At 44.0% G+C, this 144,179-nt stretch overlaps 5 protein-coding genes across 6 annotated transcripts; 2 read left to right on the top strand and 3 right to left on the bottom strand.

Moving 5' to 3' along the window:
* Positions 1–23,790: 23,790 nt before the first annotated feature.
* Positions 23,791–26,125, top strand: marcksl1b (MARCKS-like 1b). The gene is made up of 2 exons (NM_001146647.1): positions 23,791–24,030; positions 25,156–26,125. The coding sequence occupies exons 1-2, from the start codon at positions 23,950–23,952 to the stop codon at positions 25,669–25,671; spliced, it is 597 nt and encodes a 198-aa protein (NP_001140119.1). The 5' UTR covers positions 23,791–23,949; the 3' UTR covers positions 25,672–26,125.
* Positions 26,126–33,149: 7,024 nt separating this feature from the next.
* On the top strand, positions 33,150–45,640 carry LOC106589072 (probable histone deacetylase 1-B). Its single transcript, XM_045709765.2, has 14 exons — positions 33,150–33,308; positions 34,279–34,391; positions 35,449–35,566; positions 35,842–35,916; positions 36,045–36,183; positions 37,768–37,909; positions 38,427–38,519; positions 38,621–38,729; positions 39,535–39,675; positions 40,444–40,552; positions 40,658–40,788; positions 41,864–42,019; positions 42,273–42,321; positions 43,117–45,640. The coding sequence occupies exons 1-14, from the start codon at positions 33,254–33,256 to the stop codon at positions 43,142–43,144; spliced, it is 1,458 nt and encodes a 485-aa protein (XP_045565721.1). The 5' UTR covers positions 33,150–33,253; the 3' UTR covers positions 43,145–45,640.
* Positions 45,641–47,579: 1,939 nt separating this feature from the next.
* eif3i (eukaryotic translation initiation factor 3, subunit I) lies at positions 47,580–53,745 on the bottom strand. Its single transcript, NM_001139801.1, is given in 10 exon segments — positions 47,580–48,046; positions 48,504–48,670; positions 48,769–48,858; positions 49,020–49,130; positions 51,390–51,517; positions 51,771–51,920; positions 52,100–52,165; positions 52,809–52,896; positions 53,011–53,103; positions 53,650–53,745. Coding segments are annotated over 10 exon segments (978 nt in total). The 5' UTR covers positions 53,653–53,745; the 3' UTR covers positions 47,580–47,964.
* Positions 53,746–54,249: 504 nt separating this feature from the next.
* Positions 54,250–68,081, bottom strand: LOC106589073 (alpha-taxilin). Its single transcript, XM_014178752.3, has 12 exons — positions 67,982–68,081; positions 67,115–67,290; positions 62,543–62,965; positions 62,052–62,143; positions 61,168–61,338; positions 58,881–58,946; positions 58,534–58,662; positions 58,214–58,333; positions 57,737–57,811; positions 57,507–57,599; positions 57,320–57,415; positions 54,250–56,860 (listed from the first exon to the last, which is right to left on the bottom strand). Exons 2-12 carry the CDS (start codon positions 67,278–67,280, stop codon positions 56,549–56,551), a joined length of 1,743 nt encoding a protein of 580 aa, XP_014034227.1. The 5' UTR covers positions 67,281–67,290; positions 67,982–68,081; the 3' UTR covers positions 54,250–56,548.
* An 891-nt stretch (positions 68,082–68,972) lies between these two features.
* On the bottom strand, positions 68,973–97,891 carry LOC106589075 (importin subunit alpha-7-like). 2 transcript variants are annotated; one of them, XM_082970249.1, is made up of 14 exons: positions 97,742–97,891; positions 93,203–93,336; positions 92,610–92,805; positions 92,188–92,282; positions 91,811–91,942; positions 91,612–91,700; positions 91,401–91,500; positions 86,456–86,619; positions 86,157–86,361; positions 84,952–85,079; positions 82,865–83,055; positions 74,053–78,038; positions 73,617–73,949; positions 68,973–73,252 (listed from the first exon to the last, which is right to left on the bottom strand). In XM_082970249.1, the coding sequence occupies exons 1-12, from the start codon at positions 97,743–97,745 to the stop codon at positions 77,851–77,853; spliced, it is 1,626 nt and encodes a 541-aa protein (XP_082826375.1). In that variant the 5' UTR covers positions 97,746–97,891; the 3' UTR covers positions 68,973–73,252; positions 73,617–73,949; positions 74,053–77,850. The 2 variants fall into 2 exon arrangements, with proteins under 2 accessions (XP_082826375.1, XP_082826376.1); XM_082970250.1 differs by lacking the exon at positions 68,973–73,252 and adding an exon at positions 73,332–73,560.
* Positions 97,892–144,179: the final 46,288 nt, after the last annotated feature.

Here is a 144,179-nt window from a genome sequence, read left to right on the forward strand (position 1 = left end):
GCACTTTAATAATCTTTACACACTACAGAGACAACAGCCTAACATAGGATGACAATAACCCAGTTTCAACATGGATCATATGCTATCACCATTTCACCTCAGCCCGACGTAAAGAATATGCATGTACGAGGTTCTAAAAATAACACTGTGACTGATTTAAACCAGAGGTGTTACTTATGACTGCTTCCTGTGTGCAGTGTGCTACTTCCTGTGTCCTAGGGTAACATCTGGGCTGCTTCCTTTTAGACATGAAAACACTCCACTGATAAGAAACAAATCTGTCCTGACTGGAGGACTTCATCAGCAAACCTCTCATCATTTTTGACTACTGAAATTCTTAAATCCATGATTTCTACATACTAGGCCTGTTAGGCTAAAGTAGAGAGGGAGGATAAAGATCTCTAGTCAATGATAAGAATAAGGATACGCAGATTAGAGCTGATGGGGGGGATAAGAGGAGAGTCAGACCTGTGGGTGGTGTGGTGTGGGTGGGTGTGTGTGTGGGTGTGCTTCACTAGGACAGCATGGGCCCACTGGCAGTGCAGCTGCAGCGTTAGTGGGTCAGTGTGCCATCAGCGGCCTATTCATTCATCACTATTCTACAGAACCTCTCTCTCTCTCCTCTCCCCCTCTCTCTCTCTCTCTCTCTCTCTCTCTCCTCTCCCCTCTCTCTCTCTCTCTCTCTCTCCTCTCTCCTATCTCCTCTCCCCTCTCTCTCCTCTCTCTCTCTCTCTCTCTCTCTCTCTCTCCTCTGTCCTCTCCCCTCTCTCTCTCTCCTCTCTCCTCTCTCCTCTCTCCTCTCCTCTCTCTCTCTCTCTCTCTCTCCTCTGTCCTCTCTCCCCTCTCTCCTCTCTCCTCTCCTCTCTCCTCTCCTCTCCCCCTCTCTCTCTCTCCTCTCTCCCTCTCTCTCTCGCTCTCTCTCTCTCTCTATCTCTCCTTCTCTCTGATTCACCGTCCTTCCCTCAGTCCCTCTCTGAGTCACCATTAATCCCTCTCTCTATTTTACTCTTTCGTTGACCCTAATCGCTCTCCTCTTCCTCCAGTTTATCGCTGCCTGCAATGCAATATTGATAAATATTAGGGGTTTTATTTTCTGTTTTTAAAGGTGGCAGGAGAATACACTACCTCCTCAGGGTTTAGGAAGAGGAGGAAGGAGGCAGGGGAAAGAGAAGCAGGAGGAGGTGTTTGGCTCTGCTGAATGCTCTTACAGGATTGAAAGAAGAAGTGTTTATTTTAGGGTTCTCGCGTGGGCGAACACACACAGTCAAGACACACGAGCACACACACACACACACACACACACACACACACACACACACACACACACACACACACACACACACACACACACACACACACACACACACACACACACACAGCAGATAGTGTGAGAGGAAGTGAGAACCATCTTAGGAAGTCTAAAAGGCACCAGGCCAGGTCTGACGTACCTTAATATAAAGTACCAGTCAAAAGTTTGGACACACGTACCCATTCCAGGGTTTGTCTTTATTTTGACTATTTTCTACATTGTAGAATAATAGTGAAGACTTTAAAACTATGAAATAACACATATGGAATCATGTAGTAACCAAAAAAAGTGTTAAGTAAAGAGTGCGCAAACCCGTCATCAAGGCAAAGGGTGGCTACTTGGAAGAATCTGAAACACAAAATATATTTTGATTTGTTGAACACTTTTTTTTGGTTACTGCATTATTCCATATGTGTTATTTCATACTGTTGAGGTCTTCACTATTATTCTACAATGTAGAAAATAGTCAAAATAGAGAAAAACCCTGGAACGAGTAGGTGTGTCCAAACACACACACAAACACACACACAATAAACACACACACACAGACACATCACACACACACACACACACACACACACACACACACACATAATAAACACACACACACACATAATAAACACACACACACATTCTTTCAGTGTGCCCTATATGAAACATTCACAGTATTATATTGACTCATACTGGGTCACCGTTACCCATGATTCTGTCCTGAGTAAAGCTGTTGTCATGGTAATAAGGTCACTAGCATGCTCATATGTCACAAGGGATTTGTTTTGGGCTGACACCATTTACAATGCTCTGTACGTGCCAGGCGCGCGTGCGCGCGCGTGTGTGTGTGTGTGTGTGTGTGTGTGTGTGTGTGTGTGTGTGTGTGTGTGTGTGTGTGTGTGTGTGTGTGTGAGAGAGAGAGAGAGAGACGCTCTGGGGTTTGTTAGCTCTTTAACGTGGATTTTTGTAAAGCCTATTGGTCTGACCTGTTTACTCACTGATTCCCTAATGGTGGGTCTGTGTCCACTTGATCCCTTCCTCCTGGTTGGCAGCCTAAAGACTGCATCCCAAATGGCACCCTATTCCCTATATAGTGCACTACTTTGACCAGGACACTATGGGCCCCACATAGGGAATAGGGTGCCATCTGGGATACACACTAAGTCTGGGCTGAGGCTCAAGTCATTGTTCTGGTGATCTGGACGGACAGCGATGGGGAATATTACAATGAAAGATTGGGCTACCGGTAAAACAGCTTAAGATGTGACCCATGGCAGGACCCATTGAAGTTCAGAACTCATTAAGGCTGGCCACCTCACAATGCCTTCTGTTGTTGATGCTTTTTCTCTATTTATTGTTTGTTTATATCATTGTTTGTTTGTAGTTTCTTTCACTTCCTGTCACTGGGTTCCATGAGGTTCTTGTCTGTCACCACCAAGTCTTGCTGTCCCCCCCTCTCTCTAAATTCAATTTCAATTTCAATTTAAGGGGTTTTATTGGCATGGGAAACATATGTTTACATTGCCAAAGCAAGTGTAGTAAACAATAAACAAAAGGTAAATAAACAATAACAAATGAACAGTAAACATTACACTCACAGAAGTTCCAAAAGAATAAAGACATTTCAAATGTCATAGTATTTCTATATACAGTGTTGTAATGATGTGCAAGTAGTTAAAGTACAAAAGGGAACATAAAATACCATAAATATAGGTTGTATTTATAATGGTGTTTGTTCTTCACTGGTTGCCCTTATTTTGTGACACCAGGTCACAAATCTTGCTGCTGTGATGCAACACTGTGGTATTTCACCGAATCTGAGGGAAATGTATCTCTCTAATATGGTCATACATCACGAGGTTAGGAAGTGCAGCTCAGTTTCCACCTCATGTGGGCAGTGAGCTTGTCTTCTCTTGAGAGCCAGGTCTGCCTATGGTGGCCTTTCTCAATAGCAAGGCTATGCTCACTGAGTCTGTACACAGTCAAAGCTTTCCTTAAGTTTGTGTCAGTCACAGTGGTTAGGTATTCTGCCACTGTGTACTCTCTGTTTAGGGCCAAATAGCATTCTAGTTTTCTCTGTTCTTTTGTTGATTCTTTCCAAAGTGTCAAGTAAATATCTTTTGTTTTCTCATGATTTGGTTGGGTCTAATTGTGTTGCTGTCCTGGGGCTCTGTGGGGTCTGTTTGTGTTTGTGAACAGAGCCCCAGGACCAGCTTGCTTAGGTGACTCTTCTCCAGGTTCATCTCTCTGTAGGTGATGGCTTTGTTAAGGAAGGTTTGGGAATCGCTTCCTTTTAGGTGGTTGTAGAATCCAGAAAATCCCCGAAGTGCGCATTTCCGAGAAGAGCCGAAGTTCCCTCGAGAATCATCGTCGACGGGTCAGCCGGTTATTCCTATGCAACTGGGCAGAGCTAGATTGTCGCCTAGGGAACGTTCATGTAGGGTGAGCTCCAACTGTTGTCTGTACTGTGGGGCTGCGAGACATTATATAAACGCCTAACCTATTTCTTTAGTAGGAACAAGTACTCTGGTGAGCCATCACCCAGACCAGTCTATGTCTCTCCTGGTGCTCATTGACACTGAGAGTTTTATGGATGCTTTATGGATGCTACCCTAGTTTCTGAATTAGGTATCCCCACTCAACTCTTCTCTGTTCCCATGGATGCTAGAGCACTGGAAAGAGTTACCCACAGTACTGTTCCCGTTAGTCTGTGGGATTCAGGAAATCACAGTGAGTCAATAGAGCTTTTCCTCCTGGATTCCCCAAATTTCCTGTTGTTTTGGCTCCAAAAACACAACCCCGTTATTGACTGGACCACGAATTCCATCCTGGGTTGGAGTCCGTTCTGTTATTCGCCTTAAAGTGGCTCAGCCTTCCCCGAGACGTCCCCCTCAGGGCTTAAGTCTCGGATTTCTCAGTAACGCAATAGAAAACAATAGAAAAATCTATGTACAGTGTGTGCAAATGTAGAAGAATAGGGAGGTAGGCAATAAATAGGCCATAGAGGCAAAATAATTACAATTTAGCATTAACACGAGTGATAGATGTGCAGATGATGATGTGCAAGTAGAGATACTGGGGTGCAAAAGAGCAAGAGGGTAAGTAATAAGATGGTGATGAGGTAGTTGGATGGGCTATTTACAGATGGGCTGTGTACAGGTACAGTGATCGGTAAGCTGCTCTGACAACTGATGCTTAAAGTTAAAGAGGGAGATACAAGACTCCAGCTTCAGTGACTTTTGCAATTCATTCAGTGATTTTTGCAATTCATTCCAGTGATTGGCAGCAGAGAACTGGAAGGAAAGGCGGCCAAAGTAAGTGTTGGCTTTGGGGATGACCAGTGAAATATACCTGCTGGAGCACGTGCTACGTGTGGGTGTTGCTATGGTGACCAGTGAGCTGAGATAAGGCGGGGCTTTACCTAGAAAATACTTATAGACGACCTGGAGCCAGTGGGTTTGGCAACGAATATGAAGCGAGGGCCAGATGCTTAATGTGAGTCTGAAAGGAGAGTTTACAGTCTAACCAGACACCTGGGTATTTGTAGTTGTCCACATATTCTAGGTCAGAACCGTCCAGAGTAGTGAACCCTGGCCTTCATCTGACAATGTTTCTGGTGGGCCACAATGGTTCCTGACGCCTCTGTCTTCGTCGCCGCATGCACTGTTTGTGCTCAGAATATGACTCAGCGGCAAGCTCCGTCTGGTTTCCTTCAGCCACTACCTGTCCCTCATCGTCTCTGGTCCCATATTTCCCTGGACGTTGTCACTGGGCTCACTCCATCTGATGGCAACACCGTCATTCTGACGGTAGTGGACCGGTTCTCCAAGGTCGCCCATTTCATTCCTCTCCCCAAACTACTCTCTGTCAAAGAGACAGCCCAGCTCATGGTGCAGCACGTCTCCGGATTCATGGACTCCTGGTGGACATGGTCTCCGACCGGGGTCCTTAGTTCTCATCTCGGTTATGGAAGGTGTTCTGCACCCTTATTGGGTCGTCTCCCAGCCTGTCCTCCGGATTCCATCCCCAATCCAACGGCCAGTCGGAGCGAGCGAACCAAGACCTGCAAACAACCTTAAGATGCCTCGTCTCAACCAACCCCACTACCTGGAGCCGACAACTAGTCTGGGTGGAGTATGCCCGGAACACTCTTCCCTGTTCGGCCACATCACTCTCTCCTTTCAAGTGCTCCATGGGGTATCAGCCTCCACTCTTCCCAGAACAAGAGCAGGAAGTCAACATACCCTCGGCCCAGATGTTCACCCAGGTAGAACACCAGGTGGCGCCCCTAGGGGGGGGGGGGGGGGGGGGGTACAGTCCCACCCTGATCTGTTTAACCTGTCCTTGTCTCCACCCCCCCTCCAGGTGTCACCCACCTTATCCTCTGTGTATTTATACCTGTTTTCTGTCTGTTGCCATCAGATGGAGTGAGCCCAGTGACAAAGTCCAGGGAAATATGGGACCAGGGACGATGAGGGACAGGTAGTGGCTGAAGGAAACCAGACGGAGCTTGCCGCTGAGTCTTATTCTGAGCACAAACAGTGCATGCGGCGACGAAGACAGAGGCGTCAGGAACCAGTTCGTCTTGTTTGCCAAGTCAACCAGTGTTTTTCTCGTAGCTCCTGTTTTTCCCAGTCTCTGTTTTTCTTGTCCTCATGGTTCTGACCCTTCCCTGTCCTGACTCTGAGCCCGCCTGCTTGACCACTCTGCCTGCCCCTGACCTCGAGCCTGCCTGCCGCCCTGTACCGCTTTGGACTCTGCCCTGGCTATGAACTCTTGCCTGTCCCTGACCTACATTTTTCCTACCCCTTGGACTATAATAAATAGCAGAGCTCAAACCATCTGCCTCCCGTGTTTGTATCTGGGTCTCGCCTTGTGTCATTATAGTTATGTTCCTTTTGATGGCATAGAAGGCCCTTCTTGCCTTGTCTCCTAGATTGTTCACAACTTTGCGGAAGTTACCTGTGGTGCTGATGTTTATGCCAAGAACGCCCCCATTCTCACTCTCACTTTCACACTCACACAGTTTTGTGATGTGATGCGAAACTTAAATCTGTTTTACCTCATTTCTACCAGCATGTCACATGTGCAACCACAGGAGAAAAAAAACTCTAGACCACCTTTACGCCACACACCATAGACGCGTACAAAGCTCTCCCTTGCCTTCCATTTGGCAAATCTGACCATAATTATATCCTCCTGATTCCTGCTTACAAGCAAAACAATTCAAGCAGGACGTACCAGTGACTTGCGCAATATGGAAGTGGTCTGATGACGCGGATGCTAAGCTACAGGACTGTTTTGCTAGCACAGACTGGAATATGTTCCGGGATTCATCCGATGGCATTGAGGTGTATACCACATAAGTGCAGAAGCCATGGATTACATGCAACATCCGCACTGAGCTAAAGGCTAGCCTACCAGACGATCTAAATGCCTTCTATGCTTGCTTCATGGCAAGCAACACTGAACAATGCATGAGAGCACCAGCTGTTCTGGACGAATGTGTGATCTCCGTAGCCGATGTGAGCAAGACCTTTAAACAGGTCAACATTGACAAGGCCGCAGGGCCAGACCGATTACCAGGACGCGTACTCAGAGCATGCGCTCTCCAACTGGCCAAGTGTCTTCACTGACATTTTCAACCTCTCCCTGACCGAGTCTGTAATACCTACATTTTTTCAAGCAGACTACCATAGTCCCTGTGCCCAAGAATGCCAAGGCAACCTGCCTAAATAACTACCACCCCGTAGCACTCACGTCTGTAGCCATGAAGTCCTTTGAAAGGCTGGTCATTGCTCACATCGAATACCATCATCCCAGAAACCCTAGACCCACTACAATTTGCATACCACACCAATAGATCCACAGGTGACGCAATAGGAACACCTTCATGAGAATGCTGTTCATTGACTACAGCTCAGCGTTCAACCCCATAGTGCCCTCAAAGCTCATCAATAAGCTAAGTACCCTGGGACTAAACACCTCCCTTTGCAACTGGATCCTGGACTTCCTGGTGGGCCGCCCCAGGTGGTAAGGGTAGGCAACAACACATTTGCCACATTGATCCTCAACACAGGGGGCCCCCAGGGGTGGGTGCTTACATGTTACCTCCATTACCTCGACTAACCTGTAGCACATTCACTCGGTATCGGTACCCCCTGTATAGAGCCTCATTAGTGTTACTTTATTGTTACTTTTTTTTACTTAAGTTTATTTAAACAAATGTAGCAAAAATGTTCTTATTTACTTTTTCAAAACTCTATTGCCTGGCCGGTTCCCCTCTCTCCACTGGGATTCTCTGCCTCTGACTTCTGACTCTATTATGGGGGCTGAGTCACTGCCTTACATGTGCTCTTTCATGCTGTCCCAAGGAGGGGTGTGTCACTGATGTGATTTCCTGTCCGGATTGGCGCCCCCTCGGGTTGGTGCCGTGGAGGAGATCTTGGTGGGCTATCCTCAGCCTTGTCTCAGGGTGGTAAGTTGGTAGTTTGCGGATATCCCTCTAGTGGTGTGGGGGCTGTGCTTTAGCAAAGTGGGTGGGGTTATATCCTGCCTGGTTGTGCCTGACCGGAGGTATCGTTGGACAGGGCCACAGTGTCTCCCGACCCCTCCTGTCTCAGCCTCCAGTATCTATGCTGCAATAGTCTTTGTGTCAAGGGCTAGGGTCAGTCTGTTAAATCTGATGTAATTCTCCTGCCTTATCCAGTGTCCTGTGTGAATTTAAGTATGTTCCCTCTAATTCTCTCCTCCTCACCTCCCGGAGGACCTGAGCCCTATGACTATGCCTCAGGACTACCTGGCCTGATGACTCCTAGCTGTCCCCAGTCCACCTGGTCGTGCTGCTGCTCCAGTTACAACTTTTCTGCCTGCAGCTATGGAACCCTGACCTGTTCACCGGACGTGCTACCTCGTCCCAGACCTGCTGTTTTCGACTCTCTCTCTGTACCGCATCTGCTGTCTCGAACTCTGAATGCTTGGCTATAAAAAGCCAAGAGACATTTACTCCTGAGCTGTTGACCTGTTGCACCCTCTACAACTACTGTGATTATTATTATTTGACCCTGCTGGTCATCTATGTACATTTGAACATCTTGGCCAAGTTCTGTTATAATCTCCACCCGGCACAGCCAGAAGAGGACTGGCCACTCCTCATAGCCTGGTTTCTAGGTTTCTTCCTAGGTTCCTGCCTTTGTAGGGAGTTTTTCCGTGCTTCTACATCTGCATTGCTTGCTGTTTGGGGTTTTAGGCTGGGTTTCTGTATAGCACTTTGTGACATCTGCTGATGTAAAAAAAAAAAAGGCTTTATAAAAACATTTGATTGATTGATTAATTGGTTAAGGGCTTGTAAGTAAGCATTTCACGGTAAGGTCTACACCTGTTGTGGTTGTGGTAGTACAAAATGTGTTTTTATGGAGGGTGAGGGGAGGGGGTTTAGTATAATGAAGATGTTTCATTAAAGACAAAAAGTCTAAGTATCTCTCTCTTTCTCTCTTATTTACTCTCTCTCTCTCTCTCTCTCTCTCTCTCTCTCTCTCTCTCTCTCTCTCTCTCTACTTCTCTGTTCCTTTCATCAACTCCGTCAGGAGTGATGCCAACATGCGTACTTACACACACACACACACACACACACACACACACACACACACACACACACACACACACACACACACATAAAAACACACAGTTTGTTAATTGAAGTGACGTGGAGAAACATAGTCCATAGAGAATAGCCTTACCTTACCTCTGTGCTGCTCTGACAATCTGTTTTTATCTCCCTGGTTACCTCCCAAATGACACCCTTTTTCCTACATAGAGCCCTATGTTCCCTGGTGAAAAGTAGTGCAATGTACAGGGGCTAGGGTGGCATTTTTTTGGGGACATTGCCCCTGTGGTAAACAAACCATTTGTCTCATTAGTTCATTACTGATAGACACAGGCCATGGTTTCAGTGATAAGACTTAACAGGTAGCAGTGTGTGGTGCGTTATCTAGACAGAGAATGGCGTGTGTGTGTGTGTGTGTGTGTGTGTGTGTGTGTGTGTGTGTGTGTGTGTGTGTGTGTGTGTGTGTGTGTGTGTGTGTGTGTGTGTGTGTGTGATGCTACAGTTATCTGACAAGATCTTGATCCACGACCACAGTGAAGTTATATGTAGTAGTTAGATTGAACTTAACATAAAGCCACAAATAACATGCGCTTTTATGCCATGCACACACACACACACACACACACACACACACACACACACACACACACACACACACACACACACACACACACACACACACACACACACACACACACACGCGCGCGTGCGCGCACACACGCACACACACACACACACATACACACACTCACTCACACACTGACCTCTGTCTGAGGAATTTCCTGAGATCCTGGGATTCGACAAATGCGAGAACGAGAAAGAAATATATATATTTTTAAATAAATAAATCAAACACATGGTTTGCTTACTGGAAGGAATTAGCATAAAACTGTGTAATCCTCTCTGTATTCACCGTGGAAAACACCTCTCTCCCCCCCCCCCCCACAGAAAGCCCTCTGTTCTCGTAGAGAGACAGAACTACAGGGAACAGAACTCCCCTATAAGAGATATGGAGCAGGGAACTCTGGGCATTTAGGTGGATTCCAGTTGTATTATTACAGAAGAAAAAGGAAGCATAAAATTAGCTTTACTAATTCAATGTGGTGTATTGTTGTAGATGGATCCATATCTCTCCACCTCCTGTCAGGCTCAAAGTACCCGCTTACGAATAGATACACTATACTGTGTATTAGGAAAGTATTTAGACCCCTTGACTTTTTCCACGTTTTGTTACGTTACAGCTTTATTCTCATCAATCTCATCAATTTAATCCTCATCAATCTACATACAATTCCCCATAATGACAAAGCGAAAACAGGTTTTTTGAATTTTTTGTGTATGTATTACAACTAAAAACAGAAATACCTTATTTACATAAGTATTCAGACCCTTTGATATGGTTTCCATGGCTGAGCAGCCGCACACAAGCCAAAGCCAACCGTCGGCTGGAGTGGTGTAAAGCTCGCCGCCGTTGGACTCTGGAGCAGTGGAAACGCGTTCTCTGGAGTGATGAATCACGCTTCACCATCTGGCAGTCCGACAGACGAATCTGGGTTTGGCGGATGCCAGGAAAATACTACCTGTGCAAATCCATAGTGCCAACTGTAAAGTTTGGTGGAGGAGGACTAATGGTCTGGGGTTGTTTTCATGGTTCAGGCTAGGACCCTTAGTTCCAGTGAGGAACAATCTTAACGCTACAGCATACAATGACATTCTAGATGATTCTGTGCTTCCAATTTTGTGGCAACAGTTTGTGGAAGGCCATTTCCTGATTCAGCATGACAATGTCCCCGTGCACAAAGCGAGGTCCATACAGAGATGGTTTGTCGGTGTGGAAGACCTTGACTGGCCTGCACAGAGCCCATCAACCCCATTGAACACCTTTGGGATGAATTGGAACGCCAAATGCGAGCCAGGCCTAATCTCCCAACATCAGTACCCGACCTCACTAATGCTATTGTGGCTGAACGGAAGCAAGTCCCCGCAGCAATGTTCCAACATCTAGTGGAAAGCCTTCCCAGAAGAGTGGAGGCTGGTACAGCAGCAAAGGGGGGACCAACTCCATATTAATGCCCATGATTTTGGAATGAGATGTTCAACGAGCAGGTGTTTATATGCCTATGATTACAGTGAGGGAAAAAAGTATTTGATCCCCTGCTGATTTTGTACGTTTTCCCACTGACAAAGAAATGATCGGTCTATAATTTTAATGGTAGGTTTATTTGAACAGTAAGAGACAGAATAACAACAACAAAAATCCAGAAAAACGCATGTCAAAAATGTTATAAAATGATTTGCATTTTAATGAGGGAAATAAGTATTTGACCCCTCTGCAAAACATGACTTAGTACTTGGTGGCAAAACCCTTGTTGGCAATAACAGAGGTCAGACATTTTTTGTCATTGGCCACCAGGTTTGCACACATCTCAGGAGGGATTTTGTCCTACTCCTCTTTGCAGATCATCTCCAAGTCATTAAGGTTTCGAGGCTGACGTTTGGCAACTCGAACCTTTAGCTCCCTCCACAGATTTTCTATGGGATTAAGGTCTGGAGACTGGCTAGGCCACTCCAGGACCTTAATGTGCTTCTTCTTGATCTACTCCTTTGTTGCCTTGGCCGTGTGTTTTGGGTCATTGTCATGCTGGAATACCCATCCACGACCCATTTTCAATGCCCTGGCTGAGGGAAGGAGGTTCTCACCCAAGATTTGACGGTACATGGCCCCGTCCATCGTCCCTTTGATGCGGTGAAGTTGTCCTGTCCCCTTGGCAGAAAAACACCCCCAAAGCATAATGTTTCCACCTCCATGTTTGATGGTGGGGATGGTGTTCTTGGGGTCATAGGCAGCATTCTTCCTCCTCCAAACACGGCGAGTTGAGTTGATGCCAAAGAGCTCCATTTTGGTCTCATCTGACCACAACACTTTCACCCAGTTGTAATCTCAGCTCGTTACCTGTATAAAAGATACCTGGGAGCCAGAAATCTTTCTGATTGAGAGGGGGTCAAATACTTATTTCCCTCATTAAAATGCAAATCAATTTATAACATTTTTGACATGCGTTTTTCTGGATTTTTTTGTTGTTATTCTGTCTCTCACTGTTCAAATAAACCTACCATTAAAATTATAGACTGATAATTTCTTTGTCAGTCGGCAAACGTACAAAATCAGCAGGGGATCAAATACTTTTTTCCCTCACTGTATGATGAGTTTATAGATGTCAAGATTACCCTCACCAAATCCTAACCTTAACCTTTAGTGGGGAAACACACAACTATTCATCCCCAACACCCCCACTGTGCTGTTCAACATTTGAGCCTTTGCTCTGACCTCGTGACCCTGGGCTTGACCCCAAGCTTGACCCCGCCAGCGCTCAGAGCTAAAGTCATAATTATTTTGCTTCTGATGTGTATTTGTCTGGTGAGTGACATCTGTTATCTCAGAGGCCACAATACTAGGCCATATGTTTGTTATTGTCTCAGAGATCATGAAGCTAGGCCATATGCCTGTTATTGTCTCAGAGACCAGGAAGCTAGGCCATATGCCTGTTATTGTCTCAGAGATCATGAAGCTAGGCCATATGCCTGTTATTGTCTCAGAGATCATGAAGCTAGGCCATATGCCTGTTATTGTCTCAGAGACCAGGAAGCTAGGCCATATGCCTGTTATTGTCTCAGAGATCATGAAGCTAGGCCATATGCCTGTTATTGTCTCAGAGATCATGAAGCTAGGCCATATGCCTGTTATTGTTTCAGAGACCAGGAAGCTAGGCCATATGCCTGTTATTGTCTCAGAGGTCATGAAGCTAGGCCATATGCCTGTTATTGTTTCAGAGACCAGGAAGCTAGGCCATATGCCTGTTATTGTCTCAGAGATCATGAAGCTAGGCCATATGCCTGTTATTGTCTCAGAGATCATGAAGCTAGGCCATATGCCTGTTATTGTCTCAGAGATCATGAAGCTAGGCCATATGCCTGTTATTGTTTCAGAAGAGTTACTTTTAGATGATGCATAGCTTCTAATTAGTGACCAATATGAAAGGGGCCCATGTTGATAGGATTCATAAGATTATCATTGAAAATGTTACTCCATTTTGCTCAACAAAAAACAACCATATTACTCAGAGTATTTAGTGCTGTTTACGTGGTATTTGTCTTAAGTTTAGGTTGATTTTTACAGGTTTGGAAACAAAACAAAACTCTATTTCTCCCCTCTGTGTCCTGTTCTAAAACTAAATTTCTCCCTTTCCATACCACCTTCCCAATGCTCCTTATCTACCATCTTTTCCCCTCATCTCTCCCCCTTGCTACCCCTTCTTTCACCTTCCAATCCCTCCCTCCATCTCCCTCCCCCTCTCCCTCCATCTCTCTTACCACCCTTCCTCCCCCTCTCCCTTTCCTTCCTTCCCCCGCTCCCTCACCTCCCTCTCCCTCTCTCCCTCCCCCTCTCCCTCGCTTCCTCCCCATCTCCCTCTCCTTCCTTACCCCGCTCCCTCACCTCCCTCTCCCTCTCTCTCTCCCTCCCCTTCTCCCTCGCTTCCTCCCCCCATCTCTCTTCTCCTCTCTCTACCTCCCTCCCCCTCTCCCTCCCTCTCTCACTCCCTATCTCCCTCTCCCTTCCTCCTCCTAACTTGTGATCCCCATCCGTAGGGTATTACTGCAGATAACTCTCACTGTGTTCAGGCATGACACACACACATGCACACACACATACACACACACACAGAGTCATTGACTCCAGGAGAGAGGGGGAGAGAAGGATATGGTTGAAGGAAGGAGAGAAAGCAAGAAGGAGACAGAGAGAGAAAGAAACCCCACATTCTGGGGGTGGAATACGTAGATGGTTGAAAGTGGAGAGGTATAAAACCTACAGTACGTTGAAATGGGTGAAATATTTAGAAAGAGAGGGGATGGTGCAGTAGCCTGACCACACATCCACGAGGCTCTGGCCAAACGGCCACGCCGACTAGCGTTTCCTGAACACCCATCCACGAGGCTCTGGCCAAACGGCCACGCCCACTAGCGTTTCCTGAACACCCATCCACGAGGCTCTGGCCAAACGGCCACGCCGACTAGCGTTTCCTGAACACCCATCCATGAGGCTCTGGCCAAACGGCCACGCCCACTAGCGTTTCCTGAACACCCATCCACGAGGCTCTGGCCAAACGGCCACGCCCACTAGCGTTTCCTGAACACCCATCCACGAGGCTCTGGCCAAACGGCCACGCCCACTAGCGTTTCCTGAACACCCATCCACGAGGCTCTGGCCAAACGGCCACTCCCACTAGCGTTTCCTGAACACCCATCCACGAGGCTCTGGCCAAACGGCCACGCCCACTAGCGTTTCTTCTCCATCTGAGGCTGCATTTGCTTTCCTCCCTGTCGTCTTGTAGAATGTGAACACCTTCTGACCGTTTTGATTGGTCCCAGATACCCCAGGAGGTCAGTGGCACCTTATTCGAGAAGGACGGGCTTGTGGTAATGGCTGGAGCAGAATTAGTGGAATGGTATCAAATACAGTACATAAAACACATGATTTCCAGGTGTTTGATGCAACTCCATTCACTCCGTCCAAGTCATTATTATGAGCTGTCCTTCCCTCAGCAACCTTCACTGCCAGATACTGATGTGTTGGGACAGAGCCGTCACTGGCTGGAATCCTCAAACGATTTCTAAAATGGCAGTTTCAAACAGAATGTATGTAGCGATTGATAGGGCAGCGGAATTAAATTCAGGAGGTGTCGTCAGACAGAGTGTACAGACAAACCCTTTGACATCGTTTCAAACCCAGGTATGTCTCATACCACAACCACAGAGCTAACGGACACTATGAACTAGCAGGAATATGGAGTCTTAGACAATCTCTACTCACATGACAAAAGGTGAAAGGTCAGCCCTGCTCACCCTCCTCTGCTTCCACCCCACCCCAGTCCTGTTCTAACCTAACCCTTCACCCCTGTCCTGTTCTAACCTAACCCTTCACCCCAGTCCTGTTCTAACCCTTCACCCCTGTCCTGTTCTAACCTAACCCTTCACCCAGTCCTGTTCTAACCCTTCACCCCAGTCCTGTTCTAACCTAACCCCTCACCCAGCCCTGTTCTAACCTAACCCTTCACCCCAACCCAGTCCTGTTCTAACCCTTCACCCCTGTCCTGTTCTAACCTAACCCCTCACCCAGTCCTGTTCTAACCTAACCCTTCACCCAGTCCTGTTCTAACCCTTCACCCCAGTCCTTTTCTAGCCTAACCCTCCACCCCTGTCCTGTTCTAACCCTTTACCCCTGTCCTGTTCTAATCTAACCCTTCACCCTGTCCTGTTCTAACCCTTCACCCTGTCCTGTTCTAATCTAACCCCTCACCCGTGTCCTGTTCTAACCTAACCCCCTCCCCAGTCCTGTTCTAACCCTACACCCCTGTCCTGTTCTAATCTAACCCTTCACTCAGTCCTGTTCTAACCTAACCCTTCACCCCAGTCCTGTTCTAACCTAACCCTTCACCCCTGTCCTGTTCTAACCTAACCCTTCACCCCAGTCCTGTTCTAACCTAACCCTTCACCCCAGTCCTGTTCTAACCTAACCCTTCACCCCTGTCCTGTTCTAACCCTTCACCCTGTCCTGTTCTAACCCTTCACCCAGTCCTGTTCTAATCTAACCCTTCACCCCAACCCAGTCCTGTTCTAACCTAACCCTTCACCCAGTCCTGTTCTAATCTAACACTTCACCCCAGTCCTTTTCTAACCTAACCCTTCACCCTGTCCTGTTCTAACCCTTCACCCTGTCCTGTTCTAATCTAACCCCTCACCCGTGTCCTGTTCTAACCTAACCCCTCACCCAGTCCTGTTCTAACCTAACCCTTCACCCCAACCCAGTCCTGTTCTAACCTAACCCTTCACCCAGTCCTGTTCTAACCCTTCACCCAGTCCTGTTCTAACCTAACCCTTCACCCCAGTCCTGTTCTAACCTAACCCTTCACCCTGTCCTGTTCTAACCTAACCCTTCACCCCAGTCCTGTTCTAACCTAACCCTTCACCCCAGTCCTGTTCTAACCTAACCCTTCACCCAGTCCTGTTCTAACCCTTCACCCCAGTCCTGTTCTAACCCTTCACCCCAGTCCTGTTCTAACACTTCACCCCAGTCCTGTTCTAACCCTTCCCCCCAGTCCTGTTCTAACCTTTCACCCCAGTCCTGTTCTAACCCTTCACCCCAGTCCTGTTCTAACCCTCCACCCCAGTCCTGTTCTAACCCTTCACCCCAGTCCTGTTCTAACCTAACCCTTCACCCCAGTCCTGTTCTAACCTAACCCTTCACCCCAGTCCTGTTGTAACCTAACCCTTCACCCCAGTCCTGTTCTAACCTAACCCTTCCCCCCAGTCCTGTTGTAACCTAACCCTTCACCCCAGTCCTGTTCTAACCTAACCCTTCACCCCAGTCCTGTTTTAACCTAACCCTTTACCCCAGTCCTGTTCTAACCTAACCCTTCACCCCAGTCCTGTTCTAACCTAACCCTTCACCCCAGTCCTGTTCTAACCCTTCACCCCAGTCCTGTTCTAACCCTTCACCCCAGTCCTGTTCTAACCCTTCACCCTGTCCTGTTCTAACCCTTCACCCCTGTCCTGTTCTAACCTAAGCCTTCACCACAGTCCTGTTCTAACCTAACCCTTCACCTCAGTTCTGTTCTAACCTAACCCTTCACCCCAGTCCTGTTCTAACCCTTTACCCCAGTCCTGTTCTAACCTAACCCTACACCCCTGTCCTGTTCTAACCCTTCACCCCTGTCCTGTTCTAACCTAACCCTTCACCCAGTCCTGTTCTAATCTAACCCTTCACCCCAGTCCTTTTCTAACCTAACCCTTCACCCTGTCCTGTTCTAACCCTTCACCCTGTCCTGTTCTAATCTAACCCCTCACCCGTGTCCTGTTCTAACCTAACCCCTCACCCAGTCCTGTTCTAACCTAACCCTTCACCCCAACCCAGTCCTGTTCTAACCTAACCCTTCACCCAGTCCTGTTCTAACCCTTCACCCAGTCCTGTTCTAACCTAACCCTTCACCCCAGTCCTGTTCTAACCTAACCCTTCACCCTGTCCTGTTCTAACCTAACCCTTCACCCCAGTCCTGTTCTAACCTAACCCTTCACCCCAGTCCTGTTCTAACCCTTCACCCCAGTCCTGTTCTAACCTAACCCTTCACCCCAGTCCTGTTCTAACCCTTCACCCCAGTCCTGTTCTAACCTAACCCTTCACCCCAGTCCTGTTCTAACCCTTCACCCTGTCCTGTTCTAACCCTTCACCCCAGTCCTGTTCTAAACCTTCACCCCTGTCCTGTTCTAACCTAACCCTTCACCCCAGTCCTGTTCTAACCCTTCACCCTGTCCTGTTCTAACCCATCACCCCAGTCCTGTTCTAAACCTTCACCCCTGTCCTGTTCTAACCTAACCCTTCACCCCAGTCCTGTTCTAACCCTTCACCCCTGTCCTGTTCTAACCCTTCACCCCAGTCCTGTTCTAACCCTTCACCCCAGTCCTGTTCTAACCCTTCACCCCAGTCCTGTTCTAACCTAACCCTTCACCCCAGTCCTGTTCTAACCTAACCCTTCACCCCAGTCCTGTTGTAACCTAACCCTTCACCCCAGTCCTGTTCTAACCTAACCCTTCCCCCCAGTCCTGTTGTAACCTAACCCTTCACCCCAGTCCTGTTCTAACCTAACCCTTCACCCCAGTCCTGTTTTAACATAACCCTTTACCCCAGTCCTGTTCTAACCTAACCCTTCACCCCAGTCCTGTTCTAACCTAACCCTTCACCCCAGTCCTGTTCTAACCCTTCACCCTGTCCTGTTCTAACCCTTCAACCCAGTCCTGTTCTAACCCTTCACCCCAGTCCTGTTCTAACCCTTCACCCCAGTCCTGTTCTAACCCTTCACCCTGTCCTGTTCTAACCCTTCACCCCTGTCCTGTTCTAACCTAAGCCTTCACCACAGTCCTGTTCTAACCTAACCCTTCACCTCAGTTCTGTTCTAACCTAACCCTTCACCCCAGTCCTGTTCTAACCCTTCACCCCAGTCCTGTTCTAACCTAACCCTCTCACCCCAGTCCTGTTCTAACCTAACCCTACACCCCTGTCCTGTTCTAACCCTTCACCCTGTCCTGTTCTAACCTAACCCCCCACCCCAGTCCTGTTCTAACCCTTCACCCTGTCCTGTTCTAACCTAACCCCCAGTCCTGTTCTAACCTAACCCTTCACCCCAGTCCTGTTCTAACCTAACCCTTCACCCCAGTCCTGTTGTAACCTAACCCTTCACCCCAGTCCTGTTCTAACCTAACCCCTCACCCCAGTCCTGTTCTAATCTAACCCTTCACCCCAGTCCTGTTCTAACCCTTCACACCTGTCCTGTTCTAATCTAACCCTTCACCTCAGTCCTGTTCTAACCTAACCCTTCACCCCAGTCCTGTTCTAACCCTTCACCCTGTCCTGTTCTAACCTAACCCTTCACCCCTGTCCTGTTCTAACCTAACCCTTCACCCCAGTCCTGTTCTAACCTAACCCTTCACCCCAGTCCTGTTCTAACCTAACCCTTAACCCCAGTCCTGTTCTAACCCTTCACCCCTGTCCTGTTCTAACCTAACCCTTTCACCCCAGTCCTGTTCTAACCCTTCTCCCCTGTCCTGTTCTAACCTAACCCTTCACCCCAGTCCTGTTCTAACCTAACCCTGCACCCCAGTCCTGTTCTAATCTAACCCTTCAACCCAGTCCTGTTCTAACCCTTCACCTCAGTTCTGTTCTAACCTAACCCTTAACCCCTGTCCTGTTCTAACCTAACCCTTCACCCCTGTCCTGTTCTAACCTAACCCTTCACCCCAGTCCTGTTCTAATCTAACCCTTCACCCCAGTCCTGTTCTAACCTAACCCTTCACCCCAGTCCTGTTCTAACCTAACCCTTCACCCCAGTCCTGTTCTAACCCTACACCCCTGTCCTGTTCTAACCTAACCCTTTACCCCAGTCCTGTTCTAACCCTTCACCCCAGTCCTGTTCTAACCTAACCCTTCAGCCCAGTCCTGTTGTAACCTAACCCTTCACCCCAGTCCTGTTCTAACCCTTCACCCCAGTCCTGTTGTAACCTAACCCTTCACCCCAGTCCTGTTGTAACCCTTCACCCCTGTCCTGTTCTAACCCTTCACCCCAGTCCTGTTGTAACCTAACCCTTCACCCCAGTCCTGTTCTAACCCTTTACCCCTGTCCTGTTCTAACCCTTTACCCCAGTCCTGTTCTAACCTAACCCTTCACCCCAGTCCTGTTCTAATCTAACCCTTCACCCCAGTCCTGTTCTAACCTAACCCTTCACCCCAGTCCTGTTCTAATCTAACCCTTCACCCCAGTCCTGTTCTAACCTAACCCTTCACCCCAGTCCTGTTCTAACCTAACCCTTCACCCCAGTCCTGTTCTAACCCTTCACCCCAGTCCTGTTGTAACCCCTCACCCCATCCTGTTCTAATCTAACCCTTCACCCCAGTCCTGTTCTAACCCTTCACTCAGTCCTGTTCTAACCTAACCCCTTATCCTCAACTGGTCACCCACCCCTCCCCCACCCATGTAAACATTTGAAGAAGCCCCCCCTCCTACCCAGCTATCACACAACCATCATCATGTCCATTATCATGTCCATTACCATGTCCATCATCATATCCATCACCATGTCCATTACAATGTCCATCACCACGTCCATCGCCATGTCTATCCTCATGTCCATCATCATGTCCTTCACCATGTCCATCACCATGTCCATCACCATGTCCATCGCCATGTCCATCATCATGTCCATTACCATGTCCATCCCCATGTCCATCATCATATCCATCATCATGTCCATTACCATGTCCATCACCATGTCATCATTATGTCCATTACCATGTCCATCACCATGTCCATCACCATGTCCATCGCCATGTCCATCATCATGTCCATCACCATGTCCATCATTATGTCCATTACCATGTCCATCACCATGTCCATCATTATTTCTATTACCATGACCATCACCATGTCCATCATCATGTCCATTACCATGTCCATCACCATGTCATCATTATGACCATTACCATGACCATTACCATGTCCATCACCATGTCCATCATTATGTCCATCACCATGTCATCATTATGTCCATCACCATGTCCATTACCATGTCCATCACCATGTCCATTACCATGTCCATCACCATGTCATCACCATGTCCATTACCATGTCCATTACCATGACCATCACCATGACCATCACCATGTCCATCATTATGTCCATCGCCATGTCCATCACCATGTCCATCATTATGTCCATCGCCATGTCCATTACCATGTCCATCATCATGTCCATCGCCATGTCCATCACCATGTCCATCATTATGTCCATCGCCATGTCCATCACCATGTCCATTACCATGTCCAGTCCTTTCCTTTCACATGTGGAATGCCTGATCATCTAAAGAGCACCGTTATCTTCATCTCTCTCTTCTCTTCCCTCATCTCTCACTCTTCTCTTCCCTCATCTCTCTCTTTTCTCTTCCCTCATCTCTCTCTCTCTTCTCTTCCCTCATCTCTCTCTCTTCTCTTCCCTCATCTTTCTCTCTTCTCTTCCCTCATATCTCCCTTCTCTTCCCTCATCTCTCTCTCTCTTCCCACATCTCTCTCTCTCTTCTCTCATCTCTCTCTCTTCTCTTCCCTCTTCTCTTCCCTCATCTCTCTCGCTCTTCTCTTCCCTCATCTCTCTCGCTCTTCTCTCATCTCTCTCTCTTCTCTTCCCTCATCTCTCTCTCTCTTCCCTCATCTCTCTCTCTCTTCTCTCATCTCTCTCTTCTCTTCCCTCATCTCTCACTCTTCTCTTCCCTCATCTCTCTCTCTTCTCTTCCCTCATCTCTCTCTCTCTTCTCTTCTCTTCCCTCATCTCTCTCTCTTCTCTTCCCTCATCTTTCTCTCTTCTCTTCCCTCATATCTCCCTTCTCTTCCCTCATCTCTCTCTCTCTTCCCACATCTCTCTCTCTCTTCTCTCATCTCTCTCTCTTCTCTTCCCTCTTCTCTTCCCTCATCTCTCTCGCTCTTCTCTTCCCTCATCTCTCTCGCTCTTCTCTCATCTCTCTCTCTTCTCTTCCCTCATCTCTCTCTCTTCTCTTCCCTCATATCTCTCTCTCTTCTCTTCCCTCATCTCTCTCTCTTCTCTTCCCTCATATCTCCCTTCTCTTCCCTCATCTCTCTCTTCTCTTCCCTCATCTCTCTCTCTTCTCTTCCCTCTTCTCTTCCCTCATCTCTCTCTCTTCTCTCATCTCTCTCTCTTCTCTTCCCTCTTCTCTTCCCTCATCTCTCTCGCTCTTCTCTTCCCTCATCTCTCTCGCTCTTCTCTCATCTCTCTCTTCTCTTCCCTCATCTCTCTCTTCTCTTCCCTCATATCTCTCTCTCTTCTCTTCCCTCATCTCTCTCTCTTCTCTTCCCTCATATCTCCCTTCTCTTCCCTCATCTCTCTCTTCTCTTCCCTCATCTCTCTCTCTTCTCTTCCCTCTTCTCTTCCCTCATCTCTCTCTCTTCTCTCATCTCTCTCTCTTCTCTTCCCTCTTCTCTTCCCTCATCTCTCTCGCTCTTCTCTTCCCTCATCTCTCTCTCTCTTCCCTCATCTCTCTCTCTCTTCTCTTCCCTCATCTCTCTCTCTCTTCCCTCATCTCTCTCTCTCTTCTCTCATCGCTCTCTCTTCTCTTCCCTCATCTCTCTCTCTCTTCTCTCATCTCTCTCTCTTCTCTTCCCTCTTCTCTTCCCTCATCTCTCTCGCTCTTCTCTTCCCTCATCTCTCTCTTCTCTTCCCTCATATCTTACTCTTCTCTTCCCTCTATTTCTTCTCACCCTTTTCACTTCCCTCTTTCTTTATTTATCTCTCTCATCCCCCATCTTTCTGTCTTCTTCTCCTCTACCACACTTTTCCATCTCTCTCCATCTCTCTCTCTCTCTCTTTCTCTCCATCTTCCTCCCCTCGCTCTCTATCTCCCTCCCCTCTCTCCCCCCTCTCTCTCTGGATTCCAACACACTCTGTTCCTGACACAAACAGACAAACGGCTGATTGCTCTCTCTCTCTCTCTCTCTTTCTGTCTTTCTCCAAATCTCTCTGTGTGTGTAATATAATGTAATGTATGCTTGTCTGTGGAGGATTGAATTTCTGTGCCTTCCACCCCCTGACATACACTGTGGTCCCATGACAAGGCTGCCCTTTCCACACACACACACACACACACACACACACACACACACACACACACACACACACACACACACACACATAAAAAGACTGGGCCTGACACAGTGATGACAATATTATGTCCCGTGATGCCAATCCTCTTCATCACCATCATCATCACCACCACACAAAATACCCCCACAGAGAATCGAGCTACACAAGGTACAGGAACAGAGAGACATCTGCAGTTACAGTTTCATTTCCAATATTACAGGTCGTTTTTACTAGTTACTAATGGAAATCAGAGTTCTCCTTCTCCTCCTCTTCTCTCCTCTCTGACCTCACCTGACAGACATGCAGCGCTCCAGCTATCATTATTTAACCCCTGATGGTGTTTCTGCCTGGCTCAGCCCATTCTCAGAAATAGATGTGAGAAATTACTCATTTGCAGTAGGGACTTGGCATGCCACTCATTCTACAGCCAGACAGTGGAGACTTTATGTCATGGAGAGAAAGGAGAGTGAGGGGGGGGTAAGTGGGAGTCCAAGCTACCTCTATGCCCTTCTTATTCTCTCTTCAGAATGAGTCTTGCATGAAAAATGGTGTCACAGTGTAACGTAGCCTACTGTCTATAGGCGAGGCGACCAGGAGCAGGGTTTGAATCACATACCGCGTAGCCCATAGGCTACCACATCAGGCAAGGCATGTGTCTATGTGTCTGATGGATTACACAGGTCAATGTTAATCAGGTAATCGATATTGATATGGTTGTGCTTTCCATTGTATACCCCGTGAAATCAGCACTACAAATGAATTCAGTGCTATTAGTAAAAATGTGCTTTAATCATGCGGTGTTTAAAAGGTGATTGGAAGTGGAAGTCTTGGGTAAGGATGAATATATGGGCGTGATAAACAGCTATTAGAGTGTATGTTTACGTGGATAAACGGTTGGAATGTGCGTGATGGTCACGTCGACATGTTGTTGTGGTGATATGTTGTTGTTGTTAACAAAGCTGAGGGTAACATACAAACCTCGTGAGATGTCACGGTAGTCAAGTCGTTCGATCTATTCTGCAAAGTTGCAAGACATTAACGACTAGTTCAAAAAAGAAATGTACACGACTAAAACTTACTTTGCCACTATTCTACACAACACTTTAAACTGGTATCATGGTTAAAACGGTTAGTATTATCGAGTTAAACTTTCAAACATTAAACAATTATCGCCATTCAGTAGCTCAAGCCTGTCCAATTGCGGAATATGATGAGAGGGAGAGAGAATGTTGTGAGGTTGTCACTATTTACCACAAACACAAAGTCAAAATTGGCTATTTCTTAATTTAAAACATTTATGAAAACAAAAAAAAATAGCTTTTGGTCTTAATTTAAGGTTAGGAATAACGTTAGCAGTGTGGTTAGGGTTAATGTCAGGGTTAGGTTTAAAATCAGATTTTATGAAGAGAAATGAAAAGAAATAGCCATAATTATGACTTTGTGGCTGTGGTATCTAGTGGAGACCAGAATGTGTGGGGGGTGGGGGCGGGGTCTTCTGAAAAGGGGGCGGAGAAAAACTCCTAAACTGCTCTTGATTGGATAAAGTCGTGTGACCACGCCCGTGGGCGGTATCTTGGTCTGTCTTCAAGCTCTGCGTTCAACCAGTGTTGAATCCAGTGGGTTTGTTTCTACGGTAGAGAGAGGTTCAACTCCGGATCAAACTAGCAAGGAAAAAAAAATCGAATTTTACCATTGGATCCATACCACTAACCAGGAGCTGGATTAAATTGAGACAACTTTTTTATATTTTTTATATATATATATAATTCTCTTTGGAAAAACACCGAATAACGATGGGTTCCCAAGCGTCCAAGGGAGGGGTAGCTGTGGAGGCGAATGCTGCCGATGCCGCCACCGTTAAAACAAATGGACAGGTATGTAAAACGCTTTCTCATCTCTGGACCACACGACACACCCTTCACCGAAATAACTAAAAGTATCTTTAAAAAAAAAAAGTAAAAAAAGGATGTTCTGTTTTTATTATTAAGTTGCAATTCATTTGAAGGTGAGGTTTTTTTGTGTTTTTTGGGGGGACCTTGGTTCAGTCAGAGTGATAAGGTTGGCTAGCTACGGACACTTCATTCAGACGCGGGAGGATCAAATCCAAAACGTGTTTGCTGATAATACCACGATCTGCTGTTTGAAAATAATTTTTTGGGGAAACCCCCCCCCCCCCCCCCAACTAGTTAGATAGGTAATTAGTTATTCAGGTTTTGGTACGAGAACAGGGACCACAGGTAAATTAGCTAGCTAATCGAGGTTTTAGCTAGCCGTAATAGCTAACTCGTGTGCGTTCCCGTTCCCAAGTCCGTGTATTTGATACATTTCCATATCAAATGCCATGAGAGGGGGGTTTGGAAAGGCAAGGGTGCACGTAGGCAAGCTACCCCTCGTGCATAAGATATGAGAGACAATTGGTGAATTATGGATTGAAAAGGAAAGTTTCAGCAGTTATCAATTTAATTTATGCAGCCCCCTCGGAACCGGCGAAGTCTAGACATGTCTCGATCGGTGACTGTAAACGTTATTTATTTTATAGATAAACATACACAATCGACATAAAATATTATTTTCACCTCACAAAATTACAGTACAATCAGTATTTTGTCAATGGATCATCGGGTTCATTGGTAGTATTACTACAATTTATAGTATTTTTTTTTTTTCATCGATTGGTTCAAGTCTTTGTTGAAAGAGATGCGTCCGTCTGTGTGGTGTCTAGTGGGAGAGAGAGATGGACCACATGCTCGGTCTGCGGGTCACTGTCGCCCCCTGTCGTCTTCTGGTTGCACTACAAGGCGTCGCCTTTTGAGCAACACTGTGGTTTATTGATGAGCACTACGTTTTGATGAAACATCCGTTATAAATCTAAATGTTGTGGTGTTTTTTTTTTTGTTTACAGTGTAAAATTGCATTTTCTTTATTGATTGTGTATATATATATATATATATTTTTTTTTTTAATCATGTCTTTATTTGGTTCCTTTAATCCTTCCCTAGGAGAATGGCCATGTCAAGTCCAATGGTGACACCACAGACACGGCCACTCCAAATGGTTCTGCCGACGCCATAGAGCCTGAAGCGGGTGCTGGAGGGGACGCCATCGAGCCAGCGCCCGCCGCCGACGGTGAGGTCGCCAAACCAGAAGGTGAGGCCGCTGCCAAGGAGACCTCCAAGAAGAAGAAGAATTTCTTTCTGAAGAAATCATTCAACTTCAAACTGAAACTGAAGAAGACCAAGAAGGAGGAGGCCGCTTCCGCTGAGGAGAAACCAGCAGAGAACGGAGCCGCTGTGGCTACGGAGGAGAAGAAAGCAGAGGAGGGGAAGGAGGAGGTTGTGGCGGCGGCTGCTGCAGAAGCCCCTAAGGCCGAGGAGGTGCAGGCTAAAGCAGAGGAGGCACCTAAGGAGGAGGAGGTAAAGGAGGCTGCTGCACCTGCCCCAGAGCCCACCAAACCAACAGAGGAGACCAGCTCGACCCCCGAGGCAGCAGCCCCCTCCCAACAGAACACCGAGTGATTGTACCTTTACCCACAACAAAGGACTGTGTGAACTGTTTTTCAAGAGAGAGAGAGAGAGGGAGAGAGAGAAAATAGTTATAAATATATATTTCTATATATGTGTATATGTATACATATGTATGGATATATATATATGTATATGTAAATATATACACGTTTATGTGAGACTCCATTGTGTCACTTTTGTCATTGTAACAAGATGACAGACTAGATTCACTAGTTCACTTCCCTGGTTACGGCGAGACAGGGTCAACCTGTTTAGTATTATGTGCTGGTTGCTATGGAACAATGGGATTTATTGGACAACAAAGTGGAAGACACAGTTATGGATTGGGAGTCGAGTTGACCCGTCTTTTCCCCAAAACACCCGACTCAAAAAAAGATGTGTTCGCGTGTAGTAATGAACTGGACAGGACACCAACCCGACCACCACATGAAATGACTATTAATACAAATAAAAAAAACAAGAAGAAGAAGAAGAAATCAGAAATTGAAAGGAGAAAAAAGAGACTTGCCAACTTTCTACATTCCTATATTTTAACCCAAATTTGAAGTATTTTGTGGGGTACCTTTTAGAGAGGCATTTTAAAGATTCAGAGAAGCTGTGTTATGTTTCTTCTTTAAAAACAAACAAAAGGAGCCACTTTAGATTTTTATCTTAGGAGGGGAGGGGGGGGGGGGGGGACACTCTTAAGTTTGCTATGTTCAGTGTTGCAGTTTTAAAACAAAGCAGAGTTGTTGATCTGTCTGTGTGTAAGCCTGACTACTTTAATGTCTCTGTAAATACATTGAGACTGATACTGTTCTTTTATTTTGCTAATGTTGACAGATGTTATGGTTTTATTGTAAAGTTGACAATGGTAAATAAATATTGGTTACCAATACCTTTTTGTTTGGAGATGGTTATTTTTAGGTGGGAAGGGTGATTAGTAGTACAGAAACATTCCTCTAGCTACAAGATGCTTTCCGATTCTAAGAATCAATAAGTTAGGAATGTGATTCTTATAAGAGCACAATGGTGTGTTTCAGACTTGTCATAGTCTACAATCCCAATACTATTGTCCAGCAGAGAGAGAACCCTGACCAATTACATGTCATCAATCACACATAGCAGTAAAGCACTGGTCCCCTCCTACAACCATATCATACATAGATAATCACAACTGTGACAACGAGTGGACAATACCTAATTTGTCATTTTGGACAACGGCTACTAAGTATCGGTAAGCGCTGACGAAGTGGAGAGACTACTGCGGACTGAGATGCACACCCCATGATTCCACCTGTCATTCTACATTCTAGAACTGGGAGAATCTCAATTGAGCTTCATTGCCTCCTCAAAACCAATTAGATGAGTTAAGAGGTGCCTACCATCTGACCTCCTCCAATAGGATGCGAGGAGTCAAGGAAACAATAGAGATTCTCCCTTTGTACCATGATCTCTCCTGTGCACTTGTTCCCTTCACTGAGTTGAAAGGAGATTATTGGTATAAGAAACAAGGTGGAAAACTCCCACTAGCCCACGCCTCCCATCAATCCAATATTTTTTGATTTCTAAGATGTAGTGAACAGAACAAGTGCACACTTCTGGAGATGGGTAGAGAATTGGAAGACAGCCAATGACTGACCCTTGCTTGCACCCACATTAGCCCTGTGACCTCAGTAGCCCCTGTAGTGACAGCACCTCTCAAGAAGTCATTACTTAGGGCTTATATACTGTACTTGTCACGACTTGTTTCCACACACCTGGTTCTCATTGTCCCTCATTATGTGTTGTGTATTTAACCCTCTGTTTCCCCCCATGTCTTTGTGTGGTATTGTTAATCTGTGTTGATGTATGTGCACGTTAGTCTGGTTGCTCTGGGTTATGTATACCCGTTTTTGTATTTCGTGTTCATTGTGCCGTGTGCTTTTGGTTCGCCTGAATAAAAGGCTCTGTGTGCTACCAAATACCTGCTCTCCTGCGCCTTACTCCCTTGCAGCCACTTACGCATACCTGACAGAATACCACACTATTTCGTGTTCATTGTGCCGTGTGCTTTTGGTTCGCCTGAATAAAAGGCTCTGTGTGCTACCAAATACCTGCTCTCCTGCGCCTTACTCCCTTGCAGCCACTTACGCATACCTGACAGTACTTCCTCAAATCTTTAACATTTAGCCCATTTAAGAAATAACTTCAACATTATTTATTTTACCTCAATAAAGTTAATTCTATTCAAATTGAGCTATAAATTGTTGATCCTGTTCAGGGTTGGTTGTAGAGTGAGGGGATACATCCCAAATGACACCCTATTCCCTATGTAGGGCACTACTTTGTACAGAGTCCTATGGGGAATAGGGTGCCATTTTGGGACACGTGCCACTGACCTTGTTCACATGGTGACATGATGAGTTCAGAGCAGAGTTCATTTTAGTCCTCACAGCCTTCAAACAACGATTAATTATTCAAACACGGATGTAGCTCCACATTGGTATGCTTCAGGCATTTGTCACAGATTGCAGAGGCATTTGTTGAACTCGAAACACATGTTAATCTGATCACTGAACGGAAACTATGTGAATACGTGAATGAGGTCGTTAGGTAGCTTACTACTGTGAATGAGGTCGTTAGGTAGCTTACTACTGTGAATGAGGTCGTTAGGTAGCTTACTACTGTGATTGAGGTCGTTAGGTAGCTTACTACTGTGAATGAGGTTGTTAGGTAGCTTACTACTGTGAATGAGGTCGTTAGGTAGCTTACTACTGTGAATGAGGACGTTAGGTAGGTTACTACTGTGAATGAGGTCGTTAGGAAGCTTACTACTGTGAATGAGGTCGTTAGGTAGCTTACTACTGTGATTGAGGTCGTTAGGTAGCTTACTACTGTGAATGAGGTTGTTAGGTAGCATACTACTGTGAATGAGGTTGTTAGGTAGCTTACTACTGTGAATGAGGTCGTTAGGTAGCTTACTACTGTGAATGAGGTCGTTAGGTAGCTTACTACTGTGATTGAGGTCGTTAGGAACTTACTGCTGTTAATGAGGTCGTTAGGTACACTATATATACAAAAGTATGTGGACACCTCTTCAAATTAGTGGATTTGGCTATTTCAGCCACACCCGTTTCTGACCAGTTAATAAAATTTAGCACACCGCCATGCAATCTCCATAGACAAACATTGGAAGTAAAATGGCCTTACTGAAGAGCTCAGTTTCTTACAACGTGGCACCGTCATAGGATGCCACCTTCCAACAAGTCAGTTCTTCACATTTATGCCCTGCTAGAGCTGTCCCCGGTCAACTGTAAGTGCTGTTATTGTGAAGTGGAAACCTCTAGGAGAAACAACGGCACAGCCGCAAAGTGGTAGGCTGCACAAGCTCACAGAACGGGACCGCCTAGTGCTGAAGCGCGTAACGCATAAAAATCATCTGTCCTCTGTTGCAACACTCACTACTGAGTTCCAAACTGCCTCTGGAAGCAACATCAGCACAATAACTGTTTGTTGGGATTTTCATGAAATAGGTTTCCATGGCACAGCAGCCGCACACAAGCCTAAGATCATTATCCGCGATGCCAAGTGTCTGCTAGAGTGGTGTAAAGCTCGCCGCCATTGGACTCTGGAGCAGTGGAAACACGTTCTCTGGAGTGATGAATCACGCTTCACCATCCGCCAGTCCGACAGACGAATCTGGGTTTGTCGAATGCCAGGAGAACACTACCTGCCCCAATGCATAGTGCCAACTGTAAGGTTTGGTGGAGGAATAATGGTCTGGGGCTGTTTTTCATGGTTCAGGCTAGGCCCATTGGTTCCAGTGAAGGACAATCTTAACACTTCAGCATACAATGACATTCTAGACGATTCTGTGCTTCCAACTTTGTGGCAACAGTTTGGGAAAGGCCCTTTCCTGACTTCAACCCCATCGAACAACTTTGGGATGAACTGGAACGCCGATTGCGAGCCAGGCCTAATCGCCCAACATCAGTGCCTGGCCTCACAGCAATGTTCCAACATAGTCTAAAGCCTTTTCAGAAGAGTGGAGGCTGTTATAGCAGCAATATTAATTAATGCCCATGATTTTGGAATGAGATGTTCGACGAGCAGTTGTCCACATACTTGTATAAGGGTTATTCTAGCAAAGGACAACCAAACCTGTGTTTGTCATCCCGCACTTTAAACAGATGAATGCTTGAGGTGGATTTGATATTATAAGATTCAAGTAATTCAATTACAGTTAAATGAGAGATTTGAAAGGTCTATACCTATACAAATACTGTAATGGTGTAACGGTCGTCGTATGTAATGGAACAAGGCGCAGCGGGTTGAGTGCTCATTTTATCTTTTTATTATGAACACTTAATTAACAAAACATACGCACGAACGGTATTGCAGGCTAACACAGCAGTGCAACAACAACGTCCCACAAATCCCATGACAAAAACACCCCTCATCTGTATTTGGGGAGTTTCTCCCATTTTTCTCTGCAGATCCTTTCAAGCTCTGTCAGGTTGGATGTAGAGCTTCGCTGCACAGCTATTTTCAGGTCTCTCCAAAGATCTTCAATCGGGTTCAAGTCCGGGCTCTTGCTGGGCCACTCAAGGACATTCAGAGACTTGTCCCGAATCCACTCCTGCATTGTCTTGGCTGTGTGCTTAGGGTCGTTGTCCTGTTGGAAGGTGAACCTTCGCCCCAGTCTGAGGTCCTGACCGCTCTGGAGCAGGTTTTCATCAAGGATCTGTCTTTTCCCCTCGATCCTGACTAGTCTCCCAGTCCCTGCCTATGAAAAACATCCCCACATCATGATGCTGCCACCACCATGCTTCACCGTAGGGATGGTGCCAGGTTCCTCCAGACGTGACGCTTGGCATTCGGGCCAAAGTTTCAATCTTGATTTCATCAGACCAGATAATCTCGTTTCTCATGCTCTGAAAGTCTTTAGGTTCCTTTTGGAAAACTCCAAGTGGGCTGTCATGTGCCTTTTACTGAGGAGTGGCTTCTGTCTGGCCACTCTACCATAAAGGCCTGATTGGTGGAGTGCTGCAGAGATGATTGTCTTTCTGGAAGGTTCTCCCATCTCCGGAATGGAACTTTGGAGCTCTGTCAGAGTAACCATCGGGTTCTTGGTCACCTCCCTGACCAAGGCCCTTCTCCCCTGATTGCTCAGTTTGGCCTGGCGGCCAGCTCTAGGAAGAGTCTTGGTGGTTCTAAACTTCTTCCATTTAAGAATGATAGAGGCCACTGTGTACTTGAGGACCTTCAATGCTGCAGACATTTTTTGGAACCCTTCCCCAGATCTGTGCCTCGACACAATCCTGTCTCGGAACTCTATGGACAATTCCTTCATGGATTGGTTTTTGCTCTGACATGTACTGTCAACTGTAGGACCTTATATAGACAGGTGTGATTTCCAAATCATGTCCAATCAATTGAATTTTCCACAGGTGAAATCCAATCAAATTGTAGAAAGATCTCAAGGATGATCATTTGAAACATGATACACCTGAGCTCAATTTCGAGTCTCATAGCAAATGGTCTGAATACTTATTTAAATAAGGTATTTCTGTTTTTATCTTTTTAATATATTTAAAAACCTGTTTTCGCTTTGTCATTATGAAGTATTGTGTGTAGATTGATGAGGAAAAAAAAATATTGAATCGATTTTAGATTAAGGCTGTGACGTAACAAAATGTGGAGAAAGGGTTCTGAATACTTTCCGATTGCACTGTATGTTCTTCAGTTCAGAGATCTCTTGCTCCAGCTCACAGATTATCTTCCTCAGTTCAGAGATCTCTTGCTCCAGCTCACAGATTATCTTCCTCAATTCAGAAAACCTCTCATCAGAATATTCTTCTTCATCTTTTTGTCATTTTAATGTTCATGTTTGAGGACACTCAGACGTTATAGCATCACCATTGTGATGTAATTTGAAAACTTTTAGTCAGACAGATTTTCTCTCTGACTTCTCACTCACCTCAAGCTCATGACTTCAGGATCTTCCTCAGGCTCGATCTCTCTCTCTCTCTCTTTCTCTATCTCTATTTTACCTTACTTTGCATTACCTTACTTACTAAACTTGTGATCACAAACTTCAGGTAATTCAATTAGAACTGTTTCAGTGTCATCCTCCTTTTGGCATTTTTCGGAACTGGTGTACTGCTATTTAACTTTCAGGTTTATGTTAATCACTTAAAAGGGAAGTTCAGCATTTAGATGGTTCCTCACTGTAAAAAGTAGTGTATTGGCCAGGAGAAACTTTAATCCATGTTTTAAGGTTATTTTAATTAAACAACCACTACAAACTTCAGATGAACTTTAGCCACTGTTATCTACAAATCAATGGGAGTGATAGGGGCAACTCAATCATTTGGTTTGATGTTACCAGCGCTAGCTCTAGCCTTTTGAGGGCCCTTAGCGAGATTTGGACATTGGGGCGTAGAGAAAATGTTGCAGTTTTAAAGCAAGCTTTCTGGAATTCTACACATTTTGCAATGGGTGCAGAGAAAACGTAGCAATATTATAACAAATTTCCTGCAATTATACTCATTTTGCCATGGGGCAGAAAGAAGAAAAAAAAAACGTTTTTACAGCTAATTTCCTGCAATTCTAGCTATTTTGCCATAGCGTGGAGAGACATTTCTGCAGTTTTAAAGCAAATTTCCTGCAATTCTAACCATTGAGTAATGACTTATATGATATCTGAGTGAGAATGACTAACAAAGTAAATAGGGGCCACCTGGAGGTCAGGGTCCCTGGTCCCGGTCAATATACAAGTTTAAAAATCCAAAAATTGTTAGCTGACATAGCTTATTATTTATTTTTGGGGGGCGGCGACCGCCTATGTCGCTTATGCTTGGAACCGTTCCTGGATGTTACAGTAAAGATGATTTCAGCACTCATACTGAACTTTCCCTTTAAGAAGGGTAGGGCAGACAACAGGTATGCTGTTGTTCAGACAGGTATAGTGCCAGAGATGGCAGGCCTATAGCCAAAAACTATGTGAGCAGATTTTGATAAGTAACACATGCAACACGGAGCAGATTGCTTATTGTAGTACAACGGAACCATCTGGTGGCTAAAAGATGAACTATTGAAAAATGATGTATGAAAGCTACTTACTACTATACTAGGCTATCATCATCATCACTTTCGTCATATTTTTTGACTGTGTACTTCAGTATCCAGCTCAATGAGAAAAACGATTATTGTGCAAGGTCAATGTACAGGAATGTGCGAGATCATTAGTGTTGCAGTGAAGGTGGCAACGTTGGCGTTCATCATACAGCAATAGGAGGAATATATATATATATGAGGGTTTATTTATTCAATGTAAGCTTGGGGGGTGGGGGGGATAACTAACACCACAGACCGGTGCACCACAGATGAGTGGAACAACTTTGGTTGCACCATGCCACCACAGACCAGTGGAACATCTTTGGGTGCACCATGCCACCACAGACCAGTGGAACATCTTTGGGTGCACCATGCAAACAGAAAGAGTGCATCCTTCCCAACAACAGAGCAGACTTCGGTGATTGGACGAGACGAAAAAAAAATCACCCGGCTTGGGCACAAAGAACTGTGCGGTACTAATTATTGAGTAAAAATGGCGCTGTCGTCTGCAGGAGGAACAAAGAAGAAAGTTTGCTATTACTATGATGGTAAGATTTGATGTTATGTAGCTCAGTGTTTTTCCGGAGTATTATTTGTTGAATCGGCGAGGATTCGGTGGTCGAAAGGACTATGTCTCCTCTGGAGAGAAGTGCCGTAGTCGAGTTAGCAGCTAGCTAGCTAACCATCATTAGCTAGCTAGTTACCTGGTTAGGAAGAAGACTTTAGTTAGCTTGCCAAAGCAACTTGAGAGTCGTTTTTAATTATTTTGTAATGTTGCAATCAGATCAATTGCCAATATGTAGCTAACTAGGAAGTTGTGTATACTAATTTGTGGCAACTTGGTTAGCTAACGTTAGCTCACTAGCTAAGTTAACTAACGTTAGTAGGCTTATAACCAACTGACTTGGTATGCAAAACGAGCTAACGTTAGATAGCTAGATAATGGTTAGTGTTACTAATAAGTATCCTTGAATAAACTCTTGATATTTAGCTACATTTGTTTTAGTAAAGTGGGGTTGTCAGTTAAACGTAGCTAGCGGTGTTTGATAGTCAACTTTGTGGGTAGTAGTGAATTGTGCGGGATGGCGGTGTTGAGCAAGTAATGCGCTGTGTCTGTGCTATGAAGATTTACACTTTACAGAAGCTGATCATTTGATTCGTAATTGAAACTATTATAGATAAGTTGTTTCGTGCTGTGCAGTTATCTAGGCTGTATGCTTGATAGTGCTACCCCGCGCTCAAAGCGGCAGGATGCCTAGCAGTTAAGAGCGTTGGGCCAGTAACCGGATGGTCGCTGGTTCGAATCCCAGAACCAACTAGATGAAAAATATGCCCATGTTTCCTTGAGCAAGGCACTTAATCCTAATTGCTCCTGTAAATCGTACTGGATAAGAGGGTCTGATAAATTACTAAAATGTAAAGCCCAGAGCTACCTTACACCAGGGTTAGGGGAAGGACATATGGTTTGTTGTTTCACTAGTTTGTCTAAACATCTTTTGGTTTCTTTCTTTTCCCCAGGCGACGTGGGTAATTATTACTATGGTCAGGGTCATCCCATGAAACCCCACAGGATCCGTATGACCCACAACCTGCTGCTCAACTATGGACTGTACAGGAAGATGGAGATATACGTGAGTACAACAGCCACAGTGGGCTTATATATATATATATATATATATATTTATATAAATGAATGAGATTTTTCTTCGATAGATTAGTTCGATATTTATGGTATAAATAAATGTATTCAACAGCACTGTTGAATAGTCGTTTCAGATTGGCTATAAATGGCATTGTAAATTGGCCATTTATAGCCAGATAACGGGACAGTTGGAAAAGCTATCAAGGACGTCTTGCAATCATGATGCAGTATGCGCATACAAATGCAGACAGTACTTGCTACAAAGGTACAGAAAGCTAAACCAACAACCACATGAACTGAAATTAGATGCATAGTAAACGCAGGTCCAACAAGGGGGGGGGGGGGGAAACATAGCTAGCATTTATTTGTTTTTGCAGAGACGTGTTTTTTTGGGGCTGTTATTCTGGCTGCAGAGGTTGCTTGTGTAGCCGTAACTAGTTGGGATAATAACAACGTTTCCACTGAGCATGGCAGCTGCACGTAAAGAACGAACGATTAGGTCACGTCTGTAAATATCGAAACAACAAACGACAACCCAAAAAATGAATTAACTTTTTAAAAATGGATGTCAACTCCCCCAAAAAATGTCTCTCTATCCGTAAATGTGTGCTTTCATATTCAGCGAGAAAAACACCTCAATTCTGTAACATTACATTACCTGGGTAAATTAACTCCACGAAGGGACTCGACTCCTCTTCATAACGCCGCGTCTTCCATTATTTCCAAGGTGATGTTATTTCCAAGATATTGTATAGAACTGAAGCTGATAGGACTGGACTCATTCTTCAACACAGAAAATGACTTTTCAGCACATGTCTGAAGTAACATTCTGTATAGTTGAGCTGTCCTCCTAGACTTAAAAAAAAAAAAAAAAGTCGAAATGGATAGTTGTGGACTACAAGTTTTCTGACAGCTCATATGTTTGGTTATTGAAAAATATATGATCTAAACTGAAATTAGGCAAATGTTTTAGCAACAAGGTAATGGAATGTTTTTTTTTATACATGTTGCATCTTTTGCAACACACTTTTTTTCTTGACCTCCAGAGACCTCACAAGGCCAATGGAGAGGAGATGACCAAGTACCACAGTGACGACTACATCAAGTTCCTGCGTTCCATCCGGCCAGACAACATGTCAGAACACAGCAAGCAGATGCAGAGATGTGAGTAACAGACAGTATTTCCCCCTAGCGTTGCTCAGATGGGGTGCATTGTTAAAGGGATATTTCACCCCCCACCCCTGAAACCATAGATTAGCATACCTTGTAATACCTTATTTTGTTATGTTTTCATATGGGCTAATGTTGAGCTGAGTCTTGTCTATACTCCACACTCGCGTCTGTTATGTAGGTTACAGCTTTATGCATTGGAACAAACCTGCAGGCCTCAATCAAACATCTCAAATGAATGACTTTTATCCTTGCTGCTCTGAAAACAGTTAATGTGGGAGAGGACTGCCCAGTGTTTGACGGCCTGTTTGAGTTTTGTCAGCTCTCAACGGGAGGCTCTGTCGGTAAGTCTAGTCTCTTTCTCCGTCTGCCTTACTGTACCACTGACTTCACTTGCCTATCTACCTCTCTCACTTCCTATATTGACTGTCTCGCTCTTCCCTCCTCCCTCTGTGTGTGTGTGTGTGTGTAGCGGGGGCAGTGAAGCTAAACAAGCAGCAGATGGACATCGCCATCAACTGGGCCGGAGGACTCCATCACGCCAAGAAGTCTGAGGCCTCTGGGTTCTGCTACGTCAACGACATAGTCCTCGCCATCCTGGAGCTGCTCAAGTAAGAGCCCTGTGTGTGGTCACTCCCCCCCCCCCACCCCGGCGGGCCCCGCCAACTCCCGTCACCCCGGCGGGCCCGTCTTCTTGTCTGTGTCTTTCTCCTCTTTCACTTCTGAGGAAAGACAGTAGAGGTCGACCGATTTATCATTTTTCAACTCCGATACCGATTTATTGGAGGACCATAAAAAAAATAAAGGGAACACTAAAATAACACATCCTAGATCTGAATGAAATAATCTTATTAACTCCTTTTTTCTTTACATAGTTGAATGTGCTGACAACAAAATCACACAAATAATAAATAGAAATCCAATGTATCAACCCATGGAGGTCTGGATTTGGAGTCACACTCAAAATTAAAGTGGAAAACCACACTACAGGCTGATCCAACTTTAGTATTGCCAGCCTAATCTCGAGAGTTGATAGGCTTGAAGTCATAAACAGCGCTGTGATTCAAGCATTGCTAAGAGCTGCTGGCAAACGCAGTAAAGTGCTGTTTGAATGAATGCTTACGAGCCTGCTGCCGCCTACCACCGCTCAGTTAGACTGCTCTATCAAATCATAGACTTAATTATAATAAACACACAGAAATACGAGCCTTAGGTCATTAATATTGTCAAATCAGGAAACTATCATTTCGAAAACTAAACGTTTATTCTTTGAGTGAAATACGGAACCGTTCCGTATTTTATCGAACGGGTGGCATCCCTAAGTCTAAATATTGCTGTTACATTGCACAACCTTCAATGTTATGTCATAATTATGTAAAATTCTTTCAACTTAATTATGGTTTTTATTAGGAAGAAATGGTCTTCATGCAGTTCGCAACGAGCCAGGCGGCCCAAACTGCTGCATATACCCTGACTCTGCTTGCACTGAACGCAAGAGAAGTGACACAATTTCCCTAGTTAATATTGCCTGCTAACCTGGATTTCTTTTAACTAAATATGCAGGTTTAAAAATATATACTTCTGTGTATTGATTTTAAGAAAGGCATTGATGTTTATGGTTAGGAACAGTCGTGCAACGATTCTGCCTTTTTCGTGAACGTGCTTTTGTTAAATCATCCCCCGTTTGGCGAAGTTGAAGTAGGCTGTGATTCGATGATAAATTAACAGGCACCGCATTGATTATATGCAACGCAGGAAAAACTAGTTAACTACACATGGTTGATGATATTACTAGGTTAACTAGTGATTGTTAAGATTTTTATAAGATAAGTTTAATGCTAGCTTCCAACTTACCTTGGCTCCTTGCTGCACTCGTGTAACAGGTGGTCAGCCTGCCACGCAGTCTCCTCGGAGTGCAATATAATCGGCATCCAAAAAGGCCGATTACCGATTTTTTTTTTCTTATGAAAACTTGTAATCGGCCCTAATTAATCGGTCAGCCTCTAAAAGACAGAACAGAATGGTGACGTGTCCTTGGCTTGTCATGGTGTGTGTTTTCTTGTTGAAATGAATAGTCCCCAGGCTCTGATGAGAAACCTAGATATGAGTGTATTCATTTAGTTGTATGTCCTGTCAGGTAATATGAATCTAATGTAGATATTGTATGTAATGAGTTGTCTCGTCTGTCCTATCAGGTACCACCAGAGGGTGTTGTACATAGACATCGACATTCACCATGGAGACGGAGTGGAAGAGGCTTTCTTCACCACAGACCGGGTCATGACTGTCTCCTTCCACAAGTATGGAGAATACTTCCCAGGCACCGGAGACCTGAGGGTGAGTCTGAGTCTGAGTGGAAGAAGGGGAGAAAGAAAATAGTGGGGGAATCCAGAAATAAGCAAAGTACATTTCAGTGTGTGTGTTCTGATGTGTATGACTACACTCCCCTTTCAGTGTGTATAACTACACTCATCCTTTCTGTGTGTGTGTGACTACACTCCCCTTTCTGTGTGTGTGTGACTACACTCCCCTTTCAGTGTGTGTGTGACTACACTCCCCTTTCAGTGTGTGTGTGACTACACTCCCCTTTCAGTGTGTGTGTGTGACTACACTCATCCTTTCAGTGTGTGTATGTGTGACTACACTCATCCTTTCAGTGTGTGTATGTGTGACTACACTCATCCTTTCAGTGTGTGTGTGTGTGACTACACTCATCCTTTCAGTGTGTGTGTGTGTGTTGGATTGTCAACCTACATTTGAGTCATTTTGTATTTCAGTATGTACAATGACGTGTGTGTGTGTGTGTGCGTGTGTGCGTGTGTGCGTGTGTGTGTGCGTGTGTGTGTGTGTTTAGGACATTGGAGCAGGAAAGGGAAAGTACTATGCTGTAAACTACCCTCTCAGAGACGGCATCGACGACGAGTCTTATGAAGCCATCTTCAAACCTGTAAGTCTCCTGCTTCTTTTCACTGCAAGTCATTCAGTGTTTTGGGTCCTTACAGGGGGCGGGGGTCAAATGGATTTTTACCTTTTTGTGTGTGTTGCTAGGTGATGGCTAAAGTGATGGAGATGTTTCAGCCCAGTGCTGTAGTGTTACAGTGTGGAGCGGACTCTCTCTCAGGAGACAGACTGGGCTGTTTCAACCTGACCATCAAAGGTAACACACGCTGAAGGAGGGCTGTCTTCAGGGCTCTGACGGTCCTGGGATTTTTAGATGACTGTTTGTTGGTCAGCCAAATGCTAGAGCTAAGCACAGGCAACGTCTTATAGGAAAACCATTATAGGAAAACCTGCTGGGAGACATTGTACAGTGCATTTCGGGAAAGTATTCAGACCCGTTCACCTTTTCCACATTTTGTTACGTTACAGCCTTATTCTAAAATGGATTCAATTATTCCCCCCCCCCCCCCCCCCCCTCAATCTACACATGATACCCCATGATGACCAAACAAAAACAGGTTTTTAGAAAAATTCAGCAAATTTATTAAAAATAAAAAAAACAGATACCTTATTTCCTGAATGCGCTGTACCTTTCAGCAGGACAGTAACCTACAACACAAGGCCAAATATACACTGGAGTTGCTTACCAAGACGACATTGAATGTTCCTGACTGGCTTAGTTACAGTTTTGACTGAAATCGGCTGTCTAGTAATGATCAACAATCAAAGAAAGTGCAGAAATTGTACAATCCAGGTGTGGAAAGCTCTTAGAGATTTACCCAGAATGACTGACAGCTGTAATCACTGACAAAGGTGATTATAACATGTATTGATTGGGGTGGGAATACTTATGTAAATGAGATTTCATTTTCAGTACATTTGCAAACATGTTTTCACTTTGTTATGGTGTGTGTGTGTGTGTGTGTGTGTGTGTGTGTGTGTGGGGGGGGGGGTGAGAAACGCAACAAAATGTGGACTAAGTCAAGAGGGTATGAATAATTTCTTAAGACCCTGTGTTTCAGGTCATGCTAAGTGTGTTGAGTACATGAAGAGTTTCAACCTGCCTCTGTTGATGTTGGGAGGTGGTGGTTATACCATCCGTAACGTGACCCGCTGCTGGACCTACGAGACCGCCGTGGCTCTGGACAGCACCATACCTAACGGTACACACACACACACACACACACACACACACACACACACACACACACACACACACACACACACACACACACACACACAGCATTATACCATCCGTAACGTGACCCGCTGCTGGACCTACGAGACCGCCGTGGCTCTGGACAGCACCATACCTAACGGTACACACACACACACACACACACACACACACACACACACACACACACACACACACACACAGCATTATACCATCCGTAACGTGACCCGCTGCTGGACCTACGAGACCGCCGTGGCTCTGGACAGCACCATACCTAACGGTACACACACACACAGCACTATATACCTAATGCTATAGACAAACAGTAAATAACAATCTATGTACTCTGACCTGAGAAGTAATTGTTACATGTTGTGAATTGTCCCGTGTGGCTCAGTTGGTAGAGCATGGTGTTTGCAACTCCAAGGTTGTGGGTTCGATTCCCATGGGGGGCCAGTACGAGGGGAAAAAAAAAAAATGTATGAAATGTATGCATTCACTACTGTAAGTCGCTCTGGATAAGAGCGTCTGCTAAATGACTTAAATGTAAATGTATGTAAATGTGAATTGACAAAGTCGTACAGAAAGATATCTTTTGTTTTACTTGAAACAGTAGGTCAGACTTTGTTTAGTATGACGTTACACTTCTTGGTTTGACTTCTCGTCGTATTAAAGATCTCTGTTCATGTATTACTTTGATTTAACCTTCTTTTTTTTTTTTACAACAACCTGGCCATCGCTCTCGTCCTATCAGAGCTGCCATACAACGACTACTTTGAATACTTCGGCCCTGACTTCAAGCTCCACATCAGCCCGTCTAACATGACCAATCAGAACACCAATGATTACCTGGAGAAGATCAAGTAAGTTACAAAGATATATATATATATATATTACACGAGCCTTAGGCCATTAATATGGTCAATATATATACAGACAGACATACTGTGGTCTCTCCCCCTCCCCAGACAGAGGTTGTTTGAGAACCTGCGTATGCTGCCTCACGCCCCGGGGGTCCAGATGCAGGCCATCCCTGAAGACGCTCCACACCCGGACTCTGGAGACGAGGAGGACGAGGACCCTGACAAACGCATCTCCAGTAAGTATTGTTTCAGTCAGGGGGCCCATGATAAGAGGATGGTATTGTTTCAGTCAGGGGGCCCTGATAAGAGGATGGTATTGTGTTTCAGTCAGGGGACCCTGATAAGAGGATGGTATTGTGTTTCAGTCAGGGGGCCCTGATAAGAGGATGGTATTGTTTCAGTCAGGGGACCCTGATAAGAGGATGGTATTGTGTTTCAGTCAGGGGTCCCTGATAAGAGGATGGTATTGTTTCAGTCGGGGGCCCATGATAAGAGGATGGTATTGTGTTTCAGTCAGGGGGCCCTGATAAGAGGATGGTATTGTGTTTCAGTCAGGGGCCCATGATAAGAGGATGGTATTGTTTCAGTCAGGGGCCCATGATAAGAGGATGGTATTGTTTCAGTCAGGGGCCCATGATAAGAGGATGGTATTGTTTCAGTCAGGGGCTGATAAAATAATTTTGTTAAACTTCAATTAATCTACTCAGTCTGCAACCCAGAGTTTGTAAAGTTCTGGTTTAAATGAAACAGACAGAATTCCCAGCTTACAATAGTCAAATCAATGTTTATTCACGAGAGCACTCTGAAGTCCATAATACAAAGACATCCATTTTATAGTTCACTCCTTACTTACGCACATACATCCACACAAACAGTAGATATCCTACGCACATACATACACATGAACAGTAGGTGGGATGTATCCCTCCCCAGAGTTCTCACCACTGTTAATCACTACCCAGCGCTGTCAGTTCCATTCCCCCGAGATAAGAGGAACCTTGAAAATGACCTCCTGTCCTAATAAGTTTCTCAGAGTTCTAGCCATGTCGGGTCAAACACAGTTGAATTGTTCTCGGTATTTTCTTACACACACACACACACACACACACACACACACATTTCTATCCCTCACAGGTCTCTTCTGAACCTTGTTGGACTTACTTTTAGTAGTTTAATTATTCATTATACATGCTACATAAACAACTAATTACTAATTAGTTACGTTTCAGGGTGGAATTCTTTAATCATTACCTTTAAACATATAATTCCCTTATCAGGGGCCCATGATAAGAGGATGGTATTGTGTTTCAGTCAGGGCCCATGATAAGAGGATAGCCTGTGAAGAGGAGTTCTCTGACTCAGAGGATGAGGGACAGGGAGGAGGGGGAAGGAGGAACGCTGCCAACCACAAGAAGACCAAACGAGTCAAGACTGAGGAGGAGAAAGAGGAGACGGAGGAGAAGAAAGGTAAAGTAAACCTCACACACCTCCGTGACTGGCCCAGGACACTGGGCGTAACGCCTCCGTGACTGGCCCAGGACACTGGGCGTAACGCCTCCGTGACTGGCCCAGGACACTGGGCGTAACGCCTCCGCGACTGGCCCAGGACACTGGGCGTAACGTCTCCGTGACTGGCCCAGGACACTGGGCGTAACGTCTCCGTGACTGGCCCAGGACACTGGGCGTAACGCCCGGTCAACATTATTTTTGTTTTCCCCAGAAGTGAAAGAGGAGGATAAAGACGCAGAAGAGAAGATGGACACAACCGGGTGAGTAGTGACCACATCAAATATAACATCTAGGAATAGAATGTCTTGTTTATCCAGTCTTAGCCCAGTCTTGTGTATCCAGTCTTAGCCCAGTCTTGTGTATCCAGTCTTAGCCCAGTCTTGTGTATCCAGTCTTAGCCCAGTCGGGTGTGTGTATCCAGTCTTAGCCCAGTCGGGTGTGTGTATCCAGTCTTAGCCCAGTCGGGTGTGTGTATCCAGTCTTAGCCCAGTCGGGTGTGTGTATCCAGTCTTAGCCCAGTCGGGTGTGTGTGTCCAGTCTTAGCCCAGTCGGGTGTGTGTGTCCAGTCTTGTGTGTGTCCAGTCTTAGCCCAGTCTTAGCCCAGTCTTGTGTGTGTATCCAGTCTTAGCCCAGTCGTGTGTGTGTATCCAGTCTTAGCCCAGTCGTGTGTGTGTATCCAGTCTTAGCCCAGTCGTGTGTGTGTATCCAGTCTTAGCCCAGTCGTGTGTGTGTGTCCAGTCTTAGCCCAGTCGTGTGTGTGTGTCCAGTCTTAGCCCAGTCTTGTGTGTGTGTCCAGTCTTAGCCCAGTCTTGTGTGTGTATCCAGTCTTAGCCCAGTCGTGTGTGTGTATCCAGTCTTAGCCCAGTCTTGTGTGTGTATCCAGTCTTAGCCCAGTCGTGTGTGTGTATCCAGTCGTGTGTGTGTATCCAGTCTTGTGTGTGTATCCAGTCTTAGCCCAGTCGTGTTTATCCATCCAGTTTTAGCCCAGTCGTGTGTGTATCCAGTCTTGTGTGTATCCAGCCCATTCAACTAATATTTCTTCATTTCACCACCAGGCCAAAAGAAGAAACTAAGACGTGTTGAAGCATCAGATATGCGTGGGTTACCAGGTGCACGTGCACACAGCAACCACAATGGACTGTAAATTATTCTCTTAATGCTGTTTTAGTATTTCCTCATACGCGGGAAAATCTTTTGGGCTTTGTCAGTGTTGAAATGCAAGGTGTTTTAAAATTATTTTTTACTCGCATCTCTACCACATTCCTTTTTTTCCCCTGAACCACATGTTTCTGTCATGGCACCTCAACACCACCTGAGAATCTGAAGCAGTAGGGACTTGTTCCTGTCGTGGAGCCTGCTTCAGATTCTCAGGTGGTATTGAGGGGAAAGGGGGGGGGTACCTAGTTGTACGAAAGGTTGCTGGATCGAATCCCCGAGCTGACAAGGTAAAAATCTGTCATTCTGCCCCCTGAGCACGGCAGTTAACCCACTGTTCCCCGGGCATCGAAGACATCGATTAAGGCAGCCCCCCCCCCCCCCCCCCGCACCTCTCTGATTCAGAGGGGTTGGGTTAAATGTGGAAGACACATTTCAGTTGAATACATTCAGTTGTATAACTGACTAGGTATCCCCCCTTTCCCCTCAACATCACCTGCGAATGTGAAGCAGTAGGGGCTTGTTTCTGTTACGGAGCCTCAACATCACCTCTAGTCTAAAAAGAGGGTGGTCAGGATTCAATCCAAGCCACGTTTATAGTGCACTGTTCTCTAGCGGTCTTTTTAAAGGCTATTTACACTGGAGCTGATACTGTGAATGTGATCTCTCTGCCACTCTAGGGGGGAAAAAATGTCTTTACAACAGCTGCATTGTCTGATGCGCTGCTTTTTTTTTTTAACGCACCTTGGATTGAATCCCGGCCTCAGTTCCTCCATCTTCACTGACCTGAGGTAACGTGACAAGTGAAAGCCAGTCCCCCTGATAAGACACCTGTCATATCACTTTCACCTATCCATCTGGACTGATCCAAGAACTGAAAGAGTTGTAAAGGAATCCACTTTCCACTGCAGATATTCATTCCCCTTTTGAACAATAGTCATTCACAAGTCCTCAGCCCTATTCTGCCGTTAAGTTATTTTTTAATCATGGAGCAACATACACTGAGTGTACAAAACATTTTTAAAGCTGCTATATGTAACTATTTGGGTGACCTGATCCAATTGAAATGTGTGTGTTTATAGAGCTGTCATTCTTAATTGGAAAGGAAGTAGATCTGTTTTGTCTTATTTCTATGCTTCCTTTTTTAATATATATATTTTTTTTAAAGCACCATTTATTTTCTTTTGTTTTTATAAATCAGCTTCAAACAGCTGACAATACAATTGTTTTTTTGTTATGGAAAAAACGGTACAATATACATGTTTTGTCAAACTGAAATTAGGCAAACTATTAGAATTTTAGATTTTAGCAACCAGGAAATGGCAGAGTGATTTCTGCATAGTGCAGCTTTTTTAAGAACACTTTCCTAATATTGAGTTTCACCCACTGTCCTTTTGTTCTCAGAACAGCCTCAATTCATCAGGGCATGAACTCTACAAGGTGTTCGAAAGTGTTCCACAGAGATGCTGGTCCATGTTGACTCCAATGCTTCCCACAGTTGTGTCCAGTTGGTTGGATGTGCTTTGTTTTGGTGGATGTTTCTTGATACATACAGGAAACAACCGCGCTGCAGTTCATGACTCAAACTGGTGCACCTGTCACCTGCTACCGTACCCCGTTCAAAGGCACTTGGATTGTGTGTGTGTGTGCCATTGAGGGTGAATGGGCAAGACAAAAGATTTTGTCTCGGTTTGAAAATCCTTCTCCTCCCCTTCATCTATGCGGATTTAACAAGTGCCATCTTTTTTTATTTACTCTTTAACTAGGCAAGTCAGTTAAGAACAAATTCTTATTTACAATGACGGCCAAACCCTGACGACGCTGGGACAATTGTGCGCTGCCCAATCGCAGCCGAATCTGATACAGCCAGGAATCGAACCGGGGACTGTAGTGACGCCTCTTTCACTGAAATGCAGTGCCATTCGGGAGCCCAAATAAGGGATATGTTTCAGCTGTTTTCACCTGGTCAGTCTGTCATGAAGAGATGTTTTGTATACTATACATTCTGCTTTACTCTGTTCCCTGGGTTGGCTTCTCTCAGATGACTCTACACTCCTTCCTTACCTCGTTTTATATTTCTAAAAGGAAATGTTTTTTTTTTTTAAGTCATTGGGTATGTTGAACGTTCAAGGGTGAGGTTTCCCCTAAGTACAGCTCCAAGATCCGCTGTAGACGTTTAGTAAGGAAAATACAAAACTGACCCAAGTGATCAGCGTGTAGGGGAAACTTCACCCTACACCTTTGGGAACAGGCTCATGTTTTAAGCCCTTGGTATTTTCTACTGTAATAGGTGAGAATATGGTGTTTTGGTTGTGATTACAAATGTGTGTAACTTGTTTTATAATGAAAAAAGTATTGCTTTTTGTGCTTGGTTGTTTTTGTTATTACATTACAAGTTCTTATAAAAGAGATTTCAAAAGGCAATCATTTGGTTGTGTAGAGATTTGATTTCCAGGCTTCCTTCATATTATGGCTATCCAAGTCTAGTGGGGGAACTGACTCCTCACTTGTTAGTTTACTACAGCGCATGTATTTATTTACTGTCAATTTCACACTAGCTTGGTTTCCATCCAATTGGTGACCAGATTCTCAGGCAAATATTCTGAAACCCGCTTAAAAACAATATGCGCACTTCCCCATAAATCTTGCGTGACGTCAGTGCACAACTTCAGCAGTTAAAATTCCCATGTACTGAATAAAAATACATTGGTTTCGTCATGAATCTGCCCACATTCTCTCTAAACAGGCTACCTACTGCTGAAGTTGGAAGTTTACATACACCTTAGCCAAATAAACTGTTTCAATGTATCACAATTCCTGACATTTAATCCTAGTAACAATTCCCTGTCTTAGGTCAGTTAGATTCACCACTTTTTTCACCACTTTATTTTACATTATTTTAAGAATGTAAAATGTCAGAATAATAGTGATTTCTTTCATCACATTCCCACTGGGTCAGAAGTGTACATGCACTCAATTAGTATTTGGTAGCATTGCCTTTAAATTGTTTAACTTGGGTCAAATGTTTCAGGTAGCCTTCCACAAGCTTCCCACAATAAGTTGAGTGAATTTTTGCCCATTGACAAAACTGGTGTAACTGAGTCAGGTTTGTAGGCCTCCTTGCTCGCACATGCTTCCTTAGTTCTCCCCACCTATTTTCTATAGGATTGAGGTCAGGGCTTTGATGGCCACTCCAATACCTTGATGTTGTTGTCCTTAAGCCAATTCGCCACAACTTTAGAAGTATGCTTAGGGTCATTGTCCATTTGGAAGACAAATTTGAGACCAAGCTTTAACTTCCTGACTGATGTCCAGGAAAAATAAAGTACTATCTTTGTACCCATGTGCAGTTGCAAACCATAGTCTGGCTATTTTATGATGGTTTTGGAGCAGTGGCTTCTTCCCTGCTGAGTGGCCTTTCAGGTTATGTGAATATACTTATTTGTACCTGTTTCATTCAGCATCTCCACAAAGTCCTTCGCTGTTCTGGGATTGATTTGCACTTTTCACACCAAAGTACGTTCATCTCTAGGAGACAGAACGCATCTCCTTCCTGAGCGGTATGACGGCTGCATGGTCCCATGGTGTTTATACAGATGTACCTTCAGACGTTTGGAAATTTCTCCCAAGGATGAACCAGACTTGTGGAGGGCAACAATTTTTTTTTTGTTGATGTCTTGGGAAATCAAAAGAAATCTGCCATGATGTCAAGCAAAGAGGCAGAGTTTGAAATGTCAATTAGCCTATCAGAAGCTTCTAAAGCCATTACATTTTCTGGAATTTTCCAAGGTGTTTAAAGGCACAGTCAACTTAGTGTAAACGTCTGACACAGTGAATTAATCTGTCCGTGGGAAATTACGTGTCATGCAAAGTAGACTTAGCAAAACTAAAGTTTTTTTTCACAAGAGATGTGTGGAGTGGTTGATAAACGAGTTTTAATGACTCATACCTAAGTGTTTAAACTTCTCACTTCAACTGTACGTGAGATTACTATGGACAAGAGAATATGTCAAACAGCAAGCATCGATAACGTCATCAGAACAAGACCCTGGATATTTAATCGGAAAGGCGCATCGGTCTCATCGCTGCCCTGTCAAGTTTATAGGCTACATATTAAGTACAAGCCGGGAAAGCGTGCGGTTAGTGGGAAGACCACATGTCAACTTGATCCATATTCACCCATAAAGGTGTTTCCACCGCCATTTCTCACATAATTCTTAAAACGGATCCCACATTTGTCCAACTTCACGTGGATGGAAACCCGGTTTTGGGTTTTGGGTACCGGTACAGAGTCAATGTGGAACCCTTTACATGTAATCAGATTCCACATTACACAGACAAACCCTGCAATAAACTAAATCAATTTAGCTCAAAATCCATTTATTTGTTAAATCAGTTTTAAATACACTGGACTAGTGGTGAGGGCAAAACCAAGGGTACATTTATTAGTGATGTCAGGATTATGATGACCAGCCAAAATAATTCTCAAAAGGCCTAAAGTCTCCTCCTCTTCCTCACCACCACCATCATCATCATCACTAGGGGTGCATCTCAATTGTCTTCAGTGGCTTCTCTCTCCATCACAGATTTAAACCCACTGAACCAGTAACAAACAATTCCTGGTAGTCATTCACCACCATTATTTCTGTTCTCAGATCAGGAGAGGAGGCCACTACAGAATATTGAGATGCGCCCCTGGTGTCATCAGTTTAAAAAAACAAAAAAAAGTATCGCTGCTGGTCTCCTGTTTACGCCTCCAGCTCGAAGTCAAAGTACTGGGGGTCAAAGTGATGGATCCTTGTATAGCCGTCCTCTCCCCCACTGGAATAGCTAAAGACAAGAGGCAGAAACAGGTTTGTTTTCCCAGAGACACTGGTCACAGTTAAGACAGCTGGTTTTAGTGTGACATTACATGATTGAGTTCCAAAATGGACCCTAAAAACTGTTAACTTGCATACAACGAGAGCTGAGAATGATCACCATTTAGGTAACGATAACCAAGTAAATATAGATTTGTCTATCATTAAGTATTATATGGCAACTAATTTCCATCACAATGCTTGCTTAGCAAGTACCACTCCCCCCCCCCCCCCCGTTTCAGCTCATACCAACCCAGAACCTCTGCCCTGGAAACACACGAATGTCCCCACGAAGCGTCTTACCAAAAAGCTAGCTATTCAGCAGCGCTAGTGGGGACTCTTAGGTTGAGGACTGTGTTACACATCCCATCTGCTACACTTAGATGGATAATCAAGTTTCTATTCTTTAAGTGCCTTTTGGACCTTACCTCTTGCCGTCCGGGTGGAACGCCACACAGTTGATGGGTCCGAAGTGACCCTTGACCCTGCCAAACTCCTCTTCGTAAGCTGCGTGGAAGAACCTGGCCTCGAACTTGCCGATCCTGGTGGAGGTGGTGGTGACCTCCATGGCCTCTTGACCTCCTCCCATCACCACCTACAATCACACACACACACACACACAGGGGTTAAATGTCAGCTCTGGGAATAAAGAGGTGCTGCAGAAATGTTCTCTGGGATAAGTGGTTGTCTTACGTGGTCCATGATTGGGGAGATGGCAGCAGAGTTGACAGGTCTCTCTGTCTTGAAGGACTTGATGTGATCTAGAGTTGTAGAGTCAAACAGCTGTGGGGTAGACAGAGACAGACAAGTCAGTCAGACAGTACTTATAGGCAGTCAGCTGTTGAACTCAACTAGTTAAGAAGCCCCAGTCCATCACTCTTCCTCTTGTCTTTAAACCTCCACCTCTCTCATCCATCAACATCTCTCCACTTATCCCTGGATACCTTAGAGGAGCAGTCTTTAGAGGCTGTGATGACCATGGTCAGATCAACGGAAGTCTGGATGTCGTTGATCTGTTTGTTGTGTTCCTTCACCTTCTTCAGCACCTCTCCAGACTGCAACACACGTCAGAGACAATACTGTCAGTATAATGATGTCCTACATGTACTAGATTATCCACTTCTCTCCCCTCTGTCTTCAATAAATGCGTCAAATCAAACTATTCGTCACATGCGCCGAATACCGTGAAATTCTTACTTACAAGCCCTTAACCAACAGCACAGTTCAAGAAGAGTTAAGAAAATATTTACCAAATAAACTAAAAATATATAAAGTAGCACAATAAAACAACAATAACAAGGCTCTATACAGGGTGTTACGGTACAGAGTCAATGTGGAGGCTATATACAGGGTGTTACGGTACAGAGTCAATGTGGAGGCTATATACAGGGGTACCGGTACAGAGTCAATGTGGAGGCTATATACAGGGGGTACCGGTACAGAGTCAATGTGGAGGCTCTATACAGGGTGTTACGGTACAGAGTCAATGTGGAGGCTATATACAGGGTACCGGTACAGAGTCAATGTGGAGGCTATATACAGGGGGTACCAGTACCGAGACAAAAAAAAATGAGGGGGGGGGGGTGTCAACGTAAATAATGCGGTAGGCCATTTCATTAATTGTTCAGCAGTCTTATGGCTTGGGAGTAGAAGCTGTTAACCTGTTAGGGCTAGGGGGCAGCATTTGCACGTCTGGATAAAAAAAATGTACCCGATTTAATCTGGTTACTAATCCTACCCAGTAACTAGAATATGCATATACTTATTATATATGGATAGAAAACACTCTAAAGTTTCTAAAACTGTTTGAATGGTGTCTGTGAGTATAACAGAACTCATTTGGCAGGCAAAACCCTGAGACATTTTCTGACAGGAAGTGGATACCTGATGTGTTGTATTGACTTTAAACCTATCCCATTGAAAAACACAGGGGTTTAGGAATATTTTGGCACTTCCTATTGCTTCCACTAGATGTCACCAGCCTTTACAAAGTGTTTTGAGTCTTCTGGAGGGAGATCTGACCGAACAAGAGCCATGGAACGATGATGTCCCATTAGACACCTGGCGCGCGAGTTCATGTTGGGTACCCTCGTTCCAATACGTTATAAAAGAGTATGCATTCGTCCACCTTGAATATTATTCATGTTCTGGTTAAAAAAGGCCCTAATGATTTATGCTATACAACGTTTGACATGTTTGAACGAACGGAAATATATTTTTTCCCCTCGTTCATGACGAGAAGTCCGGCTGGCTTAGATCATGTGCGAACAAGACGGAGATTTTTGGACATAAATGATGAGCTTTTTTGAACAAAACTACATTCGTTATGGACCTGTGATACCTGGAAGTGACATCTGATGAAGAGAATCAAAGGTAATGGATTGTTTACATAGTATTTTCGATTTTAGATCTCCCCAACATGACGTCTAGTCTGTATCGCAACGCGTATTTTTCTGGTCGCAGTGCTCAGATTATTGCAAAGTGTGATTTCCCAGTAAGGTTATTTTTAAATCTGGCAAGTTGATTGTGTTCAAGAGATGTAAATCTATAATTCTTTAAATGACAATATAATATTTTACCAATGTTTTCTAATTTTAATTATTTAATTTGTGACGCTGACTTGACTGCCGGTTATTGGAGGGAAACGATTTCCTCAACATCAATGCCATAGTAAAACGCTGTTTTTGGATATAAATATGAACTTGATAGAACTAAAAATGCATGCATTGTCTAACAATGTCCTAGGAGTGTCATCATTTTAGCTGGTTTTATGGTTTTGGTGACCCTGTCTTTGACTTGACAAAACATTACACACAACTCTTGTAAATGTACTGTCCTAACATACTCTAAATTTATGCTTTCGCCGTAAAACCTTTTTGAAATCGTAAAACGTGGTTAGATTAAGGAGATGTTTATCTTTCAAATGGTGTAAAATAGTTGTATTTTTGAAAAATTTGAATTTTGACATTTATTTGGATTCAAATTTGCCGCTCTTGAAATGCACCTGCTGTTGATGGAGTGCACCACGGGTGGCACGCTAGCGTCCCACCTAGCCCATAGAGGTTAAGGAGCCTTTTGGTCCCAGACTTGGCGCTCTGGTACCGCTTGGCATGCGGTAGCAGAGAAAAGTCTGACTTGGGTGACTGGAGTCTCTGACAATCAGTACACATCCTGGTAATCTGTCTAGCCCCACGGCTTTGTGAATATTGACCTGTTTAAAGGTCTTGCTGAGAGCGTTACCACACAGTCATCCAGAACAGCTGGTGCTCTCATGCATGCTTCAGTGTTGTGTGTGAGTGTGTCAGTGTGTGCACCTTGGCGCTGAACTGGTTGATCTCCCCGTTCTCATGACCAGCGATAACAAACTCTCCCAGAGGCCCCCACACAGCACTGGTGATCTTAGACTCAGCGCAGGGCACCGTCAGGTACGGCTGGTTGTCCTCTACAGAGAGAGCGAGAGACATGGACAGAGAGAGAGAGGGACAGAGAGGGAGGGAGACAGTGGGAACGATAGGGAGAAACATCTTCAGACAACTGATGGCTGTGAAACCAGATGTATACATTCTGATCTAAAGGACGCCACAGAAAGCCAATTGGAGGGCAAAGGAAAGTTATCACAATGTTGCATTCACCTTTACCTGCAAACAGCAGTTTCTATCCTGTTTTAATACTAATCTGAAGTGTACACTACTTACCGATCTGCTGGGGGTCCCGTAGGTCGAAGTAGTTGAGGAAACACTGGTAGCCCATCTGCTTGTCTGTAGAGAACATGATGATGTTGCCACTGAAGTCAAAGCCACAGGTCCTCACAGCCGAGCTGGTGTTCAACATGGCTAGCTGTTTACCTGGGAGAGAGAGGAGGGGTCATATCACACACACACACACACAGTTGCATCACAAACCAGGAAGTTGTTCAACAAACCTCAGTCCTATACATCCACGCACTAACACACATACAGGTATCCCATCCAAGCACTAAAAGGATTTCCCTTTTGTTTTCTCTCAAACACACACACCTACTTACCAGTCTCACAGTCCCATAGTCTACAGCTGTTGTCTGCCGATCCTGTCAGCACGTTTTTGGTGTCCCCTGAGAACATAGTTAAGGACAACCAACAATCCTATTGCCTACCCCTTGTAAATTCATGTTTCCCATAACAAGGAACCTAAACAAAATCCCAACACTCAATGGGGCTCGCGCAGCAGTCTAAGGCACTACATCTCAATGCTAGAGGCGTCACTACAGACCCTGGTTCAATTCCAGGCTGTATCACAACTGGCCTTGATTGGGAGTCCCATAGGGCGGCGCACAATTGGCCCAGCGTCGTCCGGGTTTGGCCGGCGTAGGCCGTCATTGTAAATACAAATTTATTTTTAACTGACTTGTCTAGTTAAATAAAGGTTAAATAACAAGAAATGACAATTCTAGAAACATCATATACACCCTAAACAAAAACACCAACACTCAACGACCCTACTAGAAACATAACACGTAAAATCACCTTGATTTAAAGCTTTTTCATCAAACTGTCCCTTTTCGTTTGATGGTCCAGCACCGTCCTCGGACAAATGTTTTAATTTTTTTTGTGTGAAATTCTCATTTTTTGGAAAGGGCTTAAAATAAAAGTTTAAGATCTAGGTCATTTGACATGATAGCCCAGAACACTTGGCCATAATAATGGTGAATTGCACCATGGTGTGCATGGCTGTTAGAGGTCTTCAATAAAGGATACAGTCACAGTCCACACACCACAAAGCTCCAGTGTGTCCATTGTAAGTTCCAAGCCTCTCTCCGTTCACAGAGTACCACACGTTCGCTACCTGTGAATAAAACGCACACACACACAATGTGAATTGTTCAACTTACTGGTGGATGAGTGATACATTTTCTACATACATGGCATTGTTCTGTTTTGTGTATAATTTCTTATTTACCGTGTCTTTGGCCACAGAGAAGATCAGGTCTCCCTCTCTGTTGTATTTGATCTGTGTGATAGACCTCTCGTGGCCCTGTAGCAAGATGGGTTTCTGCAGGACACAAGAATAAGACATGTTAGTTAACTTCACAGCCAGTTTAATATTGCCAGGTTTTTCTACTAGCACTAGCAGCTTGCTAACTAAACCAGTATTTAAGAGACGAGACAGACATGAAGACGAAGATAGATGTTTATAGCTAGCTAACTAGTATCTAAATCTTCTAAACTATAGAGAACGGGAGTCCCTTGCTACCTAGCTATGTGCTAGCGGGTGGCTCATTGACAGTATGGAGAGGCAATCAAACATATGGGACAACCAAATAACTTATTAGCATTGTGCATAACATCGACAATGTTGGGGATGACTAGCATCATAAAATGATCAACCAAAAAGGCGACACATTTTCGATGTACTTGCCAGCTTGTATTATTACACTATCATCTAGCTATACGGACAACGCATCATCCTTTTTATGCTAGCGAGCTAGCTGATGGTGGCTATCTGGCTAGCATAAACCGCGGACATTCTAGACAATTTCACTTAAGTTCAGCACATATGGGTAATCACATTTAAACAGTTGTAATATGATATACTCACCATCGCCGAAGCTTTACACTGATCGCTTTATCCGTTGTAATCGTTATACGTGCCACCACAAAAGAACGAGAAAGGATGAGGACTCGTGTTGTACGGCGCCGGGGCGAAGGCGGAAAAGGAGCGATAGTACTTCCGTGTCGAGCAGTGACCCCTGAACGTTCTGAAAGGCGCATTTTGCTCAGGCTGAAAGTGCCCAGTTTAGATATTCACTGGGATAAACTATTAAGGATGTAAAGAAAAGCATTGGAAATACTCACAGGTCATTGAAATAGTTGTACAGCGGTAGACTGCAGTGAATTGTAAATTGTTGCAAAGTTAAAAGGTATCGGCTCAGTGGTCTTAGGCACTACATCTCACTGTCACTACAGACCCTGGTTCGATTCCAGGCTGTATCACAACCGGCTGTGATTGGGAGGCCCATAGGACGGCGCACAATTGGCCCAGCGTCGTCCGGGTTTGGCCGTCATTGTAAATAAGAATTTGTTCTTAACTGACTTGCCTGGTTAAAGGTTAATTAAATATTTTTTAAGAAGTCAAAAGGTCTCATAGTACTTGCAAAGGGGGGGGGGGGGGGGGGGGGGTAGAAATAAAGACCAATGATCACAACATGTACATATTTTAATTAGCAAGACATTAAGTATACAGGGTAAGAAAAATACATGAAAATAAAACGGGGAAAAACCCAAAATAAGAGAAACCATCTTGGGTTCTTAATCAACACGGATCTCTAAAACCCAGTGGCGCTCAAGAAAGTTAGTCATTCTTTAATGTTTTATGTAATAAAGAAAAGTATTGCATTCCTCAAGCGGTAGCCCCCAGAGACAGACCAACGCTACAAACTAAAACATGGAAGACATGTGATGCTAAACATGGATACACTCTACAGAAATGATTAATGTACTTTCATTGCAATAAAGCAATCCTTCTTCCAACATAACTCTGACGGTGAAAATAAACTCAAGAAAAAAAACAGGAAAAAAAACCCAGAATGTCTTCCTTTTTCAAAGAGTATGGGGAACACACTGGTTACACCACAGTATATACACATGTTGTGTCAACATAACACTACACAGTACAGAGAAAAGAAGCAGTTGTGTGACACGGTTTATATAGAAGGAAGAATTTCGCAATTAACCACTGAGGTTCAGGTTCAGCATGTAGCAAACAGTCTCACAACAGAACATGTTTTTTTGCAACAAAAAAATTTGAGTTTCTATTGGAGAATTTCAGGTTGGTCCCTCCCTGTTATATTCTGTTTGCTAACATTTGGTTCCTAGTGAACACACCCCAGGCCAGTGCACATCTAAGGGAGTTGATAATACATTCAGTTAAGTGCTTCTCAAATCAAACTGACACAGAACTAGATAACAATGCGAAGGTTGCATAGAAATATCTGGTTTAAACGCGTTTTATTTGACCTGATTAAACCAAACTGTCCAAGTTGAGTTACAATCTTGTTGAGATATATATTCTCAAAACACACACACACACACAGAATAGAGAATGCATCATTGGTAGCCACCTTTGTCAGTACATTTCAATATCCGTTTGTGGAATGTTTACATCTTAACCATAAATGATCATGTTCTCAAAAGACAGCCAGCATGAAAATGTTAAAACATGTTACATTGGATCCAATGTTGTAGAATGAAATTGAAAAAGCAAGTAATACGAGTGTGGAATGGATACTTGCATATTGTGGGAATGAGGAACATCAAATTGATATAAAGAAGCAACCCAAAACCAAACGAAAGAACAAGGCAATTTTGTCTAATCTTTGAGGTGTATTCATTTGTACAAACCGTTAACGAAACATTTTGCAGCGGAAAACATTTAGCAATGAAAACTATTTTCTTAAATCGGACAAATTCAGCAACGTCCCTCTTCGTTTCGCCCCCATTTGCTTCCGGTTGGTTCCTAGTGAATAAACCCTTGGTCTAAGAGCATTCTTTTGTGGATCCAACGATTCTGCAAGATTCATAAAGAATATCTACACCATCCCTTTAAGTGTTGCGATGCTCTGGACCTAAACAAGGATGTCTAAAATGGAATGAAAGTGACCTTTTGCAAGATATCCCCAAACTAGATATATATACACTCTGTACCGAGGTAAAGGTCAGGTGATTCCTACATGCGCTGATGCGTTAGCCATGTTTTCAGTGTGCTCAACATAAAAAAATAAAATTAAAGGGACAAATCCTAAAATTCAAGTCCAACTGTGGCCCTACATTTGCAGATTCACTGTATCTTAACATCTTTAAGACTGACAGACAAGGATGCGCACACACACACACACGAAAAAGAGGGACCGATGGAGACAAGCACACACACAAAATACTCATCTGTCCCAACATCTTTACTGTAGATCACACTTTGCCTGTGTCCAAAATACCACCCTATTCCAACAGGGCTCTGGTCAAAAGTAGTGCACTATATAGGGAATAGGTTGCCATTTGGGATGAAGCCTTTCTTTAGCTAGCTTTGCCTCGCATAAAAGCTGTGATTTCCATGAACATTGTGTACTAGAGTTCTCAAAGGAAAATTAAAAAGACCAAAACAAAACACGCAGGATGAAGAACCTTCAATAATCTTCCCTGACTGACACCACCATCATCATCATCACCTTCAACTCTCCAGGAGGCACCAGAGTAGGTAGAAGCTGCTAACTGACTACAGATCCCGGGTCAGATTTTCCTGCACCGCCCTATTGGTTTTTAGATGTACATAAGGTAATCTGATCCTAGATCTGTGGTTAGGGGACAAGTTTATCTAACTCTGGGGGAAATCATACAGACCCACACTCTTAACTCCCACATTAATAGTGGCTTGGCTTGCAAGCTGGTAGTTGGTAATCGGTTGGTGAAGGGGAGACTGAGCGGTGTTGCCCAGGCAAGAGGTCTCATTCCTGGGCAGTGAGGGTGGCTGCACAGGCCTGGTTCTCAGTGTCCAACTCTGGGCCGCAGTGGCAGCCGTGGGAGCAGGGAATTGGGGAGCTAGGAGTGGTGGTGTCGGGGTCTGGGCTGGGCTCCTGGGAGTCTGTGGGGGGTAGGGAAGGGGATTCAGCCCCTGGGCTGTTGTCCCCGGGGCCGGTGCTCAGGCCCTGAACCTTCTTGCTGAGTTCGTTGCGTTCGTTCTGCAGCGCCCGGCAAAGCTTTTCCAACTTCCCTACCTTCCCCTGGAGGCTGTCGAACTCACGGTCCTGCAGAGTTTTCTACAGAAGACACACAGATACACAAACTTACACTGAGAACACCTGCTCTCCCCATGACATTTCACCTGGATTCAACCTGGTCAGTCTCTGATCCCTTATTGATGTCACTTGTTAAATCCACTTCAATCAGTGTAGATGAAAGGGAGGAGACAGGTTATAGAAGGATTTTTAAGCCTTGAGACAATTGAGACATGGATTGTGAACATGTGTAATTCAGAGGGTGAATGAGCAAAACAAAATATTTAAGTGCTGGGTTATGGTAGGTGCCAGGCGCACCGGTTTGTGTCAAGAACTACAACGCTGCTGGGATTTTGGCGCTCAACAGTTTCCCGTGTGTAACAAGAATGATCCTAATGTTTCGTACACTCAGTGTACATCTTGCACTTTTCCCAACAAAACACAAAAATACAAAAACACACCAATAGAAAAGCCCCATTCAGTGATTAAAATCCAGCCTACCTCCTCAGCCATGTTCAGCAGGGCCTTGTTACTGCTCTCCCACCTGGAGCGATACATGGTCGTCTCCTTCTCCAGCTTCTTAATCTTCTTCGTCATCTACGGACACACACAGGTCACATGACCATGGACTACAACCAAGACAGACCATCTCTTCTGAGATCTCTGCTAATGTGTGACAGACACTCACCTTCTCCATCTCCTGTTTGAAGGTGGTGAACACCTCATTGCTCTTGGACAGAGTAGTCTGGAACTCCTCAAACTTCTCTGTGTATAAGGACAGCTGAATGGGCAGACAGGAGAGGATGGAGGGGAAACAGGGAAAGAGAGGAAGGTCAGTTCACCACATGAACTTCCCAGCTGGTTGTTTACCAGAGCTAGATGCATCCACTCTGTCCCTAGAGCGTTCTAAATAGATACCTGTTGTTTGAGATGGACTTCCTGCTGCTTCATCAGCTCACACATCCTCTGAGACTCGACCGCTTCCTTCAACAGCTGGAGAGAAGAGGAGACTAACATGATATCAACCCTAACACATCCTCTGAGACTACTGCTTCCATCAACAGCTGGAGAGAAAACAGGAGACCAAAATAAAGAGTTGTGGGTTTGATTTAAGCAATAAGGCACGAGGGGGCGTTGCGTCGTGGCTAAGAAAAGTCCTTAGCCGTGGTATATTGGCCAGACACCACAAACCCCCCCCGAGGTGCCTTATTGCTATGATAAACTGGTTACCAACGTAATTAGAGCAGTAAAAGTTGTCACAACCGTGGTATACTTTCAGCCAATCAGCATTCAGGGCTCGAACCACCCAGTTTCTAATCCCACATGATATAGTTATTGAGTTGGAACATGTTGACTAGTGTGTTCACCAAACAACCATATTCTACTGTTACTCACAAAGTCCTTCTCTCTGTGATGGCGGTCCTCTGACTCCAGGAGCAGTTCCTGAGCCTGTTGTAGCTTAGCATCCACCAGCTGTTGCTGCAGGTCCTTATGCTTGAACACCTTGTCAATGTGCTGAGAGAAAGGACAGGGGGGGTTAATACTCACATGTCCAGAAAATTGTTACACCTTTACTGCAGTTGCACCTCCTGTGTGCTTTAGTTATGCAAGTAAATGTCCATGTCCTTCCTGGCACAGAGCTGCAGCACTCCCACCATTCTCCCCACTCCAACCATTCTCCCCACTCCAACCATTCTCCCCACTCCAAAACACACCTCCTCTCGTAGTTCATACTGTTGGATGAGTTTCTTGAGCTTCTCTGCCAGCTCAGAGTTCTCCAGCCTCAGACTGGCATTCCTCTCGTTATGCTGCTCCATTTGGGCCTGGATGTCATTCAGAGTCACCTGGGAACACACACACACACACACAGGAACTAGAAGATGTTACATCATGATAGACAACCAGGAAGTGTTTAACCCTTGGGTGAAAGTCAGAAGTATTTCCTTGATTCTTGGCCTACTTCTCAACACTCATTGGAGAAGATGGTGGCAATAAATCAAGGAAAGACTAGAGATTCATCCTTTCTTTACACACACACACACACACAACGCTAGTGGCTCACCTGGAAGTGTGATGTCACCACCTTCCTCTTCTCCTCCTCCACGCGTGCACGCTGTGTCCCGTCCTCCTGCAAGAGCAAGTTAGGTTAAAAATGCACAGCTCCATTGTTGTTCACTTCATAAATCATAAAAAAAAATGTAAAAACTTTGGTTCACAAAGATATGGTCCTAGCAATCAGGGAACGATAAGACTCGTGTTCTAGTTTTTGGAATGTGTAGGTGCGTTGGAGAAGATCAGTTTTGTCAAGTCGTTGAGCATCATTGGTTACCGCCTTTCAAGGGGTGTTGCGTTATGGGGATAAAAATGGTCAGACTTGCGCCTATAATGTCGACTGCATGAACTTGACAAATATCATGGTGATCAAAAGTCATTAAGTTCAGTGCAGTCGACAGATGCTCTTCGCCAACTTCAACCTGCAGCCAATCCCCTGCATAGTGGGAGGCGCTACAGTCAACCGATCATTAGGCTGATTCTTCGCTGTTGCCGTTGAGACTGGTGTTTTAAGAGTACTATTTAATGAAGCTGCCAGTTGATGACTTGTGAGGCCTCTGTTTCTCAAACTAGACACTCTAATGTACTTGTCCTCTTGCTCAATTGTGCACCGGGGCCTCCCACTCCTCTTTCTGTTCTGGTTAGAGCCAGTTTGTGCTGTTCTGTGAAGAGAGTAGTACACAGCGTTGTACGAGACATTCAGTTTCTTGGCAATTTCTCGCATGGAATAGCCTTCCTTTCTCAGAACAAGAAAAGACTGCAGAGTTTCAGAAGAAAGGGCTTTGTTTCTGGACATTTCGAGCCTGTAATCGAACCCACAAATGCTGATGCTCCAGATACTCAACTAGTCTAAAGAAGAACAGTTTTATTGCTTCTTTAATCAGAACAGTTTTCAGCTGTGCTAACATAATTGCAAAAGGGTTTTCTAATGATCAATTAGTCTTTTAAAATTATAAACTTGGATTAGCTAACACAACGTGCCATTGGAACACAGGAGTGATGGTTGCTGATAATGGGCCTCTGTACGCCTATGTAGATATTCCATAAAATCAGCCGTTTCCAGCTACAATAGTCATTTACAACAGGAACAATGTCTACATTGTATTTCTGATCAATTTGATGTCATTTTAATGGACAAAAAATGCTTTTCTTTCAAAAACAAGGACTTTTCTAGGTGACCAAACTTTTTAACGGAAGTGTAAATGAACGTGATATTTAAGGCTCTTGATCACTAATTGATTATACAATTTACAAACATGATTCCAGTTTGAGAGTCTATGATTTGGGGGTTGAAGACATGTTTATTTTGACATTATCAAGCAAATATTTTTTAAGCAATGGCAACACTGCCATGTTGATCTGAGCCTTTTTGTTGGAAAACCACATTGGTGTCCAACTTTCGGCTGTCGCAAACGCACCTCCGCCGACTTGTCTGCAGTCGGTTGCTTTAGACTTACCGCTCAATGGAGGCTTATGTGAGCTCCGCCCTCTGTCTGAACTATGACTTTAGGCCAGCACACTGTGCTGGCCTAAATACAGACTTACACCACACTGTGCTGGCCTAAATACAGACTTACCCCACACTGTGCTGGCCTAAATACAGACTTACGCCACACTGTGCTGGCCTAAATACAGACTTACGCCACACTGTGCTGGCCTAAATACAGACTTACGCCACACTGTGCTGGCCTAAATACAGACTTACGCCACACTGTGCTGGCCTAAATACAGACTTACGCCACACTGTGCTGGCCTAAATACAGACTTACGCCACACTGTGCTGGCCTAAATACAGACTTACGCCACACTGTGCTGGCCCAAATACAGACTTACGCCACACTGTGCTGGCCCGTCCTTTCCAGCAGTGTTAGCGCAATAATGGTGGCCAGCACATTCAAGCTCGCCTTAACTCAGCCCGGTTTGGCTCAGTAGAGTGAAAAAGGTACAGCTTCATCATACTTTACCTCAGGGATCATTACCTAGATTCAGCCAAGGGGCGAATCGGAACATAATTTCTTATAATTTGTAGACTGCAAATTGAATGAAAGAAGCCCAAACAGATATGACTAAAACATATATTCATACCTTGCTTATATTTGTATACGATCAGATATCTCTCTATTACACGTGGAAATACTTTCAAAATGATTTCCAAAATTAGAAACTTTGCTGGTGTTTTATGTTGAACAACAAAATGAAAAACTTTTTTTCAGCTCAGAAAACTTTGGGGCCCCCCAAATAATATCACGCGCGGCCAAATTCGACCTGTGGGCCCCCAGTTGGGGAATCCTGCCAACCTTGAGCGTGCGGTTGTGTCTCTGCAGCTCCCTACAGAGTGACTCCAGTTTGCTGCGTGCCAGGATGGCCTTGCTGTGTTCCTTCTTTAGGTGGTCCGTCTCCTGCACCAGCTGAGACTGTTTCTTCTGCAGGACACGCATTTGCTTCTGACTGTTCCGCTGCTCCTCCAGCTGCACGCACACACAGAAATTAGAGTTTAATGCGTAAAAATACTATTCAAATGTTCAACTAATAATAAAAAAATAAAAAAACGTTTTAAAACTCCAGTACACTTAAATGAAAAGCTATTGATAAAATGGCTACAATGAGACAAATGATGGAAGGCTAGAGGGGAAACAAACAAGGCTGCCAAGAGAAGCTGGGTGTGTCAGCCATGTCCTTGTCCAGTAAAGACCCTCCATCAGCCAGCCTCTCTCCCCCTCTGGGCTGCCTCCCCTCCATCAGCCAGCCCCTCTCCCCCTCTGGGCTGCCTCCCCTCCATCAGCCACAACCAGAAAAGGACTTAAAAACACATAGGCCTGTCACACATACACCAGATTGATCAGTTACATACACGGCTGCAATCTGTCACGTAATCACACCTCACATGTTATGGACACACAGGACAGACCTGCACTGCATCACACGTTCATGAATCAGCAATAAATCCAGGACTCAATCCCACATGGAAGGTCAGCCTACGTTGAGCCGACCCTGCCCATGATGACCAGACAGACAAAGGAGACAAACTACTACTGGCTGATACACAGATGGAGGCTAGATATAAAAGGGCTGCTGGCATTCTAAAATGAAACAAATAAAAAAGTTAATTTACTAAACCAACAGCCTTTGAGCCACACCAGACCCCACCATACCCAGAGTCTTTATTAGAGTCACTACTTACCAGATCAGCATACTTCTTACAGAGGCCTGCCAGTTTCTCCTCTGGTGTACTCAGAGTATTCAGGGTCTGCATCAGCAGGGTGATCTCTTTACCTGCAACACACGGGGGGGGGGGTCACAACAGGGACCCAGCAACACACAGGGGGGGCATTCAGGGGGGGGGCATTCAGTGCAACACCACCTCATCACAACAGGGACCCAGCAACACACGGGGGGGCATTCAGCGCAACACCACCTCATCACAACAGGGACCCAACAACACACAAGGGGGAAGCTGTCCAATCCTAAACCCCTAGCCACCACCTGTATGACTAAACAAATCTTATGGATGACAACTAGATATATTAGTGACCAATACGGATGGGTAAGAGCTCCATACTGTTCTTCAGGACCAGGGTTGGAGGTCACCGACCAACACCCAGATCAACAACAAGCACCTAGGAATACACCCGAGGGGTTGATTTCAGACAGAGCAACAGAACCAGTCCTTACCCAGACCCTTCACCTTCTTCTTCTCCTGAGTCTTTACTTTCTCTTTCTCCGCCCCGCCGGCGTTCACTTTGACATCCTCTGGCTTCACGTCCAGCTCCTTCTCATTGGCCAGGCCGTTGAGCACAGGGCCGTGTGATTGGCCGTTGGGCAGGTTAACCCCGTCCTCCCCGTTGTCCTCCAGGCAGTAGGTGTTGAGGATGTCCTCCAGTTGGCGGCTCAGCTCCTCAGCCATGTCACACTGAGACGACACCCCCTCCGCTACAGTAGAGACTGGGACGGGTACATGGTCTGCCATAGTAGAGACTGGGACGGGTACATGGTCTGCTATAGAAGAGACTGGGACGAAAGCAGGCTCTTCTACAGGTGGGACCGCGGGGAGAGCTGCAGACTCTGCTGTGTTGGGAACGGCAGACACCTCAGCCACTAGACACAGAAGGGAAGGAAAAATATGTTATTACAACACTAGCTAAGGTGTACCAGCTGTATGGAAGCGTTAACTCATCACCGTCACAATATATGGCTATGCTGCTGCCACAGTTGTGATACTTTGCGGTCCTGCTTATGTGTACTAGGGTTGAAGGGTGGGAACCCAGTTACTGAGATTTACCACCCCAAACCACTCCCTTTACCCAGGATAAATAACTGGGAACTATTTAAAATGAATAGCATGGCGTGAAATGGAACTGTTAAAATGATATGCAATGTCTAAATCTGGCTTCTTTACGGCCTCAGCATGATGACTCATCAACGTTCCGGGTGGGGCCAGACAGCCCATCTCCGGGTGGGGACAGACAGCCCATCTCCGGGTGGGGACAGACAGCCCATCTCCGGGTGGGGACAGACAGCCCATCTCCGGGTGGAGTGAGTTTGAAATGCATATAGACCTATCATGGTAACGTTTTCTTCTTGTGACAGGTAGGCCTACATTTGCAGCTGCATAGCCTATGCTACAGTAATATATAGAACGAATGTCTAATTTACCCATCTCTATCGGGCTTTCTGGGGTCACATTATTTTTAATAAAGATTTTTTTCATTGCAGCTGCAGTTTTAACTTCACTTGAATATCGTTGCTTTAAATCAGTACACTCGCAATCTCTCTCCATAAACCTCATTAACTTCTTACGTGTAGGGGGCAGTATTTTCACTTTCAGATGAAATACGTGCCCATATTAAACTGCCTCCTACTTAAACTCAGAAGCTAGGATATGCATATTATTAGTAGATTTGGGTAGAAAACACTGAAGTTTCTAAAACTGTTTGAATGACGTCTGTGAGTATAACATAACTCATATGGCAGGCAAAAACCTGAGAAAAATCCAACCAGGAAGTGGAAATCTGATGCGTGGAATCTTTCTAAGTCATTGCCTATCTAACACACAGTGACTTGGGTTTCATTTTGCACTTCCTAAGGCTTCCACTAGATGTCAACAGTCTTTAGAACCTAGTTTCAGCCTTTTGCAGTGAACAGAGAGCGAACAAGAAGGTGGGGAAGTTGGTGACCCAGAAAATGACATGAGTTCATTGGCGCGCATTCACATGAGGAGGTAGCTGTGTTCCATAACGTTTTTCAAGACATTGGAATCGTCCGGTTGGAATATTATTGAAGTTTTACGTTAAAAAGGCCCTAAAGATTGATGCTTTACAACATTTGACATGTTTCAACGAACGTAAATATAACTTTTTTTGGTTACTTTTCGGCGTGAAATTTTCCGCGCGCTTCCTACATTTGGAGTAGCTTACTGAACGCGCAAATAACAAAGAGGTATTTGGACAAATTCTGGACTTTATCGAACAAAACAACATTTATTGTGGACCTGGGATTCCTGGAAGTGCCTTCTGATGAAGATCAAAGGTAAGTGAATATTTCTAATGCCATTTATGATTTTAGATGACTCCAAAATGGCGTGTATCTGTATTCCCTAGTGTATTTTTCTGAGCGCTGTACTCAGATTGCAAAGTGTGCTTTCCCCCGTGAAGGTTTTTTGAAATCTGTCACAGCGGTTGCATAAAGGAGATGTTCATCTATAATTCTTTGAATAACAGTTTAATATTTTATCAACATTTATGATGAATATTTTTGTAAATTGTTGTGCTGATTCACCGGCAATATTGGAGGCAAAATATTTTCTGAACATCACACGCCAATGTAAAATGCCGTTTTTGGATATAAATATCAACTTGATCGAACAAAAAATGCATGTATTGTGTAACATGATGTCCTAGGGAGTGTCATCTGATGAAGATCGTCAAAGGTTAGTGCATAATTTTAGCTGGTTTTCTGATTTTTGTGACACATCTCCTTGCTTGGAAAATGGCTGTGTGTAACATAACCTAATGTTTGGTTTTCGCTGTAAAGCCTTTTTGAAAATCGGACAACGTGGTTCTATTCAGGAGAAGTGTATCTTTAAAATGGTGTAAAATAGTCGTGTTTGAGAAATTGAAATTATTAGATTTGTGGTTTTGAATTTGGCGCTCTGATTTTTCACTGGCTATTGTCAAAAATCAATCCCGGTGTGGTATGACGTTAAAGCAGCATTCAAAATAGATAACAGATTTTTGTTAAAAAAAATAAAAAATAATAATTATTATATAATATATATATATATATCCTAGCCTACCTCTTTCAGGTAATAAATTCAATGCAGTATTAGCCTTATATTTAGTTAATGATGGGTTATGCAAAATAAGCTTTTAGCCCCTGTTTCTTGAGCAATACACACACCTACGCTCCACTGGCCTCTCTCCTTAAAAAAACTTCCTTAGCTCTTGGGGTCTCATGCAGGAAAAGCTAGACTAGAATAGCTTGCTGGAAATCATTGTTTGTCGTGTTTCTTCTACCAAAACACTATTCGAAGAGGGACGGAAGCTCGTTTGCTGAATGTTAAATACAGCAGCCAACAGAACTCACAGGTAGTTTGAAAGAAGACAAAACGCGCAATGGTGGTAGGCTATAGCAATTATTAATTCAGACCCATAACCATTCAATATTCGTGAAGAGAAGTGAAAACCTCCTGCATCTAATTCTGGTCCTATATTATTCAAGGATGTCATTAGAATGATGAAGGACAACGAAACACTTTCATTTGACATTTGAAAGTGAGGAAGGAAGCAACAACAGACAGAAAGTAGACTAATTAACAGGGGAACTATTATTAAAGATATACACACATACCCACACACCACAAACCCACGAGTCAGCCTACTAATTATACAAATAGGCCCTATTATATTTCAAAATGAAAAACAAATTCGCTAGCCTATACTTGTAACTTTGGGTGGCGCAGAAATTGGCCCAGCGTCGTCCAGGGATTTTTTTTTTTACCTTTATTTAAACTAGGCAAGTCAGTAAAGAACAAATTCTTATTTACAATGATGGCCTACCCCGGCCAAACCTGGACGACGCTGGGCCAATTGTGCACTGCCCTACTACAATCACAGCCGGATGTGATGCAGCCTGGATTCAAACCAGGTACTTGCCGGTTTGAAAATAAGAATTTGTTCTTAACTTCTTAAAGTGTAGGGGGCAGTATTTTCAAGGCCGGATGAAAAACGTACCCAAATTAAACTGCCTCCTACTCAAACTAAGAAGCTAGAATATGCATATTATTAGTAGATTTTGATAGAAAACACTCTGACGTGTCTAAAACTGTTTGCATGATGTCTGTGAGTATAACAGAACTCACATGGCAGGCAAAAACCTGAGAGAAATCCAACCAGGAAGTGGGAGATCTGAGAATTGTAGTTCTTTTGAATCCCTATCGAAACTACAGTGTCTGTGGGGTCACATTGCACTTCCTAAGGCTTCCATTGGCTGTCAAAAGCCTTCAGAAAGTTTTTCCATCATTCTCCTGTAACCGTGCAGAGAATAGGAGCTCAGTCAATGAGTGGACTGCCTGGGACCAGTGAGTTGTTTACTGCGCAGGCACGTTTGGCGCGCCCCTCCTTTTTCTCCTGGAATGAATACGCTATTGTCCGGTTGGAATATTATCGCATTTTTACGTTAAAAATACCATAAAGATTGATTGTAATCAACGTTTGACATGCTTCTACTAACGGTAATGGAACATTTAGACTTTGTGTCTATGAGCTTGGGCTCATGAAATGTCTAATGTAGGGCTGATAAAATATATTTCATGTATGGCTCATCAGGCTCAGCTAACATCAGGCCTGAACTTTCAATCAGAAAAGTGATTTATTCTCAGGACAGAACATTTGTAAAATAGCGTGAAAATGTTCAACCCTAAAGTGTAAATAGGAATTAAGTGTCATGAGGGTTGTTGAAGGTTCCTTAGCTCAATAGCTGTGGAGTTAAGTTCATTATTTTAATACTGCAAAACTTTACACGATATGGCGGAAAGATGTGACAGCTACTCAAAACTATAGTGACAAATAGCCAACCCGTGTCAAAATATCCAATTTGTAAGTCGCTCTGGATAAGAGCGTCTACTAAATGACTAAAATGTAAAATATGTTCACCATAAACATGGAAAATGTGTGCATTTGACTAGTGTTATTATTTCCATCACATCAGTGACAACCAGTGTCATTTAGGACACAGTGCTAACTTTACCTGAACTTTCAGCCCCATCAATCTGTGATGGTCTGTCTGGCTCTTTAGGGCTGACAGTGTCTGTAACGTCTTTTGCCGCTGTGCTTCCCTCAATCTCTCCAGTGCCAGGTGGTGGAGCCGCGTCACTGCCCTGCGTGGCCGACTCTTCCGTGTCCTGTTTCTTCATGATGAAATGCCTGAAACATATTATAAAAAAATGTTAGTCGATCATTGTTTGTTTAAGTAAAACTCTAACTGTGCCGTGTCTGTTACAGATCCGAATATTCAAATATTCGCTGGCTATAAAAAAAACACATGTTGCACCTGCACTTGAGAAAAGCAAGAAACGGAACTGCCAAACGTCAATGGGGATGTGTCACTGAAGTCTAGTTAAACCTTTAAGTTAGCTAACTTTCGGTCAGTTAGTCACCAGTAATCACGCTTATACGAATGTAAAATGAATCTGAAATGGCGAACGACAGCGAACTAACGTTAACTAGCTAAGTTACCAGCATAGCAACGAATAAATGTGGACGAAGTTACATTTTCAAGACGGCCAAACTCTAGCTAGCTATATGCTAACTAGTAGAAGTTTACAATTTTGGAAAGTCATCAACTCACTAGTTTTGTCTAGCAAGTGAACCAACACCCCTTCTATTAGCAACCAAACAACTTAGCTACTAGAAAGTGAAACTAGTTTAACAAATAACAGTGGCGTTTAGAAGAGTTCGCAAGCTAGCTAAGTTCGCTAGTTAGCATTTTGCTTTCTAGCTTGGCTCTACGCTAGGGAACAACCCAAAGAAACACGAAACCTCATATGGCACAGTCATTATTCATACTTGGGATAAGCCTTAGGTACTTAAATAGAAAATAAAAATTACGGTTTACCTTCTTCCAACTCAATAAATACACGTCTCTGTTGCCTGCTGCTTTTCCTCCTACCAACCGAGACAGGAAATACACAATGCACAACGGAAGTGCGTATATAACATTTGCGGGAAAGTGGAATATGTCGTTCAAACGCCCTACTCAGAACTACAAAAACTTTTATTCACGGTTTCTATACTGAACAAAAATATAAACGCAACATGCAACAATTTTAACAACTTTACTGAGTTACAGTTCATATATGGAAATCAGTTAATTTAAATAAATTTATAAATCCCTAATCTATGGATTTCACATGACTGGGCAGAGGTGCAGCCATGGGTGGGCCAGGGAGGGCATAAGCCCACCCACTTGGGAGCCAGCCCAGCCAATCTGAATGAGTTTTTCCCCACATAAAGGCTTTATTACAGACAGAAATACTCCTCAGTTTCATCAGCTGTCCAGGTGGCTGGTCTCAGATAGATGATACCCCAGTTGAAGAAGCCAGAGGTGGAGGTCCTGGGCTGGCGTGGTTTCATGTAGTCTGCGGTTGTGAGGCCGGTTGGACGTACTGTCAAATTCTCTAAAATGACATTAGAGGTGGCTTATCGTAGATAAAAATTAACATTAAATTCTCTCGCAACAGCTATGGTGGACATTTGCACAGTCAGCATGCCAATTGCACTCTCCCTCAAAACTTGAGACATCTGTGGCATTGTGTTGTGTGACAAAACTGCACATTTTAGAGTGGCCTTTTGTCCCCAGTACAAGGTACACCTGTGTAATGATCATGCTGTTTAATCAGCTTCATGATGTGCCACACCTGTCAGGTGGATCGATTATTTTTAGCAAAGGAGAAACGCTCACTAACAGGGATGTAAACAAATTTGTGCACAACATTTGAGAGAAGATTTTCATGCACATGGAACATTTCTGGGATATTTTATTTCAGCTCGTGAAACACGGGACCAAAACTTTACATGTTGCGTTAAAAAAAATCAACAGACATTGAAAGGGTTGCAACATTTGTTTTAATATATATATATATATTTTACAGTTTCCACTTAACTTTTTCACTTGTATACATTTCCAATATTTGTTAATGCATTTTTTTGTTTGTTTATGTATTCCTGTTTGTGTCATGTTCCGTTGAAGTGTATCAGTTTCTCGTCACTCATTCATATCGTCGGTAAAGTCAAGTCAAGTCACAGTATAAGATGGGTAATCGTAAGCAAAAAAAAACAAACAAAAAAAAACAATTGTTTTAAAAATAAATACATTGCGAAAGATAAATGAGAGGATCAAAGAGTATACATCAAGACTGGTCAGTTATGACATACGAAAAATACTTTACAAACATTTCGCATTGTAAACAATTGTAGAATAGATAGCATTATTTATTTGATAACGCTGAGCACTAAAGGCGTGGCTTGGGATTTTCGAAGATATACACATTTACAGGATCTAGGACGGACGACAAGAAAAGTCCCATTTAAATGTTATCTTCATTCTTTTTCAAATCTTTGCCTAGGGGTAGCAGTTATTTCTGACCATAGGGCCTGACAGGCCTATAGGAAATAACTACAACCCAGTAGGCCCTCCCAAATGGCACCCTATTTCATATATAGTGCACTACTTTTGACCATGGCCAATAGGTTTCTGGTCAAAAGTAGTGGATTATATAGGGCCCTCAAAGCCAGTTTCACTGCACTATTTCATTTCTCCCTTCTAATCAGGGACTGAATTAGACCTGAGACACCAGATGGGTGATTCCCCTCAAATCAGGGACTGATTTAGACCTGGGACACCAGATGTGTGCAATTCATTATCAAGTAGAAGAGAAAATACCCCTGCTATAGGGAATATAGTGCCATTTGAGACACCGTAATTTTAGTAAATAAATACTTTAACACCTTTTTTTCCTTCTTAAAACTGGTTAAGGGCTTGTAAGCATTTCACTGTAAGATCTACACCTGGTGTACTGGACGCATGTGACAAATAACATTTGATTTTCTCCTGGTCAGGAAAAACCTCCTGGCCCTCTACTATTGCCATATGAAGCATTTCAGCACTTTGCAGAAATCATTACACATGTGTATCATTCATTAAGCTCTGTTAATTGCACTGAAGAGAGAGGGGGGAAGGGAAGGAAGGAAAGAAAATTCTGTCCCAAATGACAAGTCTATTCCCTATTTAATGCACTACATTTCACCAGAGCCCCATGGACCCCTGTTCTAAAAGTAGTACATTAGATATGCACTTTGGGAAGCAGTCTTAAATGAATCCCTGGGGATGGCTGACTTTTAGAGAATATTCTATTGCAGCTCTGGTTGGTTGGTAGGTTTTGTTCATTCTCAGCCAAGGATGTAGCTTCTGATTCACTGTGCTAAATCAAGACATAGCTCAAAGTTGTCTCTGGACAAGTGATTGGTTGATTGAGTGACTGGGTCTGGACAGCCAATAATAATTATATACCCTCCATATCCAAGTCAATATACATACAACGGCAAAGCACCACAAAGTCAAGAAAAAAAAAAAAGTCTCCATTTTGAATTAGCTGTTAGTTGTTTGTGGGTAGATGGGTTACTCATTGTGTGGCTGTTAGTTGTTTGTGGGTAGATGGGTCGTGCCAACATGGAAGTTCAAGTTGAGCAGACCGTTCAGCAGGGCACAACAGTTTGGAACATTAAAATAGAAATATTTATATGTAGAACAAACATGCCTCTAAAATGTAGAATAATGAATCACGGTGGCTCTATTTGTGGCTTCTCCATCTGCAATGTTTGAAAATGTTTTGCTACTGCACGTGGCCCTGTATTGGCCTGCTATAACTGACCTGAACCTGGGCCCGGAGCTTTTCTAGAGCATGTTACCTGACTAAGGAAAAACTCAGGGATCTAAATGTGCAGTGCAGTCTGTCTCAGCCTAAAATTCCACTTGATGGCTCTGTCTTTTTCTAATCAAACCCATGTCTGGACTGGCGGTCCTGCAGTTGCATCAGCTTGAGGTCTGCACAGTGAAAACACATTCAAATGGAAGAAAAGAGCATCATTATTCACTTAGACGGATCACCATGATAGAATAAAATACGTTTTTTTTCTTTCTTTTTTGTTGCTGATTAAATTATTCCTCTGTTCTGACCCAATCCCACAGTTTTTTTTGTGTGCAAAAAGCAGTAAAGAATGCCACTTGTTTAGAGAAACCACGGCAAGTCATGGAACTAGAAGATAAGGAAAATACAGCAACAGTATTGTTCACTACAAACGTACACATTCAAGAAAAAAAAAAGAAAAAAAAAGATTATGATCACTAAGTCAAGAGACATTTAAATCAACCTCAAGTCTTTAGTTGGTCAAGATTGGCACTTCAGTGAATAGGAGTGCATTTTCCTTTTTTAACAATTAGAAATATATATTTGATCCACTGATTTGTTTAATATCTTACTATTCTGGTAGTCTTTGTTGATAGACTGCACACAAAAGTAGACATGAAAAAAAAAAAATAAGAAAAAAAAATAACATTACTAATATATAAAATGCTGCTTCACATGTTAGTGATGTAGAGAAAGTTATTTAGCTAATGTTTCATTCGTTTCTAGATTTATTTAGTCTCAGATGTCTGTTTGGAGATCACTTGTTCTGTGGACAACCATTTCCCTTTTAGAGAACCATGGTGCATAGAATCTTAAAATAGCCTGTAGTCTATGACCATTACTGCTCTCTGTCAGATCAATGCCAAGCTTTGTCTCTTAACAAATTTGAATACATTTTGCATGTCAACCAAAGCACAACGTGTCCAAAACCATTGCAGACCACGAATCATCCCCCTCATCATTGCAGACCATAACATATAATAGGGTAAGACATTGCATAAAGCCATGGCCCTCAACCTCCCGAGACATCACATCAGGTAGGACAATATAAGCATAAGGGAATGACTTGCTATATAAACAGGTGCAATGACAAGGGTCCTCTCATAGCTAGCATATGAAGTCACCCCCCAAAATGAGGAAAACCTGCTGCGTTACAGATATCTTTCCAAAAAAGACACTTCAGACTTTGTGAAAAGTTTGAAATAAAACATACAGCTTTTAACCCCATTGTCCACATTCACTTTTTTTTTTTGCTACCAAACAATCCAAAAATGCTACTATTCCGATGTTGTTTAGCTCAACCCTGGCGGTTCAACTCCACAAGGGGAAATGGAGGGATGCACAGAACAAGTTGCTACCAGACTCCGATGGGAACATAATCATATGTCTCTTCCCTCACACAACTGCAGTCAGTGAAAAGGTCACACACTACCAGACTTTGGATCCATAAGCTCCACTCAACCCATAGACACTGATCTGAGTTCTGCTTTAACGGCCCCCCCCCCCCAATTTATATTTAAGGTTATGATTGATGGTAAGCTGATCCTAGATCTGTGTCTAAGGGCATAACATCAAACCATCTTCAGTCAATGTAGCAGAGAAGGGAGAAAATAGGTTTCCCTAATATCAAGAATTACACCATGCACTTCCTCAAGAAAATAACAGAAATGTAACTATCTCTGATATTCTTTAAGGGAGGTATGAAATGATGCTGTGAATGTGATTGTTTCACTTTAATAATCCGTTATGTCATTACCTTCCATCTCCAGTATTAAGCTAATCTTTTCAAAGAGCATTGCACTGTGGGTGGGTGCATTATTTAATAAAACATGTTTTCTAACTGCATAACTTCAAAAGTGCCTAAAAAAGGAAGTGGCAAAAACGATGCAAGAAAACCTTGAATGAACATACTGCATCGAAAACCAAACCTGTGGAAATAAGAACACAGAAAGAAAAAGAAAACCCATGGATCATTAAAAAAAAATAGGAAAAAAAAGTGGATTATGGAAGTTGTTTCTCCTTGTTGTGTAACACTCGTCCGTGTGTACAGTGTATTGTCTGCTGGTGTTGTATGCATGAAGTGTGTGTGCAAATACATCTTCTTTACTAGAATATCTGCGGTTAGGTTCGTCACGGTCGAAATTAAAAAGACGCATCCCTTGCCAAACCCTGGTTGTCGTTAGATCTGTGTTTTCATCTCAAATGACACCCTGTCTGATATAGAGGCTCCCTTAGGTGGCTCCTGTCAAAACGAGGAATACAGTGCCATTTAAAATGCACCCAATGAGAGGGACAGAGAATAATACACATCAATACCTAGTACATATCCCCATCACAATGATACCTAGTATATATATCCCCATGATACCTAGTACATATCCCCATCACAATGATACCTAGTATATATATCCCCATGATACCTAGTACATATCCCCATCCACAATGATGACCTAGTACTATCATCCCCATCCACAATGATGACCTAGTACTATCATCCACATCCCCATGATGACTAGTACTTATCCCCATGATGACTAGTACTTATCCCCATGATGACTAGTACTTATCCCCATGATGACTAGTACTTATCCACATCCCCATGATGACTAGTACTTATCCCCATGATGACTAGTACTTATCCACATGATGACTAGTACTTATCCACATCCCCATGATGACTAGTACTTATCCACATCCCCATGATGACTAGTACTTATCCCCATGATGACTAGTACTTATCCACATCCCCATGATGACTAGTACATATCCACATCCCCATGATACCTAGTACATATCCACATCCCCATGATGACTAGTACTTCCCATCCCCATGATGACTAGTACTTATCCACATCCCCATGATGACTAGTACTTATCCACATCCCCATGATGACTAGTACTTATCCACATCCCCATGATGACTAGTACTTATCCACATCCCCATGATGACTAGTACTTATCCACATCCCCATGATGACTAGTACTTATCCACATCCCCATGATGACTAGTACTTATCCACATCCCCATGATGACTAGTACTTATCCACATCCCCATGATGACTAGTACTTATCCACATCCCCATGATGACTAGTACTTATCACCAACACAATGATACCTAGCTACCGCTCCATCCCCGAGCCGACTCCCCGCCAGTACCATCCAGTACGTCTTATCCCCATCACAATGATCCCTAGTACATATCACCAACACAATGATACCTAGTACTTATCCCCATCACTTATCCCCATGATGCCTAGTACTTATCACCATCGCAATGACAAATAGTACTTATCACCATCACAATGACCCATGCAACATTACAAGTTGTCATTCCCATTTCTTTCCAACACGGCAAAGTTGCAAAATTACGTTAACTTTCCTCAAATTCCCGTTTTACAGAAATCCTGGTTGGAGGATTCAACAGTAGAACGCAAAAACAACAACATATCAGATGTAACCCTACACACAATCACCACACTATTACCTCACCTCCAACTAGATAATAGATGGTATTACCTCACCGCCCACTAGAGGATAGATGGTATTACCTCACCGCCCACTAGAGGATAGATGGTATTACCTCACCGCCCACTAGAGGATAGATGGTATTACCTCACCGCCCACTAGAGGATAGATGGTATTACCTCACCGCCCACTAGAGGATAGATGGTATTACCTCACCGCCCACTAGAGGATAGATGGTATTACCTCACCGCCCACTAGAGGATAGATGGTATTACCTCACCGCCCACTAGAGGATAGATGGTATTACCTCACCGCCCACTAGAGGATAGATGGTATTACCTCACCGCCCACTAGAGGATAGATGGTATTACCTCACCGCCCACTAGAGGATAGATGGTATTACCTCACCGCCCACTAGAGGATAGATGGTATTACCTCACCGCCCACTAGAGGATAGATGGTATTACCTCACCGCCCACTAGAGGATAGATGGTATTACCTCACCGCCCACTAGAGGATAGATGGTATTACCTCACCGCCCACTAGAGGATAGATGGTATTACCTCACCGCCAACTAGACGATAGATGGTATTACCTCACCGCCAACTAGAGGATAGATGGTATTACCTCACCGCCAACTAGAGGATAGATGGTATTACCTCACCGCCCACTAGAGGATAGATGGTATTACCTCACCGCCCACTAGAGGATAGATGGTATTACCTCACCGCCCACTAGAGGATAGATGGTATTACCTCACCGCCCACTAGACGATAGATGGTATTACCTCACCGCCCACTAGAGGATAGATGGTATTACCTCACCGCCCACTAGAGGATAGATGGTATTACCTCACCGCCCACTAGAGGATAGATGGTATTACCTCACCGCCCACTAGAGGATAGATGGTATTACCTCACCGCCCACTAGAGGATAGATGGTATTACCTCACCGCCCACTAGAGGATAGATGGTATTACCTCACCGCCAACTAGACAATAGATGGTATTACCTCACCGCCCACTAGAGGATAGATGGTATTACCTCACCGCCCACTAGAGGATAGATGGTATTACCTCACCGCCCACTAGAGGATAGATGGTATTACCTCACCGCCCACTAGAGGATAGATGGTATTACCTCACCGCCCACTAGAGGATAGATGGTATTACCTCACCGCCCACTAGAGGATAGATGGTATTACCTCACCGCCCACTAGAGGATAGATGGTATTACCTCACCGCCCACTAGAGGATAGATGGTATTACCTCACCGCCCACTAGACGATAGATGGTATTACCTCACCGCCAACTAGACGATAGATGGTATTACCTCACCGCCAACTAGACAATAGATGGTATTACCTCACCGCCAACTAGACAATAGATGGTATTACCTCACCACCACTAATATGTGATAACTGTCCCCTGAACTATACCATCTAATACATGATAAGCTCTGTCCCCTGTACTTTCTCTTCTCAATGGGACATTAAATTCTTATATATTGTTAGATTTTCTAAGACCTAAATTACGGCACTCTCTCTCCCGCCTCCCCTCTCCCATTCCCCCTCCTGCCTCTCTCCCTCCCACCTCCCCCCCGCCTCTCTCCCACGCCTCTCTCAAACGAGAGGTGCGGCGTACTACCAGGCGCGTACTACCAGGCGCGTACTACCAGGCGCGTACTACCAGGTGTTTGGCAAAGGGATACTCCATGACAGTAGGTAAGGCAATAGAAACACCATGCAAATCCTACCACAGACACACCGGGGGGGGGCAGCAACACCTCATCACATTCCAGGGCCTAGTACAACTCAGCCAGCACAAACATATTTACACCAGGGCCAAGTCCCAAATGGCACACTATATATATATATATATATTACACAGCTTTTGGCCAGAGCCCATAGGGTCAGAAGTAGTGCACTATATAGGGAATAGTGTGCCATATGGAACGCATGCCAGGGGTCAGAGAAATCCAAAAGAAGAGAGAAAAGACCAAATCCTAACCGGACATGCAAATGAGTAACTTCAATATTTTTTTGCATAAATCTGATGTTGCCATCTGACTAAGGTTTGACTGAGTTACGCGTGTTTTTCAAGTAAGGAATCATCTCTAATCTCTATATAAAAAATAGGAACAATCCCTTGAAAGCCAAATGGAGATCTGACAGTGTCTGTCTGTCTATTTATATATAAAAATAATTTTTGGTTTGGATAATCACATATTCTCGTGCTGTGGCGAGCGTAGGCCCCGTCACCCCCCCCCCAGCGGTGTGCTGTTTAAACAGTTAGAATCACTTCATAATTCAAACGTATCGTTATTAAGAACACGGCACACAACAAATATTATATTGCTAGTTATATCAAGCTCGGATCAAGCTAGTAACCTAGGTAACTTTATATATCTTTCAATATCCCCACACACCTATACTCCCTTCCCCCTCGCAGCCCCCCCCCCCCCCCTCCACCCTCCCTTAGCCCAGACGTTTACCTGATTTTACGATTCAGATCCCAAACATGCTCCTCCACAAGCACAAAACTAAAAGTAGCTAAAAGTTCAACAAAAAACAAAATACATTGTAGAGAAAGGACTCAGTTCGAGAAGGGGAGAATCTTGGCTCTACACTTCAAACCATAGTTCTAGAATTCCTAAGAATCCCCAGAATTGCTTAATGGAACCCTGTATGTCCTGTATAGACAGAAACCAATATGAATGAGGGTTTTGGCCTCTGAGTTGAGAATACATCCGGATTGTTTTATTGTTAACAGTAAAGAGGCCATTCTTCTTTCTTGGGACACTTCAGTCTTCAGGTGGTGCATGTAGATACAGTACGTTTTAGAACAGGCCAGGGAGAAAAACAGGGTTGACAAAAGCTAAAACGAGGGGAAACAGATAAGGACGAGGAAGATAATTGTCGTAAAGAAAAAAGGGTAAAAATTAAATAACACACCTCTCCCACTGGTCAGGTTTGACCTATCAAACCCCTACATCCCGAAGAAGGACATCCCTATGGGCAGACAGGAAGCACTAATAACCAAACCACCGTTACGGTCAGAAGAATCAGGGTATCAACAGTACTGGCGGTGTATCTGTTATTTTACCTGTGCATTTCAAACCTGGACTGGACCAATCCTTGGCCTTGGTTGTGTGATCACTGATCGTGAAGAGCTTTGTTTTTAAATCATCAGGTCAAGTGGGTTGAGTTCTGCTCTCCTATTGGCTCTACAGCCGAGACGTGGCATTCCGTTAGAAGTGTCTGATCTGTTATGGTAGGTAAAGCCAGCTCAAAGATTGGGAATATAGGTTGGATAGTTAAACCTGTAAGCCTGTTATAAACCTGTCACCTTCATCTGTTGGGGCTAAAACTAGCCAGGCTGGGTATAGAGGATCGGGCAATGGTTGGACATGGGACTGATTATACCCCAAATTCCTCCATGGGGTGAGGATAAGGGGGTGGATGTTTTATCTGAAACTCCTCCATGGGCTCCATGGCTATGAGTGACAGTTGTTTAAGTTGAACCAGATGAGAACCAGAGGACAGGGAGGGCGTTATAGCTGAAAGCCCTCCATGGGTGCCTCCTGCTGGGGGAAGAGGAACTGCTGATTGGCCTGGTCCACCGGAGGAGCCAGGCTCTGGTCCTCCTCCTCCACTCCAAAGTAGTGCTCTATCAGATCAAAGGCCTTCTGGTAGATCTCTTGGTTCTCATGACTCTGAAGGAACTCGATCTTATCCAGACCTGGAGATGGAGAGACATGATCTATTCATACACATGGTAGATTATGCAAGTGTGTGTCCGTCTGTGTGTGTGTGTCCGTCTGTGTGTGTGTGTCCGTCTGTGTGTGTGTGTCCGTCTGTGTGTGTGTGTCCGTCTGTGTGTGTGTGTCCGTCTGTGTGTGTGTGTCCGTCTGTGTGTGTGTGTGTGTGTGTCCGTCTGTGTGTGTGTGTGTGTGTGTCCGTCTGTGTGTGTGTGTGTGTGTGTCCGTCTGTGTGTGTGTGTGTGTGTGTCCGTCTGTGTGTGTGTGTGTGTGTGTCCGTCTGTGTGTGTGTGTGTGTGTGTCCGTCTGTGTGTGTGTGTGTGTGTGTCCGTCTGTGTGTGTGTCCGTCTGTGTGTGTGTCCGTCTGTGTGTGTGTCCGTCTGTGTGTGTGTCCGTCTGTGTGTGTGTGTCCGTCTGTGTGTGTGTCCGTCTGTGTGTGTGTCCGTCTGTGTGTGTGTCCGTCTGTGTGTGTGTCCGTCTGTGTGTGTGTCCGTCTGTGTTGTGTGTCCGTCTGTGTGTGTGTCCGTCTGTGTGTGTGTCCGTCTGTGTGTGTGTCCGTCTGTGTGTGTGTCCGTCTGTGTGTGTGTCCGTCTGTGTGTGTGTCCGTCTGTGTGTGTGTCCGTCTGTGTGTGTCCTGTATGTAAACTCAGCAAAAAAAAAAAAAGAAACGTCCCTTTTTCAGGACCCTGTCTTTCAAAGATAATTCAAAAAAATCCAAATAACTTCACAAATCTTCATTGGAAAGGGTTTAAACACCGTTTCCCATGCTTGTTCAATGAACCATAAACAATTGATGAACATGCACCTGTGGAACGGTCGTTAAGACACTAACAGCTTACAGACGGTAGGCAATTAAGGTCACAGTTGTGAAAACTTAGGCTCCGAAAGAGGCATTTCTACTGACTCTGAAAAACACCAAAAGAAAGATGCCCAGGGTCCCTGCTCATCTGTGTGAACGTGCCTTAGGCATGCTGCAAGGAGGCATGAGGACTGCAGATGTGGCCAGGGCAACAAATTGCAATGTCCGTACTGTGAGACGCCGAAGACAGCGCTACAGGGAGACAGGACGGACAGCTGATCATCCTCGCAGTGGCAGACCACGTGTAACACCTGCACAGGATCGGTACATCTGAACATCACACCTGCGGGACAGGTACAGGATGGCAGCAACAACTGCCCGAGTTACACCAAGAACGCACAATCCCTCCATCAGTGCTCAGACTGTCCGCAATAGGCTGAGAGAGGCTGGACTGAGGGCTTGTAGGCCTGTTGTATGGCAGGTCCTCACCAGCAACGTCGCCTATGGGCACAACCCCACCGTCGCTGGACCAGAGAGGACTGGCAAAAAGTGCTCTTCACTGACGAGTCGCGGTTTTGTCTCACCAGGGGTGACGGTCGGATTCGTGTTTATCGTCGAAGGAATGAGCGATACAACAAGGCCTGTACTCTGGAGCGGGATCGATTTGGAGGTGGAGGGTCCGTCATGGTCTGGGGCGGTGTGTCACAGCATCATCAGACTGAGCTTGTTGTCATTGCAGGCAATCTCAACGCTGTGCGTTACAGGGAAGACATCCTCCTACCTCATGTGGTACCCTTCCTGTAGGCTCATCCTGACATGACCCTCCAGCATGACAATGCCACCAGCCATACTGCTCGTTCTGTGCGTGATTTCCTGCAAGACAGGAATGTCAGTGTTCTGACATGGCCAGTGAAGAGCCCGGATCACGTCTGGGACCTGTTGGATCGGAGGATGAGGGCTAGGGCCATTCCACCCCAGAAATGTCCGGGAACTTGCAGGTTCTTTGGTGGAAGAGTGGGATACCATCTCACAGCAAGAACTGTCAAATCTGATGCAGTCCATAAGGAGGAGATGCACTGCAGTACTTAATGCAGCTGGTGGCCACACCAGATACTGACTGTTACTTTTGATTTTGACCCCCCCCCTTTGTTCAGGGACACATTATTCAATTTCTGTTAGTCACATGTCTGTGGAACTTGTTCAGTTTCTGTCTCAGTTGTTGAATCTTGTTATGTAAATATAAATATTTACACATGTTAAGTTTGCTGAAAATAAACGCCATTGACAATGAGGACGTTTGTTTTTTTGCTGAGTTTGTGTGTGTCCTGTATGTGTGTGTGTGTCCTGTGTGTGTGTGTGTGTGTGTGTCCTGTATGTGTGTGTGTCCTGTATGTGTTTGCATATACTATATGAAGGTGTTTGTATATAATAACAGTGCATTCAGAAAGTATTCAGACCCCTTGACTTTTTCCACTGTGTTATGTTAGTCTTATTCTAAAAAGGATTAAATACCATAATTCACACAATACCCAATAATGACAAAGCAAAAACAGGTTTATAGAAATGTTTGCAAATATATAAAAAATAAAAAAAACAAGAGAAATACATAATTTACATAAGTTTTCAGACCCTTTGCTATGAGACTCAAAATTGAGCTCTGGTGCATCCTGTTTCCATTGAATCATCCTTGAGATGTTTCTACAACTTGATTGGAGTGTGGTAAATTCAATTGATTGGACATGATTTAGAAAGGCACACCTATCTACATAAAGGTCCCACAGTTGACAGTGCCTGTCAGAGCAAAAACCAAGCCAGGAGGTGGAACAAATTGTCCATTGAGCTAGATCTGGAGAAGGGTACCAAAACATTTCTGCAGCATTGAAGGTCCCCAAGAACACAGTGGCCTCTATCATTCTTAACTTCACTAGGGTAGGGGGCACTATTTTCACCTCCGGATGAAAAGCGTGCCCAAAGTAAACTGCCTGCTACTCAGGCCCAGAAGCTAGGAGATGCATATAATTTAGATTTGGATAGAAAACACTCTAAAGCTTCCAAAACTGTTAAAATAATGTCTGTGAGTATAACAGAACTGATATGGCAGGCGAAAACCTGAGGAAAATCCATCCAGGAAGTGCTATTATTTTGAAATGGCTGTTTTCCATTGAAAGCCTATCCACCATACAAAGACTTATGACCCAGTTCACGATCCCTATGGCTTCCACTACATGTGGCCAGTCTTTAGGCATTGTTTCAGGCTTTTACTCTGAAAAATGAGGGAGAAACACCACTTTCAATGAGAGGACAGTGGACATTTCCAGACTTGAGTCCTGCGTGTGACCGGGAGCGTGCCTTTCTTGTTTTTCCTTTTCTATTGACGAAGCTATTGTCCGGTTGAAATATGATCGATTATTTATGATAAAAACAACCTGAGGATTGATTATAAACATCGTTTGACATTTTTCTACGAACTTTTATGATTTTCCGTCTGCCTGCTGTGACCGTGCCTTGTTCCAATGGATTACTGAACAAAACGCACCAACAAAACTGAGGTTTTTGGACATAAAGAGGGACATTATCGAACAAAACAAACATTTATTGTGTAACATGGAGTCTTGGGCGTGCAACCATATGAAGATCAAAGGTAAGTGATACATTTTATTGCCATTTCTGACTTTTGTTAGTCCTCTACTTGGCTGGTTACTGTTTGTAATGATTTGTCTGCTGGGCGCTGTTCTCCGATAATCGATAAAGTATTTTTGAAATCTGACACAGCGGCTGGATTAACAACAAGATAAGCTTTATTTTGATGTATTGCACTTGTGATTTTATGAAAGTGAAATATTTATAGTAATTTAATTTTAATTTGGCACTCTGCAATTTCACCGGATGTTGGCCAGGTGGGACGGTAGTGTCCCACACCCGCTAGAGAGGTTAAACGGAAGAAATTGGGAACCACCAAGAAGACTCTTCTTAGAGCTGGCCGCCCGGACAAACTGAGCAATCGGGGAGAAAGGCCTTGGTCAGAGAAGTGACCAAGAACCCAAAAGGTTACTCTGACAGAGCTCCGGAGTTGCATTCCGGAGATGGGAGAACCTTCTACAAGGACAACCATCTCTGCAGCACTACACCAATCAGGCCTTTATGGTAGAGTGGCCAGACGGAAGCCACTCCTCAGTAAAAAGAATGACAGCCCACTTGGAGTTTGCCAAGAGGCACCTAAATGACTTTCAAACCAAGAGAAACAAGATTCTCTGATCTGATGAAACCAAGACTGAACTCTGGCCTGAATGCCAAGCATCACGTCTGGAGGAAACCTGGCACCATCCCTACGGTGAAGCATGGTGGTGGCAGCATCATGCTGTGGGGATGTTTTTCAGCGGCAGGGACTGGGAGACTAGTCAGGATGGAGGGAAAGATGAACAGAGCAAAGAACAGAGAACCTTGATGAAAACCTGCACCAAAGTGCTCAGTACCTCAGACTAGGACAAAGGTTCACCTTCCAACAGGATGACCCTAAGCACACAGCCAAAACAACACAGGAGTGGCTTCAGGACAAGTCTCTGAATGTCCTTAAGTGGCCCAGCCAGAGCCTGGACTTGAACACGATCTAACATCTCTAGAGAGACCTGAAAATAGCTGTGCAGCATCGCTCCCAATCCAACCTGACAGAGCTTGAGAGGATCTGCTGAGAAGAATGAGAGAAACTCCCCAAATACAGGTGTGCCAAGAAACGTCATACCCAAGAAGACTTGAGGCTGTAATCGCTGCCAAAGGTGCTTCAACAAAGTACTGAGTGATCGGTCTGAATACTTATATAAATGTGATATTTCAGCAAAAAATGGCTAAACTGTTTTTTTGCTTTGTCATTATGGGGTAGTGTGTGTAGATTGAGGGGTAAAAAAAAAATAACATAAAAAAGTCAAGGGGTCTGAATACTTTCCAAATGCACTGTACGTGCTATAGGCCTCAAAGAGAGAGCAGTAGGGGTTGATGTTTGCATATACATACCATAGGCCTCCTCTATGAGAGAGCAGTAGGGGTTGATGCCGGTACCGCTGGGTCCTGCATCCTGCTTGGCCTCTTGGTCTCCCAGTCTCAGAATGTTCTCCAGACCGTTCAGAGACACCTGGACTATCTTACTGTCCATCACTGTCAACAAGTCACACAGAGGCTTGATACAGCCCAGGTTCACCAGGTACCTAGACAGAGAGTGGGGATAGAAAGAAAATACAGATTTAAAAAAACAAAAAGAGAGAGAAGGAGAGATGCATTGAACCTCAAAGAAAAATAGGGAAGAGACAAAGTGTGTCGTCGAAGAAAGAGAGGAGAAAGCGAGAACGAGCGAGAAACCTAAGTAATAAATATGGAATGTGTTTGGTACAATCCAGACGCTTGTCAAATGCAGCGGCCTTGAGACAGGAGTGTTATTGTCTTGTGACATTCCAGGGAAAAAGAACTGCAAAGACACTCAATATGGACAAACAGCTCCCAACCAGGCCTCAGACACACGCAAGTTCACCAAATGTAGCTCCTGTCTGATATCACCGGGACAACGTGGAAAAACAGTCGAGCTTGGAATCTCAGACCACACGAAGAGTAGGAGAGAAAAATAAACACCAATCCACCTCTTCTAGACCCCTCCCCCTTTCCTATTCCGACATGACTAGGGTTCTTGACCCCTCCCTCTTTCCTATTCCGACATGACTAGGGTTCTTGACCCCTCCCTCTTTCCTATTCCGACATGACTAGGGTTCTTGACCCCTCCCTCTTTCCTATTCCGACATGACTAGGGTTCTTGACCCCTCCCTCTTTCCTATTCCGACATGACTAGGGTTCTTGACCCCTCCCTCTTTCCTATTCCGACATGACTAGGGTTCTTGACCCCTCCCTCTTTCCTATTCCGACATGACTAGGGTTCTTGACCCCTCCCTCTTTCCTATTCCGACATGACTAGGGTTCTTGACCCCTCCCTCTTTCCTATTCCGACATGACTAGGGTTCTTGACCCCTCCCTCTTTCCTATTCCGACATGACTAGGGTTCTTGACCCCTCCCATGGTCAATCTCTGATCTGAAAGGACAATAGGTGAAAGCAGTAATAGGTAATACCAAAACAACTACCCCAGCCACCTCTTTCCTGGTTCTACCCTTCTATCTACACTATAATTACACAAGCTGTCCTGGTGAGAGGTGCGGGTCATAGCCCACCTGTCCTGGTGAGAGGTGCGGGTCATAGCCCACCTGTCCTGGTGAGAGGTGCGGGTCATAGCCCACCTGTCCTGGTGAGAGGTGCGGGTCATAGCCCACCTGTCCTGGTGAGAGGTGCGGGTCATAGCCCACCTGTCCTGGTGAGAGGTGCGGGTCATAGCCCACCTGTCCTGGTGAGAGGTGCGGGTCATAGCCCACCTGTCCTGGTGAGAGGTGCGGGTCATAGCCCACCTGTCCTGGTGAGAGGTGCGGGTCATAGCCCACCTGTCCTGGTGAGAGGTGCGGGTCATAGCCCACCTGTCCTGGTGAGAGGTGCGGGTCATAGCCCACCTGTCCTGGTGAGAGGTGCGGGTCATAGCCCACCTGTCCTGGTGAGAGGTGCGGGTCATAGCCCACCTGTCCTGGTGAGAGGTGCGGGTCATAGCCCACCTGTCCTGGTGAGAGGTGCGGGTCATAGCCCACCTGTCCTGGTGAGAGGTGCGGGTCATAGCCCACCTGTCCTGGTGAGAGGTGCGGGTCATAGCCCACCTGTCCTGGTGAGAGGTGCGGGTCATAGCCCACCTGTCCTGGTGAGAGGTGCGGGTCATAGCCCACCTGTCCTGGTGAGAGGTGCGGGTCATAGCCCACCTGTCCTGGTGAGAGGTGCGGGTCATAGCCCACCTGTCCTGGTGAGAGGTGCGGGTCATAGCCCACCTGTCCTGGTGAGAGGTGCGGGTCATAGCCCACCTGTCCTGGTGAGAGGTGCGGGTCATAGCCCACCTGTCCTGGTGAGAGGTGCGGGTCATAGCCCACCTGTCCTGGTGAGAGGTGCGGGTCATAGCCCACCTGTCCTGGTGAGAGGTGCGGGTCATAGCCCACCTGTCCTGGTGAGGTGGGTGTGGCTTTATACCTGATCTGTTCAGGCATTCCTCCGGAGGTGGCGTTAGTGATGGCCCAGGCTGCTTCCTTCCTGGTTCTAAACTCTGCCTTCTGCAGGATGTCGATCAGCACAGGGAAGATGTTGGCATCAATCACCGTCTAGTAGAGGAGAGGAGGAGGAACACGAGGAGGAGGAGGAACACGAGGAGGAGGAGGAACACGAGGAGAGGAGGAACACGAGGAGAGGAGGAACACGAGGAGAGGAGGAACACGAGGAGAGGAGGAACACGAGGAGGAGGAACACGAGGAGGAGGAACACGAGGAGAGGAGGAACACGAGGAGAGGAGGAACACGAGGAAAAAGAGAAAAGTAGTTGATAGAAAGATAAGAGATGTCTTACTAAACTGGAGAGCAGCACAAACCATTTCCTTTATTCAAACAAAAAAAACTAAAGAAAATACCTAGTACCTGGGTCTTGAAGATCTCTATGGATCTCTATAGTCTCTGAACTGTACCAGTCTGTGTTATGCATCTGTAACTGTAGAGAACTGTAGCTGTATGAGGACACCTGCTCGTTGGACATCTGTACAACATGTTGTCGCTAGCTAACGTGTGTCTGAGATGTCTCACGCTCTACACCACGCTGCTACAGCAGGAATACTCACGGTACACAACCATTTGCCTCGAATGTCTAATAGCGTTTGTGCAACTGCTCGGCGCCATGGAAACCCATTTCATGAAGCTCCCGACCAAACAGTTATTGTGCAGACGCTGCTTCAAGCGGCAGTTTGGAACTCAGTAGTGAGTGTTGCAACCGAGGACAGACATTTTTTTATTATTTTTTTTATACGCTACACGCTTCAGTGGTCCCGTTCTGTGAGCTTGTGTGGCCTACCACTTCACGGCTAAGCCGTTGTTGCTCCTAGACGTTTCCACTTCACAATAACAGCACTTACAGTTGACCGGGGCAGCTCTAGCAGGGCAGAAATGTTACGAAATGACTTGTTGGAAAGGTGGCATCCTATGACTGCGACACGTTAAAAGTCACTGAACTTTGTGCGCGATTTTATACACCTGTAAACAACGGGTGTGGCTGAAATAGCCGAATCGACTAATATGAAGGAGCGTCCCCATACTTTTGGCAATGTCATGTACAACTATCATAAACATGTCTGTTTATTTGTACGGTACCGGTAGAGTCCGTATGTCTGTCTGTGTGTAAAGTCTGAACCACACCTGTATCTGAGCCCTGTTGCCAGCTGTGATGTTGGACACGGTCCAGCAGGCTTCTTTCCGGATGGACTCTTTAGGACTACTCAGCAGGTGGAGCAGACAGGGCAGGGCTGAACAGTTCAACACCACCTGTGTCTGGATGTCGTCTCCAGTAACGATGTTCCCCACTGCTCTCAGAGCAGGAGACGCCACCTTGTAGTCTGTGTGCCTGACAGAGAGAACATTCAAAAAAGTTACTACGCTGAGGCCCCTAAAGTCTACACACACCAGCAGCTCAACGAGGCGCCTGCAGACACACTTACATGAGCAGCTCTACGAGGCGCCTGCAGACGCCGGAGTCGATGACAGCCTGGATTTTCTCGTTGGGTCCATCAGAGAGGTAGGACAGAGCCCAGCAGGCGTCTGCTAACAGATCGGAATCACTGCTGAACAACAGTCTAGACAGGACTTGCAGACAGGGGGACACCTGGGGGACAGAGGACAAACAGGGGGACATTTAGTGTATTCTATCAGAAAGGTAGGACAGAGCCCAGCAGGCGCCTGCCAACAGATTGAAATCACTGCGGAAACAGTCTAGACAGGACCTGCTAACAGGGAGACACCTGGGGGACAGCCAGCCAGGCAGGGGGACAGCCAGCCAGGCAGGGGGACACCTAGGCAGGCAGGGGGACACCTAGGCAGGCAGGGGGACACCTAGGCAGGCAGGGGGACACCTGAGGGATCTAGACACTTACAACATGGGGGACAGGGGCACAGACAGTGGGACTACCCTTTTGTAGGCCCAATTTCTACATTTGGTTGTGCATCAGCAGTCACTCAATTAGCCCATGGCAGCAATTTTGGGGAGGAGGATTGCTAAGTTAGTCGACATGCTCTCTAACGGCTAATCTAAACTTGTAGTAAGCATTGTCAAACTAGCAACCGCGGTGGGGCCCATTGATGCTCAGTTATATTAAAAACAGCAAACATTTGCCTCAACCCCATGGCAAAATGTGTAGAACTGCAGCTGACTTGCTTTAAAACAGAAACATTTTCTCTGCGCCCCATGGCAAATGGGCAGAACTGCAGGAAATGAACGTAATAACATTTAAAAAAAACCATTGCTATCATGAGGGGGGCCGCTAAAATGTTTTGATCGCAGGGGGGGGGGGGGCTCCAGAGCACTCAGGACCTCAGACTGGGACACCTTCCAACAGGACAATGACCCTAAGCACACAGCCAAGACAACACAGGAGTGGCTTCGGGACAAGTCTCTGGATGTCCTTGAGTGGCCCAGCCAGAGCCTGGACTTGAACACGATCGAACGTCTCTGGAGAGACCTGAAAATAGCTGTGAAGTGAAGCTCCCCATCCAACCTGACAGAGATTGAGGGGATCTGCAGAGAAGAATGGGAGAAACTCCCCAAACACAGATGTGCCAAGCTTGTAGCGTCATACCCAAGAAGACTTGAGGCTGTAATCGCTGTCAAAGGTACTTCAACAAAGTACTGAGTAAAGGGACTGAATACTTATGTAAATGTGATATCAGTTAATTTTTTATATACATTTACAAATCTATTTTTGCTTTGTCATTATGGGGTATTGTGTGTAGATTGATGAGGAAAATAAACAATTGAATCCATTTCAGAATAAGGCTGTAACGTAACAAATTGTGGAAAAAGTCAAGGGGTCTGAATACTTTCCGAATGCACTGTATATCTTTTATTCTGAGTACGTTAATGTTGTGTCAACAGGAAAATGCGACAGATCCTCTCCAACGTGACATTTCTAAATTTGTTGATTAATATTTCTAAGTAATATCCCAAAAAATAAAAATTAAATGCCAGGATAATAACAAAGTATAAATGGCATGTTTCAAATAGGTTTAATTAAAAAGCATAGCCATGTAAACAAGTGTACAAACAGAATTGTGACCTCCCCACACGCTCTAAAATCAGATATTCTCATTACATCACACCTGTGAAATCTGATCTTCTCATTCTGATATGACATCACACCTCTGATATCCTCATTCTGATATGACATCACGAGTTGCGTTCTGATATTCCCTTTGTAAAATGCATAGGGATGCATTCTGTGCTAAGTCAATGATTTCGATAAGAGAAACTGATATTCGAACACGCCCTCTCTCCTTTAGCACTACTGATAGGGCTGAATACTCTGCCCTCTCTGACCCTGTAACATCCCATTACTGTAAGGGAAAGGTGACAAACAAAGGAACCATCTAAGGGTATTGGGACACAGCCAAGAGCAGGTCCTTCACCTTGAGTGAATCTGTAGTAGTTTAAAAAAAAAATGGCTTCCTGTCCTTCTATTAATGCCAAACAGAGTTGAAGAGAACGATAACACTTTAGCCGATTGACAGAGTGAGAGAAACTCCTGCCTCGTCACGTACCGTCCTCTGGTCACATGCTCAGCCTCTGAGTCACTGGGGCTTTTGTTTGTTCTGGCTGGCCAGAGTCACTAGCAGATAAAACCCAGCAGCTAGCTAACAGAAGGGCATTACACAGCATTACAGACAAGCTCCATTCAACCCAGACCGAGTCAAATGACACCTCATCACCTACATTAGTGCACCACTTGTGATCAGGGACTATAGGCGTCCGGATGCCAAAAGACTGACTTCATCTAGCTAGCGGTTAAGGTTCAGATTCAGAACTCAATGAGCCACTTGCTTTCAACTCCAAGCTGTTAACCTACATATTTATTTGAGCTAGCTGTTACCGTTTAGATTCAAGGAGATGTGAATGTAGCAGCATACACACCAAATAGAGGTTAAATATTGCTTTTTTGTGTGTTGTTTAAAAAAAGAAACGTGTGGTTGCGGTTATTGGAGCACACACACCAAACAGAGGTATTCATATTACTAAGCAGACATACAAAATCGTTTTAAGATGGTGCTTACATATGGAATTGTTTTAAGATGACCATCCCATGGATCATTTAGCCATTTGATTTAGAATTTTAGGACCCCTTTAGACAAGTGCCGTGACACTAGTTGGGGGGGGGGGGGGGGGGGGGTCGTAGTGCAAAACAGAAAACATCATCGTGTTCACGACAATCTCCCCTTTCCACATAAGTTTGTAGCGGTTCGGACAGCGTCTCAGATACCTGGGGCCTTATCCATACAGCGTCTCAGATACCTGGGGCCTTATCCATACAGCGTCTCAGATACCTGGGGCCTTATCCATACAGCGTCTCAGATACCTGGGGCCTTATCCATACAGCGTCTCAGATACCTGGGGCCTTATCCATACAGCGTCTCAGATACCTGGGGCCTTATCCATACAGCGTCTCAGATACCTGGGGCCTTATCCATACAGCGTCTCAGAGACCTGGGGCCTTATCCATACAGCGTCTCAGAGACCTGGGGCCTTATCCATACAGCGTCTCAGATACCTGGGGCCTTATCCATACAGCGTCTCAGATACCTGGGGCCTTATCCATACAGCGTCTCAGATACCTGGGGCCTTATCCATACAGCGTCTCAGATACCTGGGGCCTTATCCATACAGCGTCTCAGATACCTGGGGCCTTATCCATACAGCGTCTCAGATACCTGGGGCCTTATCCATACAGCGTCTCAGATACCTGGGGCCTTATCCATACAGCGTCTCAGATACCTGGGGCCTTATCCATACAGCGTCTCAGATACCTGGGGCCTTATCCATACAGCGTCTCAGATACCTGGGGCCTTATCCATACAGCGTCTCAGATACCTGGGGCCTTATCCATACAGCGTCTCAGATACCTGGGGCCTTATCCATACAGCGTCTCAGATACCTGGGGCCTTATCCATACAGCGTCTCAGATACCTGGGGCCTTATCCATACAGCGTCTCAGATACCTGGGGCCTTATCCATACAGCGTCTCAGATACCTGGGGCCTTATCCATACAGCGTCTCAGATACCTGGGGCCTTATCCATACAGCGTCTCAGATACCTGGGGCCTTATCCATACAGCGTCTCAGATACCTGGGGCCTTATCCATACAGCGTCTCAGATACCTGGGGCCTTATCCATACAGCGTCTCAGATACCTGGGGCCTTATCCATACAGCGTCTCAGATACCTGGGGCCTTATCCATACAGCGTCTCAGATACCTGGGGCCTTATCCATACAGCGTCTCAGATACCTGGGGCCTTATCCATACAGCGTCTCAGATACCTGGGGCCTTATCCATACAGCGTCTCAGATACCTGGGGCCTTATCCATACAGCGTCTCAGATACCTGGGGCCTTATCCATACAGCGTCTCAGAGATCTGGGGCCTTATCCATACAGCGTCTCAGAGATCTGGGGCCTTATCCATACAGCGTCTCAGATACCTGGGGCCTTATCCATACAGCGTCTCAGATACCTGGGGCCTTATCCATACAGCGTCTCAGATACCTGGGGCCTTATCCATACAGCGTCTCAGAGATCTGGGGCCTTATCCATACAGCGTCTCAGAGATCTGGGGCCTTATCCATACAGCGTCTCAGATACCTGGGGCCTTATCCATACAGCGTCTCAGAGACCTGGGGCCTTATCCATACAGCGTCTCAGAGATCTGGGGCCTTATCCATACAGCGTCTCAGATACCTGGGGCCTTATCCATACAGCGTCTCAGATACCTGGGGCCTTATTCATACAGCGTCTCAGATACCTGGGGCCTTATCCATACAGCGTCTCAGATACCTGGGGCCTTATCCATACAGCGTCTCAGATACCTGGGGCCTTATCCATACAGCGTCTCAGATACCTGGGGCCTTATCCATACAGCGTCTCAGAGACCTGGGGCCTTATCCATACAGCGTCTCAGATACCTGGGGCCTTATCCATACAGCGTCTCAGATACCTGGGGCCTTATCCATACAGCGTCTCAGATACCTGGGGCCTTATCCATACAGCGTCTCAGATACCTGGGGCCTTATCCATACAGCGTCTCAGATACCTGGGGCCTTATCCATACAGCGTCTCAGATACCTGGGGCCTTATCCATACAGCGTCTCAGATACCTGGGGTCTTATCCATACAGCGTCTCAGATACCTGGGGCCTTATCCATACAGCGTCTCAGATACCTGGGGCCTTATTCATACAGCGTCTCAGAGGACCAGTATTCAGAGTCGTCGAGTAGGAATGCTGATCTAGGATCAGGTCCCCCCCCGTCCATGTAATTGTATTAATTACGATCGAAATGGCAACACTGATCTTAGAGCAGCACTCCTACCGTGAGACGTTAAATGAATATAGGGTTGGGTGTTACCTTCTCAAATACAGGTGGGGGGCTCTTCCCCCTGCACAGATTAGACAGAGCCCACACTGCATTCCTGGTCATGGTCAGTCTGGTGGATTTAGTCAGAAGCCTGGAGAGGAACCGGGGAGAGGAACCATGAGCTATATTTTTATATGGAGTAGTAGATAACATCAGAGGACACAAGGCATAAACAGTAGTGTGTGTTTGTGTGTGCTCTCACATTAATAGTGGTGGCAGGATGTTACAGTTGAGTACGTAGTCTCTGCACACTGGACTGTCCCCTGCTATGTTACCCAAAGCCCACACCGCCTGGGAGAGAGAACGGAGAGAGAGAGAGAGAAACTAGGTATAAATTATAGATGGTCTGGTAATACATTTTTTTTCCATGACTGTTTAGATGTACATGGGTCGGCCTTTACCTGTTCCTGAACATCTTCAAAGTCCGAGTTGAGTAGTTCTATAAAGATGGGTACTGCTCCAGCCTCGATTACTATGTTAGTCTGCATGGATGTACCTGATGCTATGTTGGTCAGGGCCCAGGCTGCCTCAAACTACACACACACACACACACACTTTATTAATGACACATTGGTATTAATAATAAAACTTGATGATACAAAAAAAAAAAAACATACAATGACAGAAATATTATTATAGATCGCAATAATTAACAGATATCCACAATGAATTACTAGTCATTCAAGCCTGACCATCATCCATTTTTCCAGTCTGGGTTAACTTTTATATATTTTACCAATAAAAACTGTTTTCCTAATGTTATTTCCAAAGGTCTCACCTGTAATGTGCAGTTGACGCTCCTCTTCAGGAACTCTACAAACCTCTCTACAATGCCTGGGGTGTTGATGACCTCATCAATAGGTGGATTGGGTTCTGGAACAGATCAGACAGAGAATATATGAGTAATAGTGTAACAAATAGCACCATAGACTCAATCTTTACCACCCTAGTGGGAGGTAGCTGAATCATTTGAGAGTGCTGGGCTTGGAGCAAAAGCCTGCAGACCGAGGAGGGCCAGCGGCCTGAGGGTCCCAGGAGGGCCAGCGGCCTGAGGGTCCCCAGGAGGGCCAGCGGCCTGAGGGTCCCCAGGAGGGCCAGCGGTCTGAGGGTCCCCAGGAGGGCCAACAGGACTAGGGGTGCACAGCCATACGCAGACAGGTTACAGAATAACCTGATGATATTCACTGAACAGCCTGGTACCTTTGGACAGTAGTTTCCTGAATGACTGTGTTGTAGTGAGTTGGAGCTCTGGGTCCTCTGAGAAGAGCATCTCCACCAGGTCTTTAGTTAGGACTCCTTCCTCTGTGGCTGTAGAGGTGACATACGTGTCGACCAGTGGACTCTCAAACATGACTCCTTCCTCGTTCAACATGTCAACGTTTCTCCTCTTGAACAGCTGCCAAATACAGGAGAGAAACAACACAGCAGTGTGTTCGCTGTGGCCCTAGGCTGTTTTATGTTGCTATAGATTCTGCTTCCTGAGCTAGGTGCCCTCCTCTCTCCTGTTTAGACACTAGCAGTGGGCTAGCTGTTATAGGCTAGGCGTTATACAGGTGGGTTATGTTGTGTACCTGTCTCCTGTTTAGACACTAGCAGTGGGCTAGGCGCTATAGGCTAGGCGCTATAGGCTAGGCGCTATACAGGTGGGTTATGTTGTGTACCTGTCTCCTGTTTAGACACTAGTAGTTGGCTAGGCGCTATAGGCTAGGCGCTATAGGCTAGGTGTTATAGGCTAGGCGTTATAGGCTAGGCGTTATAGGCTAGGTCCTATACAGGTGGGTTAGGTTCTCTACCTGTTGCTCTCGTTTCTGCTTCCTCAGCTGGATACCCTCCTCCTCTCTCCTGCGTCTCATCTCCTCCACATTCAGGGCTTTGTTCTTGTAACTGTTCATCCTGTGGTTATCCTTCGCTGGACTGGCTGACGGCTCTGAAAACACACAATCTTCATTACAAATCATCTCTACTAATCCAATCTTTCACAGTACTTTTTACAAAGTTGGTCATAGAATGGTTAGGCATTTAACAAAATGAAGTTTAGCAACAGATGGCAGGAAAATCACTGCCAAGAGAAGGAAAACATTTCCAAGGAATCAGACTCTTCCAGGGATGTCAGTGTGTGTGTGTGTGTGTGTGTGTGTGTGTGTCTCAGATCCCAGGGAGTAATACCGCTTGGTTATGACACAGGGGTACATAAGCCCCAGTATAACAAGCTCCAGGACACAGTTAAAAATACACTGGAGCATATGCTGTGCAGTACACACACACACACACACACACACACAGTTATGCAAATTCAGTCTTACATGCAGCCTAAGTTACTGTCTCTGACTATCCACACACAAACCTAATAAACACCCAGCAAAAACACACCCAGAAAACACACACAAACGCCCGCACAAACGCACACACACTTATCACAGACAAAGCTCTACTCTCCAGCAGTGAGCTGTCAGACAGAACGAACACATATATTCAGGTGATTTAATTGCAGAGTTAGCAGGAAGCGCCTGAACTGCCAGCCGCCTGACAGCCGCCCAAACTTCCCCGACTCAGCATTTGTTCAATCATGGCACCAGAACCAGCCAGACTGGGCACCAGACCCACATCACCAGAACCAGCCAGACTGACCCACGTCACCAGAACCAGCCAGGATGACCCGAGTCACCAGAACCAGCCAGACTGGGCACCAGACCAGAGTCACCAGAACCAGCCAAACTGGGCTCCAGACCAGAGTCACCAGAACCAGCCAAACTGGGCTCCAGACCAGAGTCACCAGAACCAGCCAGACTGGGCTCCAGACCCACGTCACCAGAACCAGCCAGGATGACCCGAGTCACCAGAACCAGCCAGGATGACCCGAGTCACCAGAACCAGCCAGGATGACCCGAGTCACCAGAACCAGCCAGACTGGGCTCCAGACCAGAGTCACCAGAACCAGCCAGACTGGGCACCAGACCAGAGTCACCAGAACCAGCCAGACTGGGCACCAGACCAGAGTCACCAGAACCAGCCAGACTGGGCACCAGACCCACGTCACCAGAAGCAGCCAGACTGGGCACCATGGAGTGTGATTGTAACGTCACAGGCGAAGTGCATGGCCTTATTTCTATTACAGCATATTGGATGACTGTCATTCATATTCCAATCACCCAGTTCAATGTGACATCAACAGGTTTAGGCTACTACATGACACTATAATTTTCCCTATACCCATCATGAGGTTGCTACAGCCTAGCCTATAAATGAAAGTTTACAACTTAAGTGCACACAGGTTGAGAGAAAAATGTGAGTAATCAAGTGGGACAGACTGACACGGTCAATAACACCTTGCACACTCTTGCCTGCATATACAGTTGAAGTTGGAAGCTTACATACACGTTAGCCAAAAACAGTTTTTCACAATCCCTGACATTTAATTCTAGTAAAAATTCCCTGTCTTAAGTCAGTTAGGATCACCACTTTATTTTAAGAATGTGAAATGTCAAACTAATAGTATAGATAATGATTTATTTCAGCTTTTATTTCTTTCATCACATTCCCAGTGGGTCTGAAGTTTACATACACTCAATTAGTATTGGGTAGCATTGCCTTTAATTATTTAACTTGGGTCAAAAGTTTTGGGTAGCCTTCCACAAGCTTCCCACAATAAGTTGGATGAATTTTGTCCCATTCCTCCTAACAGAGCTAGTGTAACAGTCAGGTTTGTAGGCCTCCTTGCTTGCACATGCTTTTTCAGTTCTGCCTATATTTATGAGATTGAGGTCAGGGCTTTGTGATGGCCACTCCAATACCTTAACTTTGTTGTCCTTAAGCCATTTTGCCACAACTTTGGAAGTATGCTTGAGGTCATTGTCCATTTGGAAGACCCATTTGCAACCAAGCTTTAACTTCCTGACTGATGTCTTGAGATATTGCTTCAATATATCCACATAATTTTCCTTCCTCATGATGCCATCTATTTTGTGAAGTGCACCAGTCCCTCCTGCAGCAAAGCACCCCAACAACATGATGCTGCCACCCCGGTGCTTCACGGTTGGGATGGTGTTCTTCGGCTTGCAAGCATGGGTCTAGGCTGATTTCTTTTGATTTTCCCATGATGTCAAGCAAAGAGGCCCTGAGTTTGAAGGTAGGCCTCGAAATACATCCACAGGTACACCAATTGACTCAAATAATGTCAATTAGCCTATCAGAAGCTTCTAAAGCCATGACATCATTTTCTGGAATTTTCCAAGCTGTTTAAAGGCACAGTCAACTTAGTGCATGTAAACTTCAGTAGTAGCCTACAGCAAAGTGTGTTTAAACAATTTCAAACTAGTTAACAATTTCTGCTAGTTAGTTTTCGCTACCATCTTACAAAGGAGTTGTTTAATCTAACTGCTTAACGATTTATCTGTACATGGAATTGTATTTGCGATTTTTTTTTTTACTCATTTTTTTCTCATCTTTACAGGAAAATGCCACAGTCACTATCTGATGTGTGGAGACATTTCACTGCAGCTAATGTAGAAGGAAAAGCTATGTACATTTGCAAATACTGTGCCAAATCATATGTGAAGAATGCAACAAAGATGCAGAATCATCTGGCCAAGTGCATAAAGTTCCCTCAGCGCTCACAACAAGCAACCTCTGACAAAAGTCCCTCTACTTCTTTTCAAGGTGAAAATGATGAATCAGACCCCTTATCGATAGCAACAGCTCATGGTCCTCCTGGAATCAATAGTTTTTTTGACTCAATGGAAGAACGAACGTAATCAGAGAAATGCTGATTAATGTCTTGCTCGAGCTGTGTATGCAACTGGTTCACCTCTGATGCTCACAGGCAATGTGCATTGGAAGAGATTTCTGAATGTTCTTCGCCCAGCATTACACCCCTCCAACCAGACATGCTTCATCTACTCATTTGCTGGATGCAGAGTTCAACAGAGTTCAAGTGAAGGTCAAGCAAATCATAGAGAAAGCAGACTGTTATTGCAATCATCTCTAATGGGTAGTCGAATGTCCGTGGGCAAGGAATAATTACATAATTAGAAAGAGGAGATTCTCATGTTTAAAATGGTGTCCAATTTGGAGAAGAAAAAAAAATCGAAATATACACATTGTGAGATATTTGGCAAAATAGACAGACATACCTATACTCCCCTACAGTAAACAATGGGACGACCTTATTTGGTGTTGTTTACATTTTAACTACCAGCAACGTGGGCAGGTCTCATTGCCATCAATAGCAAAGCAGGCATTGTGACGTAGAACAATAAAATGAGAATAGAACGTCCGGAACACAATAGAACTAAGAGGAGCTGGCAGGGTGAAAAACGCCCTAAAATAAGGCCTGTTTTCCATGATTACATCAAAACTATCAGCTGGGACATATGGTAATATTATGAAACTGGACTCCACAGCAGATGCAATGAACTAGTTTTTATGAGAAAAAAAAAAAGCATTGTTAAAAATGTCATGTGCCCAGCCTACCCAGAGGAGGACGGACACTAGCCGTCCTCCAGCTACACCATGGTCCTACCCTAAAGAGTGCTTTTGAAGCTACTGTAGCCCTTCATTGCAAAACAGTGTGTTTTAATTAATGATTTGGTGACAAATATATTTACTATAGTTTTATCTAAAAAAAAAATGTTTCACTATTTTTATGAAATTCACTGAGGAGTATGGTCCTCCCCTGAGGAGCCTCCGCTGCTTAATGAGCATTCCCAGTAGGCGGTAATACAGTCAGAAATTCAACAGCGTATAATAGCTTTTGCTAACGATAAGTTAGTTCAGTTATGAACCTCAAGTTGTAGGTAGCAACGTTAAGGCTTAGAGAGCTAGCGTAACGCTAACCAGTTAGCTAACTTAACTTGCCAACAAAACAATGTTTGTGTGACCCGCCCTAGTTACCTCTCAGTAGGTATCAATATGAAAGTAACATGGATATGACTGGTTGTTCATTTCACTAAGTAACTCGCCAACAAGTTAAATTGACCGGCGTTAACATGTTTTGCTAGTTATCTAACAACCTGCGTACTACTGGCTTCCATATTAACCTGGTAAGACAGCAAAAAGCTAACTACCAAACGTTAGCAGGCGATGCATGTAACGTTAGTTGGCGTTCGCTTCTGAAATTGCCAACTCATGTCATTTGTAGACTTTCTTGAAGGACACGTCGTCTAAACAACCAAGATAATACTGTACCAGTGAAAGGTTGCAATTTGTAGGTGAAAACAATAACAATAGCTTGTTAGCTAGTGGGGGGAGATTTGACAATCATGTATTCGAACGCGTAGTATTCTCTAGTCCCGTGTATGAACCATACGGTCTACAAACACAACATCATAACTCACCCATTTTATCTTAAATGACAGATACTTCTTGTGTTTAGAGATAAATCAATTGTAATCCTCTTTCTCGGTTTGCTTTTCAGAATTTGCTCCTCACAAACAATATGTCGTCGGAGAAATACGGAAGGCGAGAGATGTCAAATTTAATACCACAGTTTCCCACGGACGCTAGTGGGCGCTAATACGGCGCTAATGAAATGATTGCGCAATACATTGTCACAAATTATATCAGTGGAATGTTCTTCTGATATAATTTGATAAAGATGTCCACTGACTGTTTTCATGAATTTTTTTAATGAAAAAATGCACAAACATATTTTAATATCCACCTCTCTCTCTCCCTCTCTCTCTCTCTCTATGTTTAAATATGTTTAAATTCAATTCTATTGGCTTTATTGACATGGGAAACATATGTTTCAATTCAATTCTAATGGCTTTATTGGCATGGGAAACATATGTTTACATTGTCAAAGCAATTGAAATAGATAATAAACAATATAAAATAAAATCAACAGTAAACATTACACTCACAATAGGTCCAAATGAATAGAGACATATTATGGCTATATACAGTGTTGTAACGATGTGCAAATAATCTCTCTCTCTCTCTCTCTCTCTCTCTCTCTCTCTCTCTCTCTTTTTTCAATTCAATTCAATTCAGTTCAAAGGAACTTCATCGGCATAGGAAACGAGTGTTTACATTGCCAAAGGAAGTGAAATAAACAATAAACAAAAGAGAGAAGACACAAAACATCAACAAAAAAATCACTCTCTCTTTGGCCTTGAAAGCTCTCTCTCTCTCAATTTCAATTCAATTCAGTAGACTTTATTGACATGGCAAGTTACATTTCTTACATTCTCAAAGTATACATATAACACAACAAATGGTGGGACCAACAGCAATAAGGCATCAATAATTATAGTAGTAGTGGAAATGTGATTACCATTAACAGCAACTACAACAACAATATTAACGACAATAATAATACATTCAAGCTATAGTAGTTGACCAGTCTCAACCTGACAGAGAAGCCACATGGTATGTGGTATGGCACGGTCTCTCTCACTCTGTCTCTTTTTCCCCGAACAAGTTGTGGTAAATTACTGTTCTCGTTTGTCCTACGATGTCCTGCTGGGGCCTCCACAGAGAGGCGCAGTACACAAAACCACCCGCAGGGGGCAGTGTAGCATAAGCAGTGAACTAACAGGATGGAAAATCAGCTGTTTCTTTGATCAAATCCGGGGCTACAGTTGACATGCTTGTCTTCACTGTGAGTAAGGTGAAAGCCCATGTGACCGATAAGGTGAATGACAGCTGGATCCAATCAGATTGCTATAATCATATGATATGGTTAGCTGATGTTTTAAAATACCTACTGTATTCAGACATCGTGAGAGTTGGATTGCGTCTGCAATGTAGTAAAACCGAACATTTTTGGAAAAGTAGACCCCTGCCTTTTGGCTGATCCATTTGTGGTTTCAGGGTGGGTGAAAACAGAGTTGGGCGGCTGTGGAATCGGTGAGGGGAACCAGAAGTGGTCTTGTGATAATTGTTTGTTTTTCTGCTGGTCAGAGGCAGCAGGCGATGGGGGCAAGAGATGTAAATTGTTTTTCTCTCAAGAAAAAGGTATCATTAAAAGGAGTGATTACTGGGGTAGTGGTAAATGTGAAAGGAGTGATTACTGGGGTAGTGGTAAATGTGAAAGGAGTGATAACTGGGGTAGTGGTAAATGTGAAAGGAGTGATTACTGTGGTAGTGATAAATGTGAAAGGAGTGATTACTGTGGTAGTGGTAAATGTGAAAACTGACCAACTGAAGGGGAAGATTCCCGGTGTTTGTGATGCTCGTCGTTTGGTGCGACGCAGACAGGGTGACGTGAGTGGTGAAACAGAAGAGTTATTGTCTGTTTTTTTTGCCAGACAAAGTGATGTTAGGATATATAAGTTATCCTGTACGAGCTTTTGTGCCGAATAAAGGTACGGTGTTACAGGTATCAAGCTTATGGGCATGTGGCAGTGTGTAGGAGGGAGGTTCCTAGGTGTGAGAAGTGTGCAGAAGGGCATGAGACAAAGGAATGTGTAGCATTGGGAGAAAGTAGTGGTATGTGTTAATTGTAGGGGTACCCATGGGGCTGGGAATCAGAAATATCCCGTGCGAGAGAGGAAGGTTGAGGTTTCCAGGGTTAGAGTAGTGCAGAAGTTGTAATATGCTGAGGCAGCGAAGAAAGTAGAGGAAGATGGGTCAAGGGGAGGGATCCTGGGAGGAGTGGTGTGTGTGTGTGTAGTAGATCTGTACCAGAACAGAGGGATAGGCCAACAAGTGATATGTGTTTCAGTAAGATTGGATTTTTAGCATTTATAGCAATGGTTATCAACTGTACTGGGCCAGCAGGTAGCCTAGTGGTTAGAGTGTTGGGCCAGTAACTGAAAAGTTGCTATATCGAATCCCTGAGCTGACAAGATAAAAATCTGTCGTTCTGCCCCTGAACAAGGCAGTAAACCCACAGTTCCTAGGACGTCACTGTAAATAGAAAATGTGTTCTTAACTGACTTGCCTAGTTAAATACAAAAAATACTGCAGGGATGGAACGTAAGTCGTAGAAAATAGAGGTTGTGCTGGCAGCTGCAGAGAGGTATTTGGGTGTGCGAGATTTGACGTCAGAAGCGTTACAGGGTGTATTAAGTGTTGGTATCCCATCCTTTCAGACTGTTGGCCTGAAGTTGGACTAAGTAGATGGAAATTGTGGAGTATGCTGTTTATTATTATTTTATATATATATATATATTTCTTTAGTGAGTGTAGTGCTAGGTGGTGTGTTTTTATTTTTATTTATTTTTTATTTTTAATCCAGCAAAGTATGAGGTAGTTATACTCCAGTTTAGTAGGTGGCGGTAATGCAACATTTATTGGATGCCAACCGCTGTTAAACCGTTAAATCGAAGAAGAAGAAGATGCGCTCTTGCTGCATAACTATGTGACCGTCACCAACTCGCGGTCTCTAAAACAGTCCACGGTGGTGAGTTGGCTAGGCCTACTGGTAAGCGATACAAAGGCTGAGTTTCAAACTCAAAGTAGACAGCCTTCGGGACCTAAACCCTCAAACTCTTGAATTACGTTTTACATCGTCACATCCGAGTATACCTTAAAATGTCCTTTGACCAAGTGAGGGAGAGTGATGATCGGAGAGGCAACGTCCTTGGTGGAAATCTTGAAGTTGAGCTTAAAAACAACCAACTTAAAGCTATTATTAATGTAACGTTACCTAGTAAGCTAACTTATCTAGCTAGCACTTCTGTCAGGTAGCTAGCTACATTTACTCATAGCTGTCTAGCTAGTTTTATATTTTGGTAATTTATTCCAATACATTTCAGAATGACAAAAAAACATGTTTATGAATCTAGCAACGTTTTATAGGCTCCACAACAAGACTAAGCCAATTTGCCAACGCTAAAATCAATGTATATACACTACCGTTCAAAAGTTTGGGGTCACTTAGAAAGGTCCTTGTTTTTGAAAGAAAAGCACATTTATTGTCCATTAAAATAACATAAAATTGATCAGAAATACAGTGGAGACATTGTTAATGTTGTGAATGACTATTGTAGCTGGAAACGGCAGATTTTTAATGGAATATCTACATAGGCGTACAGAGGCCCATTATCAGCAACCATCACTCCTGTGTTCCAATGGCACGCTGTGTTAGCTAATCCAAGTTTATCATTTTAAAAGGCTAATTGATCATTAGAAAATCCTTTTGCAATTATGTTAGCACAGCTGAAAACTGTTGTTCTGATTAAAGAAGCAATAAAACTCTCCTTCTTTAGACTAGTTGAGTATCTGGACCATCAGCATTACTGGGTTTGATTTCAGGCTCAAAATGTCCAGAAACAAAGACCTTTCTTCTGAAACTCGTCAGTCTATTCTTGTTCCGAGAAATGAAGGCTATTCCATGCGAGAAATTGCCAAGAAACTGAAGATCTCGCTGTGTACTACTCCCTTCACAGAATAGCGCAAACTAGCTGACCAGAACAGAGAGGAGTTGGAGACCCCAGTGCACAAAAAAAAACAGCCGTTTCCAGGTACAATAGTCATTTACAACATTAACAATGTCTGCACTGTATTTCTGATCAATTTGATGTTATTTTAATGAACCAAAAAATTGGCTTTCCTTTAAAAAAACAAGGACCCCAAACTTTTGAACGGTATTGTATATATTTGTTTTAGCAAGCTTGCTTCATACTTTTTTTCTGACATGCTGAAAATGCAGCCTTTTTGATAAAATTTGACACTTCGCAGCCACCCGAGTTTGACACGTGACTACAGTTTGCATAGAATTGCGAGTCAAATCAACCCTGCAAATGACCAAAGTTGTTCACTCGCTCCCTTGAGCATTAGTAAATTGGACCTCCACTTAAGATGGCAATCAAACTGCATCAGGTTTTCGTGGCTAGGGCAAGGGCTGAGGGAGTAAAAATAAAGTGTTTGGACTGCAGCCTAACTTAACTTTTAAAAAAAATATATGTTTTGTTGGTTCTGTTCCAACCAGGAAAACCCCCCAAAATACGGTTCATATCGTACCTTTCTGTTCCTTTGAAAACCTGAAATTGTAAAAAAAAATTGTAACCGTGTAACCAATAGAGAGTCAATGTCCCGAGTGTGTGAACAAACACAGTCTGTCCCACGGTCGGGTAAACAAGCATGTTCATAGTCAACAAAGCACACAGGAGTCATGAGGCAAATAGCATAAAGCACAAGAAAAAAATATAATGACTTGGGGCTAGCCATTAAAGGGTCAAAGAGTCACTCGCCCCAACAAGATAACTTGAGGGAATAGCTCTCTCAGTCCAGTAGGCTATAAAAGTATAAGCTTAAATACATAAATAGTAGGCCTATACTAGTTAATTTAACTTCTTCGGGATCGGTGTCCTTTCCACGGGATGGTTGAGCTAACGTAGGCTAATGCGATTAGCATGAGGTTGTAAGAAACAAGAGAATTTCCCAGGGCATAGACATATCTGATATTGGCAGAGAGCTTAAATTCTTGTTAATCTAACTGCACTGTCCAATTTTCAGTAGCTATTACAGTGAAATAATACCATGCTATTGTTTGAGGAGAGTGCACAATTTTGAACATGGAAAGTTATTAATAAACAAATTAGGCACATTTGGGAAGTCTCGATACAAAATGTTGAACAGAAATGCAATGGTTAATTGGATCAGTCTACTTTGCACATACACCGCTGCGATCTAGTGGCCAAACTCTAAATTGCACCTGTGCTGGAATAATTTTTCTTTGTATTATCTTTTACCAGATCTATTGTGTTATATTCTCCTACATTCCATTCACATTTCCACAAACGTCAAAGTGTTTCCTTTCAAATGGTACCAATAATATGCATTTCCTTTCTTCAGGGCCTGAGCTACCGGCAGTTAGATTTGGGTGTGTCATTTTAGGCGAAAATTTAAAAAAGGGGGTGGATCCTCAGTGTTTCTGAGTAAGCTCATATAATAAACTTCACAAGTTAATTAGCCTACCTAAAATTCCGATCAGTCCAAAGTCTGCAGTGTGGGCTGGAGGCGAGTGAAAGCTCGGAAGAGAGAGGGGAGTGTGGCGGGGGTACCTGTCCCAGACAGGGGGAGATAGGCCAGGGCAAACAGTGAACAGATAGTCAGGTGGAATCCAAGCAGTAGTGCAGCAGGCAATGGGAGTAGGTGTCAGACCCGCTTGGGAGAAGCTTTTTCGGGAGGCAGATTCCTTGTAGACTCCGCTAGCTACGTTAGCTAGCTGGGACTTTCTATGTCCACCGTTTTTTTTCCCAAGTGCAAAAGTAGGTCGTTATCTAGCTATATCTCTTCAGATTTGGCAAATGGTCCTTTACGATGTCCAAACAAAGTTGTCCTGTGGCTGCTGTATTTGTGTTTGTATAAAACATTCACCTGATGTTGCAAAAAAAACATTCCTAGAACACATTTAAGGTTGTCAGAATGTTTAATTAGGTTGTGGGAACAGTCTGGTGAGAACAAAAGACATTGTTCCCAAAACACTGAAACTGTCCAGTTGTGCGGATGCAAAAAAACATTCACCTGATGTTTACAAGAACATTCTCAGAACACATTTCATCTGTTCTTTTAAAGGTCCTCTGAATTTTCTTTTAGGTTGTGGGAACTTTGTAGGGATATGACAAGATATTCCCAAAACACTAAAACTTTCCAGTTGTGCTGACATTCACATATCAGGGTGCACAAAAGATTCCTTTGACGTTGCAAGAATGTTGACTGAACAGCCTGTCTGAATTCTTTAAAGGTTCCCAGAACATTTATTAGGTTGTGGGAATTAGGTTCCTAAAACACCAAATATGCTTAGTTGTGATAACATTCCTATGATGTTGACAGAATGTTGACACAACACCTGGTCTTAGTTCTTCAAAGGCTGTCAGAACATGTCATTAGGTTATGGGAGTTGTCTGGGATGTTGCAAAAGTATTCTTGTGTTATTCACATAGGCACAATTTCCAATAAAGTCTGTTTTTATGACGTTCGTAGCATATTTGTTTTAGGTTTTACATAATATTCCATTGATGTTCACGCAAACTACATTTTACCTTGTCATGGAGGTCCTAAGAACATGTCAAGAACATGTTATATTTAAGTTTTACCTAATATTACCACAACAATGTCAGCATGCAAATTTGTAGCTCCTTAATTTAATTCATAGGACATTTGAACAGCAAGTAATCATACAAACACAACCATATATATATTTTTACACTTCATATGTTGACAATCTGCACATGTGGGGTTTAGAATCTACAACGTGTGGTTCCCAAGCCAGGGCTTTTATTCACTGGCCCACCAGGGAAGCTCTCTTATCTTGTAGCCATGGCAGTATGGTCAATCAGGAAGTCCACGCTTCCTTTTTATTCTTCTTAGACATAACTAATTCCATATTTATAAGGTATCCAAGACTATGACTGCTGATCTAGGATAACTATTTCTGCTCATCTAGGATAACTATTTCAAGCATCTCAAAGTAGGAATTATATGATGTGTGATAAATGTATGTGATAAATTAAAAAATAAGTTCAGCATTTCTGCCTATTTTATACATTTGGACGAAATAAAGACATCCTCTCTTTTAGTAGATTAGAACTGAGCCTCAATTATTTGGGATTGAACCTGCAATCTTCAGCTCTGCAGTCATTAACCCTCTGCACCACCAGGAGATAATTGTGATATTGCATTATATATGTATTTTTTTTATTTCTCTAATATGGTCAATTAGGACACAGAACACAATTTCGGAGTTATTTTTCAATGTTCCCATCCTCTTCATATTTTATTTAACCAGGAAAAGCCCATTGAGATCCAGAGTCTCTTTTTCAAGGGAGACCTGGCCAAGAAGGCAGCAACAATCAATACATTACAGAGTTAAAACATACAACAATACAACATGATCCAAAGCATTTACACTCCTCTGTAACAGAGTCTCCCATCAATATTTTAAATTCATTCAGTGGCACTAACTTATCTAGATGAGGCATGGATTGTAGACTATTCCATGCCTCTGGTTCAAGAGAAGGCAGTCTTGCCTAATACTGTGAATGTCCTGGGGACTTTAAGTAGCAACCACCTAACAGACCGGTATGGTAACATAGCAACCACCTAGCAGACCGGGTATGGTATAACATAGCAACCACCTAGCAGATCGGGTATGGTAACATAGCAACCACCTAGCAGACCGGGTATGGTAACATAGCAACCACCTAGCAGACCGGGTATGGTAACATAGCAACCACCTAGCAGACCGGGTATGGTAACTTAGCAACCACCTAGCAGACCGGGTATGGTAACTTAGCAAGCACCTAGCAGACCGGGTATGGTAACTTAGCAACCACCTAGCAGACCGGGTATGGTAACATAGCAACCACCTAGCAGACCGGGTATGGTAACTTCTGGTGGGGAAGGAGACCAGACTACAGAGGTAAAGAGGGAGTTTACCCAAAAGGGCTTTGTAGATGAACACATACAAATGTAGCTTTCTGTGCATTTACTAGTGAAGTCCAACCTACCATTTGGTACAATGTGCAATGGTGGGTGAGTGACTTGGCATTTGTAATAAAGCGCAAGGATGCATGATAAACAGAGTCCAGTCTCTGGTAGACAGAGGAGGCTGTATGATAAACAGAGTCCAGTCTCTGGTAGACAGAGGAGGCTGCATGATAAACAGAGTCCAGTCTCTGGTAGACAGAGGAGGTTGTATGATAAACAGAGTCCAGTCTCTGGTAGACAGAGGAGGTTGCATGATAAACAGAGTCCAGTCTCTGGTAGACAGAGGAGGTTGCATGCATATACAACAAGTCACCATAATCAATTGCAGAGAGAAAAGTGGCCTGAACAAGCTTCTTTCTAGTATTACGAAAATAAAAACCCAATTTCAATTTAAGCTTCGTCACAAGATTATCCATATGAACTTTAAAGGACAACTTGTCATCCAACCACAAACCTAAGTATTTGTAGGATGACACTTTGTCAATGGATAAGCCACCAGATGTGACAATGCTAACCTTCTCTGGCAGAGTTCGAGCTCTGGTAAAGGTCATGAATTTTGTTTTTTGTACATTCAAGACCAGTTTGAGGCCATAAAGGGAGGCCTGCAGTGACTGAAAAGCAGTCTGGGAGCTCTTCAACATCCTGAACCAGAGAAGGAGCACATGAATATATGACTGTATCGTCTGCAGATAGATGTAACTTTGCTGGTTGCATCACATTTCCCAAATCATTAATAAAAATTGAGAACACAGGACCTAAAATGGAACCCTGGGGCACACCTTTATTAACCCATTTAATCCCGAATTTTTCCAAGACATGAAAATATCCAAACCGTGTGTCATTATTAACCTTTTGAAATAATCAATCGTTATTTTTTTTTCCGAAATTTTCATGGTAAAAAGTAGGTGGAAAAAGTTTGTTTTATGGTCGGTCACAATTGTGACAGGTGGGATAATGTGATGTATACTGAATTAACATATTTCTGCTATGCTGTCATCAAAATTCTTATATATCCCAGCCCAGTTATTAACATATTTAAAACTCTTTAACTGGCAGTCCCCAGCATTGCCACTAGAATGCCCCATCACATTCTAGTGTGACTATTTGACATATCAAAAACCCTTTATACAACACCGATATGAATACTGAGAGCAAAGACAAAAAAACAACAACCATCAATGTATTTCAACATTGTTACTTTATTGTAATATTATGGTAACATTGTTACTTTAATGTAACATACATGGTAACATTGTTACTTTAGTGTAACATACATGGTAACATTGTTACTTTAGTGTAACATGTACTGAAACATTGTCATTGTGACATTTTAGTGCAACATTCACTAACAACTGTATAGCAGTCATGTGATTCATTCACATTGAAAATAAAGGTAACATTTAGGATTGTGGTAGCCTGTAGAATATGCATTCAAGTAGAGGCCTACAGTGAACAAAATAATTTATATATATATATATATTTATATATATATAGTTGAAGTCGGAAGTTTGCACTCACCTTAGCCAAATACATTTAAACTCAGTTTTTCACAATTCCTGACATTTAATCCTATTACAAATTCCCTGTTTTAGGTCAGTTAGGACACCACTTTATTTTAAGAATGTGAAATGTCAGAATAATAGTAGAGAGAATTATACATTTCAGCTTTTATTTCTTTCATCACATTCCCAGTGGGTCACTCAATTAGTATTTGGTAGCATTGCCTTTAAATTGTTGAACTTGGGTCAAACATTTCGGGTAGCCTTCCACAAGCTTCCCACAATAAGTTGGGTGAATTTTGGCCCATTCCTCCTGACAAAACTGGTGTAACTGAGTCAGGTTTGTAGGCCTCCTTGCTCACACACGCTTTTTCAGTTCTGCCCACACATTTTCTATAGGATTGAGGTTAGGGCTTGTGATGGCCACTCCAATACCTTGTTTTTGTTGTCCTTAAGCCATTTTGCCACAACTTTGGAAGTATGCTTGGGGTCATTGTCCATTTGGAAGACCCATTTGCGAACAAGCTTTAACTACCTGACTGATGTCTTGAGATGTTGCTTCAATATATCCACATAATGTTCCTCCTCATGATGCCATCTATTTTGTGAAGGGCACCAGTCCCTCCTGCAGCAAAGCACCGCCACAACATGCTGCCACCCCCAAGCTTCACGGTTGGGATGGTGTTCTTTGGCTTGCAAGCCCCCCCTTTTTCCTCCAAACATAACAATGGCCAAACAGTTCTATTTTTGTTTCATCAGACCAGAGGACATTTCGCCAAAAATTACGATCTTTGTCCCCATGTGCAGTTGCAAACAATAGGGTGGCTTTTTTATGGTGGTTTTGGAGCAGTGGCTTCTTCCGTGCTGAGTGACCTTTTAGGTTATGTCGATATAGGACTCGTTTTACTGTGGATATAGATAGTTTTGTACCTGTTTCCTCCAGCATCTTCACAAGGTCCTTTGCTGTTGTTCTGGGATTGATTTGCACTTTTCGCACCAAAGTACGTTCATCTTTAGGAGACAGAACGTGTCTCCTTCCTGAGCGGTATGATGGATGCGTGGTCCCATGGTGTTTATACTTGCGTACTATTGTTTGTACAGATGAACGTGGTACCTTCAGGCATTTGGAAATTGCTCCCAAGGATGAACCAGACTTGTGGAGGTCTACAATTTTTTTTCTGAGGTCTTGGCTGATTTCATTTGATTTTCCCATGATGTCAAGCAAAGAGGCACTGAGTTTGAAGGTAGGCCTTGAAATACATCCACAGGTACACCTCCAATTGACTCAAATGATGTCAATTAGCCTATCAGAAGCTTCTAAAGCCATGACATCCTTTTCTGGAATTTTCCAAGCCGTTTAAAGGCACATTCAACTTAGTGTTTGTAAACTTCTGACCCACTGGAATTGTGATACAGTGAATTATAAGTAAAATAATCTGTCTGTAAACAATTGTTGTAAAAATTACTTGTGTCATGCACAAAGTAGATGTCCTAACCGACTTGCCAAAACTATAGTTTGTCAACAAGAAATGTGTGGAGTGGTTGAAAAACGAGTTTTAATGACTCCAACCTAAATGTATGTAAACTTCCGACTTCAACTGTATGTGTATAACTGTGTGTATACCTAGATGCATTGTGTTATAACGCCGGTCACTATTGTTGCCGTCAACATGTTTACTCATTCTATGACCACACTGAACAAAGGTGAGTAATTGCAAATGCATATATCAATACTAGACACCTTAAAGATGATGTGTACCAAATATCTTTGTCCTATCTTTATGTTAACATACTTTACCAACCTTTTGTTTGGGAGCAGCCATCCTCTTCTCATGGTGCAACCAGGAAGTAAACAGCTCTGGTCATGTGACAATTTACACTGAACATGTGACAACTGCACATATTTCATTGAGACCCTTTACTATTTCAATATTTGCTGGAAATGCATTGATACATCATTCAGTAACATTTTTACAGCCTTATAACTGAAAACGTTTTTTTTACAGTCACTATTGTGATTGATGGGATTGAAATAATGAATCCCAAGAAAGCTAGACCTGTGATTGTCTGCATATAACATATTGTGTTCTGTCAGAAAGATAGTTCCTAAACTGCCCCTTCACTGAGACCAATGTTACTGAGTCTAGCTAGCAACAATTAATGCTCAACTGAATCAAATGCCTTTGATAAATACACAAACAGAGCAGCACAATGTTGCTTTTTAACAAGTGCATTAATGATGTCATTTGCCACTGCCATAGCTGCAGTTGTGGTGCTGTTCCCCGATCTAAAGCCAGACTGAACCCCCACTAAGAATGTTATTTTCAATCAAGACGTATTTTAACTGTGAGTTTACTAGGGATTCATAGACTTTGTCCAGGATAGGGAGTTTGGAGATAGGACGATAGTTATTAGCATCTGAGGGATCTCCACCCTTTAGCAGTGGGAGGACATAAGCTGATTTCCAAATGTTGGGAATGGAATTGGTCAAGAGACTCAAGTTGAAAATGTGAGCCACAGGTTCAGTAATAATACCAGCTGATATCTTTAAGAGGTAGGGGATCCAGGTTGTCTGGACCTGCAGACTTTTTAGTGTCTATAGCCTTTAGTACTTTATAGACCCCCAGTTTAAGAAACAGGCTCAAAGTTAAGATGGTTTACATAAGGGCCTATATTATAGTTGACTGTAACAGACATGACATTAGAGGCCTGGCCCCCACCATTATCAAAAACTGACCCAGCAGATATAAAGTGCTTGTTAAAAACCCCAACAATATCAGTTTTATCCTTCACTTCATTAGAATCCATCGTTAAATGGTCCGGAAGGCCAGAGGATACATTAGAACCTGACACTGATTTGATTAGCTTCCAGAACTTGGTAGGGTTGTTTAGGTTCTCTGTGACTGTATTTAAATAGTTATCTGATTTGATTAGCTTCCAGAACTTGGTAGGGTTGTTTAGGTTCTCTGTGACTGTATTTAAATAGTTATCTGATTTGATTAGCTTCCAGAACTTGGTAGGGTTGTTTAGGTTCTCTGTGACTGCATTTAAATAGTTATCTGATTTGGACTCCCTGATCAATCCTGTGAATTTGTTTCTTAAAACTTCTTTGGGATAGCCCCCTTTTTTCCAATATTCGCCTAAATTACATACCCAAATCTAACTGCCTGTAGCTCAGGCCCTGAAGCAAGTATGTGCATATTCTTGGTACCATTTGAAAGGAAACACTTTGCAGTTTGTGGAAATGTGATTTGAATGTAGGAGAATATAACACAAAAGATCTGGTAGATGAAAAAACAAAGAAAAAAACAACATTTTTTTTCTACCACCATCTTTGAAATGCCAGAGAAAGGTCCCAGTTCTAGCCATCACTCTGTTTGTAATTCCGATGGTGTCCACAAAGAGGCAGCAGTGTATTTGCAAAGTTTCAGACGGATAACTTGAGCGAGCTAGTATGAGAGAGCTACATGACATTTAATGTGAAGTCACCCAAGTACATTTGGGCAAATCGTCAAGGAGACATTTGCATTCATATTACATTTTTCTGCAAGAATATTGTCAAATCTGTATACTTTGACTTTAATTTAGCTTTTCAAGTATTAGTAGCCATATTATAAGTTCAACATTTGCAAAACAACCAGTTTTCATAACTTCATAACTCGGAATATTCTTATAATTTTTTGTCCAAAAGGAAAAAAGGCATGCTATCGTACAAGGTTAGTAGCTACATTTTATGACATATACAGGGTTTCCAGATACTCCTGTAAAGTCCAGCTCATTGGCTATCTAGCTAGCTTTGTTTGACCCCAATTGGTGCTTATTTGACAAAGTTAGAGTCGTTCAAGTGAATCGGCGTGCCATGAAGGCGTCGCTCTCTGACCAAATATGGAGTCCTATAGGATATACTATACCCCTAATGATATAGTGAAGTCTGGTTACGTTCTAGGATCTCTGAGGAATACATAGAAATGTGATTTGGCTGGTTGAAACAATGTTTACAGTTAGATTTTAATAGGTTTTTTTCTTTGCAAATTGAACGAGTGGAAATACAAAATCGATCGTGCATGCTATATGGACTTTTTTAGGATATGAAAAAGGATTTTATCTAACAAAACGACACTTCATGTTATCTCTGGGACCCTTTGAATGATACATTCTGAAATCTTGCTCTGATTTAAGTACACATTTCACCTTCAGCGGTGAATTTATCAAACCTATCGTGGTGAAAAAAGTGTTTTGTTGTTAGGAGCTTTCCTCAAACAATAGCATGGCAATTTTTTGCAGTAATAGCTACTGTAAATTGGACAGTGCCTTTATATTAACTAGAATTTAAGCTTTCAGCCGATATAAGACACTTATATGTACAAACATTTGTTGTTTCTCTATAATCTGCGATCATGGCACAAGGCGCTGCATGATTTACAACTGTCCTGTTGACAGCAGGCCTAACTTTAAACATCAGTTATCTGATCAGCTAACCGATCACTGCAGCTGTACATAGTCCATCTGTAAATAGCCCACCCAATCTACTCGACTCGTCCCACAACCCAATGAAACATTCTGAGATCATTTAAATAACATATTACATTCTAGGAACATTCTTGCAACATCAAGCAAACGTTTTATACAAACATTCTATAATCATCACAATGACTGAACAGTTTTTTTTTGTGTGTTATGAGAACATTTGCTGCAACCTAACGAATATTACGCGAAACTTCAAAGAACCGATGTTGGTTTGCTGTGTAGTTACCGTAGTAGCTTACAGAAAGTCTGCAATGGTGGTCCGATATGGAGGGAAAAGAGAATAGCGATAACAGCCTATTTTATTTCAAAATGTCTGCTTATAGTGTGACAAGCAGGCATGTGGTTGTTTTCTGTAGTGTGACACTGTAGCTAAAGCCACAGCATGCACAGTAATACACAGAATATTAAATTGCATCTCGTTAAAAGGTGTCAAGTCTTTCCCAAACCTTTTGATTGTGGGAGAAAAAAATACTTCCAGGGCTGTGGAAAGGTTTGAATGACTTTATTGAAGGTGTTGCATACCCATCTTGAAGAGTAGCATAATACAACTCTGTTCTGTTTTTACATCATATCTCTAACAGCTTGTTTTATTATTATAACCCATCATTGAGCGATCCAGCCTTTAACCCCCCCCCCCCCCCCCCCCCCCCGCCACAACCCCCGGGGTTAAAAAACCACAACGAAAACTCCCCCATGTACTTCAATCATGATTTTAATCGATTGGTGAAATCTCCTCGACCAAAAACAAAACTAATCACGTTACATATTGGTTAATCTCATTAAGAAGAAACGAATCAACGGATAATTGCACAATTATGAACACGCTAAAACATTTTGCTTGGTGGTGCGTTCTTGAACACAGCCCCTGGTATAATCTCCTAATTCAATTACACCCAGTATGCTAATAGGACTACTTTGCTGAAATGCATCTTGGGGAACGAACGGCTCATATGCAAGAGAGGGAGAGAATATCTGAAAGGTTCCGCTCAGATCGCTTTGTGTGCCTTTAAAAAAGGAAGAGAGAGATAAAAGGCCATGGGGAGGGAGGGTGTGTGAGGTAGGTGAGGGGGGAGGGTGTGTGAGGTAGGTGAGGGGGGAGGGTGTGTGAGGTAGGTGAGGGGGGGAGGGTGTGTGAGGTAGGTGAGGGGGGAGGGTGTGTGAGGTAGGTGAGGGGGGAGGGTGTGTGAGGTAGGTGAGGGGGGAGGGTGTGTGAGGTAGGTGAGGGGGGGAGGGTGTGTGAGGTAGGTGAGGGGGGAGGGTGTGTGAGGTAGGTGAGGGGGGGAGGGTGTGTGAGGTAGGTGAGGGGGGAGGGTGTGTGAGGTAGGTGAGGGGGGAGGGTGTGTGAGGTAGGTGAGGGGGGAGGGTGTGTGAGGTAGGTGAGGGGGGGAGGGTGTGTGAGGTAGGTGAGGGGGGAGGGTGTGTGAGGTAGGTGAGGGGGGAGGGTGTGTGAGGTAGGTGAGGGGGAGGTGTTAGGTAGGGGGGGGAGGTGTGTGAGGTAGGTGAGGGGGGAGGGTGTGTGAGGTAGGTGAGGGGGGAGGGTGTGTGAGGTAGGTGAGGGGGGAGGGTGTGTGAGGTAGGTGAGGGGGGAGGGTGTGTGAGGTAGGTGAGGGGGGAGGGTGTGTGAGGTGTGTGGGGGGAGGGTGTGTGAGGTAGGTGAGGGGGGAGGGTGTGTGAGGTAGGTGAGGGGGGAGGGTGTGTGAGGTAGGTGAGGGGGGAGGGTGTGTGAGGTAGGTGAGGGGGGAGGGTGTGTGAGGTGTGTGGGGGGAGGGTGTGTGAGGTAGGTGAGGGGGGAGGGTGTGTGAGGTAGGTGAGGGGGGAGGGTGTGTGAGGTAGGTGAGGGGGGAGGGTGTGTGAGGTGTGTGGGGGGAGGGTGTGTGAGGTAGGTGAGGGGGGAGGGTGTGTGAGGTAGGTGAGGGGGGAGGGTGTGTGAGGTAGGTGAGGGGGGAGGGTCTGTGAGGTAGGTGAGGGGGGAGGGTGTGTGAGGGGTAGGTGAGGGGGGGAGGGTGTGTGAGGTAGGTGAGGGGGGAGGGTGTGTGAGGTAGGTGAGGGGGGAGGGTGTGTGAGGTAGGTGAGGGGGGAGGGTGTGTGAGGTGTGTGGGGGGAGGGTGTGTGAGGTAGGTGAGGGGGGAGGGTGTGTGAGGTAGGTGAGGGGGGAGGGTGTGTGAGGTAGGTGAGGGGGGAGGGTGTGTGAGGTAGGTGAGGGGGGAGGGTGTGTGAGGTGTGTGGGGGGAGGGTGTGTGAGGTAGGTGTGGGGGGAGGGTGTGTGAGGTGTGTGGGGGGAGGGTGTGTGAGGTAGGTGAGGGGGAAGGGTCTGTGAGGTGTGTGGGGGGAGGGTGTGTGAGGTAGGTGAGGGGGAAGGGTCTGTGAGGTGTGTGGGGGGAGGGTGTGTGAGGTAGGTGAGGGGGAAGGGTCTGTGAGGTAGGTGAGGGGGGAGGGTGTGTGTGAGGTAGGTGTGGTTGGGGGGGTGAGGTAGGTGTGGGGGAAGGGGGGTGTGAGGTAGGTGTGGGGGAAGGGGGGGGTGTGAGGTACATGTGGGGTGTGTGAGGTAGGTGTGTGGGGAGGGGGGGTGTGTGAGGTTGGTATGGGGGGAGGGGGGAGGTGTGGGGGGAAGGGGGGGTGAGGTAGGTGTGGGGAGGGGGGGTGAGGTAGAGGTGGGGAGGGGGGGTAGGTGTGGGGGGAGGGGGGTGTGTGAGGTAGGTAAGGGGGGAAGGGCTCTTTCTCCATTGTTGTCTGTCTGTCCTGGATGACCACCGATTTGCAAGCTCCAACCCAACTTTGCTATTTTGTGATTCCCCTATAAATTCTTACAACCGACAAAAACTTTTGAACATCAGATCGGTAGTTGCTGACCTCAATTCCGACTTCGACTCATCTGCCCTGGGCTCTTTCTGTACTTCCGACCCAATTTTTTGGGCTACCTAAGAGATAATGGCGACGTTACAGAGGCAAGAGAGAAGGGATCCTGGCGAGATTAAGGCGAAGGGAGAACCGGTCACCTCTTCCCTCCATTCTACTGGCCAATGTACAGTAATTTGCAATATTCTCTGCTTTTCTGAAACATGGGGGTTGAAAAGGTTTGGCATGGGCTCTCAAATCCTTAAAAAGTTCTACAGCTGTACCATTGAGAGCATCTTGACCGGCTGCATCACTGCTTGATATGGCAATAGCACCGGCTTCGATCGCATGGCGCTAAGTATGGTGGTGCGGACAGCCCAGTACATCACTGGGGCTGAGCTCCCTGCCATCCAGGACCTCTATATCAGGTGGTTTTAAAGACCTGGAAAATAGTTAGACTTCAGCCACCCAAGCCATAGACTGTTCTCTCTGCTTCCGCACGGCAAGCGGTACCGATGCATCAAATCTGATACCGACAGGCTTCTGAACAGCTTCTATCCCCATTTTATAAGACTGCTAAATAGCTAACAAGATGGCTACATGGACTGAGTTGACCTTTGTATTTTATTTACGTTTTATTTTCTCTATGGACACTCACAGAGCCCTACACACTATGCACACTGATACTCCAACACAAATACTGGCACACTGACTCTACACACACCCACAATCTCAGTCATATACGCTGCTGCTACTCTGTTTATCATATGTCACCGACCGCCTTGATTCGGTCTAATGTCGCTAAATTTGAAATTGTGTTTTTTACATTGGATAAAAGCAGAGACACAGAGCTACAAAATGGTATATCATACACTGCATTTGAGGAACAATGGGGAAAGTAACTCTGCTTTGAAAGTTGATAAGCTTGTTACCCCTGTGGCTAAACCAACTAGGCTCGTAATTTGACAACTTTATTCATATTTACAGATGGCATGCACGTTTGTTATTAAGGCACATGAAAGTTCAAATGTTCAAGAAGGTATTTCTGCCCCGCAAAAAAATGCATTTTGATAAAAAAATTAATAAAAAAATGTTCAAACGCCTCTCTTGTGAAGTCGTGACTTGTAACATACACCTAGTTTCCTGAAATGAGTCACGTATATCCTGATGTCTATTCACATTACCCCTATTCATATCTACCTCTATCGATCCAGTATCCCTCCACATTGTAAATCTGGTACTGGAACTGACCTTGTGTGTGTGTGTATATAGAATGCTTACTTAATTTATCGTGTTCTGCATATTTCTATAGCTCATGTGTTTTGGTTCTTCCTTTTTATTTTTAGTATTACATGTTGATTGATAACTGTATTGTTGGGGTTAGAGCTAGCAAGAAAGGCATTTCACTGTGCATGTGACATTAAATCTCTCTCTTTCTCCCTCTTTCTTCACATCTCTCTTCACCTCTCTCTCGCTCCACCTCTCTCTCTCTCTCCACCTCTCTCTCTCTCTCTCTCTCTCCACCTCTCTCTCTCTCGCTCCACCTCTCTCTCTCTCTCTCTCTCCACCTCTCTCTCTCTCTCTCTCTCTCCACCTCTCTCTCTCTCGCTCTCTCTCTCTCTCTCTCGCTCCACCTCTCTCTCTCTCTTCACCTCTCTCTCTCTCTCTCTCTCTCTCTCTCTCTCTCGCTCCACCTCTCTCTCTCTCTCCACCTCTCTCTCTCTCTCTCTCCACCTCTCTCTCTCTCTCTCCACCTCTCTCTCTCTTCACCTCTCTCTCTTTACCTCTCTCTCTCACTCCACCTCTCTCCCTCTCTCTTCACCTCTCTCTCTCACTCCATCTCTCTCTTTCACTCCATCTCTCTCTTTCTCTCTCTCTCTCTCTCCTTTTCTCTTTCTCTCTCTTCTCCAGGTGGTAGAATAGATAAGTGATGTTGGGTAAGTGATTTTAGAATATTCTCCCACATCGTTCAATCATTTCTCGAGACTGAAAAAGAACTGACTGATATTAGAAACCACTGAACATTTGAATCTCCCCACATTGGATAGAGTCCGATATCCACACCATTACTGGGCCTGAATTGGTCGCAAGTCAATGGGTACGTCTCAAATGACACCCTATTCCCTATGAAGTGCATTCCTTTTGACCAAAGCCCAATGTGCCTTGGTCAAAAGTAGTGCACTAGGGAATAGGGTGCCATTAGAAGATGAATGCATTTCTCAAGATGAGTAGACAAGTACATCGTCCTTCAATGTCCCTGACAGGAACAAAATGGAATCCAGTCTCTTCTGTTCTGTGTACACGACCATTCAAAAGGTTGTAGTCACTTAGAAATGTCCTTGTTTTTGAAAGAAAAGTACATTTTTTGTCCATTAAAATAACATAAAATTGATCAGAAATACAGTGTAGACATTGTTAATGTTGTAAATGACTATTGTAGCTGGAAACTGATAATTTTTAATGGAATATCTACATAGGTGTACAGAGGCCCATTATCAGCAACCATCACTCCTGTGTTCCAATGGCACGTTGTGTTAGCTAATCCACGTTGATCATTTTAAAAGGCTAATTGATCATTAGAAAACCCTTTTGCATTATGTTAGCACAGCTGAAAGCTGTTGTTCTGATTAAAGAAGCAATAAAACTGGCCTTCTTTAGACTAGTTGAGTATCTGGAGCATCAGCATTTGTGGGTTCGATTATAGGCTCAAAATGGCCAGAAACAAAGACCTTTCTTCTGAAACTTGTCATGCGATAAATTGCAAAGAAACTGAAGGTCTCGTACAACGCTGTGTACTACTCCCTTCACAGAACAGAGCAAACTGGCTCTAACCAGAACAGAAAGAGGAGTGGGAGGCCCCGGTGCACAACTGAGCAAGAGGCCAAGTACATTAGAGTGTCTAGTTTGAGAAACAGACGTCCCAAAGTCCTCAACTGGCAGCTTCATTAAATAGTACCCGCAAAACACCAGTCTCAACGTCAACAGTGAAGAGGCGACTCTGGGATGCTGGCCTTCTAGGCAGAGTTGCAAAGAAAAAGCCATATCTCAGACTGGCCAATAAAAAGAAAAGATTAAGATGGGCAAAAGAACAGACAGTGGACAGAGGAAGATTGGACAAAAAGTGTTATGGACAGACAAATCTAAGTTTGAGGTGTTCGGATCACAAACTTTTGAACAGTAGTGTATTTACTGTATAATGATGATAGTACATGGTGGTAATATCCTCAGCAAGATGTTGGATATGGACACTGAAGTCTCAATAGGGACTGAATGTGGGGAACAGCTTGCAATCAATACGGTATCCATATTAGGAAGCCTCAGAGTAATTAATATGGTATCCATATTAGGAAAGGCAGTAATTTTTCACATATAACCACTATAAAATACATTAAAAAAAAAGGAAAAGCCTTGCATGCTGACCACGCTGCTCGTGTCGCATGTGCGAGTGTTGCTAAATAAATGTACACATACATTTTATTCAATCATTGCACCCACACTGCTCGGGCGTCTGCGTAGCCTGGCGCTAAAATACAACTAGATTCTATTTGTGATGTTTTAATGTGAAGTCCCACCTCTTCCCATCTCCTCATTGGTTTTTAGGAGCATATACCCACTTGGGTGATTTGAAAGATGAACTGAGGTCCACACTCCAGTCCAGTTGGTGGTGGTAATGCACCTTAAAGTTGGTTGCCAACCGCCATATAAAATCCAAAGAAGAAGAAGAAGCCTGAAGGAGGAGAGATTACTAGAAACAAACTTTTACCCTTTTATCTGTGGATTATTGTTATATTAGAGGACCTTGTGAATTACAGGTAAAATAACAACCCAATGTTTATATCCCAGGACAAATTAGCTAGCAACAGCAAGCTAGCTAGCTAAATTGCCATACATGTTTAATGCTTTTCGACCTGTCCCCAAATTAATATAGTTGGTTCAGAGTTCGTTTTGATATTTCAACCATGGTGTCCCGATCGGATCCGGTGTGGGTGGACAAAATCAACACGCAAGCGTTCTGGTCAGCATGTCAGAGTCATTATGAGTAAGCTAACACCAGCTCATTGCGACTCTGAGGTTGTCCTAATATGGACACCGTAACACCAACATCATCTTGCGTGAGAGGGGCTGTGTCCCAAATGGCACTATTACCTATACAGTGCATTATTTTTAACCAGGGCCCATAGAGCTCTGGTCAAAAGTAGTGCACTATATAGGGAATAGGGTGCCATTTGGAACGCATTTTGGGACTAGCATCAAGGAGCCGTTAGGAACAGTACTAGATGAATTTCACAGATCAATATGATACAATTATTGTACACAGACAGTAATTGATGAACACGTGCACTGGAGAGACGTGCCTCTCTGGTCTCTCAACTCTCTCCCCCCCCACTTACAATACAATTCTAACTCGATCAAACAGACTCAATAGGAGCTTTTGAAATCAAAACAATTTTATTTACCTGTGGCGGAAAAAAGTCTTTATGGCGAGAGGACAGAAAAATCAACACAGATTTTTTTTTTTATTCGGGTTAGTTAGGATATAATTGACCATACAACAACCAGCATAGTCAGTAATGACCTGGCAGTATGATATGACAACCAGCATAGTCAGTAATGACCTGGCAGTATGATATGACAACAACCAGCATAGTCAGTAATGTTGATATGACAACAACCAGCATAGTCAGTAATGTTGATATGACAACAACCAGCATAGTCAGTAAAGTCCTGGCAGTATGATATGACATTCAGACATCCAATTTCCTCTTGGTGTATATGAAATGGCTTATAGACAGCAAGCTGTGGTGGTGACTGTAATCCTCAACATACAAACTCTTTCATGTGGCTTTATATTTACAGCCTGTCATCCTAAGAGCTTATGAAATCCATAAAGCCCTTCGGCGTTAGCGGTAGACAGACATGTGCTCCATAAAGGGCCCTCAAATTCAAATCTGGACCTCGAAGCCAGTACCACTGCTTCCCCCCCCCCCCCCCCCCATTCTTCCCCTCTAACAAGGGACTGATTGAAACACCAAGTGGGTGCAGTTATTTCTCAGGTAGAATAGAAAACCAGCAGTACTTTGGACCTCGTAGGGTCTGGTTTGAATACCCCTGATATAGGGTAATCACTCACAACCAAATGGTTACCGGCACCATGCTTCATAACCAACAGTGCTAAATTAAAATTGAACATGTATCTCGAATGGCACCCTATTACCTATATAGTGCACTACTTTTGACCAGAGCCCATAGAGTTCTGGTCAAAAGGTAGTGCACTATGTAGGGAATAGGGTGCCATTTGGGACACAGACATAATCTTGGTCATATTTCATACAGGAGTTTCACATTAACACCGGATCCTGATTAAGATTGAAGGACAGCAGTGATGGAGGTGGGCATCAATTCATACCACTGGATCCAGAATATGGTGTCCTCCCAGTCGGGTTGTTGTTTTCCCCTTCCTCGGTGCTATTGGAAAGAGCACTAGCTTATGTTCCCATTACCAATGTTGGTTACTCTGATGTTTGGCTGATCAGCCGCAGGGTTATCGCTACTGTACAAATGTCTCAAAGAATCATTGAGAATGACTCCCGAGTAGTTTCTTTAGATTGTGGCTAACACAAGTGTACAGGCTTAGCTTCTTCTCCGGTAGCCAGCCCCAGTGAAAAGCCAGTGTTTGACTATCCTCCCTTTTCAGGGGCTGGATAGGGCAGAGCAGCTATAAGCCAAAGCCCTGTTAGACAAATATAGCCCAACTGATGTTGGGTGCACAAATTTGATTACCCATGAGACTCCCCTGCTAGATGAGGCTCCCAGTACGGCAGCCCTACCGCCGTATCCAACCCTCCCAGTATGAAGCTCCCAGTACGGCAGCCCTACCGCCGTATCCACCCCTCGCTGTATGAGGCTCCCAGTACGGCAGCCCTACCGCCGTATCCAACACTCCCAGTATGAAGCTCCCAGTATGGCAGCCCTACCGCCGTATCCAACCCTCCCAGTATGAAGCCCCCAGTATGGCAGCCCTACCGCCGTATCCAACACTCCCAGTATGAGGCTCCCAGTACGGCAGCCCTACCGCCATATCCACCCATCGCTGTATGAGGCTCCCAGTACGGCAGCCCTACCGCCGTATCCAACACTCCCAGTTATAGTTGGCCCACATCAAAAACAGTTATTGGAGAGTCAAGTCATCCGGTAGACTTGTAGACCTTACTTGTCTCCTATCGTACTGGTGCTGAAGAAAGATGGACGTCTAAGGATGTGTGTTGACTGTCGACAACTGAATGCAAAGACGAGGAAAGATACTTTTACCCCGCCAGGAATTTAAGAATCGTTGGACTGAGTGGTTCTCAACTCATGATTTGGCAAGTGGAAATAGTCATGTAGAGATGACCCAAAAAGGACAAGGTCAAGACTGCCTTTTGAATACTGTTTGGCCTATTTGAATTCAATCGGATGCCGTTTGGAATACGCAATGCCTCAAGTACATTCCAGCGCCTCATGGAGCTCGTGTTCAGAGACTGTTATTTTCAATCTGTTCTTTTGTATCTCGATGATGTGTGATTGTGTTCTCGTTCTCAGTGCGGCAACACCTGGAGAGGCTGGAGGAAGTGTTCTCCCGGGTTGCAACAGCAAGGTGCTGGAGATTAAACTGTCAAAGTGTAATTCCTTTCTGAAGCGAGGTGAAGTACCACGGACATGTTGTCTCAGCGGAACGTGTTGCCCCTTGACCTAGATAAAGCTGATCTTCGCTCCTTTCTGGGGTTTGCCAACTACTGCCGAAGATTCATAGCAGATTTTACCAAGATAGCAGCACACTTCCATTGAATGGTGGCCCAGCTGAGCAGCAGTGGGCCTCCCAGCTGGCCTCTTTTGACCTCATTCTTAAGTATTGCCTTGGATCTAGGAACGGGAATGCTGATTTCCTGTCCTGCCAGTACACAGCAAATAATGGAAAGTCATTACAGTAATTATTATTTGACTCAAAAAAGTAGATTTAACTATTTTTGGAATTAAGTGACTGTTACCACTAGAGTCTGAGGTGAAACAGAGTTGATTCTAATAGAGTGTTTTATAAGTATTGCTAGTCAATGTGACCCCGCCCACAGATTAGTAGTTAAATTTAGATTTTTCTGCCATAGATATTTTCTTCCTTGCATTCACCTCAGGCTGGCACTGACATAAGTGGTCTTTGCATTCAGGTAAGTAATATGGTTTTGAAATTCATATTTGGCCTAAGTCAACCATTTAGACTGGCAACAGTGGCATATCCTTATCATTTATCATTAGCTAGTTCCAAGCCAAATATTTATTATTACCTAGCAGTCGATTGATATAGCCGTTTTTTTTTTTTTTTAACCAAGCCAGGCTTGGCGCCATTCTCAAAACATAGCTATCGTTACATAGCTAATCATTTTAGCTCAGTTTGACAGAATTAACATAAAAAGGTAGGTACTTGAAGAGGCTAAATGTATTTTTTATTTTATCACCACAGTTGAACAACACCAAATGTTTTGTAACGTTACTCTAGCAAATAGCTAACAGGAACTTTAGCTACCAGGGTAACTTAGCTAGCTACAGCAGTTAGCTAATGTTACCTAGCTAGCTAACAGCTAATGTTAGCTAGCTAGCTAACAGCTAATGTTAGTTAGCTTGGCCATCTACAGTAGTTAGCTAAAGTTTGCAAACTATTTATTTTATTTTTATTTCACCTTTGTTTAACCAGGTAGGCCAGTTGAGAACAAGTTCTAATTTACAACCGCCTCGTGTTTACTAGCTACGGAATCTATAGTCAAACGTGGTGCATGCCTCATGTTTTAGGCGAACATTGAAAAAAAAAAGGGGCGGATCCTTTACGTCATTTTTCTCGTAGAAAAGCGGTAAAATTCCGACAGGGAATCTCCTTTTCGGCAAACAGAGGAAAAAATCCCAAAGGCGGGGGCGGTCGGGGTCACGCGCATAAGCTAGTGTCTCTTGATGGGCCACTTGAGAAAGGCGATAATGTGTTTCAGCCTGGGGCTGGAATGACGACATTCTCTTTTTTCCCGGGCTATGAGAGCCTATGGACGACGTGGGAAGTGTCACGTTAGAGCAGAGATCCTTAGTAAATGATAGAGATGGCAAAGAAGTTCCAGAAATGGTCAGACAGGCCACTTCCTGTAAAGGAATCTCTCAGGTTTTGACCTGCCATTTGAGTTCTGTTATACTCACAGACACCATTCAAACAGTTTTAGAAAATTTAGGGTGTTTTCTATCCATATGTAATAAGTATATGCATATTCTAGTTACTGAGTAGGAGTGGTAACCAGATTAAATCGGGTATGTTTTTTATCCAGCCGTGTCAATGCTGCCCCCTAGCCCTAACAGGTTAAGAGCTTAATCGCTACAGAATCTAGAGTCAAACGTGGTACGTGCCTCGTGTACTAGCTAGCTACGGTATCTAGAGTCAAACATTTTGATCCCAGGCTGTGTCACAACCGGCTGTAACCAGGAGTCCCATAGTGTGGCACACAATTGGCCCAGCGTCATCTGGGTTAGGGGAGGGTTTGCCCGGGGGGGGTTTACTTGGCTCATCGCACTCTAGCAACTCCTTGTGGTGGGCCGGATGCCTGCAGGCTGACCTCGGTTGTCAGTTGAACTGTGTTTCCTCCGACACATTGGTGTAGCTGTCTTCTGGGTTAAGCGGGCGGGTGTTAACGAGTGCGGTTTGGTGGGTCATGTTTCAGAAAACGCATGACTCGACCTTTGCCTCTCCCGGGCCAGTTGGGATTTGCAGCAATGAGACGATCGGCAATTGGATATCACGAATTTGGGGAGCTAAAAAAAAATACTTTCAGGTGAGAGTTTTGGTTCCCCCCGGAGGACAGGGAACGGTACACATCCCTGTTCATGCCGTTGGCTGTGTTGATAAGCTAACTTCTGTCTTTCTCTGTGAATGTTTTACCACTTATTCTCATAAACGACAGCCATGTAAGACAATGATTTGTGTTTCAGTGACGTGTTTTATGCAGTTTGGAAGAGGCGTTCAATGCTGTCACAGACTCGGCATTGATTCCATAATGGATGTATAGGCCGGGAAAGAGTACGGTTTACCAACCGTAATTGGAATTAAATCTATTTGATGATGTTGTGTATTTTAAGTTTAAAAGTTTTGATATCATTGTGTAAATGAACCATGGTTATAATTATGCTGGTGTTTTTCAGATAAATTTGAAGAGGCCTTTCGCTGCTCTTACTGTAGCTTTAGTTGGTGTCCCTTACGTTAGGCAGGTAGGGCATGGTTGTTTTGTCTAGTCCGCCCTAGCAACTGAGCTGGTACACAGGCAAAATATTTGGGGTTGCCTTGGCGGGCGGACTAGTTTCTTTTTCTGTGTTTGTTTGTATTATTTGTCTTATTTCGTCACCACTTCCCCAGACAGACCTCCAGGGCCGTCTGTCGCTTGGAGGGGCTATTTTGAATAGAAAACAGGAGCCAGTCTTATGAATTCACGTGTGCTTTCGCATGCTAAATACCACACGTGTTATCATCTTTCCGAGAATGTTTCATCTTGAGTGTACCATCTTACAAAGTGTTTTCGCCACGTGTGTTATCCTAAGGAGTGTTTAATCCCAAGTGTGCTATTTAACGAGCGTGAATGTGCTTTGCATGTTTTCTCCTACAAGTGTTTTACATGCCAGACTTACATCCTGTGTTCTTATTCATATTGTGGCCCTGGTGCTGATTCATTGTTTGTGCTCTCTAGGCCCTAGTCCTTGCAGACACTCTTAGGATGAATTGCCCTGCTGAAGGGCACATCGACAGATTTACGGTTACTGGCCCAACCTCTTAACCGCTAGGCTACCTGCCACTGTTAAGAGTGGTTATAAAATGGGTTGTTTGGATCCTGGATGCTGATTGGACGAGCGGTGTTTCAAGTGGTACGGTATTGGCCGTCACAGGCACACTACTGTATGCCTGCTTAACAGTTCCATCTGAATTATAATTCCGCCTTTATAAGAATATCATTGTGTTCATGTTGCTGTACAAATCATCTCAACACATTATTTCCCCTTGTTTCTTACTTAGAATTGGTGCAGCGGTCTAAGGCACTGCATCTCAGTGCTAGATGAGTCACTACAGACCCTTGTTCAATCCCGGGCTGTATTGCCACCGGCTGAGATTGTTAGTCCCATAGGGTGGCGCACAGCGTGGTATGGGTTAGGGGAGGGTTTGGTCAGGGTAGGCCGTAAAATAAGAATTTGTTCTTAACTGATTTGCCTAGTTAAATATATATATATTTTTGTTTGGTACAGCGAGGGCTAATATACACCTAGCATTTGGTTTGGTACAGCAGGGGGCTAATATACACCTAGCATTTGGTTTGGTACAGCAGGGCGCTAATATACACCTAGCATTTGGTTTGGTACAGCAGGGGGCTAATATACACCTAGCATTTGGTTTGGTACAGCGGGGGCTAATATACAACTAGCATTTGGTTTGGTACAGCGGGGGCTAATATACACCTAGCATTTGGTTTGGTACAGCAGGGGGCTAATATACACCTAGCATTTGGTTTGATACAGCAGGGGGCTAATATACACCTAGCATTTGGTTTGGTACAGCGGGGGCTAATATACAACTAGCATTTGGTTTGGTACAGCGGGGGCTAATATACACCTAGCATTTGGTTTGGTACAGCGAGGGCTAATATACACCTTGCTTTCTGCCTATCCAACCTCAGAAACAATGTTTCACTTTTGAATTTCAATGTACAGTATGTACCATACGTAGAGAGTGAACAGAGCCCAGACGAGACAACTTTTTCTGAGCCAGGCGAAATCACGCATCAGTGTCATCATGGCTATATCCAAGTACATGCCAATAGAAAAAAATCTAAAACTAACTAAAATGCTAGTGTACTGTCATTCCTGGTGGAATGTTTGGCGTGACTGACTGAGCCCAAGTTGGTTAGCTAGCAAGTGAAAAGAACATTATTCAGCCTGCATAGCAACAAATATGATGGATATACTGACAAGATACAGTACATGTCTTTCCACCATAACAATGGGAGTCATTGTCCATAAAGGGCATGGCGGGCTGTCTAGCTCCCATCTATCCTTTATTTAGATTTTTCTATACATCTCATTATTGTAAATAAATAAACAATTCAGCATAGCACTGATTTCAATGGATGGCACTTTTATAATAGGGCAAAAATCGTCCCCGATAACTGGGACCTTTTGGAGTGCCAACAGAAGAAGATCTTAAAAGGTAAGGCATATATTATATCGCTATTTCTGACTTTCGTGTCGCAACACCCTGGTTGAAAATGATTTGTTATGCATTTGTGTGCTGGGCGCTGTCCTCAGATAATTGTTTGCTTTCACCGTAAAGCCTTTTTGAAATCTGACACGGTGGCTGGATTAACAACAAGTTAAGCTTTATTTTTGATGTATTGCACTTGTGATTTCATGAAAGTTAAATATTTATAGTAATTTAATTTGAATTTCGCGCTCTGCAATTTCACCGGATGTTGGCCAGATGGGACGATAGCGTCCCAATGATCCGCAAGAAGTTATTGAGCATTGTGAAACTTCTGTTCGATAAAATAAACCTCACAAATTCCACACTCTCTCATGGCCTCTAAACCTCCATGCTTGGTGGGCAAACAACAACAAAAACTTAACCTGCTGGAGGGAGACTGATTTTTCGCCGAGTTGGGCCTTTCTCTTCCTCTTACTTTCTGATAGCAACCATTTCGTTTACAACGGATGACCTGTTATTTTGCATAGACGGGTTGGCTGACAACGTCACAAAAATGATGCGCAGGCATCGATGTAGCCAGAAGGTGTGCTTTTGTTATTATTCTACCTGGAAATACAACAGCCACAGGACAACTTTGTTTGGAGGTCGTAAAGGACCATTCGCCAAAACTGAAGAGATATAGCTAGTGTCATGACGTTGGCCTCTTTTGGTACAGGGAGGACAGTTGACCCCTCCCTTTTGCACACAATCCACCCTGTGTGTAAAAGGTCGTAAAAACTCTAAAATTCCAGGAGAGTCTCTGACCAATGGCCCATCGAGAGACACAGGAAATTCTTCCAACTCATAGAATTAGAGAGCCAAGCGACATTTTGTGTTCTGGAGAAGGTATGGAAGATTGGTGAAGAACCCAGCTACGAACTGATCCGCTCGGTACCATTTTGTGATACTCAGAAGAGACAATATAGCCATATTACCATAAAACTGTTTATATAATAGACTCAGTTTAAGACTTGCCTCATATGGGTGTATGGAATGTATTAATAAGGATAAAGCTTTTGTAAGACATTGAGATGCTATGTACTGATGTAATGTGATAGAATTGTATTTCTGTAACCAAATCTAACTCAGTCATAGGCACGCCCCAGGGACACATAGAGGACCAGGCGTCATTTGACCAGCCTGTTCGATGGGCACTATAAAACACTCCCTGATTTACATTTCTACAGACCAGGCCTACACTCCGTTGGCACATAGGTTCTACCTTCTAATTCCTCTACTGAAAGTGAACCATACCACGTGGTTAACTTTTAGACTATCGATACTGACAGAATAAGAACAAGTTTTTGATATTAATTATTAGTCTGCAGCTAAGTAAATTATATCATTGAACGCGAAGACCAACGAAGCAACCATTCGATGACGACATTAATGAATGTCGCTCTGAAAGATCCATTCTAACCGAGAGAGAGAGAGAGAGAACGCGGACAAAACTCCCCAACAGAACTACTCTCCAACAAGAATCAGAACGACACACTGAGCGTAAATATATATATTGATTGCAATTGTTCCCGAATGAGTGAGCCTTCAATTGTCAATTGTTAATGAACTCTGTCTAAACTTCTCAGCTGACCATTTATGACCCATTGTTCAACAGGCCGACCAGCCTGTTTAGCCCACAAGGGCACATTCCGATACCAATCCTTTGTTGACGATAATTACTGTTTGTATGTTTTTCTGTTAATTACTTAGTGTAGTAAATAAATGATTTTAAGACAATTGATGTATGGATGATTTTAGTAAAGACTGGGTTCGTGCAGATACAACAATTTACGACGTTTTGGAATGAGACTGGACTAGAGGTAAATACACCATTTAAACTTAGAAGATAATCGACCTATACTATAATAGAATAGAATATTATAGTACAGGAAAGTTATATTAGGAAAATTATAGCTTTGTAATCTGAATATTCTCCTTGGTGCCCCGACCTCCTAGTTAATTACAATTAAACGATTAATCAGTTTAATCGCGTGATAATAATTACAGGGAGCTAATTGATAAACATATCTTCAGTTTAATGGTACCCCCAAAGACACGACACTAGCTAACAACCTCCTTTTCCACGTGGAAAAAAAACGGTGGGCATAAACTTGCTAGCTACGTTAGATAGCTAGCTGGGATTTTCTAAAAGGAATCTGCCTCCCGGTAAAAGGTTCTCCCAAGTGGGTGTGACAACTACTCCCATTGCCTGCTCCAATGCTGCTTGGATTCCACCTGCTGATCTGTTCACCGTCTGCCCTGGCCGGTACAGGTACCCCTGCCAAACTCCCCCGAGCTTTCGCTCACCTCCAGCACACACGTACTTTTGGGGTGAGTGACTCTGAACTTACAATGGATATATATTATATTTTTTTCTTGTGCTTTATGCTATTTGCCTCATGACTCCTGTGTGCTTGTTGATTATACACTTGCTTGTTTACCCAACCATGTGTAATGGCTAGCTAGCAGGGTGCACGCTAACAGCATTTCAATCTGTGACATCACTCATTTTTTTTTTTTTGTCATTTAGCAGATGCTCTTATCCAGAACAACTTACAGTAGTGAAAGCATACATTTCATAGTTTTTTTTCTTCTGTACTGGTCCCCCATGGGAATCGAACCCACAACCCTGGTGTTGCAAACACCATGCTCTACCAACTGAGCCACACGGGACCTTGAAGTAGCTGTATCCCGCAGCTTTTGTGGAGCGATGGCTAACGATGCTTCAAGGCTGGCTGTCGTCAATGTGTGCAGAGGGTCCCAGGTTTGAGCCCAGGTAGGGGCGAGGAGAGGGACGGAACTAAACTGTTAAATTGATGCTGTTAACCCAGATCACTGGTTGCTGTGGAAAAGGGGTGTGTGTGTGAAATGGCTAGCTAGTTAGCAGGATACACGCTAATAGTGTTTCAATCGGTGATGTCACTTGCTCTGGGACCTTGAAGTAGTTGTTTCCCTTGCTCTGCTGTGGCTTTTGTGGAGCGATGGGTAACGATGCTTTGAGGGTGGCTGGTTCGAGCCCAGGTAGGGGCGAGGAGAGGGACGGAAACTAAACTGTTACACGTGTTTGTTCCCACACTCGGGACTCTGACTCTCTATTGGTTACACAGACTTTTGGCCTCCCATCCTATTCTAACCACCTCTCGCCAACTTTGTATTCATGTTACCTGATGAAATTGCTGTACATTATTATATTGTTGCCATCTGATGCACATTCAAATGTCATAAAAAAATCAACACTGCAGAGCTCTACCTGTTCACTGCCGTGCCCTGATTGTATTACTGCTGATGATATCTGGAAATTTGCATGTACACCCTGACCCATCTACTGTTGCTGGCCCCAATTCTGACTTGTGCTCTAATATCTGCTTCACTGATTTCTGCTGTCGTAAAAGCCTGGGTTTTCTGCACGTTAACACTAGAAGCTTATTACCTAAAATAGATAAATTGAAAGTGTGGGTTCACAGCTCCAATCCAGATATCATGGTCATTACTAAGACGTGGTTAAGAAAGGTTGTTTTGAACACTGATGTTAACCTTTCTGGTTATAACCTTTTTCGACAAGACAGATCTTCCAAAGACGGTGGAGTGGCAATCTTTACCAAGGAAGACCTTCAGTGCTCGGTTGTCTCCACCAAGTTTGTCCCCAAATAATTTGATTTGCTGGTTTTTGGCATTGAACTATCAAATAGCTCTTTGTTGAATGTTGCCGGGTGTCATCGGCCACCATCAGCACCAGCCTGTACCCTACTTGCCCTACGCTTTCTCCTGGTCCCTTACACTAAGTCTGAATTTGTCCTGCTAGGTGACCTAAACTGGGACATGCTTAATCCACCTGACCAAGTCCTAAAGCAATAGGACTCCCTAAATATTTCTCAGATTATTACCGATCCCTCAAGGTATGACTCCAAACACCCAGAAAAGGCTACTCTCATTGTTATCCTCACAAACAATCCTGATAGGTATCAGTCTGGTGTTTTCTGTTATAACCTTAGTGATCACTGTTTTACACGTAGTCCTGGACTAGAAAGAATTTTGACTGGAAAATTTCCATTGATCACGCACTTTAGTCCAGGACTAGGCTTAATCTATGTCCGGGAAAACCTCCCCATAATGTTTAAATTAGTGGAATGGGATGATGCCTTAAATGAAACAACCCGTGTACATTATCAAGTACATTAATGGGGTAAATCTACTCTAAGAGTATGTATTAGGCTGTTTGAGAGAAAGTACAGTCGATCAGTAAAGCTGCAGTACTCTAGCAGTAGTCAAGCTGCTTATGCTAAAAAAGCCTTGTTAGTTGGGTCAAATTAGCTTTTGAATTTCATGTTTTTTTTTCTGTCTGCTTTAGATAAAAGATAATATTTCTCTTAAAACATATTTATATTAATACAAAAGAACTATAACAAAAGTGATTTGGTAAAATGTAAAGGAGTAAAAAGTACGTTACTTCCTTCAGAAATGAGAACAAGTACAGCTCACAGAGAGTAACTAGAACAGTACTAGTTCCTCCAGACAGTAACTAGTAACTAGAACAGTACTAGTCCCTCCAGACAGTAACTAGTAACTAGAACAGTACTAGTTCCTCCAGACAGTAACTAGTAACTAGAACAGTACTAGTTCCTCCAGACAGTAACTAGAACAGAACTAGTTCCTCCAGACAGTAACTAGAACAGTACTAGTTCCTCCAGACAGTAACTAGAACAGTACTAGTTCCTCCAGACAGTAACTAGTAACTTTGAACAGTACTAGTTCCTCCATACAGTAACTAGTAACTAGAACAGTACTAGTTCCTCCAGACAGTAACTAGTAACTAGAACAGTACTAGTTCCTCCAGACAGTAACTAGTAACTAGAAGAGTACTAGTTCCTCCAGACAGTAACTAGAACAGTACTAGTTCCTCCAGACAGTAACTAGTAACTTTGAACAGTACTAGTTCCTCCAGACAGTAACTAGTAACTAGAACAGTACTAGTTCCTCCAGACAGTAACTAGTAACTAGAACAGTACTAGTTCCTCCAGACAGTAACTAGTAACTAGAACAGTACTAGTTCCCTCAGACAGTAACTAGAACAGTACTAGTTCCTCCAGACAGTAACTAGAACAGTACTAGTTCCTCCAGACAGTAACTAGTACTAGAACAGTACTAGTTCCTCCAGACAGTAACTAGTAACTAGAACAGTACTAGTTCCTCCAGACAGTAACTAGTAACTTTGAACAGTACTAGTTCCTCCAGACAGTAACTAGTAACTAGAACAGTACTAGTCCCTCCAGACAGTAACTAGTAACTAGAACAGTACTAGTTCTTCCAGACAGTAATTAGTAACTAGAACAGTACTAGTTCCTCCAGACAGTAACTAGTAACTAGAACAGTACTAGTTCCTCCAGACAGTAACTAGTAACTAGAACAGTACTAGTTCCTCCAGACAGTAACTAGTAACTAGAACAGTACTAGTTCCTCCAGACAGTAACTAGTAACTAGTACAGTACTAGTTCCTTCGGACAGTAACTAGAACAGTACTAGTCCCTCCAGACAGTAACTAGTAACTAGTACAGTACTAGTTCCTTCGGACAGTACAGCCCACAGAGAGTAAATGAAAAATACTTGTTCCTCCCAAAATGTACCTAAATTACTTACAGCACGTAACTACCCACCTCTGGAACCAATGTACAGTACCGGTGTGTAATTGGCTGAGCCTGTAAAGATAAAACTATGCAATGATTGCAGTCATAGTAGTACCAAACCCTTTTGTTATTCTGTAGCTAGGTAATATTCTGCCTTCTCTCCTTGTTTGTTATTCCAACAATCAATATATTGACATCTATCAAGAACAACAATGTCTTTGTAATAGATTGAAAAAGAACAAAACGCAGAAACCAGGCTGCGGTCGACAGAGTCCTAGCCAGGCTGCGGCCGACAGAGTCCTAGCCAGGCTGCGGCCGACAGAGTCCTAGCCAAGCTGCGGCCGACAGAGTCGTAGCCAGGCTGCGGCCGACAGACTCGTAGCCAGGCTGCGGCCGACAGAGTCGTAGCCAGGCTGCGGCCGACAGAGTCGTAGCCAGGCTGCGGCCGACAGAGTCGTAGCCAGGCTGCGGTTGGCTTTAGAAAATGTCCTTCCTCTCATACAACCATTCTCACAGCCCACAGTTAAACGTTTATTACATATTTTTACTCTAAAAAGTGTTGTTTCATTCTGACCTTTTAAAATAATTGGGGTGATAAACTAAATTGGCTGCTGCTGAATAATGAAGCGTAAATTGTGTTTATAATTAATTAGTTAGAAGAACGGCTGCATCCCAAACGGCACTTCTTCTCCATTTACCTGTCATTATGTAAACACGGCAGCCAGCACACAAGATTTATCTATCTTCTTCAGCCTATTAATTGTTTCTGTTATCTGCAGTGTGCATGTATGCGTGTAATAGTATGTGTGTGTATGTGTGTGTCTGTGAGTGCGCGTGTGCCTGCATGCGCTTGCGTTGCTGTGTATGCAGGCTGTGTGTGTGTGTGTGGGTGTGTGTGTGTGTGTGTGTGTGTGTGTGTGTGTGTGTGTGTGTGTGTGTGTGTGTGTGTGTGTGGTGTGTGTGTGTGTGTGTGTAACATTTACCGTTCCTGCTCTGGGTGATTCAGCCTGATAATTGCTTCTGATAACAACAAGTGAAACACTTTCTGTTCATGTTTTTGGGTTATTTTTCCAAACTAACAAGCTAATCAATGGGAAGGTGTCTAGAGCAAGCTTTATTCATACTCATTGATTAAAAAATGAACATTGTGCAGAATATTGCCAGACGGACCAATATAACAAGTTTTTAACCCAAAATGTGTTTCTGATTTCTCTGAAGAGTAACAGAGAATTTGTTGGGTATGGATTTGGATTCTACTTGTAAGAGCGGTGCCAAAGTCAGAACACCAGACTGTGGGCCATCACCAATCAATACCTAGGTTCCATGCAATGTTGTTGTTGCTTTTTTAAAATTTTACAAGGCAAATCAGTTAAAGAACAAATTCTTATTTACAATGACAGCCTCCCAGGTATCAGTGGGTTAACTGCCTTGTTCAGGGGTAGAATGACAGATTTTTACCTTGTCAGCTCAGGGATTTGATCTAGCAACCTTTCGGTTACTGGCTTAATCCTCTAACCACTAGGCTACCTGTTTCCAGACAGAAAGAAAACACAATGTCCTTCCCTATAATTCTGACAATACTGACCATTATCCCAGCAGCATGGGGTAAGCCAGTTTGTGTCTCAGGTCCCAATAGGAAGGAAGGTGTTCTAGATGCGGTAAAGGGAACGCAGACCTTGGGGGATAGAAGGATGCCGGATTGGTGCACATTCAACAAATCTGATCTAACTAAGTGGATATTTGTGAAATCCGTCACGATTGATGTTTTGTAACAGGCACATAATGTGGTTACTAAAGTCTGGATTTGTGTAAATATCTGGCAGTTTTCATTGCATAACATTTAGAAGTTGCCCCTTTTTCATGTTTAGAATAAGTTACTGCTAAATGCTAACTCCTGTTCGTATAAACTGGTAGCATAGCTAGCGTACAGAACTCAGTGGTGATAGTCATAGTCGTTTTTAACTGTTATGCAGTTAATTGGTGACGATGACATGGACACGTATTGGGGTTGACATCCATACAAGCATTATAGATGTCAGATCTTAACTCGATCACTCTTTTGTTGCTGAGAATTTTCCTGACGCGTCGGGAAATTCAAATGAGCTTTGTGAGGGGATAAACAGTTGTAATTCTCTTTATCTCCATGCGAAGGCAGTCGAGTCATTGTTATCTAAGATAATGTTCTCTCGCACTCGCTGAAATGCTAGGCCTACGTCCTATTACTGCAACATTCAAATGTGCAAAAATATATCTGAAATCCAGCCATGCACATCAACAACCGTTGTTTTATATAGCTCAATAACACAAGATAGATATTGGTCTTCACTAGGCTTCACTAGTGTATCTTAATTGAGTTCAATCGTGGGCTGCCCTCAGAGCGTAGAAGTAGGACTACCGTGTCGGCATGGGTTTGACTCCGGCCCCTGCCATTCTGGCACAATAACTCAATCTCCCCGATTTGATTTGATGGAGTTACACATTTCAAATATGGACAGTCCAGGGTTATGTTTTCTCCCATTCTTGATATCAAATGATCATACCAGACACTTTTGAATAACATAAATAGGACAGTAATAAAATAAGTCAGTAGGCTGCACCATTCATACAACGTGTTGTGTAGATTTCCTGTGGAAAACGAGCACATACTTTATATCTATTGTCAAATAGATAAATGGTTATTAGTCTGTTCAAAAAACGACTATGTTGTTCCAATAACAATACCAACCAGAAAGCGAACATACACTACATGGCCAAAGGTATGTGGGTCCAGACTACTGTGGCTGAAACTGTGACTAGATCAACAGGCCCTGGGTCCAGACCACTGTGGCTGATACTGTGACTAGATCAACAGGCCCTGGGCTCAGACCACTGTGGCTGATCATTAATCATGGTTCATCACTGGGCTGCTGTGAGCAAACCTCTAATCACTGACTTCTCGTCACTACCATCCTGACTCCTGCGTCATACTGTATCTTGAAAGACTTTGGTTGCAAGCACGATTAAGGCGGAGAGGAAGAGGCGAAGCTAGAGCGCTCACTCTCACCAAAATAAATCCAGAATAAACCCAATGCATTTTATGGGCTTAATATGCAGACCTAAGCTTATCGCCTGCCTTCCTGCTGTAAGAATATGTCGAAGATAAATGCACAACGCAGAGGACGAGATGACTAGAATTAACGATCAATGGAAAGTTGTTTTTAAGTTCAACATCTGTTTAGAATCTTATGTCAGTCCTGAACTAGATACGTGTGCTATGTTTTCATTGGTGTGAGTTTGAAATAGGATACTTGTTATTTGGCCATTGGCCCAGTTTTATTGCAAGGAATTCTAATTGGCCAACCACAGGCTAGGGCTGGGTTATAAAACTACAACCTGTCCCTTTATTCTGTGGAGAGAATCATTAAGGACAGGGGTGCGTGAACATCTACCTCCCTGTATGATTTGTTCTCTTTGAATAAACCAATTTTCCTCCCCCTGATTTGCTTTGTGGTCTGTGTTATTGAATAATATTTATTTATTTAACCAGGCAAGTCAGTTAAGAACAAATTCTTGTTTACAATGACGGTCTATCAGGGAACAATGGGTTAACTGCCTTGTTCAGGAGTAGAACAACAGATTTTTACCTTGTCAGCTCGGGATTTGATCCAGCAACCTTTCATTAATAGCCCAAAGCTTTAACCACTAATTACCTGCCGCACCAACATCCGCTGTTAACACTGCCTTTGGGACGACTCCCATTGTTTGGGTGGAGACATGAGCATCTCATCATTATATAAAGATCTCTGACTAAGTTAACACCAACATAATATTTTAGGGAGTGGTAGAGGTGACCAATAATGGTTGCAATAGAGTTCAGGGGCCACATTTATAAACATTGCGTTGGCACAAAAGAAGGCATACGCCACTTTCTAAGCAAACTTTGGGATTTTTTTTTAAAAACTTGACGGGAGAATGTCCTCCACGGACACTTTGACCCATATGTACGCAAATAAACTGGAGAAATGAGCAACTGTGACTCCGATGGCTCGAGAAACACTTTGAACTTAATACCAGTGTGTAAAATAAATCTAAATATTACCTCTCACATATTATATATGAAGAGTTCCCTGGAGTGCACACAAAAAACACACAAAACACTTGACTTAGGATAATAAAAAGAAAAGAACCCCTCAAATATGTTGTGCAGTTTAATCGGGAATCATATTTAATTGGATGTGTAATTATTAAACAATACTTGCATGTTATGAAATGTATTCTCATAAATAACAAGGTAAACAGTAGGACACATTACGTTTAACCCCTGTGTTGTCTTAAGGGTCAAAAATGACCCGCCGCAATGTTTAACAGCAGAGAAAACCCCCTAAATGATATTTTTTTCAACGTGAAATGTAATGACTTTTCCTAGTGACCCCAACATTAGAAAAAGCGAAACATCGCCTTTGTTCATTTCACCATAAACGCTGTAGATGACACACACACACAATGAGAAATGGAGATTATGTGTGCTACTGATTGAACTCAGCCAGCAGTTCCTGAAGAGGAAGATCACCATGGTTGGCAAAGTTAGAAAAGAACAAGCCTGAGCTCCCCCCTGCACTCCTCGCAACAAGGGGGAGAGAGGCCTTCTCGTCAAAGTTTGCCTCCACCCTCACCACCACTCTAGTTTCTTACCTCCCAAAGAGGAACAAGAATGTGGTCCTCCTGCGCACACTGCACAAAACGGCTGAGATCAGTGATTGTGAGGATAGGAAGCCAGCCATCATCCTGGACTACAACCACAACAAAGGAGGTGTGGACAACATGGACAAGGTGATTGGAACTTACAGCTGCAGGAGGATGACTGCCCACTGGCCCCTGGTCATCTTCCATAACATCATTGATGTGTCGTCATACAATGCCTTCGTGATATGGAACAAGATCAACCCTACCTGGATGCCTGATAAACGGAACAAGAGGAGGGTGTTCCTGGAGCAGCTGGGAAAGGCTCTTGTAACCCCACACATTCAAAGAAGGGGGCTGCCTCTGCAGCGCTTGTGAAAGCTGTTCAGGGGGCTGAATCTTGTCCTGATCCACCTGAGGCTGTAGCCTGCATCCCCAAAGAAGGACTGTAAAACAAATACTATGAGCTGCACATGTGAGAAATACATCTGCAAAGTCCATGCACACACACTTGCATACTGTCCTACATGTGCTAGTTAGAGTTCATTGATTTATGTTCTTCACATTTTTGTTTTGTATCTATTATTACATTTACATTTAGTCATTTAGCAGACACTCTTATCCAGAGCGACTTACAGTAGTGAATGCAAACATTTCATTTCATGCATATTTTTTGGTGTACTGGCCCCCCGTGGGAATCAAACCCACAACCCTGGCGTTGCACACACTATGGTGTACCAACTGAGCCACACCCACACCTTGTGGGTGGGGGCAATGTGGGGTGGGGGCAATGGTTAAAAAAAATGTGAGAAGGCTAGTATTTTGTAGTTGATTTCCTCATTGTACAGTATATAAGAATATATCACTGTTGCTAAAAAGTTAAAGACTGTTATTGACTGTTATTCATTCAAAAATACTTTCTGCACATTTCAGCTACTTTCCTGGGCTATACAAGTGCTATCTCTTGCTAAAAATGTTATGTTTACAGCTAAGTAGTACATTTAGCAATAATAATAATAAACCTCTACTTTAGTAAAGAAAACAATTATGACAGGTGTGTTGTAATAAAAACGAGTAGTGTCCACTGATTAAATGCAGTCTTTCTGCATTGTGTAGAGGGAAAAAAACAGATATTCACAGTTTGTGATGAATGACAGGTTGTTTCTTCATGCAAAATGGATTTGGGGTTTAAAATTCATTTAAGCGGCTTTTTTATTTTAGGGATTTAGTGAAGGCGAGTCATCTTTGACCCTTAGGACAAGGGGAGTATACAGAAAGTTAAAACTACACAAGGGTTAAACTGATGCCGCTTTTGATGCCTCAGTTGGGCAGATACGAGGGCATAGTTTCATATATTGTTATCACATGTTCGTTGCGAAGAACTGTCAATGTGATAATGGCCCTGTCATTGTCAGTTACTATCAGAATCAGGGTAATTACCACACCTGAAGGTGTTACGCAATTGGGTAGCTTTGACAATCAAATGGGTGGGTATAAAAAGGCGTGCAATTACAATGCATAATGACACACAATGGCTGCTTTGGCACTGTTGGAAGATTTGGCAAAAGGAAGAATTCGGAGAGAGCGAATTTTCAGAGACCAGCAAGATTTACTGGCCAATGATGATGAGTGGCCAATGAGCCGGTTCTGATTACCAAGAGCTGTTCGCTAGGATCCCTGTGCTGTATAGTTGGCCCAGCTTTACAGAGAAGCACCCGCAGAAACCAAACTGTGCCTGTCCCACTTCAAGTCCTGACAACCCTTGGATTTCTGGCAACCGGCACTTTTCAAAGGGAATTGGCTCAGCCAACCTCAAAGTGATCTCTCAGCCAACCTTTAGCCGCATTATGCCAGACGTGTTAGGAGTTATAATTGGATTGACGCACCTCTACATAAAGTTTCATTACACGGTGGGTGAACAGGCAAATAAACAAAATGCAATTTGCAGCAATGTCCGGTTTCCCAAATGTAATCGGTGCTATTGACTGCACTCGTGTTGCTATAAGGGCACAGAGTGAGAATCAATTTTCTTTCATTAATCGAAAGCATTATCATTCCATTAATGTTCAAATCATATGTGATGCGGACATGGTACTGACTAGCGTAGTGGCCCGTGACTCATTCATATGGAGAAAGGATTACTTTATCCTATCCCAGGTATTCCTTAAAGAGGTGGGGTTTCAGGTGTCTCCAGAAGGTGGTGATTGACTCCGCTGTCCTGGCATTGTGAGGGAGCTTGTTCCACCATTGGGGTGCCAGAGCAGCGAACAGTTTTGACTGATTTATAAATCAATTGCAATTTCTCTACTGCAGTGCCTAACCCATTCACTAACCTTACAGGCGACAGTGGATATCCCCCTCAAGCTACTCACCCCTTTCGCCAACCCACAGAACGCAGAGGAGAGGAACTACAATGTGCACCATTGTCAGGTATGCTCTGTTGTGGAGCGCACCAAAGGGCTTCTGAAGGGCAGATGGAGCTGTCTCGATTCCTCAGGTGGGAAACCTTTTATCCAAGCCTGAAAAGGTCTGCGACATTGTGAGGGCGTGTGCTGTGCTACATAATGTGGCACAGCTAAGGAATGTGGCTTTACCCCGTGACGCTGTTGGTTGTGTTGGCCCCGATCCCGACCCCTATCCCCAGGCGTTTGAACCAAATGCAGCTGCCGTGCGCCAGAGTGTGGATGTGATGCATCGCTTGTAAGAACGCAAGGTATGGAAACAAATAACACTATTTATAATTCTTTCAATGTACAGCTTATGTCACACACAACGTTTCTAATTTCCTGCAACTCCTTGGCAACCTTGTTAATAGCGTCGATGGTGTCTCTTTGCGTTTGCAGGACACAGCCACTGGAGGGTTGTGACGCACGAGATGTAGTGGAGACGGCTGGGCGCAAAAGGAGATAATTGTGGACTACAGGGAAAAAAGTACAGAGCACGCCCCCATTCTCATCGACGGGGTTGTAGTGGAGCAGGTTGAGAGCTTCAAGTTCCTTGGTGTCCACATCACCAACAAACTAGAATGGTCCAAACACACCAAGACAGTCGTGAAGAGGGCACAACAAAACCTATTCCCGACCCCCGCTGGAACACTCAGCTCCTGCTCAGCTACAGCACCACTGACCCCACTGGAACACTCAGCTCCTGCTCAGCTGCAGCACCACTGACCCCACTGGAACACTCAGCTCCTGCTCAGCTGCAGCACCACTGACCCCACTGGAACACTCAGCTCCTGCTCAGCTGCAGCACCACCGACCCCGCTGGAACACTCAGCTCCTGCTCAGCTGCAGCACCACCGACCCCACTGGAACACTCAGCTCCTGCTCAGCTGCAGCACCACCGACCCCCGCTGGAACACTCAGCTCCTGCTCAGCTGCAGCACCACTGACCCCACTGGAACACTCAGCTCCTGCTCAGCTGCAGCACCACTGACCCCGCTGGAACACTCAGCTCCTGCTCAGCTGCAGCACCACCGACCCCCGCTGGAACACTCAGCGACTAAAAACAATAGAAAATGTCACAATTGTTTGTGTAAATAAATGTTTAAACACAACTTGAATGCATTTGGTTTACTCTTTTCAAATGAAGGAATACCAATTACATACCTGGATCATCCGGTGCGTCTTGCATGTCCGTTTACCCCTCCACCTCCGTCACTACTCCACTCAGGAGGGATTCCCCCCTATAATACGGCAAGTCGCACATCAAGGGGGTTGAACTCCGGTGTCCCCTTTCCCCGCCGTGGCACAAACACTGTCTGTGTAAGGCTATGCGCCTTTTGGCCTCAACTTTTATGTCGGACCACTTTTTTTTATTTCTGAAGGTCCAACCTGAGCCAGCAGCATTCACAGCATCTGCCACATGCTACCACTCTAACTCTAACGCCTTTTTGGCATTTGTAATGCCCACACTGTCCACCAAACAATATATTCTTTCTTGCTTCAACCTCCCCATAAGAACTTCCATTTCACACTGGGTGAAATGTATTTTTTAGCCTTTCTGTCGGGATATGCCGTCATTGTCGTCATGCAGTCAGTATGGATGAATATTAATTAGGAGCGTTTCACTGACTATTTATAGGCAACTATGGGCGTTAAAAGGGTGGGACAAGACGCTTGCTCACGTACGCCAAATATCGAGTTGATTGTGATTTATAAAGGGAAATCGGCGTGGGACATGCGATGCCACTGTGTTATAAACTCTTGAACGTGCCGTCCTTGGCCAGCTCTCCTGTTATCTCTCTCAGAATGACCTTCTTGATCCTAATCAGTCAGGTTTCAAGACTGGGCATTCAACTGAGACTGCTCTTCTCTGTGTCACGGAGGCTCTCCGCACTGCTAAAGCTAACTCTCTCTCCTCTGCTCTCATCCTTCTAGACCTATCTGCTGCCTTTGATACTGTGAACCATCAGATCCTCCTCTCCACCCTCTCCGAGTTGGGCATCTCCGGCGCGGCCCACGCTTGGATTGCGTCCTACCTGACAGGTCGCTCCTACCAGGTGGCGTGGCGAGAATCTGTCTCCGCACCATGCGCTCTCACCACTGGTGTCCCCCAGGGCTCTGTTCTAGGCCCTCTCCTATTCTCGCTATACACCAAGTCACTTGGCTCTGTCATATCCTCACATGGTCTCTCCTATCATTGCTATGCAGACGACACACAATTAATCTTCTCCTTTCCCCCTTCTGATAACCAGGCGGCGAATCGCATCTCTGCATGTCTGTCAGACATATCAGTGTGGATGACGGATCACCAGCTCAAGCTGAACCTCGGCAAGACGGAGCTGCTCTTCCTCCCGGGGAAGGACTGCCCGTTCCATGATCTTGCCATCACGGTTGACAACTCACTTGTGTCCTCCTCCCAGAGTGCTAAGAACCTTGGCGTGATCCTAGACAACACCCTGTCGTTCTCCACTAACATCAAGGCGGTGACCCGATCCTGTAGGTTCATGCTCTACAACATTCGCAGAGTACGACCCTGCCTCACACAGGAAGCGGCGCAGGTCCTAATCCAGGCACTTGTCATCTCCCGTCTGGATTACTGCAACTCGCTGTTGGCTGGGCTCCCTGCCTGTGCCATTAAACCCCTACAACTCATCCAGAACGCCGCAGCCCGTCTGGTGTTCAACCTTCCCAAGTTCTCTCACGTCACCCCGCTCCTCCGCTCTCTCCACTGGCTTCCAGTTGAAGCTCGCATCCGCTACAAGACCATGGTGATTGCCTACGGAGCTGTGAAGGGAACGGCACCTCCATACCTTCAGGCTCTGATCAGGCCCTACACCCAAACAAGGGCACTGCGTTCATCCACCACTGGCCTGCTGGCCCCCCTACCTCTGAGGAAGCACAGTTCCCGCTCAGCCCAGTCAAAACTGTTCGCTGCTCTGGCACCCCAATGGTGGAACAAGCTCCCTCACGACGCCAGGACAGCGGAGTCAATCACCACCTTCCGGAGACACCTGAAACCCCACCTCTTTAAGGAATACCTAGGATAGGATAAAGTAATCCTTCTAACCCCCCCCCCCCCCCTTAAAAGATTTAGATGCACTATTGTAAAGTGGTTGTTCCACTGGATATCATAAGGTGAATGCACCATTTTGTAAGTCGCTCTGGATAAGAGCGTCTGCTAAATGACTTAAATGTAAATGTAAATGTATAAATCAGAATATTTTTGTGCGTAAGCACTTTCTGTGTTTTGTCCATATGCCGCGTTTTGACATGAATCCTCCGCACTGTTTTATAAATGAGACCCCAGCTGTGCAGGTGAATTTTGCGCATATTGATGGTTTAACGAGAAATCAGCTTTGGATAATCTAGTGCCATCGATGGATGCAATAAGCCCCTTGTTATTTGATTACATTCCAATAGGCTGCATTCTGTAGGCTACCCGTTAGCCTATCGATTGTCACATAACAAAAAGGTATGAAAACCCATTATAGGCTACAGGTTTGTGTTTCGCTGGCTGAGTTGATTAGGCCGACTGTAGAACAATCAACTTTCCTCCAGTGTGGATGCTTCCCCACGTTTTATAGTTAGGCTATGTATAATTTGCAGAAGTGGGTAGTTACTGAAAATCTGTACTTAAGTAGAAGTGCTGTTACTTATCTACAGTTACTTATCTAGAGTTACTTTTCTAGAGTTACTTTTCTAGAGTTACTTTTCTATAGCTACTTATCTACAGTTACTTATCTACAATTACTTATCTACAGTTACTTATCTAGATTGTCATTTACTCAAGTAAAAGTATCCCTCATAAGAAACAACTCAAGTAAAAGTACAAAGTATCCGTCAGAAAACTACTTAACTAGTTTTCAAATTTTGTTAGGTAATTTTTACATCTCATGGTAAACTGAAACAGCAAAACAAAAAAGGACAGCAACTTACTACAAATGATTTGACAATAATGTATTAATAATGTATTAAGCCTGCCAGCACTATCTTGCAGATGTCTTCCAGCACAGGTAGTCTGCATCGAAGACAAATCAAACAAAGTCTGCAGGCTGTACTGTCGCCAGCACCATCCTGTCCTCCAGCACAGGTAGTCTGCAGGCTGTACTGTCGCCAGCACCATCCTGTCCTCCAGCACAGGTAGTCTGCAGGCTGTACTGTCGCCAGCACCATCCTGTCCTCCAGCACAGGTAGTCTGCAGGCTGTACTGTCGTCAGCACCATCCTGTCCTCCAGCACAGGTAGTCTGCAGGCTGTACTGTCGTCAGCACCATCCTGTCCTCCAGCACAGGTAGTCTGCAGGCTGTACTGTTGCAATTACGGCCAATCACAGGTGACTTAATATCTATCAATATGCTCAATTTCATAAAAAGGTTAAATGGAACACAAGACATTGGAATAATAATGAAAATGTCACAATATAATTTGAAGTACATGTGAATGTGAACAAAAGGTTTACACCAAGTGGGATTTTTCACACTTGTTTTTTTGTTGTTGTTGAAATTTTTCACTCAGAATGAAATATCAAGGAGGGTCATGTAAGTGATACAACAGTCAAACAACAATCGATATCTACATTTCACTATCATGTTACTACTATGCAAATCAGACACATTTCAGCATGGAATTAAACATCAAGGTAGGTTTTCAGATAAGAATAATGTAAGTAATAAATAATCAAACAGTGCAGATATCAATTGCCATAGTCAACTCAATCATCTTTTTCCTGCCAAGGTATGATTTCAGTCATGTCTAGTTGGTATACAGCTTTTGTCAAATTTACATCATTTTAGCTTACCCTTTACTTAACTTTAACCTGCTCCTCCTAAACTGCTATGTTAATTATCCTAACCTGCTATGTTAATTATCCAAACCAACTATATTTACTATCCTAACCTGCTATGTTAATGATGCTAACCTGCTATGTTAATGATGCTAACAGCTATGTTAATTATCCTAACCTGCTATGTTAATGATGCTAACCTGCTATGTTAATTATCCTAACCTGCTATGTTAATTACGCTAACCTGCTATGTTAATTATCCTAACCTGCTATGTTAATGATGCTAACCTGCTATGTTAATTATCCTAACCTGCTATGTTAATTATCCTAACCTGCTATGTTAATTATCCAAACCAACTATATTTACTATCCTAACCTGCTATGTTAATGATGCTAACCTGCTATGTTAATGATGCTAACCTGCTATGTTAATGATGCTAACAGCTATGTTAATTATCCTAACCTGCTATGTTAATGATGCTAACCTGCTATGTTAATTATCCTAACCTGCTATGTTAATTACGCTAACCTGCTATGTTAATTATCCTAACCTGCTATGTTAATGATGCTAACCTGCTATGTTAATTATCCTAACCTGCTATGTTAATTATCCTAACCTGCTATGTTAATGATGCTAACCTGCTATGTTAATTATCCTAACCTGCTATGTTAATGATGCTAACCTGCTATGTTAATTACGCTAACCTGCTATGTTAATGATGCTAACCTGCTATGTTAATTAT

Source organism: Salmo salar, chromosome 27, assembly GCF_965601325.2.
Source record: "Salmo salar chromosome 27, fSalSal1, whole genome shotgun sequence".
NCBI lineage: Eukaryota > Metazoa > Chordata > Actinopteri > Salmoniformes > Salmonidae > Salmo > Salmo salar.

What these genes read in the sequence shown, in the direction of transcription:
- LOC106589075 (XM_082970249.1), bottom strand. An exon ending in GCGTCAACTGCACATTACAG is followed by an intron (nt 91,943 to 92,187) that starts GTGAGACCTTTG and finishes GTGTGTGTGTAG; the next exon opens with TTTGAGGCAGCCTGGGCCCT. An exon ending in GCAACAGGGCTCAGATACAG is followed by an intron (nt 85,080 to 86,156) that starts GTGTGGTTCAGA and finishes CTCCTCTACTAG; the next exon opens with ACGGTGATTGATGCCAACAT.
- marcksl1b (NM_001146647.1), top strand. Translation starts at nt 23,950, where the DNA reads ATGGGTTCCCAAGCGTCCAAGGGAGGGGTAGCTGTGGAGGCGAATGCT. An exon ending in CCGTTAAAACAAATGGACAG is followed by an intron (nt 24,031 to 25,155) that starts GTATGTAAAACG and finishes ATCCTTCCCTAG; the next exon opens with GAGAATGGCCATGTCAAGTC.
- LOC106589072 (XM_045709765.2), top strand. Translation starts at nt 33,254, where the DNA reads ATGGCGCTGTCGTCTGCAGGAGGAACAAAGAAGAAAGTTTGCTATTAC. An exon ending in ACAGGAAGATGGAGATATAC is followed by an intron (nt 34,392 to 35,448) that starts GTGAGTACAACA and finishes CTTGACCTCCAG; the next exon opens with AGACCTCACAAGGCCAATGG. An exon ending in GCCATCCTGGAGCTGCTCAA is followed by an intron (nt 36,184 to 37,767) that starts GTAAGAGCCCTG and finishes CTGTCCTATCAG; the next exon opens with GTACCACCAGAGGGTGTTGT.
- LOC106589073 (XM_014178752.3), bottom strand. Translation starts at nt 67,280, where the DNA reads ATGAAGAAACAGGACACGGAAGAGTCGGCCACGCAGGGCAGTGACGCG. An exon ending in GTAAGAAGTATGCTGATCTG is followed by an intron (nt 61,339 to 62,051) that starts GTAAGTAGTGAC and finishes GTGTGCGTGCAG; the next exon opens with CTGGAGGAGCAGCGGAACAG. An exon ending in TCAAACAGGAGATGGAGAAG is followed by an intron (nt 57,416 to 57,506) that starts GTGAGTGTCTGT and finishes GTGTGTCCGTAG; the next exon opens with ATGACGAAGAAGATTAAGAA.